At 40.5% G+C, this 144179-nt stretch overlaps 1 protein-coding gene across 1 annotated transcript; it reads left to right on the top strand.

Annotated features, from left to right (window-relative positions):
* Positions 1-28851: 28851 nt before the first annotated feature.
* Positions 28852-101291, top strand: LOC143983138 (zona pellucida-like domain-containing protein 1). Its single transcript, XM_077482466.1, has 11 exons — positions 28852-28985; positions 41473-41587; positions 47592-47815; positions 58051-58235; positions 64754-64826; positions 70838-70935; positions 74117-74197; positions 75938-76109; positions 79679-79793; positions 84382-84405; positions 99911-101291. The coding sequence occupies exons 1-11, from the start codon at positions 28926-28928 to the stop codon at positions 100072-100074; spliced, it is 1311 nt and encodes a 436-aa protein (XP_077338592.1). The 5' UTR covers positions 28852-28925; the 3' UTR covers positions 100075-101291.
* The last annotated feature ends 42888 nt before the right edge of the window (positions 101292-144179 follow it).

Here is a 144179-nt window from a genome sequence, read left to right as displayed (position 1 = left end):
TAATCAATTGTCTGCCAGACACCTCTTTAATGAATAATTAGACTCACCTGTAGTTGAATTATTGTTAATTAGGATTTTGTTTTCTAAAATGTAGCTTTGCTCCTGAGACTTTCATTGAGTTGTATTAATTTTTGGTCTTGAATGAATTTGTTAGGAAAACTACTTTCTTTGTGTGTGCAAATTTCCAAATCTTGGTTGCAATCAATGGCCGGCATTTGTGGGAGTATTTTGTAGTATAGTTTCCCATAGAAAATGTGGATTCTGAAAGGAAAGTAAAGGTTTTCTGACAAACCTGTTGGGGTGTACTCATTTATGCTGAATAGAAAGGGAATAGAAAATTCATCAATCATAATGGAACTACATATTGTATGAAATCCTAATAAAGTTTGTGTTTTACTGCAAAAGTGGTCTTCCACATAGAACTCCTACGTATTTCAAACCTTCTAAATGTGGTCTTCTTCAAGGGGCTATTTTATTATATGCAGAGAATTAGAAATATTATTATTTTAATAATCATTTTACATGTTAACATTGTATTTATCCACACACACTGAGGTATATTTACCAATCAAGATGATAGAAGAGCGAAAGACATGTCCTATAGCCAGAGTTTCCTTTAAAAGCTAGTTTCAGCAATCTCAAGACCATTTGTGTGTCGTCTCCACCTCCCACAGCACGTACCCCGCCCTATAAGGAGGGGAGAGGGCAAGCACCTGTATTATATCAAAACAAACTTAATATTTTAAGGATCATCACATGCTTGAAACAATCTTATTTATCCACAATTTTGAAAGGGTGCCAAGAATTTTAACCAGCCCATTTTTGGAATTGTGTGACATTATGTCCAATTTCCTTTTTTTACTTATTTTTTTGTTTTGTTCCAATACACACAAAGGGAATAAACATATGTATAGCAAAACATGTGTTACTGCAATACTTTTCTGTGAGAAATACTTGATTTTCTGGAAAAAAATTGTGGGGTTTCAACAATTTCGGCCATGACTGTGTATATCTAGATCTATATATATATATATATATATATATATACAGTGCTCAACATAAATGAGTACACCCTTTTTGAAGAGTAGGATTTTAATCAATATCTCAATGAACACAAAAACAATTTCCAAAATGTTCACAAAAGTTGTATAGATAGAAATATATATAACTTAGATTACAAAAATTTTACTAAAATTAGTTGATGTAAAAATGAATACACTCCACAACAACAACTACTACATCTAGTATTTTGTATGACCTCCATGATTTGTAAGGAAGGAACACAGTCTTCTAGGAATCGAATGAACAAATTGGTGACACATTGCAACATCTATCTTTTTCCATTCTTCCATTATTTAAGAATTACCTCTTTTAGAGCCTGGATGTTGGATAGAGAGTGATACTCAACTTGCCTCTTCAGAATTCCCCATAGGTGTCTGATTGCGTTTAGATCAGGAGACATACTTGGCCATTGAATCACTTTCGCCCTGTTCATCTTCAGAAATGCAACAGTGGCCTTAGATTTGTTTTTTCGATCATTGTCATGTTGGAAAAGTGCAAGATGACAAGGGCACAGAGTGATGGTAGCATCTTCTTTTTCAATATAGAGCAGTACATCTATGAATTCATCATACTATCAATGAAGTGCAGCTCCCTGACACCAGCAGCACTCATGCAGTCCAACAGAAGGACACTGCCACCACCATGTTCCTCTGCAGGCACAATGCATTTTACTTTGTACTCCTCACTTTTTCAACACCATACAGTTTTGAAGCCATAAGTTCCAAAAACATTTATCTTGGTCTCATCACTCCAGAGTGCAGAGTTCCAGTATTGTTCTTTTTTTTTTTTTTTTAGGGCATGGGCCCTGGCAAATTCTAGGCAAACTTTTTGTGAATGGGTTTGGGAGAGGCTTCTTTCATGACAACACCCAAGCATAATATTTCTTTGCAGTGTATGCCATATTGTGTCACGGGAAACAATCACCCCAGCTTGGCATTCTTTTTTTCAAATGTTTTTTATTGACATTTTTGTTCAATTTTTTACAATAAAAAAAATATCTAAAATACTTCTTACCCCTGGGATACAATCTGTGAGGGTGATAATCAGACCATTGGCCCCAATTCCAGTATTTGACTCCGTTGCTCCTCAGTTATTTGTGCAATGTCTTCCTCCCATTTTCCCCTAATCGGAAGCTCTGCACCCCCCCCACCCCCCCGGCTTTCTACTTAAGCTAACTGCAGTGAACTTTCATGGTGATTTTTTTCAACCCTTTTCATCAGAAGACACTCCTGTTGAGGTGCTAACTTCCGTGAATGGCCTGGGTGTCTCTGTAAGATGGTTGCAGTTCCATCTTTGGTAAATTTATGTATCGCTTTTGCTACAGTGTTGTGACTAATAAATAAAGCTTTGCTGATCTTCTTGTAGCTTTCACCTTTCTTGTGTAAAGAAAATATTTTCTTTCTAGGCCTTGTTACATTTATATTTTATGTGCTGCCATTGCTGAAATTGGAAGGGTTTTTTTTTCTTTATTAAGTATTGCCCTTTTATAATCAATTGTCTGCCAGACACCTCTTTAATGAATAATTAGACTCACCTGTAGTTGAATTATTGTTAATTAGGATTTTGTTTTCTAAAATGTAGCTTTGCTCCTGAGACTTTCATTGAGTTGTATTAATTTTTGGTCTTGAATGAATTTGTTAGGAAAACTACTTTCTTTGTGTGTGCAAATTTCCAAATCTTGGTTGCAATCAATGGCCGGCATTTGTGGGAGTATTTTGTAGTATAGTTTCCCATAGAAAATGTGGATTCTGAAAGGAAAGTAAAGGTTTTCTGACAAACCTGTTGGGGTGTACTCATTTATGCTGAATAGAAAGGGAATAGAAAATTCATCAATCATAATGGAACTACATATTGTATGAAATCCTAATAAAGTTTGTGTTTTACTGCAAAAGTGGTCTTCCACATAGAACTCCTACGTATTTCAAACCTTCTAAATGTGGTCTTCTTCAAGGGGCTATTTTATTATATGCAGAGAATTAGAAATATTATTATTTTAATAATCATTTTACATGTTAACATTGTATTTATCCACACACACTGAGGTATATTTACCAATCAAGATGATAGAAGAGCGAAAGACATGTCCTATAGCCAGAGTTTCCTTTAAAAGCTAGTTTCAGCAATCTCAAGACCATTTGTGTGTCGTCTCCACCTCCCACAGCACGTACCCCGCCCTATAAGGAGGGGAGAGGGCAAGCACCTGTATTATATCAAAACAAACTTAATATTTTAAGGATCATCACATGCTTGAAACAATCTTATTTATCCACAATTTTGAAAGGGTGCCAAGAATTTTAACCAGCCCATTTTTGGAATTGTGTGACATTATGTCCAATTTCCTTTTTTTACTTATTTTTTTGTTTTGTTCCAATACACACAAAGGGAATAAACATATGTATAGCAAAACATGTGTTACTGCAATACTTTTCTGTGAGAAATACTTGATTTTCTGGAAAAAAATTGTGGGGTTTCAACAATTTCGGCCATGACTGTGTATATCTAGATCTATATATATATATATATATATATACAGTGCTCAACATAAATGAGTACACCCTTTTTGAAGAGTAGGATTTTAATCAATATCTCAATGAACACAAAAACAATTTCCAAAATGTTCACAAAAGTTGTATAGATAGAAATATATATAACTTAGATTACAAAAATTTTACTAAAATTAGTTGATGTAAAAATGAATACACTCCACAACAACAACTACTACATCTAGTATTTTGTATGACCTCCATGATTTGTAAGGAAGGAACACAGTCTTCTAGGAATCGAATGAACAAATTGGTGACACATTGCAACATCTATCTTTTTCCATTCTTCCATTATTTAAGAATTACCTCTTTTAGAGCCTGGATGTTGGATAGAGAGTGATACTCAACTTGCCTCTTCAGAATTCCCCATAGGTGTCTGATTGCGTTCAGATCAGGAGACATACTTGGCCATTGAATCACTTTCGCCCTGTTCATCTTCAGAAATGCAACAGTGGCCTTAGATTTGTGTTTTGGATCATTGTCATGTTGGAAAAGTGCAAGATGACAAGGGCACAGAGTGATGGTAGCATCTTCTTTTTCAATATAGAGCAGTACATCTATGAATTCATCATACTATCAATGAAGTGCAGCTCCCTGACACCAGCAGCACTCATGCAGTCCCACAGAAGGACACTGCCACCACCATGTTCCTCTGCAGGCACAATGCATTTTACTTTGTACTCCTCACTTTTTCAACACCATACAGTTTTGAAGCCATAAGTTCCAAAAACATTTATCTTGGTCTCATCACTCCAGAGTGCAGAGTTCCAGTATTGTTCTTTTTTTTTTTTTTTAGGGCATGGGCCCTGGCAAATTCTAGGCAAACTTTTTGTGAATGGGTTTGGGAGAGGCTTCTTTCATGACAACACCCAAGCATAATATTTCTTTGCAGTGTATGCCATATTGTGTCACGGGAAACAATCACCCCAGCTTGGCATTCTTTTTTTCAAATGTTTTTTATTGACATTTTTGTTCAATTTTTTACAATAAAAAAAATATCTAAAATACTTCTTACCCCTGGGATACAATCTGTGAGGGTGATAATCAGACCATTGGCCCCAATTCCAGTATTTGACTCCGTTGCTCCTCAGTTATTTGTGCAATGTCTTCCTCCCATTTTCCCCTAATCGGAAGCTCTGCACCCCCCCACCCCCCCGGCTTTCTACTTAAGCTAACTGCAGTGAACTTTCATGGTGATTTTTTTCAACCCTTTTCATCAGAAGACACTCCTGTTGAGGTGCTAACTTCCGTGAATGGCCTGGGTGTCTCTGTAAGATGGTTGCAGTTCCATCTTTGGTAAATTTATGTATCGCTTTTGCTACAGTGTTGTGACTAATAAATAAAGCTTTGCTGATCTTCTTGTAGCTTTCACCTTTCTTGTGTAAAGAAAATATTTTCTTTCTAGGCCTTGTTACATTTATATTTTATGTGTTGCCATTGCTGAAATTGGAAGGGTTTTTTTTTCTTTATTAAGTATTGCCCTTTTATAATCAATTGTCTGCCAGACACCTCTTTAATGAATAATTAGACTCACCTGTAGTTGAATTATTGTTAATTAGGATTTTGTTTTCTAAAATGTAGCTTTGCTCCTGAGACTTTCATTGAGTTGTATTAATTTTTGGTCTTGAATGAATTTGTTAGGAAAACTACTTTCTTTGTGTGTGCAAATTTCCAAATCTTGGTTGCAATCAATGGCCGGCATTTGTGGGAGTATTTTGTAGTATAGTTTCCCATAGAAAATGTGGATTCTGAAAGGAAAGTAAAGGTTTTCTGACAAACCTGTTGGGGTGTACTCATTTATGCTGAATAGAAAGGGAATAGAAAATTCATCAATCATAATGGAACTACATATTGTATGAAATCCTAATAAAGTTTGTGTTTTACTGCAAAAGTGGTCTTCCACATAGAACTCCTACGTATTTCAAACCTTCTAAATGTGGTCTTCTTCAAGGGGCTATTTTATTATATGCAGAGAATTAGAAATATTATTATTTTAATAATCATTTTACATGTTAACATTGTATTTATCCACACACACTGAGGTATATTTACCAATCAAGATGATAGAAGAGCGAAAGACATGTCCTATAGCCAGAGTTTCCTTTAAAAGCTAGTTTCAGCAATCTCAAGACCATTTGTGTGTCGTCTCCACCTCCCACAGCACGTACCCTGCCCTATAAGGAGGGGAGAGGGCAAGCACCTGTATTATATCAAAACAAACTTAATATTTTGCCATTGAGTTCAAAAGAAGAGGGTATATTTAAGCTACTGAGGATGTTGCCCCAATAAACAGCCAGTAATTCGATATTTAAATCACTAGTTGTCATTTGAATGTGTAGAAAGTTTGATTATGTGTTCATATTCCTTGGCAAAGATGGAAAACCATACTGAATGTGTGCAAGAGTGATAAAAGTAATCAGGCATTGAATTAAATGTGGTACCAAAGATCCAATAATATAAATATGATGACATAAGTCACAAGTGAAATTATGTAATATGATGTGCTATATTGTGAAGATGAATGTGAAAATGTAAAAATGAAGTAAATTAATGAATTAAACTAAGCTCAAGGGAATAGATGAAGTGGTGCAAAAAGCTAGTGACAAATTAATACATTGAGAAAACTCTGACAATACCTTAGGCAGTGTGAGCATTCATTATGACGCACAGTTAAGGTTATAAGGTAACAATGCAGATGGCGGAACTTGGATAGCTTCCAAACATCCATAACTGTATTAAAGTGAATTAAAGAGAAGTTTCCAAATTAGTTGTTATGAATATTTTAAGATTTAAAGGTGGCTTTGCAAGCAATGATCATGGAATGCCGCTGGCATGGTAACGCTCCCTCTTGTGGCGCTAATGAAAATTGTACCAATCAGGAGGAAAGAATGGGAGAAAACATTGCTGCTTCTCCCTTACCGTGTCGGGAAGTTGAAAGAGAGGCAGGATACCCACCAAAGGAAGCAGAAAGGACTCTGGATCAGGATGATAGTAGAAACTGCAAAATACAATAAATAGTTACAAAGTACATACAAGTAGACATGTCACTTGATATTTATAATTCGAACAATGCATAATTATAAAGAACAAAATAAATATGTTTTACCAATATTTTAGAATTAATTTGCTTTATTTTAAGGTGTGCCTAAAGCCTGGTTGAATTTATGATTTTCGCTAATCTTCTCAAAAATAATAAAATTAAAAGTAATCAAGTTACGTCAAAAAGATTCTGTTTGTAGGATGAGAGTATATTATCCCATTTGGTTGGTTTTTCCAGATACAAGTCCTTTTAGGAAGGGGGCAAATGTAATGGATTCATTTAGGCCTTGAAAGGTGGTAGACTGTAATTTAAAGATCCAGCATTGCTCATGTTGAAGCAATACTTTATTCCAGTCTTCCCCTCAATCAGAAATATGTATTCTGTCGAGGGCAACAAAAGTGGCCTTTGACATCTGATAGTGATGATGTAGGACTATATGTCTACCCACTGGTAAATTACTGTTTCCAATTTCCATGCTATATACGTGTTGGGAAATTTGACGCCAAAAGTTCTGTTTAGTCTTGCCTACATAATAGGTCCCACATTCACGTGACATCATATAGATAACCCTGTGTGTTTGGCAGTTGGCAAAGTGCTTAGGATCAAACATTTTGCCATTGGGAAGTAGGAAAGGTTTCTCTCTCCTAAAAAGGTAACAATGTGAGCAATGTCCACAAGGGAAGGAACCATACATAGGACAATGTTTTTTTTTTAAATTGATTTAGCCCTGTATTCGCTCTGAACTAATTTATCTTTAATTAAAGGAGCTCGTCTAGGTGACCAATGGATTAATAGTAATATTGATATTAATTAATATTAATATAAATTGCTCTATTCTTGGGTCATCTTTCAGAATTGACCAATGTTTTTAATGATTTCTCTAATTTGTGAATGTTGATTTGAATAACGCATGATAGTCCTCATGGGGTCAAAGTTGAGATTATTTTTTGATTTTGATTGAAATAAGAGATTTTGACGTGACTGACTAACCATTTTGTTGTAGGCCCTCCATAGGCACGAACGACTATATCCCCGTGCTAGTAATCTGTACTGGAGTTTACCCACTTCTTGTCTAAACAGCTCATCATTGGAACAGTTTCTTCGCAACTGAAGATGCTGTCTATAGGGGATCGGACCCTTTAAAGGGGTGGGGTGAAAACTTTCGGCATGCAATATTGTATTACCAGCAGTGCTTTTTCAATACAAAGTGCTACCTTGTGTCTTCCTTCTGAGTCACAAAATATTTGAACATCCAAGAAGGTAATGGTTTGTTTGTCATTTGTCATTGTAAATGTTAAATTTTAATTGATATTCATTTTCTGGAATAACTCTTTCAAGGTATCTTCCGATCCCTCCCATATGATGAAAATGTCATCAATGTACCTGAGCCATGTTAATATGTGACCCAGGTACTCGACCAGATCCTCACCTCCAAACAAATATTGTTCCCACTCCCCCAGGTACAGATTGTTGTAGGATAGGGCCTTGTACCTGGAGGTAGTGGGAACAATCTCAGAGAAAATAATTGTGATTGAGGATATAGTCCAATCCTTTTAGGATGAACTCGTTTAGAGCCCTAGAAGGAAAACTAGAATTGTGCTAAACCTGCAAAATAAATGTGTAAGAACCACTAAACAAACCAATTAAGAAGTGATCCAAAATTTGACATGAATACAAAGATCTATATGCGTTATATACTAGAGCTATCAAGCTCATATGCACAAACACACATAGCATAAAATTATTTTGAAACACCAAATAATAAATGATCAAAAGTCAACTAAACCAAGTGAGTAAATATATATAGCATATAAAAAAGTGAGGAATACACAATGTCCAAACACATATGTGACATCCATCCATGCAAATACAATAAATAAAGTGCATGCACAAGTAAAATGGATCTTCAATGCTGATCTAGAGAAGAAGGTGCTAAATCCACCACCGCTGTGTAGAGAATTACTTACTACCAGAAGCCCAAGATCCCTCGTTAGAGAGGATCTGGGAAAGCCTATAGTAATGGTAAACTCTCCAGGGCATATCGGGTAGCACTTATGCACTTCAAATCACTTGTGACAAAGATGCAATCTCCAATATAAGCCAAGCGGGCCGCTACTCCTCAAACCGCCTCATTGAATTCCAACCCATAAGCAGATGTGCATGGCATGTAAAATATAAATGCTCCAATAGTGTAAAACCTTAAAATGTATTCAATTTTTAAAAGAAAGTATTACACTTACCGATGTGGAATCAGAACAAGCGCCTGAAGTCTGGTGTGCCAGTCAGCACACACTCAGACAAGCCCATCCTTCTGGGAAAGCAAATAGCAACATGAGGTGATGCCAGCGCGTTGCTCCACCCTATGCGTTTCTTAAGAGAATTACGTCTTCCAGGGGCACCTGTGTGTGGGGTATGGAGCTGTATTGAGCTTCAGCGTCATTTGTGATGAGAAGAGAGTCCATTGGAATAGTAAATTTAATTAATTGTATAAAATGTATAGTGTCCTTAACAAAGGAAGGCAAAGAAATGACATAGGGCTGTAAATAAGAATCAACAATTCTGCTCAAGTTCTCTGAAATGCCTCCATTGAGATAATTGGTCTACCTGTAGGTGTAATAGAATTTTTATGAATTTTGGGTAAACAATTAAAAGTAGGCACCCTAACATGCTTGGTTTAATAAACTCAAAAAGGTATTGCATACAATCCCGCCTTCATAGGCTTGATCCACTATCTCATAGAAGTCCTCCTTCTATGAGATAGTGCCATTACCATGCCAATGGTGTTCCTTGATCAATGCTGGATGTTATATGGTGCCTCATGCATGCGCAATTGTTGCAGCACATGCATGTGACATCATGAAGTCACAAGTTTGGTACGGAAATTATGGCAGCTGCAGGGGCATAGCCTTCCGAAACGCAGAGGAGACCACGAGGAGACCACCATGATGGCGCTTGAGACACACAGGTGGGTTTGCAGGAGGGGGGAGGCCCTTGGAGGACAGGCATCTGTACTCAATTTAAAAAAAAGGAAGTATATATAATGATACTAGCTCCTGTGGATCCTGGAGTGATCCCAGTGAGCTGCTGACACACAGGCACATTGCATAAGTTCACCATCAAGTAAGTGTTTGGGATAGGGAACGCAAAGCCACATTTAAATCTTAAAATACTTGTAACAACTAATATGGAAACTTCACTTTAATTTACTTTAATACAGGTACGGATGTTTGGAAACCATTCAAGTTCCACCATCTGCATTGTTACCTTATAACCTCAACTGTGTGTCATAATGAACTCTCACACTGCCTAACGTATTGTCAGAGTTTTCTCACTGTATTCATTTATCACTAGCTTTTTGCACCACTTCATCTATTCCCTTGAGCTTAGTTTAATTCATTAATTGACTTCATTTTTTAATTTTCAAATTCATCTTTAAAATATAGCACATCATATTGCATTATTTCACTTGTGACTTTTGTCATCATATTTATATTATTGGATCTTTGGTACCACATTTTCAATTCAATACCTGATTGCTTTTATCATCCTTACACACATTCACTATGGCACTCATGTGGTTTTGCATCTTTGCCAAGGAATATGAACTTTCTACACATTCAAATGACAACTAATGATTTAAATATCTAATTACTGGCTGTTTATTGGGGCAACATCCTCAATAGCTCAATGATACCCTCTTCTTTTGAACTCAATGCAAAAATATTAAGTTTGTTATGATATACTACAATTGCTTGCCCAGTCCCCTCCTTATCTCTTTTGAGGGTCCACACAAATGGTCTCTTGTATGTTCTTTGAGGGTGGGGTCTGTGCTGTGGGAGGTGGAGACAACACACAAATAGTCTTTAGATTTCTAAAACTAGCTTTTAAAGAAAACTCTTGCTATAGGACATGTCTTTCTCTCTTCCATCATCATGATTGGTAAATATACATCATTGTGTGTGGTTAAATACAATGGTAAAATGTAAAATGATTAATAAATTAATAATATTTCTCTTTCTCTGCATAAAATAAAATACTGCCTTGAAGAATACCACATTTAGAAGGGTCGAAACACGTAGGATTTCTATGTGGAAGACCACTTTTGCAGTAAAACACAAACTTTATTAGGATTTCATACAATATGTAGTTCCATTATGATTGATAGTTTTGCCATTTTCATGTCAATGCCAGAGCTCAGTTTTTTACAACTCTTATGTAACTGCCAAACTGGCTTTTGACATAATAAAAATGTTTTAATTTGGCTGCTAAAAAACCCCGGGAGGGAATCTCTCTAATATATATATATATATATATATATATATATATATATACAGTTGTGCTCATAAATGTACTTACCATGGCAGAATTTATGATTTCTTGGCCATTTTTCATAGAATATCAATGATAACACGAAAACATTTCTTTCACTCATGGTTAGGGTTTGGCTGAAGACATTTATTATCAATCAACTGTGTTTACTCTTTTTAAATCATACACAAGTTGACACAAAGGGGTTTGAATGGCTATTAAATTTAACCTTTGTCACTTGTGTTCTGTCTGCTTGTAACTAGTGTGTGTGGAAAAGGTCAATGAGTTTCTGGACTACTGACAGACCCTTGCATCTTTTATCCAGTGCTGCACTGACGTTTCTGGATTCTGAGTCATGGGGAAAGCAAAAGAATTGTCAAAGAATCTGCGAGAAAAGGTAGTTGAACTGTATAAAACAGGAAAGGGATATAAAAAGATATCCAAGGAATTGAGAATGCCAATCAGCAGTGTTCAAACTCTAATCAAGAAGTGGAAAGTGAGGGGTTCTGTTGAAACCAAACCACAGTCAGGTAGACTAACTAACATTTAAGCCACAACTGCCAGGAAAATTGTTTAGGATGCAAAGAAAAACCCACAAATAACTTCAAGTGAAATAGAGGACTCCCTGAAAACATGGTGTGGCTGTTTCAAGATGCACAATAAGGAGAAACTTGAATAAAGATGGGCTGCATGGTCGAGTCGCCAGAAAAAAGCCACTACTGTGCAAATGCCACAAAGTATCCCCCTTATAATATGCCAAACAGTACAGAGACAAGCCTCAAATCTGGCGCAAAATCATTTGAAGTAAGGAGACCAAAATTTAGCTTTTTGGCCACAACCATAAAGTCCACAAGGCCTATGATAAAAGGTACACTACTCCTACTGTGAAACACGGAGGTGGATCTCTGCTGTTTTGGGGATGTGTGGCCTACAAAGGTACAATTGCTAACAAGATGAATGCAGTATCAAAAAATACTGGAGGAACATTTGCATTCATCAGCCAGGAATCTGCACATGGGATGTATTTGGACATTCCAATATGACAATGATCCAAAACACAAGGCCAAGTCGACCTGTCATTGGCTACAGCAGAATAAAGTGTTCTGGAGTGGCCATCTCAGACTCCTGACCTCAATATCATTGAGCCACTCTGGGGAGATCTCAAGCATGCAGTTCATGCAAGACAGTCCAAGAGGAATGGACAACTTTACCATCTAAGAAGATAAAGAGCCTCATCCACAAATACCACAAAATACTTCAAGCTGTCATTGATGTTAAAGTGGACAATACACAGTATTAAGAACTGGGGGGTATGTAGACTTTTGATCAGGGCCATTTGGGTAGTTTCTGTTGCCATTATGATTTAAAACGGGTAAACACAGTTGATTGATAATGAATGGCACTAACCATGAGTGAAAGAAACATTTTTAGGTTATCATTCATATTCTCTTAAAAATGACCAAGAAATCACATGTACACGTATGAACCCAACTGTATATATATATATATATATATATATATATATATATATATATATATATATATATATATTGGGAATGTAGACCACAAATATTTTTCTAAGCAAAGTGCTAAAGTGTTTCAGAAATAAGTTCACAAGTTTTATTATTTTTTTTAAATTCACCTTTTCTGGAAACAGTTTTCAGTATAATTGAGATTTACATTGCTGGTTTCTGAAAAGCAAATGAAGACTGTAAGGTCTGGTAGTGTAAACAAAATAGGCTTCATCTGTCAGCATGATGTCTGTTTTAATGTGCTGCATAAACTTTACATTTTATTACCTCTATTAACTCTTCATTTCACAATAATCGAGATTTACAAAAAGAGAAATTCCAAGTGAAAGCATTCAGTGAGCTAGTATTACTATCCAGAAAGCACAGTCATTGTGCCAAAGTCAGAAATTGTGTTCTTAATAACAGTGATATGTAATTCTCTGCAGAAAGCTCCAATAGCCACACAAAAGTTCAATAGGAGGTTGGCAGGAATTTACCTGCTGGGGCCTAAGTTAAATCTGATTGGTAGCAGTAACTATAATATTTATTGCTAAGATACTGCTTGTGAAAGACAACAGGAATGTGCCCCAGCATCTGCAGCAGATGTTTTCCAGGAATACTAGATTATATATAAAACACTGTGATATAGATTAATGCAGAACAACAATGTTTGAGTAAACAATGGAATTGTTCAGCAGTTAGGCTATGCTATCTTTAAACATCTCAGGGTTTGATTCTCTTTTTTGCTTTCATATAAATATAAAAGCAGTATTCCCCCTAAAAATAAATACCTTTGCTACCCTTTTAATAATAATAATAATATTATTAATAACAATATTATAATTTTATACATTTCTAAATATATTAGTATTTTTTCAAATAAAATACATGAATCTTTTTTTTCTTTTTTCATTTTACCATGTGTTTACTTCTTGTACGATCCTGCAAAACAAGGAAAGCAGGGAGGTGCACCTAAGTGTAGTATTAAAATGTAGTTTTAATGCGCAAAGTAATGCACTTACACAAATGTAGAAATCATAGGTATATCTGTGGCACAGAACATCCTCCTCGAGGGGTGCCAGCCATCTGGTTTCCCAGTGTCCAGAAGTTCTAAGTGACTGTTCAGGATGCTGAATCCAATCCTGGAAGTGCAGAGGATGCAGGCTGCCTGGTGTGGACTGCATGGAGGGAAATGGCATCACCCGCTCGGCAAGCCTCGGTGTAGGAAGGACGGGCAGCTAGGCTACAAGCTCAGAGCATACTGCTCCTTCTACTGGCCTACACTGAGGCCTAACAACTAGGTGACATAATTTTCCTCCGTGAGGTCCACACCAGCCAGCCTGGATCCTCTGCACTTCCTGTTTTGGATTCAGGGTCATGCACAGTCACTGACATCTTCTGGATGCTGGGAAACCAGATAGTTGGCACCCCTCAAGGAGGATGTTCTGTACCACAGATATGCCTTTCTACATTTGTGTACATGCCTTAATTTGAGCATTAAAACTACATTTTAATACTACACTTAGGTGCGCTTCCTTCCTTTCCTTCTTTTGCATTTCTCACAGAGTTTTTCCGAATATGCCCTGGGGATGGCTGGCACCTCAACTTTCTTCTATACACCTAAGTTGGCATTAGGACTATTATTAACTATAGCTTTGAACAACTGTGCAGACTTACCATTGTTATGCACTGGATGATTTTTCTTGTATGATCCTATCTTTCTTCTTGCTTCTTTTCCTTTTACTGTATAGCCCTGTCAGTAGTCTATTGTATCTCAAAGATGAAGATATGATGCTATAAATTTGCACTGAGCATAAAGACTTTCTCTACCTCCTCATAAAAATGAAAGGAGAGCAATAAAGTTTCTTGGATATGTAGCCCAGTAGAGCTAGATGTTGGCAAAAAACAGTATCTACCTACAATGTGAATTTTGATCAATGACTCTAGGAGTAGCATAAAGTTGCCTACAGAAAAAAAAAAGATCTTTACATTTTTTAATCTGTTTACAGAATTTGTTCTTTTTGGTTGGTTGTCCTGTTTCAGTAAAGGGAATATATAGTAATTAAAAAAAAAATTGTGTACTAATGTTTTAAAATGTTTTTTCTATGCGTGGTTTGTAATTATACATGCACTCTGCCAAGCAAAAATGTTGTGTACGGTGTTCACATATTTGCTGCCTATGTTATTTGATTTTGGTGTAGGAGGTCATGTGAGCTGACTCTCTCTTTTTGCAGAAACTCCCTGGAGCATTCCAAGCCTCTGCTCAGTGAAAACAATGTCTTTGAATCTATTAATTTTTAGTGCCTCAATTGAAAAGGATCTTATGAAAATAAGGTGGATTCCCTCCTAGGAGCACCTTGTCCTAGGGCAACATCACATCTACACTTTCTGTAGATGAATAATTGCAGGTCCAGACTTGAATGCAGTTTAATTTCTTAATCATGAACTTGATAGGAGGCAGGGTAGGTATAATGCCTCAAACCCCAGGCTCCCACAGCTTCTTTTTGGGTGAGTTTCAGAATTCAGGAGCACCATGCAGAACTTCTTAAAAAGCATTTTAACCTCTCAAAACTGGAGGTTCTATTTTTTTACATTGCAGTGCTGACAGTGGCATGGATCAGATTAGGAGAGCATGGTCTCCAGGCACACTGCCTGCCTTCAAAGATCTCGCACCCTCTAGACCTTGTCACCACAACCAACCTTTCCCTAGAAAGGGAAGATATTCAAGGATCCTTCTTCCAAGGAAGAGGAGATAAGTAATGGGATACATCTAGAACAAAGCTCTGCTGTTTTGTGGAAGCCTGGTCTAACCCACTGGCTACAAACTCACCAAGAGTTGGTTAACTTGCAAATTAGCCTTAAAAAAAGCTATACAAGGCTTTAATAGGTTTTCCATCTAAGACTTCAGTAAGGCTCATGTTTGGTGTGAACTTCCCAACATGTCCACCAATCCTTTTGAAAATGGAACTTTGCCCATTTTTTTTCACCTACAAAAAGGGGGTTTCTATCAAGCATATATATATATATATATATATATATATATATATATATATATATATATATATATATATATTTTAATAAAAGAATATAGATGAACAAAAAAATGAGGGGCAAATCTGTCCAGATTAAATTCTTTGGTGGTGAACCCTCGTTTAATATGAATCCCATTAGTCTAAAGGGGCAATATGTTGTTAAAGTGGTTGTATAGTTAATTTTATAACTTTTACCTACAGGTAAGCCTATAATAAGGCTTGCCTGTAGGTAAAAAGAATATCTCCTATACCTGTATGGTTTAGGAGATATTCCCCTCGCAATCAGCCGTTGACTTCAGTGGCGCATGCGCACAGGGGATTCTCGGCTGAAAGCCTGGCACATGTCGGACTTTGCCAGAAAGAAGTCTCCAGCGTGCATGCGTGGGAGTGACGACATCGCGGCTCCAGCCACTCATAAAGCTGGAGCCGCGATACCTGGAAGACACGCCAAAGCAACATGTCAGCTACCTCGGCATGGACCAGGTGAGTTACCGATGCCTTGTCTTAAGGTAAGTATTTCACAATGAGCTAGTATGCGATGCATACTAGCTCATTATGCCTTTTGCCTTACAGGTGTAGAAAAAAAAACATTTTGGGGAATATACAACCGCTTTAAAGAGGAGTTTCAACTGAGTCTGCAAAAAGTAAAAGTCATCAGCTACAATTACTGTAGCTGCTGACTTTACAAAACAGGTTCTTACCAGTCCAGTGCTGCCTTCTGTCCTTTTTCATCATCTTAGATTCAGGAGCAGGTTGTGATTTCCTAATCAGTCACAGCAGCTCCTCATCATTCATGGGTGAGATGAGCAGATTGGAGGAGACTTCCCTAGAGGCTCCTGTTATGTGTGATATATCCCAGGATGCTATGGCTAGGAGGGGGGATGTCAGACCAGCAAACAACATCCTCGCCTAGACGAGGAATAGAGAAGTGAGGGAAAAGGTACTACCAGCAATAAATACTTTCCAGTTGTGTTACAAAGAGGGAGAGGGCCTAAATATGAAATCTACAAAGGAACATGAAGGTCTGGTTTAAAGTGATTGTAAAGGTATTTTTTTTAAAATAGCAAACATGTTAAGCAATGGTTTTGCACAGAGCAACCCAAATCCTCCTCTTCCCAGGTCCCCCACTGGCACTCTTGCCTCCTCCTCCCTACTGAGTGGCCCCATAGAAAGCCACATGCCCTTAGGGCTATGACTTTTTGATCAATTATTTTAGATTTTTTTATTCATTATTGCCTTCTTACATTCTAATTACCAATGTATGGTTTCCTTATGTTTAATCCACATATTGTATGCCTGCATCAGAACATGCATTGCTGGCATGTAATGCTGTATTTAGGCAGGTTTTTTATTAATTACCACACTTTTAAATATCCATTATGGATCATATCAATATTGATTTATTTTGTAATGTCTGGCCAATCTCCTTATATCCAGTTATACACATCTTTTGTTTAGTGTTTTCTGTCGGTATTACATCCGATCTTTGTGGACATCAACATTCGTTTGCACACCTTGACTTTCCAGAATGTTTCCTGGTGTTCATTGCCACTTCTTAACCACTTCCCACCCGGCCAATGCACATATACGGCCGGGTGGGAGCCGTCTACTCCTGATAGGACGTTCAGGAACGTCCATCAGGAGGAGCGGGATCGCGCGATCCCGATGCGCCCGTGTCACCCGGACACGGCGCATCTCAGATCGGCAGGAGGGCTCTGTGATTGGCCCTCCTGATCACATGACGGCCGTGTCCAATCACGGCCGTCATGTGATGTAAACAAACAGCCGGTTGCTAGGCAATCGGCTCCTCCTCTCCTCACACAGAAGTCATCGCTGAGAAGAGGAGAGTAGATCGCTGCAGCCGGCTGATGATCAGTGAGTATGAGCTGTTTTTTACAGCTTTTTACTCACTGATCACTAGTCTAGTGTACACACAAATCACCACACAGTAAACACACTACACAGTATAAACACAATGTCCCCACACATGTCCCCAAAACATACATGTCCCCAAATAATAAAAACACATGTCCCTAATAATAAAAACATGTCCCCCACATATGTCCCACTAAAATCACATACAACCAATGATTATCTGCACACATATGTACGTGATCACCTGCACACATATGTACATGATCATTTGCGTACATATGTCCGTGATCACACAAACCAATTATTATACACTTAACGGAATTTTTTTTACCAAAAACATGTAGCAGAATACATTTTGGCTTAAATTTATGACAAAATTAGATTTTATTGGATTTCTTTTAAAATAGAAAAAATAAAATATTGTTTTTTTTTCCAAATTTCCGCTTTTTTGCGCTTATATCGCAAAAAATAAAAAACGGAGTCGTGAATAAATACCACCAAAATAAAGCCCTATTTGTGCGAACAAAATGATAAAAACTTCATTTGGGTACAGTGTAGCATGACTGCGCAATTGTCACTGAAAGCGCTAGAGCGCTGAAAGCTGAAAATTGGGCTGGGAAGGAAGGGGGCGAAAGTGCCCTGTATTGAAGTGGTTAAGCAACATTTTTTGATCGATGCTAACTTCCCCTAGATTGATAAACCCCCACATATCTACCATTTGTTGGCTACAGAAGGGGGTGTTGCACTAGCCTTGAGAACAGTTCCACATGTGTATGTGCATCCATATACTGCATGATTATTATTAGTAAGTGTTTTTAGACTCAAATTAACTGCCTTCCAATAACTACCATAATGTGTGTTTTTCCATTTCTTTGCATATTTACTCTTTGTTTATATAACATTTTCTCTTATGTATTTTTATATTAGACTATACAGCCTATCTTCAACCCCTGAACAAGGAATTTAGCAATTAACTCTGAAACATGTTGGGTCCTTCTCTTATGCTTCAAAATATAGCTGTATATCGTATTGTATATATGACCAGCATCATTGTTTTTATAATAATGTTCTTTATGTATATTTTTGTATAAATACATTTTGAACACCTTTCTATATACTTGTTTTCTCACCACCTTACTCTCAACTAAACTCTTTACCCATACAATCCATGGGGCATACCTCCCAAAAATGTTTTGGTGTATGTGACTAATAGGCAAAGTACTGTCAAAAAAGACATGTGTACCAATGAAAAAAAGTTTTACAAAAAGCTGTATAGTGGGGAAAAGGTTTTTTCATGTACCTTCAAGGGCAAATATTGAAAACGCATGCTTGGAGGTGCCTTAAAACTTGGGGGGTGCATGTGCGGCATGAAGTTGTACAGTCGCTAGAAGCCAGAGCTCCAAGGGTAGTGGAGACTTAACCTATCTCCAAAGGGCCATATAGCATGAGATTCTCCCCTTAGATGTTTGAGGACCCCTGTGGGACTTCTTGGTGCATGCCGACCTCCAAGAACTGCAAGAGGAAGCCTGTTCAGTAGTCTTTAATGACTTATCTTCTTTATGCAAGGGAAAAGACCATGATGCCAAAAGTGTCCAACCATTACAGGCCCCAGCAGGCCCTCCAGACGCAGCAGCCTCATTTGAAGGAGTGAGTACTCTCCCCATCTCACTAAGGTTAGTCTTGAGGATAGCCTCTCCACAATGTATGATAAACTGGCCCACATATTTCAAGCAGAGCTGTACAAATCTACTACCACTCTAACCCAGGAGATAGCAGTGCTTAGTAGTTGGACTGACATGCTGGAAACTAAGCTTGACAAGCTCCACTTAGCCTATGCGGATCTACAGTGGTGTGAAAAAGTGTTTGCCCCCTTCCTCATTTCCTGTTCCTTTGCATGTTTGTCACACTTAAGTGTTTCGGAACATCAAACCAATTTAAACAATAGTCAAGGACAACACAAGTAAACACAAAATGCAATTTGTAAATGAAGGTGTTTATTATTAAAGGTGAAAAAAAATCCAAACCATCATGGCCCTGTGTGAAAAAGTGATTGCCCCCCTTGTTAAAACATACTATAACTGTGGTTGTCCACACCTGAGTTCAATTTCTCTAGCCACACCCAGGCCTGATTATTGCCACACCTGTTCACAATCAAGGCATCACTTAAATAGGAGCTGCTTGACACAGTAAGGTCCACCAGAAGATCCTTAAAAGCTACACATCATGCCGAGACCCAAAGAAATTCAGGAACAATTGAGAAAGAAAGTAATTGAGATCTATCAGTCTGGAAAGGGTTATAAAGCCATTTCCAAAGCTTTGGGAATCCAGCGAACCACAGTGAGAGCCATTATCCACAAATGGCGAAGACATGGAACAGTGGTGAACCTTCCTAGAAGTGGCCGGCCGCCCAAAATTACCCCAAGAGTGCAGCGACGACTCATCCAAGAGGTCACAAAAGACCCCACAACAACGTCCAAGGAACTGCAGGCCTCACTTGCCTCAGTTAAGGTCAGCGTTCATGCCTCCACCATCAGGAAAAGACTGGGCAAAAATGGCCTGCATGGCAGAGTTCCAAGGAGAAAACCACTGCTGAGCAAAAAGAACATCAAAGCTCGTCTCAATTTCTCCACAACACATCTTGATGATCCCCAAGACTTTTGGGACAACATTCTGTGGACCGATGAGACAAAAGTGGAACTCTTTGGAAGGTGTGTGTCCAAGTATATCTGGCGTAGAAGGAACACTGCATTTCATAAAAAGAACATTATACCAACAGTAAAATATGGTGGTGGTAGTGTGATGGTCTGGGGCTGTTTTGCTGCTTCAGGACCTGGAAGACTTGCCGTGATAAAAGGAACTATGAATTCTGCTGTCTACCAAGAGATCCTGAAGGAGAATGTCCGACCATCTGTTCGTGTACTCAAGCTGAAACGAACTTGGGTTCTGCAGCAGGACAATGATCATAAACACACCAGCAAGTCCACCACCGAATGGCTGAAGAAAAACAAAATGAAGACTTTGGAGTGGCCTTGCCAAAGTCCTGACCTGAATCCTATTGAGATGTTGTGGTATGACCTTAAAAAGGCCGTTCATGCTCGAAAACCCTCTAATGTAACTGAATTAGGACAATTCTGCAAAGATGAGTGGGCCAAAATTCCTCATCAGAGGGGTGCGGAGTCACCCAGGGATGTCACCGCGTGGCCCTGCCCTCAGTTATAAAAGAACTGTCACCTGAGAGGACAGTCATTATGGCAGGTGCCTCCTATGGAGGCGGATCGGTGGCAGCGTGCAGCTTTTTTTTTCTTTTTCAGTCCTTCGGAGTGAGATAAATGTCCCTTGGGGCAGGATCCAGGTGACCAAACACTTTTTATGACACTACCATGCATGTAAGCCTTTAAAATTAGCTCTTTTGATTTCTCCCATAGACTTTTAAAGGGTGTTCCGCAGCTTTCAAATTTGTTGCGAACACCTCAAATTGTTCGATATTCAGTGAACAGGCGAACACCCAATATTTCAGTCGAACTTACGTTCAACTTGAACATTGGCTCATCCCTACTTAAGACCCAAACCACGACCTGAAAAAACCCTGAGGGATGTGATGTGCCTGAAGGACTTTCTGGTAAAGGAGGATATCCTGTGAGCATCTCGTAATACCCCCATATCCAACTGGACGGGGTTACTGTTCAGATCTACCCCGATATCTCCCCTGTGACTCTCGACAAAAAGAGAAAGATGAAGGAGGTCACATCAGTTCTACAATCAGCCAGAATCTGCTATAGATGGGGTTTTCCTTTCAAACTATCAGTTCCTCACAATGATACCACCTACATTGTAACCACTGTGTCTGAAGGCAAGGAATTGCTGGTTAAACTGGGCCTTCTGGATCCTCAAAACACACTGAGGCTCCCCTTTACTCCTGGTCCAGCCCTAATTTGGGCCAACCCATTGCCCCAACGGGACTGGAAGAACCAAAAACGCTCCAGACAACAGGTAGCCTAAAGCCCCGTACACACGAGAGGACTTATGTCCGACAGACTTCCGAAGGAGTTCTGTCGGAGTTCTGCTGGAATTCCGACGGAGTTCTGACAGACTTTTCAGCTGAGCGGACTTGGCCACACATGATCACACTAAACTCCGACGGATTCGAACGTGATGACGTACGACTGGATTCGAATAAGGAAGTTCATAGCCAGTAGCCAATAGCTGGCCTAGCGTCAGTTTTAGTCCGTCGGAGTAGCATACACACGAGCAAATTTTTCGAAGGGACCGGGTCCGGCGGAGTTCCTTCGGAAAAATTTGAAGCATGTTCCATATTCTAAAGTCCTTCGGACTTTGGCGAGTCAAAACTCCGTTGCAGCCCACACACGATCGGATAGTCTGACGGACTCAGTCCTTCGGACTTTGGATGTTGAAAAGTCCGCTCGTGTGTACGCGGCATAATTCCTACTAGATTGGAGATTTTATTATCTACATTAACTATGCCTATGGAAGTTGGAAAAATTCTTTTTTTTTCTTCAAGCACCTAAGTTCAACTTTCAGGCTTACTGGCCAAAGGCTCTTCTTGCTCATTTAAATTGCCCTGCTACTCATAGTAGCTCTCTTTTTATAGCTCCCTGAATGGGGGTTGCTAGTTGACCCTAATCTTGGATTTACTCCCTGGTTGTGTCAGTGAGTGGAATATGGAGCGCATGTTGATTATTGTACTGGATAGTCCACAGAACTACATTACACAGGCCTGGCAGGTCTCTACCCCTTGGCCCCTTGGAGTTTGGTTTTACACTGTTCTTTTGATGTTTTGTCTTCTATAATTTCTCTTTTTATGCAAGATATTTGACTTTGCCGCCATGGTAACCAAGGTTTACTCCCTCGTGTATTTTTGTGAACATGACATATATTTGAGCCAGGTTTTGCTCTCTTGTGATTTGCACGACTCCCATAGGGTTGTATTCCCACCTAAGGAAGTCCGATATCTGGCCAAATGAACTTGATAGACTATTCAAGCATAGGTCTGTACTTACCCTAGTACTCTACCCACACAATGGCACCCATATGCTTTTTGATTCTATTTACTCAATATGGGGCTCCGCATAACATCTCTTATGGGTCTTCAATTCTCCTCAGAAATGGAAGAAAGCCTTTACATTTTACAAAGTATTGTGGGCAGATATTATTCTGATGCAAGTGACACACTTTTCCTCTACCAACCACCCAATTTTTTTTGATAAATCCTATAAACAGCATTACTTTACTACCTTAGAGCCCAAGGCTATGGGAGTAGCGATATTCATAGAAAATTCTCTGTTATTTGATATTCACCATATGTACAAAGACCCTGCTAGTATATTCCTGATTCTTCAGGGCTCACTACAAGGACGGGCAATAACCAAAGCAAATATGTATGCACCTAATGATTCTCAAAGCTCTTTTTCAGATTTTTGACAAATATAACTCAACATTTGTGTTGGTTGGAGGGTACTTCAACTTAGTAGCGCACTCCAGACTAAACAAAAGCAGAATGGTGAACTCAGCTAACGCATTTCCCAAATAATCATTGAGATCACTAGGGACACCCATTATTCGCATCCCCATGGCAACTTCTGTACATCTTTAGTTCTCCAATCCTACTCACTAACTTATCTTCAGTTACTATCCATACCTGTCCTTGGTCTGATCATCACGTAGTGTAGTGGGTGCCTCACTCTGTCAACCACGACCCCGCCAAGCTGGCCACCATGATGTACACAGCCTTTCCAGCCTGAAAAAGGGAGTAGAGTGCCTGTCATGTCTGCAGGGATCCCCCCGCTTCTTCTCATTGACACTGACTGTTCTGCCCACTCTCTGCCTTCCTCACATGTGGTCCTATTGATAAGAGAGGAGACAATTAAATTAATCACAGTTACAGCAGCCAATCAAAGGGACTGTACTAAGCTGCAGGAAGTAGCTGCAAGGGACTCTGGAATATGAAATCTCAGCACAGAACATCCTAACTGACTTTTAAAGAGGCAGGACTTCTAATCCCAGTATGCTCTGCTGGCAGAAAAGGAGAGACTTAATTTTGATTTGCTGAGGGGTACTCAGACTACATGAGACAGACAAAGAGATTAGACCTAGGGAGAGGGGCTGCCTCCTAGGTCAGTCCACCAAATGATTTCAGGCATCCACAGCAGTCGGAACATCCAGCCTGAGAGAGGGATCCCAGGTGCATATCCAGATGGTGTGAAGTGTTCTGGTGTGAGGTGAACAGTCAGGTCACTAGAAGAGCCTGCCTGTTCCAGGACGTTCATTTGGGCCTTGATTGCAGGATTTGGGTGAGAGGGCGTTTGCTCATTTGCAGGAAACGAGGACACTGGTAGAGTTATGTAGACACTGTATACAGACATCATTGCTCTTAGTCACTCTGCTTACACCCGTAGTGCCACAGGACTAAGCCATTCAGATACAGAGACACTGTATACAAACGCCATTTCCCTTTTACCTTGCTGAGGAAAATCCTGCATTCTTTACTTGATAATCTGGGCCAGTTGTGTTGTTTGGCCATGCTATTCAGGAGTTTAAGTGCACCAATGAGAGTGCCATAAAGACCATTCTGATTCTGTGTTTCTGACAGTAGGTAAAGGCCATGAATTCAGAAGATGCAGTCAATCCACTTGTTGGTAATATTTTTTCCAGATTGGATGAGCAGGATCACTGCATGGAACAGTTTGCCATTGCTCCTGAGTCGCACGGCTCACCTGGAATCTCCCACTATGGTTCCTCTTGTACCTGTGTCTACCTTAAATAAACTTAACTTAATAAATACATAAATAACATATGTGCATTGTAAACATTTATGTTGAACATGTAATTCCAAAGAAGTGCATGAAATTTAACAGAATAAATATGAACCACTCAATAAATATTTATATCATACAAAATCTTTCAATCTATCAGTGCAATTTATGTAGTCCCAGTGGTAACCAATATCAACCACTCTATGAATATTAGTGGAAAAATTAAATATTTCGGTCTTTTTGTGCAGTTAGTGAACAGGTGCCCAAAACTGAACTAATGATTTGTACGGGGACAACATTACAATATACCTTTCTCTCTGGAGTCTAGATCTCTTGTAATACAAGAAAATATTTTGCTAACTTTAGAAACTGCAGCTTGACATTTCATGCTATAATGATGTCTTTGATCTACTATAACACCCAGAGCCTTCTTGATCATTGAACCCCCCAGCTGTTCTCCACCTAGAATGTATGTCATTTGTTTTTAGCCCCCAAGTGCATATTTTTACATATATTAACATTAACCAATTCAGTACAGGACACTTTCACCCCCTTCCTGCCCAGGCAAAGTTTCAGATTTCAGCACGATCACACTTTGAATGACACTTTACTCAGCCATGCAACATGGTAACAGGTGTAGGGACAATTTATCCTGTTGTGTCAGTGATCATGGACAATATGACTGGTTTGATGGGGCTTAGGGACCCTGTGAGTAGGTAGCAGTGATTAGGGACATTGTGAGTGGACGACAGTGATAAGGGACACTGTGAGTGGGTGGCAGTGATTAGGGACACTGTGAATGAACAGTGGTGATTAGGGACACTATGATTGGATGGCAGTGATTAGCAATACTGACTGGTGGCATTGTACTGCTGTGGTGGTGATTAGAAATAATGGCTGGTGGCACTGCCACAGTGGTGCAATGTCACTATAGTGACACTGCACTTGCTCTGGTGACAGTATGTAAAAAAATGTATAAATATATCCAGTGGTTGGATTCACATATTATGGACTTATAGCACACGTGCACGTATATTTTGTGTATTTTTATTGCATGGACATTTGAATATATTGCATATATTGTATTTATGGTCTATCACTATAGAAGGGTTTTGTCACACATATTGGGTCAGCTCCTCACTTCATTCCACTTATTTTGCTTTATACTGTAAAGTGCCGTGCCATTTGGCATTTAAAGGGGCAACTTCCCAATGCTCATGTTTAATACAATTTTTTGTGGTAAGGTGGGGTAGGCACCCGTCCACATATACTTTATAGATTTAGTTGCACAGAATATTATATTTTATTCATATTTTATTTGAGATTTTGTATTAGTTATGATCTATAGGTCTATATAGCACCTATGGAACACTTGAAAGTCATAAATCAAACACTGTATACTGTCCCTTTAAAAAAATTAAGAGGCATGGGGTGCATTGCTACTCTGTAAAAATGACATTTATGAATAAATCTTTTATGGACATATTAGGTAGTCTTGCGAGCAATCTTGCAAGCTAGAATACAATCTGTTTAATATATGCAAGCAGCAAGTAACACACTCCCAATATAAATGTGCAAATAAAACTCAAAACAAATAATGCTGCGCTAGTGTTAATAAATGTATCCAACCACTTAGTGTCTCAATTCTCCTGTGCCAATAACAGTGCCATCATAATTACTAGGAAAATTCTTCTCTGAACCCCGGGCAGTCACCTGCGGAGTCCCTCAAGGATCACCTTTGTCACCAGTTCTTTTCAACATTTACATCCGCCCACTCCTCCAAATCATCAGATGTTCAGACCTTTGCTTCCACTCATACACTGACGACACGCAACTTTATTTCCGTATCACTGGACAAAGAGATCACCACCTACAACTTGAAAACTGCCTCGATTCAGTAGAAGACTGGATAACCACCAACTCCCTCAAACTCAACGAATCAAAGACAGAGCTTCTTATCTTACACCCAAATCATAATTCCGTAACCAAAACCTCCTGGACTCCACCCACCGTCTTTGGGCAGACCATCTCCCCAAAGATCAAGGCCAAGAGTCTCAGGGTTATTTTAGACTCACAAATGTCAATGGATGCACAAATAGGAGCAGTAGTCAGTGGATCTCACCATCTGCTTCGCATGCTTCGCAGACTCATCCCTTTTATCACAAAGAATGATAAAGTAGTGGTAGTTGGAACAATCATTAATTCACGACTGGACTATGCAAACTCGCTTTACATAGGATTACCACAATATCAACTTGCGCGATTACAACTGATCCAAAACACGGCAGCAAGGCTGATAACAGAAAAACTAGCAAAGGAGTCCTTTTTATTATCAAGACTAGTTATCAAGGTTAGATTAGAGTCTCCACAGAGCACAAGGCTACCCTGACAATAACCAAATACTATACATACACACTGCCATGCTGCTTCCCTATCTCTTTTCTTTTTGTCCTAGTAGTTAGTAGTGCTTACACTTTATGTTCTTCGCACATAAATAAATCACAGTTAAATCAAATCAATAAGTGCATCGCTACAATTTTAAACTTTACAAAAATACCAAAAACAAATCAATAAATATCATCCTCTTGTGCTAGAATAATATTACTAAGCAAATTACTACATCCTCCAATGTCTATACACTTCTGTGCTATTTTTGCAAACACCTATATAATATCAAGAGGAAAACAAAAATGTCCTTTGTGCTGGAAAATAAACATTCTTCTGTGATAACATATATTATGTACCACAAGTCACTCTGTCCTCAACCTTATGCTCACTTACTAAGTGTAGCGCTTTGTTCTCCTTTTGCAAACATATAAAAAATAAAGCAGAAAAAAATATTCTTCCATAATAATAGATCCTCCCCTGTATCGCCTCTCCAGATTTTGTCACTTAAAGTGGATGAAAACCCGATTCATGAAATTTAAGCTGAGCACATACACTATATCTATATATATTGTCTAATCTCTCTTTAAGGCACTATGTCCCATGGCTGTCTTCTACTCCATTCTTCTGTTATCAGCCTGATAACTTCTGACAAGTTCTCCATCAACTGAGATAAAAGCAGCCTGAGTTTTGTGTTGGGTTTGATGCTATAAATAGATTAGCAGTGTGCTGAACTATTCAACAAACAGAGCTGAAAGTCTCTACCTATGAGGAGTGGAGGTGTGTACATTTCCTCCAGTCAGTTGTCTTGGCTGTGTTCCCAGGCTTCACTGCAGTGCTGAACAGGAAGAGAAAATATTCTATTCTATCCTAACATGATCTGAACTTTCTAAAGCTGAAGAGAGCAGATATACAAGTAAAACTTATATAGGGAGATTTATTTCATCTCTGTGTATCATCTGAGGCTGTTCACTTCACTGGGTATATGTGAGGGTTTACATCAACTTTAAGGCAAATCTTAAATACCACTCATATTGCTTTCCATAAAAACTGATACTATTTGTTAAAAGATCACACTCATATATTAGAGCCCTTTCACACTGATGTGCTTTTGATGCGCTTTGTGCAGTTTCGGGTCATTTTACACTGATGTTCTTTTAATGTGTTGCCATTAGCTTACAATGAAAGGTGCCTTTTTGGTGCATTTTTGAACAATTTCAGCAAAGATATAGCATGCAGGACTTTTCAAAGCTCAGGGCACATCGAATTTAATGGGGAATAGTTTTGTTACCCTGGAAAAGAGTGGCAAAATTTCACCAGTCTGAAAAGGAGCATTTATGTGCACCAAACTTCATTGCACACAGATGAAGGTAAATGTTCACCATCAATCTATTCCTTTTATTCACATTAACATGACAACTGTCACCAGAACCGGTCTCTCTAAAGCATGAATGCTCAACCCGTGACCCTACCGCTGTTACAGAACTACCAAACCAAGGCTGTCAGTTACAAGCATGACTCCCAGAGGCACGATGGAACCTCCAGGTTGCCATATTACATTACATTTTACATAAAATGACAGTGCTAAGGACCGAAGACATTTTTAATAACGTTCAATGCTAAATTTTTTTTTTTTGGTTTGCTATTTTTTTTTCCTATGAAAGTGGAGTTTCCCTTTAAGCTTGTCATTTTCGAACATTAGCTCTCACAACCGAGGACAGGTTTCTAGCTGAAAATTGTGTTTTAGCTACAACTGGATAACATTTAGCTTTGTGTAAAAGTATTACTCTAGCACTGCATAAACCATTGGTGCTATATACATTCTGTATAATGATAATAATAATAAGTATACTGTAGACAGGCCCACAAATTTATGGCTGTGCATTCAGAAACAAAAATTCTGACCTTTTCAAGACTGTCTGCATCACTAGTAATACATGATACAAATTAAAGAACGTATTTCCAGGAAATACTATCTATAAAGGTTAGAATGAACTCCACCTGCTTTACGTACTATATTTATTGTTTAACTGTTTTCGGAAATACCTTAGTGAAAACTTAGTAAAGGAAATATGATATTTGTTGCATCCTGTCTGTTTCAACTCTTAATGTAGGGAAGCCCTAGGTCTGAAAACTCCTTTTTATCAAATTACAGGGTCAGGAAGTGTATTTATACATTGCAATTATTTAAGCAATTGACATGACTGTCATTTTTGACACATACATTGTTACTCTACACAATTGCTTTGTTCTTGCATATCTATGACTGAAATACATTAGTTCTGATAACAAAAGAACTGTTAAGTACAGTAGGTATTGGTGTCATAAATGAAACATAACATGTATTGGGTGCTCATATATACAGAATATATAAATATATAAGGCGTTTCAGCGCACCGATGGTTTTTATTTTGATACACATCCACAGACAAGACTTTTCTGCTTTTTCTACAGCTATGGTAAGTGGATTCTTCCCTGTTTTGATCATAAAATACTAGCATGGAGAATGCAATATGTTTAATTGATATATTACATACAGAGGTATTTTTATCAATGTTTTCACCCTAACTTCACATATTAGATTCAATAGGAAAAATGTCTTGGGTAAACTTTCTGAGAATCTTGGCTAAAAACATTGATAAATAAACCCCATAATGTTGGCAGTTTATTATTGAATCTCTATATACTGTACATGATTATGTTACTGCACTTACTTTATTTAGGTAGGGTCCAGAGCAATGATATAGTACAAAGTAAAGTAATTCGTAGCAGTCAATATGATTTCAGCTTTTGACTATGTAGAACGACAAAGTGCAGTTGCTGTGTTCAATGGTTGTTAATGGTTAATATTATTACCTATAAAATTTGTATAGTCTAGCCCAGTAATGGCGAACCTTGGCACCCCAGATGTTTTGGAACTACAATTTCCATGATGCTCATGCACTCTGTGGTGTACTATAGCACCATGGGAAATGTAGTTCTAAAACATCTGGGGTGCCAAGGTTCGCCATCAATAGTATAGCCCATTTTCTATTTTAAAAACCATAAAGATCTATGTACACTATATTATCAAAAGTACTGGGAGGCTTGCCTTTCACATGCACATGAACTTTAATGGTATTCCAGTCTTAGTCCATAGGGTTCAATATTGAGTTGACCCACCCATTGCAGCTATAAGTGCTTCCACTTCTCTGGGAAGGCTGTCAACAAGGTTTAGCAGTGTGTCTATGGGAATGGTTGACTATTCTTCCAGAAACGCATTTGTGAGGTCAGACACTGATGTTGAACAAGAAGGCCTGGCTTGCAGTCTCCATTCTAATTCATCCCAAAGGTGTTCTATCAGGTTGAGGTCAGGACTCTGGGCAGGCCAGTCAAGTTCCTCCACCCCAAAATCGCTCATCCATGCCTTTATGGACCTTGATTTGTGCTCCTAACCTGACTGTAACCCGATAGAACACCTTTGGGATGAATTAGAGCAGCCAGGCCTTATAATTCAACATCAGTGCCTGACCTCAAAAATATGCTTCTAGAAGGATGGTCAAACATTTCCACAGACACACTCCTAAACCTTGTGCACAGCCTTTCCAGAAGAGTTAAAGCTGTTATAGCTGCAAAGGGTTGGCCAACTCAATATTGTACCCTACAGACTAAGGATGCTATTAAAATTCATTTTAGTGTAAAGGCAATTGTCACAATACTTTTGGGAATACAGTGTAGATAGATAAATAGATAGAGTTTATATTTTTTTAAATAGCAAATGGGCTAGTCTATATCTATCTATCTAGCTATTTATCTATCTATCTAGATTTTGTTTTTTTCAATCAAACCGTTATCAAAGAGTGCAAAACACAATGTATATATAAAAATACTATACTATATAGCAACCAATTACAACTTCAGCATTCACTAATCTGACTACTGTAGCTAGAAGTCTGATTGGTTGCCTTGGTTTACTGTACAATGCACCATCTTTGTACTTTTTTGGCCATTCCTTATTAAATAAGAAAATAAATTAACTAACTTCTCCTCCAAGCATTTTGCCTTTTTTGTCCTGCACTGTGTGTATATATAGTGATAGTGTAGGGGGTTATTTGAGGTGTAGTGCTTTTCCGTGAGTTCAGGTCAGCTGAGAAATACAGTTTAGAGCTTTCTGGCCCAAGTTTATTTAAAATGAAAAAATAAAAAAAATAAACAGTTAAGATCCAACACAACAAAAAGGTGAGCCAGGTGTGTTCAGCATACCCCTCTTAATGTTATACACCAATATATAGCCTTCCCTCTGCCTCTTGACTCACTCTGGCAGTGCTGCTACTCTGGCACTTTAAGACTGCCTTTTTTCTCAGCTCTCTCACAGCTCCCTGCTGTACTTAGCCAAACCCTGGCCTCTGTATCAGTAGCATACCATCATTTTCAAAAGCTATGTAATTATTCCATTCTTGATCTTTATGCTATGGGGCTCATTAATGTAAAAAAATGATATGAATGTTTACAGCGACCATTCAAATTCCTTGTGTCATTTTTTTTCTGAAAATAATAGGTAAAACATGATTGGTCACTGTGAAATGTTTCTCCAATAGCTTTAAAAAAATCAGCTGCAAAATGTCTTCTTTAAAACTTGTAAAAAGATTAATAGTTGTCATGGAAAATCGTTTCTGCATTATGTGACTCATAAGCATGACAGCATCCATAGAAAGCCTGTTAATGATAACTATTTACTCACTTAGAGCAAATGGCAGGATATAAAATTTTCATTACTTTCATGTCACTGGGAAGCATTACTATATGATATGATAAAATATATTACAGATTGCTGGATTCACACCTTTTTTTTCTTTTTACATATTACTTTAACTCTAAATATAGCAGAATGCAGCAAGCACGATTTCTGGTACTGGCAATATAAATGGTGCTGGACACTGATAAATATTTCAGAATTTAATGGAAAAGTAGGAAAATTGCTGGAAAATGTAACTAGTCTGAAATAAACAAATAAATAATGCAAAAGGAAGGGATTAGAGATATATGTTGCAGAGCGTGACACTGCATCCAATAATAATTGAGCAAAAACAAAAAAACAGGAAATAGAAGAGTAAGGACATTTAAGGTTGCCACTATAAACCCGAATAGGAAAGAGAAATGGATCACATTAAAAAACACATATTTTTGAAAAAAAAGTGTGGTGCATATACATATGAACATATCTAGGAAAGGACACTTTCTCATACAAGAGAACAGATAGGGAGGCTGACACATAGAAGTAGCATGGTAGGCCTATGGGAATAGGAGACCAGTTAGTCCTAGAGGATTCCTTCTGGCTCTGAGGCCAAGCATACAGAACTTCAAGATCAGCGCCAATGGATCGCTACGCATTTCACCTTTAGCTTCTTCGGGAGAGCTTATCGATACTAAGAAATATATCATAATCGCTATTAGCTTCATATATTGATATATCATACTGAATTGTTATACATCATACAAAAAAATGATATATACATATTTATTTAGAGACAATTATCTAAAAAGAAGACATTTCATTTTTCAGTTATATGTCACTCAGAAATAAAAACAATACAGAAATATATACAGTATATAGTATTAGTTTTTATTTAATCTAACATATAACTTTTATTTTATCTCAAAGTAAATAATATTCTATCAAATTGTAGTGAAATTCAGATATATTAAATGTAATAGAAAAAAAAAAGTTTACATTGTTTAATATATTCATTATTAGGAAATGATAGGACCCAACCAAATTGTATTGAATTTGCTCAAATCTATTCAGGTCAACTCAATTTAATTAAATCAAATAACATGGATCAAATTAAACTAAGTCATATTCAATTAGATTAAAATAAACAAATTAAATTATAAATCAAATATTAATTAATTAAACCAGATCATACCTTACCAGATAAAATCAAATTTATGTAAACAATTAATGATAGAAACCTACTTGTAAGATTAGTATATATAGGGTGTTATCACTGGATAAGTATTATTAATCATCAGGTAGTCCCATGATTAATATATATGGACATCACCTATAGTGGGAACATATTAATAAAAGGTTATCAGTTTCAGACCATGCACAGTAACTGAGCAGATGTTCTGGAAAATCTCACTAACTTTAGGATGTAAAAAATGTCCTGTCAGTAATTGGTAAACCGGTTAATCTTTTACAGCTGAATGTGGGGCTGGTTCTATTCATAGTGCCTGAACATTTGTTTTATACATAGTTCTGATATCTAATACAAACCAACTTTCTCTAATACTTTGCCAGTGTGCAAAGTATTAGACTAGTAAATTGGTAATAAAGCCACGTAATATAAATTGCACCATTAAAGCGGGGTTCCACCCTAAAGTGGAACTTCCGCTGATCGGAACCCTCCCCCCTCCGGTGTCACAATTGGCACCTTTCAGGGGGGAGGGGGGTGGAGATACCTGTCAAAGACAGGTATTTACACCCACTCCTGGGCATAGACTCCCGTGGGAGTCTATGCCTCTTCCTGTCCTGCCGTGCTGTCTGCTGGGACACACACGGGTCCCAGAGACAGCGCGGACAATTCCTATTGTGCTGCTCGACTCGCGCATGCGCAGTAGGGAACTGGGAAGTGAAGCCAATTCGCTTCACTTCCTGATTCCCTCACCTAGAATGGTGGCGGCAGCGGCCGAGAGCCGAGCGATCGATCGGCCTCGGCATCGCTGGAACCCGGGACAGGTGAGTGTCCATTTATTAAAAGTCAGCAGCTGTAGTATTTATAGCTACTGGCTTTTAATATTTTTTTCCCCAGTACAGTCCCGCTTTTAATGTTGTATTACAACTGATTTACTAAGGCAGTTCTGAATCTTCACAAGTGGGAAGTTTTGAAACTTCACAAGCCACGTGAAATGCATTTGAAGATGACTTGGTATTTAAGGTGATCAGAATATTGGATCTAACAAAAATCTAACAGTCAAACAACAGCAATAATATCCTTTTTATAGTAGAGAGTTGAAAAAACAAAATCCACAAACAGTAAAGAAATCCAACAGTTATTTTTTTTTCATTTGTGTACCTTTTGTAGATATCCCTGCATGTCTTGTCCCAGTTAAAACATAATCAGCAGCAACAGGAAGTGAGGTGAAATCCCCCCAATGGGAGATACAGGCAACAATAAAAATGAACGGATGCAAACTTATTGAAAATTCATACATTAACCACTTCAGCCCCAAAGGACAGGCCATTTTTTGTTTATACAGCACTGCTTCGCTTTAACTGACAATTGCGCGGTCATGCAACGATGTACCCAACAAAATTGACGTAATTTTTTTCCCACAAATAGAGATTTCTTTTGTTGATATTTGAACACCTCTGCGGTTTTTATTTTTTGTGCTATAAACAAACAAAGAGCAAGAATTTAGAAAAAAATAAAACATTTTCTAACTTTTTGCTATAAAACATATCCAATAAAAACAAATAAAAAAAAACAAATGTATTTATCAGTTTAGGCCAATATATATTCTTCGACATATTGTTTGTAAATAAAAAAATCACAATAGGCATACAGTATATTGATTAGTTTGCACAAAATGTATCACGTCTACAAACTATGGGATAGATTTAAGGACTTATTTATTTTTATTGTTTTTACTAGGAATGGCGATTTTTAGCAGGACTGCGACATTGCAGCAGACAAATCTGACTCCAAATGACACTTTTTGGGGACCAATAACATTATTACATTGATCAGTGATATGAAAATGCACTGATCAATGTAAAAATGACACTGGCAAGGAAGGGGGTTAAACTGATGTTAAATGATCAAGGGGTTAAGTGTGTTCCCTCAGCATGTTCTAACAGTAGGGGGGTTTGGCTCACTGGGACATGATAGAGATCACTGTTCCTGATCACTGGGAACAGTACATCTCTGACATGTCCCCTGTCAGAACGGGAATCCACTTGTTTACACTGACAGATCCCCACTCTACTTAGCGATTGTAGGTTGCCGGTGGACATCGAGCCTGCCCGACCTGAGGGCATGCTCCCGCAGCATGCAGTGGGAGTGAGAGTGTTCCAGTGGTGGCATGCGCCGGTCTGCAAGTGCTCCTGCGCGACCCGCCTTACCTGTACGGAGATTTGCTCAGGAGATGCGACCTGCTGCAGTATATCTGCGTGAGCTGGTCAGCTAGTGGTTAAGTATAAACTGTTAAAACATATTAACCCTAAAACACATTTCTTACCCAGTACCTCTCCCCCTCCCTCCTCCCAATGAAAAAAACTCCAAAACCATATTCCTTCTACCCATAGTACACACTTCAAGTATGCCAAGCCTATTCAACGCCACATATATGAATTTTTCCATCAAATCCTCACTTGAATGATATAATTCTTCCATAGTACAAAAATATATTCCACCCTCCTTAGCCAATCTTCCATTGATGGGGTCTCCTGCAAGTCCCTTGGCGGCGTTCAGTAGATGTGGAATGAGTGATTTCCTATATTGTGCTATTGAATTCGCAGTATTATGGAGCAAATATATTGATGGATCTTTAGGTAGGTCAGTGCCAAATATTTCCTGTACAATCCTTGCCACCCCCTATACAAAATTCTTGTATTTTTACACATTCCAGCCAAATGTGAAACATAGTCCCCTTTACACTCCCTGTCAACATAATGGTGACTTTCCTGCTTGATTTTTCTGTGCTCTGATTGGTGTAACATATCTCATCTGATTTAATGATGATATAAAGTGCTTCAAATGGCAAAGCTTAGACTCATCTAATGGGGCAACTGCTGTATAGTGCTTACTCTCCTTCCCTTCATAATATCCTTCAGTTGCAAATTGTTATCCTTTGTCTATGCTAAAAAATAATCCTCATTCCCTGGTAGAAAATAACCTATAGTGGGAACATATTAATAAAAGGTTATCAGTTTCAGACCATGCACAGTAACTGAGCAGATGTTCTGGAAAATCTCACTAACTTTAGGATGTAAAAAATGTCCTGTCAGTAATTGGTAAACCGGTTAATCTTTTACAGCTGAATGTGGGGCTGGTTCTATTCATAGTGCCTGAACATTTGTTTTATACACAGTTCTGATATCTAATACAAACCAACTTTCTCTAATACTTTGCCAGTGTGCAAAGTATTAGACTAGTAAATTGGTAATAAATCAAAAGTGTATATTGATTGGTTTGGACAAAAGTTATAGCATCTACAAAATAGGGAATAGATTTATGGCATTTTTATTATAATTTTTTTTTTTTAACAGTAATGCGATTTTTTATCAGGACTGTGACATTGCGGCAGACAGATTGGACACTTTGGCACATTTTTGCATTTTTGGGACCATTGACATTGACACTCACATATCTATACTCTGATAAACAAAATATGTATAGGAAATTTTAGGTGGGTTCGTAAGTACTTAAAATCTAAGAAGACAACATGTAGACATATGACCGTCACACGTATTAACAGAACATGAGTCAATTTGGAAGCAAAACAAAACACAACATATACTGAATCCATAAGATGCCATAAGTTGCAAAATAATGTATTATCATTTACTTTCCCAATGTCAGAGTGAATGAAACTTCACTCCAAGCCCCAGGAAAGGAAAAATAAAAATAAAAAAATCCCTACAGTTTCTCATAGTTATAGGGATCGAGATCTCATATCTGTGCACAGGTTATTTATTTGAGAATAAACTTGAACTTGTAAAAAAAAAGGTATAAATGTAAACTAGTACCAATACTAAGCTCCTTATCAATGGAAACAAAAATACAAAGCGCAAGCATTAATGTGATCACATTTCTTATTGATGGCCATAAAACAATGGTGTGTACACACCTCTGAAAAAAAAAAAGTCTTTGTTTACACATAGACAGTTCATACACATCCATTACATCACTCAGACGCACACCTTAATTGAGATTCAATCCTGTACATTCTGGATAGAAGAGCTTATGTAATAATATTAAAAGTGAGCTTTTAATATGGTGGCTATTCTAAGGAAAGATACTGATGGGGAATAAATCAGAGAAATTCCTGGCAAGAGTATTGGAAGCAAAAAAATTGTCAAACTTTATTGCTAAAATTAAAAATAAGGTGGGGGTCTACTAAATATAACTGAAAAGATTGAATGTAGCGATGACACTTTGGACAAAGTGTTTGTCATGTAAAAAATTAGGTTTTTGCCTCAGAACAGTAAAGGGGTTCTGAGGGTTAATTATGTAGGTTTAACTTTGACATCAGTTTGGCTGGGCTGTGTTAGAGTTCTGCCTGGTCATGTGTACAGTGAGGTGCACATGACAGGCTCAGAACCAGGCCAGGTTGGACGCTTTGGGGACCAGCGTTCCCCGGAGCCAATCAGTGGGTGTGTCTGGCCCCGCTGAGGAGTCTGGGGGTACTTAAGATATTGAAGTCACGTGCTCCGGATTTTTTGTCGTTCGTGAGGCCATAGCGTGAGGCCATAGTGGCCTGTTCCTGATTCTGGACCGGGGTAGCCCCGTGAGGACAACTTTGTGTAAAAAAAAAAATGTGTTTTAACCACTTCCCGTCCGCCGTCATATGATGTCCTTGACTTTGTGCGGGGATATCAGAAGGATGCCTGCGGCTACAGGCATCATTCAGATATCAGCTTTTTCAGCTGGCGATTTCCTACACCATAAGAATGATCACAGTGGCTGTTCCGCAGCTTGATCGTTCTTACGGGAGGTGAGAGGGGACATCCTCCCTCCCGCCGCCCTCCAGTGCTTCTACCGACTCACCGCTACAATCAAAGCCAGGATCGTTTTTTTTTATTTTATTTCAGGCTTCCCAGCCTAGAGGTGAGATATGGGGTCTTATTGACCCCATATCTCACTGTAAAGAGGACCTGCCATGCCATATTCCTATTACAAGTGATGTTTACATTCCTTGTAATAGGAATAAAAGTGATCAAAAAATTAATTTTTTGGAAAAATGTGTCAAACTAAAATAAATAAAGTAAAATGAACAATAAAAAAAAGTATATATTTTTTAAAGTGCCCCTGTCCTCGTGTGCTCATATGCAGAAGTGAACGCATATATAAGTCCCGCCCACATATGAAACCGGTGTTCAAACCACAAATGTGAGGTATCACTGTGAGTGTTAGAGCAATAGAAATAACTTTGGCCCTAGACCTCCACTGTAACTCAAAACATGTAACCAGTAAAAAAATTTATAGCGTCGCCTATGAGGATTTTTAAGTAGCGAAGTTTGGCACCATTCCACGTACATGTGCAATTTTGAAGGGTGACATGTTAGGTATCTATTTACTCTGTGTAACTTCATCTTTCACATTATGCAAAAACATTGGGCTAACTTTACTGTTTTTTTTAAAGCACAAAACTTTTTTTCACAAAAAAATGTGGTCGAAAAATTGCTGTGCAAATACCGCGCAACATAAAAAGTTTAAATGACCATCATTGTATTCTCTAGGGTCTCTGCTAAAAAAAAAAATATATATATATATATATATATATATATATATATATATATATATATATATATATATATATATATATATATATATATATATATATATATATAATATTTTGGGGTTCTATGTAATTTTCTAGAAAAGAAACGATGGTTTTTAAATGTAGGGGAGAAATGTCAGAATTGGCCGGGGTGTTCCAGAACGCCTGAAGGTGCTCCCTGCATGTTGGGCCTCTGTATGTGGCCACTCTGTGTAAAAGTCTCACACATGTGGTATCGCCATACTCAGGAGTAATAGCAGAATGTGTTTTGGGGTGTAATTTGTGGTATACATATGCTGTGTGTGAGAAAACCTGCTAATCTGACAATTTTGTGAAAAAAAAAGAAAAGAAAAATATTGATTTTGCAAAGAATTGTGGAAAAAAATAAATGACAACTTTAAAAAACTCACCATGCTTCTTTCTAAATACCTTGGTATGTCATTTGAGGGGTCATTTGGGGGGTATTTGTACTTTTCTGGCATGTTAAGGTCTTAAGAAATTAGATAGGCCATCAGTAATTCAGGTGTGATCAATTTTCAGATATTGGCACCATAGCTTGTGGACTTTATAACTTTCACAAAGACCAAAAAATATACAACAATTTGTACTTATTTTTACCAAAGATATGTAGCAGTATACATTTTGGTCAAAATGTATGAAGAAAAATTACTAATTTGCTAAATTTTATAACAGAAACAGAGAAAAATTCATTTTTTTTTACAGAATTTTCAGTCTTTCTTTTATATATGCTTTCTTTAGCATAAAAAAATAAAAAAAAAACAATGGTGATTAAATACCACCAAAAGAAAGCTGTATTTGTGTGAAAAAAGGACAAAAATTTTATATGGGTGCAGTGTTGTATGACTGGGTAAATGTGAGCGCACTGAAAGCTGAAAATTGGTCTGGTTAAGAAGGGGGCTTAAGTGCCCAGTGGTCAAGTGGTTAAACAAGAGTGATAATGATACAGTTGTATGTGAAAGAAGCAAGTTACCTAAATTAAGAGAAGGTGTACTGGAATCCCTAGAAAAACTCATAACAGAAGAAGATGAAGAGGTAGTGATAACACGGAAACTGGGAAGAGTCCCTGGCCCAGGTGGGTACACTATAGCGAAGTAATGCCGAACCTTGACCCCCCTAGATATTTTGGAACTACATTTCCTGTGATGCTCATGCACTCTGCAGTATAGTTGAGCATCACAGAAAATGTAGTTCCAAAAGATCTGGGGTGCTAAGGTTCACCATCACTGCTACAGGGTATTATAAGAAATTTAAAGGAATGTTACTACCAAAATTTAGCTTATACATAAGCTTGTTGAGTGAAAGGGGCTGTTTTGAGAAAGGAGTCCATGTCTGCATATACTGTATTACCATTATTCCTAAGGAGGGACCCTACTTGTTTTAGTTATAGACCAATATCATTATTGAATACAGATATAAAATTATATGCAAAAGAACTGGCCATCAGCCTAAAGAGATTGATGCCACAGTGGATACATGCCAACAAAGTTGGATTTGTCCCTGGAAGAGAAGGGAATGATAATAGCTTAAGATCACTCTTGCTGTTACATAAAGTCAGCAGTAGAAGTTTCTCAGATCTGTCTGTCAATTGATGCAGAAAAGGCATTCGACAGGGGAGACTGTGGATTTAAGATGACTACAGTAAGGATACTTGGAATCAGTCCAAACATAAACTGATGTTTTAACCTCTACCTGCTCTATTCAAAATTTCAAAACGTTTTGGATGGAGTGACATTTTAAATATAGCAAGCAATAAAACACTACAAAGGACATGATATAGCTTTTTTTACAGCTCATTTTAACCCCTTCATGCCAACCCTACACAAATATTCACCCCCACTGGGCTGGGCTTTTTTTCCATGGGGCCACATATTTCTGTATCTCCCTTTATGCTGGGAGCGCACTGCATGGCGTGCTCCCAGGCAGAGACCAGGGTCTCACATGAGCCCTGGGCCCCGTTCTAAGGATCAGGACCCGTAACTTGTGATTCCGAGTCACCTGATCACTGTGATAGCCTCTGATTGGCTATCACAGTGATCAGTCACTGTGAAGCCTGCCCCTGTATTTTCTGCCTCTGTAAATGGATGAGCAAAATACACTCTCTGTCCTTACAGAGATAGAAAAAAATAGTGGTCAAGATCAAAGATCAAGGTCAGGATCAAAGGTCAGGGTCAGTATTTTTTTGGATAGGATTTGTTTTTTTTAAATTAGTAACAGTGTCAATTAGTGTCAGTGTGCACTATTGTTTCTGGGCTATACTACAGGTACAAACATCAACTAACATACACATATGTGGTATTGCTGCAGAGCAGGAAATTTTATTTTGCGTTGTTCTTTGGTGGTAGATTATGGTAGTATCATGAAATATACTATATAAATATATAAATATTACATTTATTTATTTTTTTCTACTATTTTGGACCAGTTTTTCTTTGATAATCAAAAAAATAAAAATAAATCAGGAGATGACTATTAGCATTTACCACCAAATAAAAGCCCAATTTGTCCTAAAGAAAACACAATATTATCCACCTGGACACACAAAGTAGCTGTGATGATATGTATGGTTTTACTAACACAAGTCAAAATTGGGCTTAGGTATTTTGATTTGTTTTACCCTTAGTCACAAAGGGGTAAAATTCTTAAAAGGTATGTCAATTCAAAAAAAATGTATATATTTCTTATAATAATGAAACAAAATAGATCACGTTTAAAATTGGTGTTGATTCGATAAAGGAATAGTGAATTCTTACTTAGCAAAATAGAATTGTAATTGATATTATAGAGAATAAAGTGAAGCTACGATCATTGCAATTATCTAATCATTTACAAGCTGAAATCCCTTTTCTAAATGTTCCCTTGCACACAAGTAACTCTATGCAGTAAAGTGGTTAAAATGCAGCTGGACTGGGCATTTATTTATTCGGGATATCAGGTCTTAGGCAAGGAATACTTGAGTGAGTGGGCCTTTGGTCAGCAAAAGTGTGATACAATATGGCAGAGTATCCCTAAACAACAGGTAGGTGACTGTTCCATCCAAGAAGAAGGGCAGATCTAGAGTCAGCATGGTCTGAACCACCAAACAATGAGAGGGACCATTACAAATCTATCGAATAAAGATTCTCGGTTCATTTAGCAAACCAGCTCAACTCTCTTTACTAATAAATTATTAGGAGACAGAAATATAGGGGTACTACAATGTTTTGCAGTATTGAAGTCTTTTGCTTTGCTTGCATATTGTGAGAAATGACAATGCAGTTTATTTATTATCAAGTATATTATTTATTTAGAAATATTGGCTGTATTCACTCTCATCGGGATGATTTATTCAAAAATATTTTCTTTCAAGTTTTCTGTGATAAATAACAGTAAAAAAACAAAGAAATGTTTTGTACATATTGCAATTGTTAATTTGTTTTTACACGTATTATTTCATTTAAGGTTTTTCCATCAAAGGGACTGAAAAAGACACTCTTTTATATTGTGTTACTTTACCTCACTCGTGAATATCAATGTCTTGATGTAATCAGTTGTGGTGATACCTTTAGGGCACCAGGTATGGTTATTAGTATTTTTTTTACTTAAATGTGAAAAGTTTGTCAACACCTGTTCTACTGCATGGTCAATGGTGGTGCTGGCAGTTAAGAGTTAATGCATCTTTATATCTTACGTTATATATATATTATTTGGATCAGCTGCTGTTCAAACTCTGTAAATATGACTTTCATTGTCCCTGTTCATTCAGCTGAGTTCAGTAGACTAACTCACTGCTTCAGTGTAATAGCTAGGCTGTTGGAATTAGCTACAATTGACTAGAACAGCAGACATTTTTATGGGAACAATATTTTTTACTGCAAAAAATGACTGGTTTTGAGAAATTGAGAAGTACTACTTTTGAAAGTGGCTTTGTTTTCCTTTATTCCCATAAAGCAGAAATAACTGCACCACTGAAAGTGTCAGCCTAATATATACAACGTTTATGTTTGTTTAACCACTTGAACCCTGGCCTGCAAAATGCAAAAAAAAAAACAACAGTTCCACTTACTTTTTGTTATAAACATATCAAATAAAATTCCAGGCCACTATATACATACGTAGAAAGAAATAATTTTGGAATGTAGACACTCCAAATTGATCTTATTTTTCTAATCTTTTGAAAATTAATTAAATTGCTAGTATTGAGGAAGTTAAACAGTCACTGCAAACCAAACCAAAATTATAATTATAGAAGACACCAGGCAGACTTACCCACCTGGGTTCTGTGCTCTCTCCTCCTACCACAGATTCTCACTCCTCCTGCTGGATTTTTCATGTCATAAGTCAATGGCAATCCAATCACCAGGGGCTGCATTACAACATTTGCAACAGATGGGAACTTGGCACAAATTTCACCAACAATGTCTTTGGAAAAAGAGATTAGATCAGGTCACAACCATGCATGGGTGCACTTGATGTCCTTGTGTGTTTTTGCAGTCATCAGAAATACATGTCAACCTCCCTGCATTTTTTTTTACAATATATAGGTACAGGGGTTGGTTAAATGAATATAATATAATATATTATGCATCAGTTGGATTTTTTTCTGCTGAGATTGTGTGAGAATGATACTAAAGACTGAAAAAATATATTTTGGGTGGCTATTTATTTATAAAAGACAGAACAGACAATTTACCCATGGGACTTTTCTGAGTGGTGCTGAGTAAGAAATACATAAAATGTATAAAAATTCAATTTATTTTTTCGATTTACATAAAAATCACACATGTACATTTCCACATATAATTGGATTAAAAAAACAAAAAAAAAAACAAATGCAATTTTACCCATGCACATTCCAGGTGCCAACCTAGATGGTAGATCATTATCTTATTTACAGTAGCAGTAATTTCTGTGCATTTAATGGTGGTAACGCCCACTTCATCAGGAGACAGCCAGTTGGTTTATGTGTACATACAGTGATGCGGCCATGTAGTTAAAACCAAAAAAGAAGAAATTATTTCTGGAACTCAATGCTGTGGACACTTACCCAGGAGGACACTGTGGACACTTACCCTACCCCCAGGCTGAGGGTAGGTGGGTAACCAGAAGGCAAGGCATAGATTGAGAACCCCCACTGCAGTCCCCCTTATACCAAAACGAATGATAAGAGGAGGTTGTCTGATCATTTGGATGTGCAGAATTCCTCAACACTGCTGTGTTTTTCCAATCTCCTTTTGTCATTGCTTTTGGTATAAGGGGGTCTGCAGTGGGGGTTCTCTATCTATGACCTGCCTTCTGGTTACCCACCTACCCTCAGCTCCTGCGGGGAACCTATGGCCTTGTTTTCCATGTTTTTTTACCACTGTATGTACACACAAAACAACTTTGGCTGTCTCCTGATGAAGTGGGTTTTGCCCCACAAAATTCGCAGAGATTAAAGCTTCTGTAAATAAGATAATGATCTACCATCTAGGTTGGCACCTGGAATGTACATAGGTAACATTACATTTGTATTTTTTATTTTTTTGTTTTCCAATGCTATGTATTTTTTATAAAAACAATAAAAAACTAATTCTATGTGGAAATATCCATGTGTGATTTTAGGTACAGGAAATAAAAATAAAAAATTGTAATTTTTTATACATTTTATGTATTTCTTGCTCAGCCCCATTGACATATTGTCTGTTTTGTCCCGTATTATTAGGGTCTGAATGCTGCTTAGGTCTGAGCATAGGTGGTTCTCCTTTTTTTCTCAGATTTATTTATACACATGTGGATATTAAATGACCACTCAGGAAATGCATGAATGAGAGTACAAAAAACTACTGAAAACAATATAGACTACACAGTGGTGTATAGGTTAACAAACTGGGTACAGTGTTGGAGACACAGGTGAGATGTAGGAGCAATAGTAGGCATTAAAAAGTACTGGACACATGAAGTACGAACACACAAACACCATTAAAATCTATGGGACATGAACATGAAAAATAAATGTTTATATGCAAGGTATTGTCATATGTCAGGGGACATGTATCAATGCAAAAAAAGTTTTAAAAACAGCCATTTTTTCGGGGGCAATGCTTTTAATAATGCTTAAAGTGAAACAATAAAAATGAAATATTCTTCTAAATATCATGCCGGGGTGGGGGGGTTTGAGGTGTCTATAGTATGCATGTAGGGGCACAGTTTTCCCGTGTTTAGAACAGTACCAAAGCAAAATGACATTTCTAAAGGAAAAAAGGTAATTTAAAACTGATTGCGGCTGTAATGAATTGTCGAGTCTCGGCAATATCGATAAAACTCATTGAAAAAAACAGCATGGGTCCCCCCAGGCCCTTTGGGTCTGGTATGAATATTAAGGGGAACCTTGAACCAAACATGTAAAAAAATTGCGTAGGGGTCCCCCCAAAATCCATTCCAGGCCCTTCAGGTCTGGTACTGGTATTAAGGGGAACCCTTCATCAAATTTTAAAAAGAATGGCATGGGTCCCCTTCAGGTCAGGTCTGGTATGAATGTTAAGGGGAACCCTGCGCCAAAATAAAAAAATTACGTAGGGGTCCCCCCAAAATTCATAACAGACCCTTATCTGAGCATACAGCCATAGGAAAAGAGGGAGGGTGAGAGAGTGCCCCCCCTGAACCTTACCAGGCCACATGCCCTCAACATGAGGAGGGGGCTTTGGAGTAACCCCCAAAGCACCTTGTCCCCACGTTGGTGGGGACAATGGCCTCATCCCCACAACCCTTGCCTGGTGGATGTGAGGGTCTACAGACGAGCGGCTTATTGGAATTTGGAAGCCCCCTTTAACAAGGGGACCCCCAGATCCCAGCATCCCTACCTATGCAAATCAGTAACAGGTACATTGTACCCCTACCATTTCACAAAAAAAGAGTCAAAAATAGTAAAAAATACAGGAGACACATTGGGACAAGTCCTATATTAAAAAAATCTCACACCTCCCCACAGACTGAAAAAAAGAAAAAAAAGCTGCAACAGTTTTTCTCAGTGATAGCTGTTATATACTGTAACTGAGGGCAGGGCCACCCGGTGATCTAAATGTGTGATCCTGCCCCCCTCTGACACCATGTGACATCAGAGGAAGGCGGGGTCACCCGATTACATCACCGAGTGGCCCTGTCCTCAGTTATATAACAGCTGTCATCGAAAAGAAGTGTCCCTCGGCGGGAGTCTCCCATGGAGGCGGAGCTGCTGCAGCTTTTTTTTCTTTTTATGCTCTCTCATCCCTGTCTTTTCATGTGGCCTGCCAGGTTGCATGCTCGGATAAGTCTGATATGGATTTTGAGGGAACCCTATGCCATTTTATTTAAATTTTGGTGCAGGGTTCCCCTTAAAATCCATACCAGACTGAAGGGTATGGTATGGATTTTAGGGGGACCCTTACACCATTTTTTTTCAAAAATTAGGCGCAGGGTTTCCCTTAATATTCATTAATTCATATTTTGGGGGGACCCCCACGCAATTTTTTTTACATTTTTGGTTCAGGGTGCCCCTTAATATTCATACCAGACCCAAAGGGCCTGGTAATGGACTGTAGGTGAACCCATGATGTTTTTTCCAACGAGTTTTATCTATATTGCCGAGACTTGACAATTCATTACAGCCGCAATCAGTTTAAATGACTTGAAATGTAATTTTGCTGTGGTGCTGTTCTAAATGGGAAAACTGTGACACTTTACAGGCATACTATAGACACCCCCCCCCCCCCCCCCCAGTCCCAATATTTAAAGGAATATTTCATTTTTATTGTTTCACATTATTAAAATCACTGCTCCCAAAAAAACTTCAATTTTTAAAACTTTTTTTGCATTGATACATGTCCCCTGGGGCAGGACCCAGGTCCCCAAACACTTTATGACAATAACTTACATATAAGCCTTTAAAATGAGAACCTTTAGTTTTTCATGTTAGTGTCCCATAGACTTTAATGGGATTCTACAGCTTTCGAATTTTCTAAAACCCCAGCATAATGTTCGTTGTTCTCCGAACAACCAAAGTTTGGCCTGAACTTATACTCGGGCCGAATTGTTCACCCATCCCTACTCATATACCAGACTAATGACTGAAAGCTTGAAGTAGGTCTGAATCCTAACTGGATTGCATGTTAGTAAGGCTGATATCCTTCAACCTTATTTAGCCACTCCTATCTACATGCACTTGCTCCAGCATCAAGTGCACATTATAGCTCAGGGCCAACTTCAGGATAAGGGCAATGGTAGATAATGTCATGGCTGGTTTTAGTGTCCACCGGAGGCACACAAGGTACAGTGACAACACAGGGGTTGAAGATAGTTGTTACCTTCAAACAGAAAGTTCCAGAGCCAGGGCTACCAGGTATTATTTTACAAAAGCTGCATATGTTAAAAGATGGAAAACATGTTAAAGCTTATATGCGATTTTAGCAATAGGGTTTAAATCTACTTCCAGTGTCATTTAAGCAATGGCCTGCAAAAGGGATGAGCTTTAGGTTCAGATTGAACATGATTTTGACCACAACCCAGCTTGTATACAGTTTGGTGAACAGGTGAACAAACCGGACAAATTTGTGTGGTGACAGGTCTATGCCTTCAGGCATTGCTTAAAATACTTTTTCTATGGCTCAGAACTTTTTATTTTCTATTTTTGTAAAAGATTAATAAAGGATACAATGTTCCCTGTACTCATTCAAGTAGGTGTCTGGATATCTCAAAGCCCCTCCTATTTTAAAGGTGTTTTCCAGTTTCTGATAGATCCCCTCAGAGATTCACAGATCTCTTTTAGGGGACAGGATGTGGCATGAGGCCCTTGACCCTATTAACCCCCCCTCCAGGCAACCCTTTATCACAAATCAGAAGCCCTTCCCACTGGCTCTTGATTAAAACCAGAGACTGTGAGCTATCTGTGATGCTCTCAGCACAGAACTTTTAAACACCATGCCATTGTTGTTTTGTCTTTTTTACAGAGTGTGGAATTCCAGTAGAAATATATGAGACCCATAGCCAGAAATCTTGCACTGCTCCCCTTCCCATGGACCAATGCCAGGTCACATGCCCCAACATTGGGAAAGTACCTTGTAAGTGGGGCTGCCAATTCCCTCCACCCCCTTTGTAAGGCACCTTGTCCTCATGTTGATGGCGACAAGAGCCTAATTACCAAATCCTGTGTTGGGAGTCTGTGGAGGGGGGAACTTATCAAATACTAGAAGACCCCTTTAAGATATTTGGGCCCCCCAGATATCTGTACCCCTCCCATGCAGTACTGTGTTGTAGATCCACGTTAATTGCAATGAACAATGTCTGACAGTGTTGATCTGCCGTCTTAACAACCTGCTACTCTGACAGTGCTGCCCAGCTGCTACTCCCTTTGCTACTCACAGCTTACCTGCATCTCTGGAATGTAAACAAAGGGGCCAGAGATCCTGGGTCACATCGAGCTCACATCATAGGCATAAACAGCCTTACTCTACAATCTGCTTATTATTATATTTTTTTATTATTTCTAAAATCTAATGCTTTGCATAGTCTTTTTTTTTTTATAAAATAACACTTGTTTTACCATTTGTTTTGCATTTTTCTTGCAGATTATAATGACATCTTTGTGACATGTGGGGCACAGGAAATCGAACTGTCTATTTACCTGTGCCCTGTGTATTTCTCTGGTTATAATGAAACTCAGCTTTATATGAATGATATTTTTTCTAACATGGCTTGCCAAGGAAGAGTCGATACATCATCCAGCACAGTCCCTTTACTGAAATTTGTTTTTTCAATCAATGACAGTTCATCCTGTGGCAGTTCATTTCAGGTAAGCCTCAAATTTACCTTCAGAACATTTCATAGGAATATTAACATCACTGCATGTAAAAGTATAATTCACTAGAACACTGTAAGCAGTATTTGAAGCAAAACATTCCTTGTAATCTTTGAGTTGTTTATCTACTTATTTTAAAAATAAATGACCTCTAAAAGGACGCCCCTCCACAAGAAAATAGCAATAATCTGTAATAGAGCAATAGAGTGAATATAAACAGGAACACTTGTCTATGTCCATGCTGCCTTTCTTCTTGTGGTCTTCTTTTCAGGTTACCTCTGTGCAGTTGGTGTCCCTGCTCCCATGCTACTATTTTGAAAATGTATGTCCCTACATGCATTCTCAAAACAGAGCACATCTTGCACATGTGTTGTACAACATTAGATTAATCTGTTTTAAAAATAAAAAGCCTTCCCCTGAAATATTGCAAAGGGAGATATCTTGGGGGGAGTTTTATTTTTTAAACAAAAAAAAGTTTAAGGCTGCACTGCGCATGCATGATATGAAGCAAATTAAATCATACACTTCATCTTGCGCATGCACAGTATAAGAACACTGCAGGATGTAGCAAGATCTCATATCTTAGGTAAAGCATCTTCCTTAAGGCAATAGTGATGTTTTCTTTGCTATATCATTCGGTCTGAACGCATGTCTGGCTGAACCTCAAATTAAGTTGCCAGTGGCTATTCAATCCAATGCAGGCAAGGAGTTCCCAACCCCACATGGCCATATTAGGTAAATTATGTCACAAACATTCCTGCCCTTTTGTGTTGGAGTGATAGTGTTGAACATCAACCTATTTGCTCTATAAGCAAACTGCAGGTAGACAATCAGTGGGCATGCAATGTCCTTTGGATGGATCAACACAAGTCTCTCAACATACTTCATGACTAAAGGCATTAGGGTAGGATTAATAAGGATTAGGGTGTATTTGAAGCAGGAGGGGACTTTGCACTGCTCCAGTGATTTGTTAAAGATTTGTGTGAAAATGGGTGCCAACTGAATGGCAAGACTTTCACATGGTCTTCAACCTTGGGAATGGTTGAAGATTTCTTAGCTGTAGTTAGTAGAGGATGTAAATAGGCAGTTATCCAACATGGAATAAAACACATTTAGATCATTAGCCAGCTGTTGGCTCTATGCAATGACTAAGCACACGTGTGTGAAATGTGTTTGCGGAAGCCACAGGAGATGTGTGTGCAGGCTGTGTCCTTGTTTTTAATGGATCTGAAATCAAACTACTATTTTTATGCTGGTCAGTGCCACCACTTTCTTTTTTCCTCTATCTATGCTCTGGTTTGTGGACCAAGGCTGTTATTGCAGGAGAGATATCACATTTCATCTGGAGCGGTGCAACTTTTGTGCTTTATTTTGTTATGTTTTCCCATAGCTTGTAATATTCTGCAAGCCTCTCCATACCAATACTTGGCAGAAAGCATGGTTTTTAGTTTGTCAGAGTTGCCTAGTTGTAAATGATTCTGTCTCCACTTTCAGTAGCCTGCCCCCTTTTAGTTTTGCTGTACACTGGGCTTGTTATTGTTGAAAATGTTAATAAAATTGGTAGGCGCACAGATATCCACATATCTAGATCTAATGGGGGGATATACAAAAGAAAATCAGACTACTATAATAATAACCTGAGGGGGTCATCACCCCCAAAAAAACTTTGCAGCAAAAGAAAAAAGGAAAAAAGAAGGAAGGTGGTTTGAGGATGACCATCAGGTAGATATCCAACCACATAAAGTCCACAATTTTTTTGATACAAAATCATTACAAATATTTCAAAATAATATAAAAGATGATATTAAAATATTTCACAAAATTCTTTGTCCTGATATGTCTACCCATTTGGGGGTATAGCGGCTTCTTCAGGACTAAATTCAGGAACATTTTCTTCATCAAAAAACCTAGATGGACTCTATACCATTATAGGTTCCAGGGAAGCTTGAGAAAAATAGCCGTAGGGAACCACAAACTCTGGAGGAATTTTCACATGCAAAATCCCAAACTACAATACTCCAATTGTCTTACACTCATGTGAGGATAGATAAATATAACTTGGACAAAGTTCTACCTTAACAACGTGAAAATAGCAATACCCGGCAAAGAAAAATATACAAAACCAACCCTTGTTATAACATAGGATGTAAAAAGGGAGTGTGGAGGGTGTAATAAGGGAATGGACCTGACCTAACCTCCCAAGAAAGACCTCCAACATCAAACCCTGAGACCAGGCCAAGTCCAGCAACTATTACCACCAAATATTACAAAATGCACAGGCCACAATCCTGCATGTCCCCACTTCTGTAGATTGCTTCTTTAGCCTGCATAAGGCATTTAATTTTTGCTGTACACAGACTTGTTATTTTTGAATATCTAAATAAAATTGCAAAAAACATATCTATACAAAAACTGATATATGATGTCACAAAGTCAGTGATTTAATTCAGATCTTTGGAAGAAACACATTCTGCCTCCCTTTGTTTTCCCTTAAATCTTTTTTAAATGGTTTGGATGGTGAAGTTTCTTGTTGTCTGGGATGGAATCACTGAGCCAGGTTTTGCTAATGCACAGTGCAACCAACCTTGATAACTCAGTATCTTTGTTGTTGTTGAATAGTAGTTCATACATTTTGTTAGCCATTGCGTTGAGATTTGCCAGGTGTATCACAAGGAGCACTGTTCAAACTCCCTGTTGTCTGCACTTAACCAAGACACTGGTGCTCTTTCCCTGACAGCCCCTTCAGCATTTCCTTCAAGACCCATAGGCAGCTGCAGCTTCTCCAGTTAAGATCTCCACAAAATGATTTACTTTGTGAGTGAAACTGGCAAAAAAGGTTTTTGAGGTAAACTGTACTATGTTTAACAGTTTTCCTTTATAGTGACCCAAAAAGAAGAGCTGGAAATTGAAAATACAAAAAAGCACAAAAGAGCACAACACCTAGGCAGTCGACTGTGGTGCCCACTTGAATGCAGCACATGCCGGGGGGGGGGGGGGGTTCCTTATAAGGGCATTAGGGTTTACTCCCTTGCAAACTACCCTTATCCTACTGTTGAGGGACAATTTTTGTTCTTTTTGTTCTTTTTGTCGTTTGATCTTTGGCATATCTTAAGGATATTTTATCTTACAACCCGATAACTTGGTCCATTGGACTGATCCTCTCAAAAGACTCCTTCTACATCACAGCATCTCTCAGCAAGTCATCACATCGGCATCCAGATCGACTAGACAATAAGACCTTAGCTAACTGCATAAGATATCCTACTATCAGGACACCAACTAGGTTGAACCCACCCGCAATGGGGTTCAAGATAACCTCACTAAATGCTAATGGCCTAAACAGCCCACAAAAGAGACATATGTTGGGGAAACAGGCTCACACTCAAAAATGCGATAGGCTCTGCATACAGGAAACGCATTTCAAAGCACAAAAGCATCCCAAAATGACAAAATAAGCAAACAAAAAAATCCTTTTTTACTTCACCCAAAACATGGATCTAAACTTACTAACCCCAACGAAATTGCGGACGCATTTGGATGCTACTACGAAAATTTATACAATATAGGGAAAGATTATGATTCTCCCCAACCCACGTCAGAGATAATAAGATCATTTTTGGAGGGCATTTCTCTACCTTCACTAAACTCTGTAGAATTAGAATTCTTATACTCCCTCTTCACAGTATCAGAGATCAAGGAAACCATAAATAAACTACCTAACAACAAAGCGCCAGGCCTGGACGGGTATTCCTCAGAGTACTACAATGGATACACGGACATACTAGCACCAACGTTAAAACAATTGTTCCATGCTGCTGCCTCCTCAGCCTCTTTCCTGTTGGAAATGTTGCAAGCTACAATCATTACACTACCTAAACCAGGGAAGGAGCCAGATAGAGCGTAGAATTTTAGGCATATTTCGCTTTTAAATACAGACGTAAAGGTGTATGTCAAAATACTGGCAAATAGATTGGCGCAATTTCTCCCACGTCTTATCAAATCTGACCAGGTTGGGTTCGTGGCAGGTAGACAAGCCACAGATGCAACCAGACATATTTTAAACTTAATGCACTCTGCAGTTGAGAATAAACAGCCATCAATACTCTTGTCATTAGACGCCGAAAAGGCCTTCGACAGGATTCAATGGGGCTACCTGTCGGAGGTGCTTGTAAAATTTGGGTTCACAGGCCAAATGCAAACAGCTATAGCAGCTCTATATTCAGCCCCTTCCGCCAACGTGTTCACAGAAGGTATGTTCTCGGAGCAATTTCTTATCACCAACGGCACAAGACAAGGGTTTCCTTTGTCACCCCTGATCTTTGTGCTGGTGATGGAACCGTTGGCAGAAAAAATAAGGAATCATCCTCAAGTTACAGGAATCTGCATAGGAAAAGAGGAACACACAGTTACGTTGTTTGCAGATGACGTTATCCGGTTGCTCTCAAATCAGGCTTGTTCCCTAACAGCAGTTCACGGACTACTAGAGCAATTTAATGCTGGGTCGTTTTACAAAATTAACATGACCAAATCAAGTATATTGGGGTTAACAGTGAATCTAGAAATGAAGACTTTACTACAGGAAACACTACCCTATCCATGGGCGACAGAGTCACTCCAATATTTGGGTATAACCTTAAGGAGTCAGCTCTCACGTTTATATCAGGTCAATTTTGAGCCTTTAGTGAACAAATTTGTACAAGAAATGCATAGACTAAAATGATACTACCTTGTCCTGGTCAGGTAGATTGGCGGCCTACAAAATGATACTACTCCCAAAGCTGTTATATTATTTTAGGGCCCTTCCAATTCAGATACCATCACTATTTTATGTTAGGATGTAAAATTCCTTATCTAAATTTCTATGGGAAGGGAATTAAGCCAGATGCCACCAAGGCATTCTAATGAAACATAGGGAAGTAGGGGGTATGGGAGTCCCAAACATCAAGAATTATCATATGGCAGCAATATTAGATCAAGTCAGGGCATGGTATAGGACGGCAGATCAAATACATTGGAGCAAGGCAGAACAAACGCAAATAGATAGAGGTGGTGTTAAGGATTTACTGTTCTCCACACTACTAAAGAAACAAAGGCTCTACAAAAACCACCCCACAATAGCAGCTACGTTAAATGCATTGGAATACTTTATGCAATCTAGGGACACCCACGCCAAACATACCATTGTACCAATTTCTATAAATGCACTCTCATTCCTATCCAGACCTGTATATACGACATTGGGTGGAACTTGGTATTAAATATATAGCAGACCTTTATAATCAAGACAAGCTCAAAACATTTGAAGAAGTACAGTCCATAAATTCAATACCAACTACAGAATTTCTGACGTACGCAAGGGTATCTAATATCTTAGCAACCACCAAAAATCAGGTTGCTAAAATCCCGGAGGAAGTTCACAAGATGTGGAATGCCAACTCTACCTTTAAAAAAGGAATTACCATTATCTATAATTTACTACATAGCTAATTTCATTTTGTCACTCCAAAACAGCTTAAAAAATGGGAATTAGATCTAAATATAAAATTATCTCAGGAGCAGTGTAGTCGTGCGATCAAAAACAAATATATTCATACTAAATGCTCTAATTATAGGGAAGTAGCGCAAAAGATACATTTAAGATGGTACAAAAAGCCATATATATTGGCAAAATACCCGAACAAATTATCCAACTTATGCTGGAGAGGTTGTGACCAGGTGGGAAACTTGGCGCATATGTTGTGGTTTTGTGTTTCACTGAGGAGCTTCTGGGTGGCATTTTCTAGGATAATCGCGAAAATAACAGGAATACTCAATAGACTGAAGGTGGAGCAAGCAATATTAAGTATTGATATGGATATCTATCCACGTCATTGCCGCACATTAGTGATGCACGTACTACATGCAGCCCGACTGGTCATAGCCCGCAATTGGAAATCTTCATGCCCCCCTTAGTGAGGGAAGTCATAAAACTAGTCGATGACTCCTATGCTTATGAGAAGACTATCGCATGGAGGGATAAAACAAAGTTATTAGCAACTGGACCTTATGGGAAAAATTTTGTGTGAGAAGCTGAATTTAGTGTGAGAGGATTATAAATCTGAAAAGTACTCAGGGAATATAGAGGTAAAAGGTTAATAGTTGGTCAGTTAAATAACAATGTATACGTTGAAGGCCGTATCAATGACAAAATAGAATGAACATATCTGTAATATAGATTGAAAGATTTGAAAATATGAGAGGTTGAGAAGGAAAAGACAAGAAGAGCACTAGAGGGGTACAATAAGCTTGTGTTCTTTTCCCCATACTTAAATACGGGTTAGTTCTTTGTACACAGTTGTATGTAAGACACACCTATATGTGAATAACACCGTTGGAGAAAATCTGTGACTAGGTAAAAGAATGCAGAGGATGAAAATTTTTGTCTTCGAATGTATTTGTTATATGTTGTACGTTATATTCTGAAAACTCAATAAAAAGTCAACTTGAAAAAAAAAATAGAATTTTCTTTTTAAAAATCAAGGTTTAGTTTCACTTTAAATCTCATATCTTCTACTAGTTAGCACAAAACGGTGCCTAAGGCTAAGTTCACACTTTTGCAGGTCCTGTGTGCTGTGCATAAACATAAAGGGAAATAACGGGTCCTGTTATGGTATATCCACAGAGATATGTTGATTATTATCACCCTTAGACCACTTACCACATTTGGATGCTGTTGCCATAGCCAATCCAAACTAAACATACAAGAGGAAACACAAGTAAGGCTACCTGGGTAAGAAAAGCAGCTACTGAGGCACCTGTGTGCCATACTTGTGCAGGCACAGCAGCCCATTCACTTGAATAGGATGATGTACCCAAGGGATACACAGGGAAAAAATGATGCAGCACCATGTAGTTTAAAGCACTAAAAAACCCCAATGTGTCCCTGTGCATCTGCTAAAGAGCAGTACATATTCTTTTCAGGTCAAGGGACACATGCAATTAGCACATGTTTCCTAGCCTGCGTATGTGCAAACCTAGCCTAGTTGTGAACTCACCTTACTCTTGCTTTACATAAACTCACCTAAACTCACAGGCATCAGTTTTTTAACCCTTTACGGCCTGTAGTCTGTTTAAAAACATTGCCCAGCACAATGTCTTTGACTATTGATTAATTTATAAAAATCCTTCCCTTTGAGAAGTCATAGCCCACACCTCACCCAGTTGTTGATTCTCAATCACTGACAGCCAGGTTTTCCACTAATGACTAGGAACCAACCAGAATAGTTTCTGATTGTGTGATCCCTATGTATTAGGCTTCACTGCTAAATAAGCCCTAAGCCTGCAGATGAACGCAGGTTACAGTGTACAGTATCTGTGATTAGATCCATTTTTTCATAGTGTAACTGGTCAGATCCATTTTTAGTGCATTAAGGTGTGTTTTCAGGACATGAAAAATAAATGAGCTGCCTTGATACATGATAATGCATTGTAAAAAATACATTATTATGCATTGCCTGAACACATAGTCTGCAGAGACATTAAAACGTTTAGCATATGATAAAAATGACTACAATTTTTTACCTGAAAATTATAATGATGTTTAACTGGGAGAGATAAAGTTTTCATAAAATTCTAGTTCCAATATTTATGAGGCTGGGTTCCAAGCTACAGTAGCAGGTGGATTGAGGCCAGACTCCAGCAGCAATAAGTTATAAAAGAAAAAAAGTGCAGCGCTTAATCAATAAATATTACTAAAACTATTGAACAATTAAAGTGCAAAAGTGTCAAAAAAACATGTGAAAATCAATGCACAAATACTATTAGGAATAAATCAAGTGTTTAGAAAAATATTAAAAATTATATATGAAAAATTATATATTCAAGTGTCCATATATATTGCAAAGACAAAAAAGTATTTTCCAATGTGTGTGTAGAGATAGCTAAATCAAATTGTGTTTGACCATGTGGACCCATCACCTCTAAACACCACTTAAAGATGGAGGCTTACCAGATCCCAGTGACCCCCCTGCTAGGGGAGGTCAAACTGCGCGAGTTGGATCTCAGATCCCACCATAGACGTCCAGATGCTAGAGATTGTCCCGATCTTTCGGATGTTTCACAATCTTCGGATTCACATGGCTACTCACAGCAAGAGCTGCCGAACCAAGATGTACCCTCAAGTTAAATATAAATACGCATAACAAGAGAAGGCTCAGGCAGCAACCTAATATTGGCCACTAGAGGGCATCTCTTCAAATAAAACCGTAAGCTCACCAGCAGCTAGTATTCCCAAACACTCAGTCCATAGATCAAGTCCAAACTAGCAGAGGTTCAATGTTCTCATTCAAAGCAACCATCCATCAAATGAGTACACCAACCACCAACCAGCAATAAGTTATATATTCTTATTTACCAGGAGTATGCTGCCTAGCCTAAGAAAGAGGTATTTTTACAGGCATACCCAACTTCTAAGTACACAATGGGGTTTATTTACTAAACCTGGAAAGTGCAAAATCAGGCTCACTTCTGCATAGAAACCAATGAGCTTCCATGTCTCATTATAAAAGCTTAATTGAACAAGCTGGGGTTAGAAGCTCATTGGATTCTATGCAGAAGTGAGCCTGATTTTGCACTTTCCGGCTTTAGTAAATAAACCCCATTGTGTACTTAAAAGTGGGATATGCCTGTATATAGGCATTAATAAATGAACTGATGACACAGGGAATGGTTAAGGGGTAGACAATCTCCAAGCTATATATAGAAGGAAAGAAACACAAGGCTTGTATTTGGTAACATTACATTCCAAAAATAAAAAGGCAATCAAATAAATAATGCAAATAATATATGTACCAATTACATATGTAGCAATTCTTTGTTAATTCATTTGTGTTACTTAACAAATTAGTTACATTATTTTGATCAGTTATCAATGTAACAAAATATCAGCAATCAGGGACGCAGCACCTGCAGTGAGTGATCTCTACTAATACTACTGTATGTGTGAGCTTTCAAAATGACAGCTAGTCTCATTAGAAGCAGGCATAGCTGTTTGCAGTTCACAGTAGATAGCTGTGAAAAAGAATATAATTTCAGCGTACAGAAAGATACAAGGATACACAATTTCTAGCAGGATAAACTGGGTTTATTTCTGTATTGCTGAAAATGTACTTGGCCTGAAAAAAGAAAATGACTGCGACCAACACATATAAAGACTGATATACTGCAATACATTAAATTTGTTCTTGGCTATACATATTCATGTAAGCAACTGTATTTCAGGATGTCTATATATGGCAGAAGGTTTGTAAGTGTTTAAAGCGACTCTCATGTTACAAATGTGCAATCAAGCTTGCTTATGCCTAGGTATGCATGTAAGTGCAGGATATTTCAATGCCCCCTGATACACTCACATTCCAGGCCATTCTGAATGAATAAATATTCAACAATTCCATCCAAACTGACAGTCCCCTACCCTTCACACATTCCTATTGGTCTGTGACTTTGGAAACCTACCTCATTGGTAAATACAGTAGGAATGTATGTGAGGTAGGAGGGGGAAGGCAAGCTCCATTAGTATCTGGCAGTCCCCCAGCTTTGCCCACTGAAGTGGGTAATTAAAGCTGCTTCAGGTATATACAGACACCTCTACCATCCCATTCATCAGACAAAGTGATTGTAAAGCCTTTTTTTTGTTAAAAACTGTACTTACTTTTTGACTTTCTTTTTTAATTAAAAAAATATGTTATACTTACCTGCTCTGTGCAATGGTATTGCACAGAGTGACCCCTTACTTCCTCTTGTTGTGTTCACCACCGAAAATGTTGACTCCTCCTCCCCTGCATGTGACACCATAGCACACCATGTGCTATGTGGACATATGTGTGGACATGCTCCTGATCTGGGTTGTGTGTGTCCATGGACACATACAGCGCAGCTTGGCCATGCCTCCTCCCTCCCTCCTCACATGATTTCACTGGCAGCAGCCAAAGCCAATGGCTCCAGCTACTGCCTGAGTCTCCTGTGAGACTAGGAATAGGGGAGAGAAGAGCTTCAGCTGGGTACAGCATTGGAACGAGAGACAACTCAGTTTAGGGGAGGGAGAGGCACAACAATTGTAAAACATTTTTCACCTTAATGCAAGGAATAATTTATAAATAAAATAAAAATAAGAAAAAAAAATGGACTAATACAAAAGTGTGGAATTAACCGTTTTCTTTTCTTTATTTTGTTTTTATTCTAAATCAAAACAGATTACGGATACCGTAGGCGAAGGCGTTTTTGACATTTTTTCAAACATCCAATTTGTTAACATCAGTGGCATTATCAAATCTAAAGATCCAGTTGTTGGCGTTATCACCCGGAGCCCTGAACTGAAGTATTTATATTCCTGTAGCTATCCTCTTGAATATCTTATGAACAACACTAGGCTGGATGTGTAAGTACAAGACGATAAATCAGTAGTAATAGTATTATCTATTTAAAAAAGAACCATGCTGTGCATTTATTTTGTTTACAGAAATTATATGTTAACACTTTATGCGGCACTTTAAATAGTTCAAAGAGCCATTCTCGTGTTTTGTTCATCAACCAAATCTAATGTCCATTTCACACATGCACACTATAGGAATAAAAGGAAAAAAGAAAAGAGGGCTCACCAGCCTTATGCATTTATCCTTAGTACATTTATTTATAAAAACAGATATAATTTACTCACAAACATGTGAAGAAAAACCGCTTTGTAAAAAGCCTTCAAGTGATGTAAATTGGTCCAGGTACAACAGTCTCCAGATGGTGAAGGAGAGGACATGAGGACCACTGCTGGCTTATAGGAAGCATAAGCAGAAAAAAAAAACATTGGGCCTACCTATATTTACGTGGATTATGAAAGAAATTTACTAAAGTATACAAAGACAACCAGGCAATCAGTGGGAGAACCAACTTCTAGAAGATAACAGGTTTGATTAATTTAAAGCCAACAGACTGTTGACTTTTTCAAGCTTGGTGAATGAGGCGGAGCTCTGCTGAATTCCATCATCCAAACATGTATAAGCAAAAATGCTGTTTTTTTTTTATTTTTCTTGCATGGGATTGAATATTTCTTTCATAGTGAAATTTGGGGTAGCTTCCACTGCAAGTGAACAGTGTATTTGCCTTTTATAAATCAAACCCAATGTCACTAGAGTGCAAAGAAAGATACTGTGCTGTCTATGTTAACCAGTTGCCGACCGCCGCACGACGATGTACGTCGATAGCATGGCACGGGCAGGCATATTGGCGTACATGTACGTCCCTTGCCTCCCGCGGGTCGGGGGCCCGATCGGGCCCCCGCCCGGTGCCTGCGGCGGTCGGTATTCGTGCGGGAGCGATCCCGGACGAGGGGACGGCCATTCGTTCATGGCCACCCCCTCGCGATCGCTCCCGACGAATAGGAATCCCCCGTGACATCACTTCCTCTCCTGTAATGTAAACACAGGAGAGGAAGTGATGTATTCTCTCCTCCGTGTCGGTATTTTCCGTTCCGACACGGAGGAGAGCGGATCGGTGAGTTGCACCAACACTCTACACACACAGTAGAACATGCCAGGCACACTCACACCCCCCCTTTACCCCCCGATCACCCCCCCAATTACCCCTGCCCCCCAGTCACAGTGACACCAATGTCATTTTTTTTTTTTTTTTTTTTTTTTTTTGCATTGGTGTCATTTGTGACTGTAATAACTGTTAGGGCAGTTAGAGTTAGCCCCCTTTAGTTCTAATGTACCCCCCTAACCCCCCCAATAAAGGTTTAACCCCGTGATCACCCCCCGTCGCCAGTGTCACTAAGGCTGGGTTCACATTGCAGCGGTTTATGAGAACGAATGTGATTCGCACCGCACTGCAGTGCAAATCACATCCGATCTCTGTGCGATTCGAGTTCAGCCATTCGCCGCACCCGCCGCACCCGCCACACCCGCCGCACCCACCGCAAATTCGCACGGGACCCTTTTTTTGGCCCGCAGCAGAATCGGATCGCATGGGTGTTCACACCATGCGATCCGAGTTTGCAGATCGCACTGCGATATGCGAACTGATCTGGGGGTGTCAGTAACATTTCACTGACACTCCCAGCAGTTCGCATAGGGCAGTGTGAACTGCCGCCGGGAGGCATGCGATGCGGGAACCCGCCGCGGATTTGCGGCGTTTCCGCATCGCTCCAGTGTGAACCCAGCCTAATAAGCGATCATTTTTCTGATCGCCGTATTAGTGTCACAGGTGACGCTAGTTAGGCAGGTAGGTATTTAGGTTCGCCGCAGCTTTTTATAGCGCCAGGGACCCCCATATACTACCGCATAAAGCCCCCTGATTGCCCCCTAGTTAACCCTTTCACCAGTGATCACCATATAACTGTTACAGGTGACGCTGGTTGGTTAGTTATTTTTTATAGTTTCAGGGCACCCGCCATTTATTACCTAATAAAGGTTTAACCCCCTGATCACCCGGCGGGTATCATTTGTGACTAATAACTGTTAGGGCAGTTAGGGTTAGCCCCCTTTAGTTCTAAGGTACCCCCCTAACCCCCCCAATAAAGGTTTAACCCCGTGATCACCCCCCGTCGCCAGTGTCACTAAGGCTGGGTTCACATTGCAGCGGTTTATGAGAACGGATGTGATTCGCACCGCACTGCAGTGCAAATCACATCCGATCTCTGTGCGATTCGAGTTCAGCCATTCGCCGCACCCGCCGCACCCGCCACACCCGCCGCACCCGCCGCAAATTCGCACGGGACCCTTTTTTTGGCCCGCAGCAGAATCGGATCGCATGGGTGTTCACACCATGCGATCCGAGTTTGCAGATCGCACTGCGATATGCGAACTGATCTGGGGGTGTCAGTAACATTTCACTGACACTCCCAGCAGTTCGCATAGGGCAGTGTGAACTGCCGCCGGGAGGCATGCGATGCGGGAACCCGCCGCGCATTCGTGGCGTTCCCGCATCGCTCCAGTGTGAACCCAGCCTAATAAGCGATCGTTTTTCTGATCGCTGTATTAGTGTCACAGGTGACGCTAGTTAGGCAGGTAGGTATTTAGGTTCGCCGCAGCTTTTTATAGCGCCAGGGACCCCCATATACTACCGCATAAAGCCCCCTGATTGCCCCCTAGTTAACCCTTTCACCAGTGATCACCATATAACTGTTACAGGTGACGCTGGTTGGTTAGTTATTTTTTTATAGTTTCAGGGCACCCGCCATTTATTACCTAGTCTCACTAGTGTACCCCTAAATTTAGGGGTGTCTACTTTCCAAAATGGGGTCATTTGGGGGGGGTTTGTGCCATCTTGGCATTTTATGGCCTTCAAAACTGTAACGCCCTTAGAAAGCCTGAAGGCGGTGCTTGGTTTTCGGGGCCCCGTACGCGGCTAGGCTCCCAAAAAGTCCCACATATGTGGTATCCCCGTACTCAGGAGAAGCAGCAGAATTTATTTTGGGGTGTCATTTCACATATGCCCATGGCATGCGTGAGCAATATATCATTTAGTGACAACTTTGTGAAAAAAAAAAAAAAAAAAAAAAGTTTGTAATTTTCCCGCAACTTGTGGCAAAATATAAAATATTCCATGGACTCAACATGCCTCTCAGCAAATAGCTTGGGGTGTCTACTTTCTAAAATGGGGTCATTTGTGGGGGTTTTGTGCCATCTTGGCATTTTATGGCCTTCAAAACTGTAATAGGTAGTGAGAAGTGAACTCAAAAATTTACGCCCTTAGAAAGCCTGAAGGCGGTGCTTGGTTTTCGGGGCCCCGTACGCGGCTAGGCTCCCAAAAAGTCCCACATATGTGGTATCCCCGTACTCAGGAGAAGCAGCAGAATTTATTTTGGGGTGTCATTTCACATATGCCCATGGCATGTGTGAGCAATATATCATTTAGTGACAACTTTGTGAAAAAAAAAAAAAAAAAAAAAAAGTTTGTAAATTTCCCGCAACTTGTGGCAAAATATAAAATATTCCATGAACTCAACATGCCTCTCAGCAAATAGCTTGGGGTGTCTACTTTCTAAAATGGGGTCATTTGTGGGGGTTTTGTGCCATCTTGGCATTTTATGGCCTTCAAAACTGTAATAGGTAGTGAGAAGTGAACTCAAAAATGTACGCCCTTAGAAAGCCTGAAGGCGGTGCTTGGTTTTCGGGGCCCCGTACGCGGCTAGGCTCCCAAAAAGTCCCACATATGTGGTATCCCCGTACTCAGGAGAAGCAGCAGAATTTATTTTGGGGTGTTATTTCACATACGCCCATAGCATGTGTGAGCAATATATCATTTAGTGACAACTTTGTGTAAAAAAAAAAAAAAATTTTTTTTTTTGTCATTATTCAATCGCTTGAGGCAAAAAAATAAAATATTCAATGGGCTCAACATGCCTCTTATCAATTTCCTTAGGGGGTCTACTTTCCAAAATGGGGTCATTTGGGGGGGTTTTGTACTGCCCTGCCATTTTAGCACCTCAAGAAATGAGATAGGCAGTCGTAAACTAAAAGCTGCGTAAATTGCAGAAAACGTACCTTAGTTTGTAGATGTGACAACTTTTGCGCAAACCAATAAATATACAATTATTGACTTTTTTTTTACCAAAGACATGTGGCTGAATACATTTTGGCCTAAATGTATGACTAAAATTGAGTTTATTGGATTTTTCTAATAACAAAAAGTAGAAAATATCATTTTTTTTCAAAATTTGCGGTCTTTTTACGTTTATATCGCAAAAAATAAAAATCGCAGAGGCAATCAAATACCATCAAAAGAAAGCTCTATTTGTGGGAAGAAAAGGACGCAAATTTTGTTTGGGTACAACATTGCATGACCGCGCAATTACCAGTTAAAGCAGCGCAGTGCCAAAGTGTAAAAAGACCTCTGGTCATTTACCAGCAAAATGGTCCGGTCTGAAAGTGGTTAAATTAGTTATTAATTATAAAGATCAAGTAAGTTGATGCTGTCTTGCCCTTATCGTATGTATGGTCAAAAGTGGCACATATATGCAGTCACACTTTTATAACATGCAGTTACATTTATGAGTTACATCCAATAAGGGGGCATAGGGTCTGAAATTAGATCTGTATACAGTATGTACACAGTCCAATTTGTTCATATTAGAATCAAAAATGCACAATTCGCCTACTTTATCAAGATGTCAATAGGCATATCAATAGGCATAACACTGTAATTAGATCCAGCCAAATACTACAAGATATTTCATATCAATTTCGTAACTATGCGCTGTTTACCACAAAATCCAATGTTTTATGTCAAATTTGTTGTATTAAGAGTAGTTTAAATTGTACTGCAGGCAAACAGAAAACTTGTTAAGTAATTGCTTAGATTTTTTTACCACCTCCATCATATGAGAACAGATGACACACCTATGCTACCTCTCTCTGCTTCCAGCCTGCTCATTGGATAGTAAATCTGTATCACCAGCACCTTCCAATGAGCTGATACAGGAAGCTGTAAGTTTGAATCAGGACTACTAATGTGGAAGTCTTGTCTTTTCATTGTGGCAGGGATGTATATTGCAAGAAAGGCTGATATAAATTGCAAATCTTTAACCCTGCATTTAGCTGTTTGCCTTTAGTTCCGCTTAAAATGTTGTGCAATTCAGTAAGGATTTTAGAGACTTTATACAGGGGGACACATCTCTGAATTATATTCCAGCATCCTTTAATAATTTTCAAAGAAAATACAATATTCTTTATAAAACACCCACCTAGTACAGAGTTTTATGTACTTCCCAAACCATCATTTTATTTTTTATTTTTTACATAGGTAGTAGGCTTAGGCTGTGTAGATATATTTAACAACATGTAGAGATTTAATAACATTTTTAACCTGGATTAGTAATCTAGACTGTGCATATTGTACATATATTATTCATAGGAGGTTTCAGAGAAACCTATAAGCCCTTGTACACACGGTTGGACATTCCAGCGGAAAATGTCAGATCGGACCGTGTTGTCAGATAATACGACTGTGTGTGGGCTCCATCGGACTGTTTCCGTTCAGAATATCCGACGGACACAGTTTTAGAGCTGGGCTTTAAAACTTTCCGACAACATGATCCGATCGGATTTTGTCCGATTGTGTGTAGAGAATTCAGATCGGACAAAGTGCCACGCATGCTCAAATTCCTAGACCAAAGCTATTGGCTACTAGCCTGAACGTAGTCCTGTCCTAACGAAATAACGTCGTCACGTTACTTACGATCGGATTTTCCGACAACTTTGTCCAACCGTGTGTATGCAACCCAAGTTTCGGACAAAATCCGTCGGACAAAATCTGACTGATTTTGTTGTCGGAATGTCTGACCTTGTGTACAAGGGCTTAGAGGTAGGTCATGTTTTTGAAGGTGTTTTGTTATCTGTTATAATACCTTAAAATTACTTCCAGTGGTAGACACTGACAAATGGACCCCATCAATGATTAAACAGATGACTGCAGTTGGGGACTGGGGATGAGCTCAGACCAAACAGTGGCTTTTCACACGTTTGCATGGATGACTAACATTTAGGGTGTTTGGCATGGATGAATGTGACAGCTTCGGACTGTTAAAGGTTTCTAAGGAAGCAGAGGCTGCTTGCACCCAGAGTATTCCTGAATAAATTCCCTGGCAAAATTAGGCTCCACAGTACCAGAAATCATGCTTACCTCACTTATACCCCAACTCATTTTTATAGAGCAAACTTCCCCAATGCAGGTTTAGTGTTTCAGTAATGTAAAACCAAATCTTCTCCCTTTCCTCATGAAAATACACATTATTCTGTCTTTGAATACATATTACTATTATACAATCAGTAAATACATACCTGCATACATATATTTTTCTATGAAATCAATAGTGAATACTGTATACAAATTCTCGTTTCCTGAATTTTTTCAAGCATTTTAAAATGTTTGTTACATGCCAAACATATTTATTTTTAATTTTAGGGCTGGGAATAATATAGCTATGACTACTAATAACGGTAGCTTCATCAGTACACTCTATGTTCGGTTGTTTTCGGTAAGTCATTTAATTTAACTAGATTCATTTGTATTCCATACCCTAGTGTATTTATTTGTATATTTAAAGATGAGTTCATCTCCATGACTCCAGACCCATATTCAGCTATTTCAACATCTATAGATAACACCAAAGATAAAAAAAAGTCCTTTATTTAAAAAAAAAAGTCACATGATGTATATCCAGTGTCTGTCACATCACTAAGTGATGTAGATCCAGCATCAGTCAAGGTGAGTGATACCTGATGACCATCCAATACTACAATCAGCTGCCACAATGCAAAGGTGCCATCTAATGATAATTGTACAACTTGCATGAAATTGAGAGGGAATGTACAAGTGTGAATGCTGTATGTCAATCAGGCAGTTTGGCAGTCCCGTTTCCAGGCATATTGGATTTAATCTGTGGCACTTGTCCAGAAACGTAACAGATATTGATATAGTTGAGATATCACATGCTGTGGAGGGTGGGGTGCAGAGATTCTCAAACACAGCAAGTAAGTGATGAAGGCAATATTGTGGTTTCAAGGTCTTGTAGAAAAAGTTGTCCCTGCAGGAACCAATTACTTTTCTTTCAGTACAACGAGGTTGAAGTTCTGCAGGCGATGTTATAGAAGTGGTTGTAAGGATGTGTCTTAATTGGGGCCAAGATGTTCTGTCCCATATGCCAAATCTAAGGTCGTGAAGGCCATAAGAAAATTGGGAGTTGTCCAAAATAGGGGGGCAAGGCTCTGGGATTATGGAAGGACCACAACACACATAAGGTCTTTACAGTATACTGGAATTATATATTATATTCTAGAGTGCCCCATACTGTGTGCGATACAAATTTATTGGCAAAAGGTTGCCACTTCTGTGGGTAATTGGTAAAAATGTAGGGATTGTATAGTAATTATAGCATTTCACATTTATTATACAAAACCGAGATAAAGGGAGAGAAGACCAGGCCAGAAGTTCTCACCTACTGGAGTTAACTAATGTAATATAGTTCAGGGGGAATAGTTGAGAAAGATCCACATAGATTTGTATACCTAGATATTTGGGGGAAATATGCTGCTACTTGAAGGACAAAGATGATATATGGATGTGTCTACAAGGGATGGGAAGTATATGTTTAAGCATTCAGATCTATGTTGGTATACTATAAAATTACTAAAATTGCCAAATGTCTGAAAATCGTTTTGCCCATAAACAGATCTAAGGAGTGGAGACTTCAGTAATAGAAAATTCAGTAATAGTAGGCATCTGCAAAGAGTGTGAGTTTGTATTCCACAGAAGCAAGCATAATGTCACTTAAAGATGGATTCTGGTGTAATGCATTGGCAAAATGTTCCATTTGATGTATTTTAGGAGGGGAAAAGGGGCAACCTTATCACACCCAATTAGCTACTTGAAAACTAGGGGAGAATGAGACATTTTATTTACCCAAGCAAATGGGGTAGTATATAAGGTCATAATTTTAGATATAAAGTGGTCTCCCAAATCAGAATGGATCAAGGTTTGTGACAGATAATCCAAGACTACTCGATCAAAGATATCTTCAGCATCAATTGATAGTAAGCAAAGAGGAAGATTCTGCCTTCAGGCATAATATAATAGGTTAGTGGTCTTTTTAGAGTTATCGTCTGCTTCTCTATGCAATACAAAGCCTAATTAGTGTTTGTGTTTCTAAGTAGTTAGTAAAGGTTGCAGTTAGTGGGTTATTCATTTGGAGTATAATTTAATCCATTTAGTAACAAGGCATGTAGCTTCTGGGATCTGTGTCATCTTTTCCTGACTTCAGAATCACAGAGACATGTGCCTCCTAAAGCTTGACAGGGAAAATGGACTATGCCATTGACCAATGACACAGACTATGTCATTGACCAAATTGTCATTTAAATGCCAAAATAGGGAACGACCCCCAATGTGAGGCTATAGAAAACTAGACAATGGTCAGACCAAATCTTTGGGCCAATTCAAATTCTGAGCTGTGTATCTAGTAGGTGTTGAGATACAAAAAAATATAGATTCTACTATGTGAATTGTGAGCTGTGGAGAAATAAGTGAAATCATTGTTGGTAGGGTGGAGGGTACTCCATAGGTCAAACTTCAGGTAGGATATTTTACATTTAAGTTTACTATCTGTAAGTTTCCTGGATGTTTTACTTTTGGAAGTGTCATAACAAGGATTCATAGGGAAGTCAAAGTCACCACCCAGAACTATCTGACCATCCACAAAAGACTCTCGAAGAATAAGGTATTGCAGACAGTATTTGGAAGGTATTAGGTAAGTAAAATGTATAGACTGTGGTAAAGTTTTAAAAAGATGTATTGATCAAAGGGATAACATTTTTCTGTGACTTGTGCATATAGAGATTTATGAATGGAAGCAGAAACACCTTTGGTTTTGCCCTTGGGGATTATGGAACAGTGCCAGACCTACTATTTTCCTATGCATTATCTTATGTAAGAAGTACAGTATCTGTGATTGGTAAGGTAAAGCACCAGATATTAAAAGAGTATACGGATAAAGGAGCCAAGAAGAGAGGGAGAAAGGAGAGTATGAGAAATGAAAAACAGCTAGAAAGCCTAAGATATGTATACAGACTAAGAAATAGACTAGAAAGCCCCCAGCAGTAGATAGCTAGAGGGGTGCATTTAGCAAAATATATATCAAAGGTGTGTGGCCTATCATGGGGGCATAAAGGCCTATAAACCATGTAAGTGATATATTACCATGGACTATTTCAGCTCTAAATGCTATGCTACCCAGTGATAAAAATGATGCAGCATTAAATAGACACATATCTAATGACCACATGAAAGACAATTTGTGGGACAAAGTGAGCGAGCACACTGTGTACTCACGCTCTACAATTACTTCCCAAAATGCAGTGTTATCTATAAACAGTTTGAACAAATGGCATAGCAAAATTAAACAATTAAATCACTCTGTGATCATATAGGATACATAATGTAAACTTTAATGACACTGATGTCTGCAACAAAAACAGAATTATATTAGTTCTTGCAAAGATTATATACATAACAGTAATAAAGTGAACAAGATATCCATTAGATAACTCTGGACAGATCTATCCAACAACAGATGCCAAGTGTTGGAGAGGGTGCGGGCAGAGGGGTACCCCTCTCCACATATGATGGCTGTGTCCCCTGATCAAGGGCTTCTGGCAGGAAATTGCCCCTTGGGTAGAAAGGTTATCTCCTGGAACAATTGAACTAACGCCCCTAAACTTCTTATTCCACGGGACAATGACATCAGTTAGAACATACAAGGTTAGTATAAGACCATATTTGTTAAAAGCGGCAAAACTATTAATACCCAGATTATAGAGACAGACCACATGACCAACTTTGAGAGAATGGAAGAAAGAAGTGGATAGGATAATGTAGGCTGAAAGATGGATACACATAGTTAAAAATAGAAAGGAGGAATTTAGGGGAAAATTGAGAAAATGTGAGCTCTATTCAATAGAGATTGAATAATATGATTTCTTGGGGGTGACGGAGAGGATGGGATGAGGTGTGTGGAGGTGGCAATGGGAAAGGAAGAGAGGACTACCCCTTTTTCTTTTTTTTGGGGGGGGGGGGGAGATATGGTGAATAAGATGTTGGAAATGCTATATAATGTGGAACAGATTTTTTTTAAACTAATAAAATTTGATAATAAGAGATAACTCTGGACAGGTGAGGGATCTTTAAGAGAATATATAGACCCTGCCCCCCATTAGGAATAGTTGAAGCTGTTGATTGTATATGTCATGTGATGTTTCAGCATAGAGTTCTACAGTGCAAAGAGTGAGTAACGTGATCCAGCATATCACAGTTGTAAACCAAATAAAACAGTTAAATGCTGAGTAAGGGGTGACAGGTTCCAAGTGCATGAAATGATAAGGAACAATGACAGTGTTAGGTATAGTAGTGGTAGTAGGAGGCACACTCAAACATATGTAGAGAGACTCCAGAATGCAATCTGCTCAAAAGATTAAAGAGGAAGAGCTGGGTGGTATATAGACATAGCAGTTTTTTTCCTGGAGCCACGAGTTCCCATCTGAAATGTGTGTCCCTACCAGTATTTCATTTGAGGTCCCCATAAGAGATCTAAAATGGTTTTGGGTATCTACATAGCTGTCTTCCTTGACATATCAAAAAGTAACTGTATGGGAGTGTATTTGAAATTAATTTCATTACATAACTGAGGGTGCTTTCATGATGGCCTTCTTAACCTAAAAATAATGTACATGGCAAAATACATGTCCTTTATCCTATCTAGATCTGTGGGGCTTTTTTTCAATGGAGTTCAATGGAGTTCACTGTTGAGCATTTGCAGATTTCAGAGTTAGCAGATCATCCTGTGAACTCAAGTCAATGCACTTGTCCATACTGAACAGCACTGCCTTTCCTCACTCCTCTATGGGGATGTAAAACACAAAAGGGGCAAGGAGCCACCAGAGCTGGCCTTAAATGGATTGAATTTTGGCCAGTTCAGCGGGAACCAACTAAATTTTAATCCATGTATGAGTACTGTGGCTGTACAGAAGTTGATCTAGCAATCAACTTTTGTACAACTGCCCTGTAGGATTTTCTTCACTCGATCAGTGCTGCAGACTATAGCCTGCAATGCATAATGTATTTTTATGGTAGGAAGGTCTCCCCAATGTCAGAATACAATAGTTCAGTTCCCACATTCACCCCAAATGTGTGGATTTGGGAATCGGGAAAGTTTTTTTTGTTAAGCCTGCTGGTTAAACAAAAATAACAGACTCATCTATGGGCTGCTTAAGACTGTCCGTTGGTCAACAATTGATATCACAATAATTGGAAAGCGTTCACCGTTTAAATTGGCTGGAAAAGCACAATATTGTGTACCATGACAAACAGGCTTACACAATTGCTTTTATATATTAGAGATGAGGATGTTTGTATCTCCAAAATAATTTGCAATAAATAAGGGTTTCTTTTTAAAAGGAGCACATTTTTTTTTCTAATTGCAAAGATTTCTCTCTGTTCAGAAGTAGAAATCATTGCCACTATGTAAAAGAAACATACAGTATATTTACATATACAGTGATATATATTTATACATACAGTAATATTCCTACTTGCTGGGGTACACAATACTGTGTTTTCCCAGCCAATTTAAGAGATGAACACCTTCCATTAATGTTATATCATTTGTTGATCCACTGACCAAGAGACACCTCTTTTGTGTTTTCCAGTGCTTTCACCCTTTTGGGGAATGATCTGGTGGCTGCCCAGGAATAAAATCTTAGATGATTTTATCCAAAAGTGGAATTTACTTGCTCCCCCTGCTATGTAGGGGTGTTTTGGTAGATTTTTCTATAAAGTTGGAGTAAGTACAATAGCCAGGTGTTCCAAGTTGCCCATGCTTTGGGTGGAAAAGTACAAGGTTATTATTGACCCTTTCACAAAATGCACAATAGACAATAAAAAATACCCACAATAATGAATTCAAATTAAAGATATTGTAAAATTCACACACAATGTTGCATTCAATGTTAATCAGCTTAGTAAATAAAACAATCCTTGACCCCCAATAGTTCATTTGACATTTTCACAAATCTAATTTTGTTAAAAAAGATTTGTCCATTACCTGGGGAGTGCTATGGTGGGACTTGTAGTTCTAATGGTTTGGTGGCACGGCTGGTTCCTTTCCCTAACCCCCCCCCCCCCACCCCTTATTTTAATATTTTTCTATTTTGGTTATGTTGCCGTATTTTTGATGTTTACTTATTGTTTTTTTCTGATCTCTATAGTGTCGCAGTCACTGATTTGCATTCAATAAATGTACTGGTTTGTTATGTTGACCTTTACATGTACATATACCATGGTCGTTATATTGCTGTTGAGATGTCTGTACTATCCCTGTGTTCTTTAAAAATAAACCATTGAAAAAAAAAAGATTTGTAACAACTGCCTGAGATGGTTGTTAATATCTAATCTCTCAAAAGAAAAGTTGAATATTCATTGTCATACACTTTTTTTTAGGATCCAACTTATAGTAGACCTCTTTTTATCCCACAAACTGGAATCAAGTTAAACCGTACAGTATATGTTGAAGTAGGAGCAACCAACTTGACTGACAAGTAAGATCCTACAAATACTACAGCATATTTTTATTGAAACAGAATAAACAAAGGTACCAGAAATAGAGGCAAAAACTAAAGCTATGATGATTGGAAAATTGATTATTCTTAGTGGACCAAATATATGTGTTATTTAGAGATACAACAACTAGTCCACACCAGATAGAAGAAATTCAGGTTGCTCAAGATGTGGTTCTTAATCTAAATGAATAACTGATTATAGAAATATGAATGCTCAATGCATGCTGTTTAAAGAAAAGTGTCTTGCCTTTTCTCCAGGATTAGTGTGAATTTTTAGACATAGGTGTTGTCCATTCAACAACAAACATTTCATTACATTATTTGGGCCCCAGAATTTTCTTAAAGTAAGACCTTATAAAAATAAATGGCAATCTGCTATGAAGCAAAACAACTGTATGTAAAGACTCTGGTGAAAGTTGTCTGTTGTTCCCCAACAGATGACTTGTAATGTCTCATGCACACTGGTTTATTGTAAATGCTGTTTCTCCTGAGTCCTGACGTGAAATGAAATCTGAGTTAATAACGCACCTACAGTAAGTCGCAGTTTTCCAAATGTGTTTAGGTGTATTTAGATGCGTTCAGATGTGTTTGGCGTTTGGACATTTAATTATTTTTTCCATTGACCAGAATTGTAATTTTTTTTCTGGCCATTGAAATAAATGAACACTTAGCACTTAGGAAACCTGTTATGATGCATTTACTGTAGGTGCTTTTGGCTTTTTTTTTTTATACGCTAAAACTGCTCTCCTGAAAAAACAATTTGACTGCCTCTTAATGCTGCTGCTCCTAAACTCCTCCAAAAGCCTATGTGTGCATGGACACGTAGGCTTTTATTAATGTGGAGTTCAGGGGCTTAATCAAAAAATTACCCAAAGAACCAAAAACGTCAGTTTAGGAGCAGCAGTGCACATGAACCCTAAATGTTATAGTTGTGTTGCTCAAATCTATATATTATGATATTCAATATTTTCCTGAAATGATTTAGTAAATGAGAGTTCTTGGACCATGTGGTAAATAGTATTAAAGTCCAAACAAAAAAAAAAATCTATCTAGTTACATAAAGAAATATTATTATGAGAGCTCTAACATATTACTAAATACAAACAATGAGAGAGAAAGGACATACGACAAACATTTATATATAGTGTAAGTGAAAAGGATATATTGCATAATTACCATGCTACTGCACACGAGGGCCCCATTCTGGTGACTGCTCTACCAGAGATTTCTCTTCCCTCCCATCTAGTCTGTGTATATCATTATAGGTCGGTGCCTCATTGGTTGGCATGGAGTGGCTAGATTAGTGGGCCTCCCTATTCCTTTTTAAGATTGGCTAATCTTCAATCCCTATACTTTGCATAAGTCACCCCCCTTTAATGCAAATCCTTAGCACAAACTATTTTGAGCGGGAAACTTGCAAGAGCATGACATTTTCAGGGAATTCAAGTATTCATGACGGGCTGGCAACCTTCATTGCATATCTAAACAAGGGATCATTTGACATGAATATTTGTAGAACAAAGTGGTTTGGGTCCCATTGTTTAGATGTTTATAACAAGCTCAGGCACCAAATAATTTGTGAAAATCCTTCTCACATACATTAGTAATTAGAATATGGCCTCCTGGCAACTTAACCTATCCCCACTTGCATAACAAGGTCTTTTGGGAAGCTATTACAGTAATACAACTCTAAATGAAATATATTCATAATTAAAATATTACTTACAGCTGTTAACCACTTGCTGACCTCCTTCTGCATATATACTGTGGCAAGGCAGCTCGGCTGCGCAAACCCACATACCTGTATGTCGGTGTCAGTGCATGAGATAGTGTGGGCATGCACCGCTGCACACCGGGGGAGCGCATACGTGGGGCCACCAGCAATCGCAGTACAGAGAGGCAGAATGGGAATCTACCTATGTAAACAATGCTGATCCCCGTTCTGACAGAGGGCAACTCTGAGATCAGCTTTTCCTAGTAATGAGGAACAGCTACATCTGTGTTGTGCCAGTGAGCCCATCCCCCACACAGTTAGAACATACCCAGGGAAAACAGTTAACCCCTTGATCGCCACCTAGTGTTAACCCCTTTCCTGCGAGTGTCATTTATACAATGATTACTGCATTTTTTTTAGCACTAATCACTGTATTGGTCTCACTGGTCCCCAAAAAGTGGCACTTAGAATCATATTTGTCCACTGTAATGTTGCAGTTCCACTAAAAATCGCAGATTGTTACCATTACCAGTAAAAACAATTTAAAAAAAAGTCCCTGAATATATTCCCTATTTTGTAGATGCTATAACTTGCACAAACTAATATACTTTTATTGAGATTTTTTTTTTACCAAAAATATGTAGCAGAATACATGTTGGCCTAAACTCATGAAGAAGTAAGATTTTTTTCCATTTTTTTGCTGTATAGCAGAAAGTAAAAAAAAAAAAAAAAAAAATTTCCAAAATTGACGCTTTTTTTTGTTTATAGCGTAAAAAAACCCCCACAGAGGTGATCATATACCACCAAAAGAAAACTCTATTTGTGTAGTTAAAGTGGGGGATGGGGAAATTGTCCAATCCTGGATAAGATAACCCTGAAGGTAAGAGAGGGGTAAGATAGTCCCACCAATCAGGATGGCCTATGAGAGATGGGTCTTTATTAGTCCTAAACAGAGATGGAGGGAAGAAGAACCAACCCAAGGGGCCCTCATACAAAACCACTGGTAAATATCATGACATCTCCTAGCACTTATCTGTATACATACTTGTCCTATGTGTTGTCTGTCTTGCTGTTTGTAGAATAATGTTTTGAGTATTATACTCTATATTCTTTAATGTAATCCATGATGCTTTTACCCTTTTTCTGTACAATATATACAGTAGATTGCTGTGTATTCGTTAAGACCTCCTTACTATTTTTCAATACTTTTTTTTATTGTGTTAACGCTTTCACTCATGGTGAAAGAACGCTCAATAACCCAAATCATATTTGAGAGATATTAAATCTCAAAATAATATAATAATACCTAAAGAAAACATGAATATGTTGGCAGGCAGAATTAAATGTGACAAATGTATATTTGAAAAGATGTCCTGCTTATGATTTTGATTTAGCAATGCTAATTAGAGAATTATTCACATGTAAAATGGATGCCTTTTCCTGCAGATTCAATGTGTTACTGGATAGATGCTATGCTTCAACCTCCCCATACCCAACCAATTCAACCTCCTATGACCTTTTTGTAGGGTAGGTTATCAAATAAATATTTTTTTACATGTCATTGTAAATAAAATTAATGTTTATATATTTATGGAATCATAGGTTTATAGCGTTACACATATTGCTGCAGGTAACAGACTTTCCAACTTTGTTTATTTACTATCATCATTCTCCACAATGAGTTTAAGGTGATTTTTTTCATATTTTCTTTTTAACCTGATTGGATTCTGAAAACAAGATGATTATTCCATGTTTACAGTATTAACATTTTATGGCACATTTATGAAATGAAAAAATGTGAAATACCTTGTTTTTTTTCACACCATAATGACAGTTTTGCGGGTTAGCTTTAAAAAGAAAAGGAAAGCAAATCAATGAATTTAAACAAATGTATTTTATTTAAAATTTTGAATGAGGTGCTCAGAGCTATAGGAATAGGCAATTTTGTTTGGGTGCAACGTCGCACGACCACGCAATTGTCAGTTCAAGCGACGCAGTCCCGTATAGCAAAAAGTGCTCTGGTAAGGGAGAGGGTAAATTGTTCCGGGGCTAAAGTGGTTAAATTAGAAGCTGATTGGCTACCATGCACAGCCACACCAGATTTTGCACTCCCCAGTTTTAGTAAATTAATCTCATAGTGTTAGTATATTGGTAGCTGTGGCAGGAAAAGCAATGAAGCTGAACAGGATGTGATTTAGATCAGTTAGAAAACTATACTTTGTTAGCTCTTTGTGCAATAAATGCATTACCATTTTTTTTGTTGATTTGAGGTCAGTAGCCACTTTTAGCATGCTCCATAACAACACATTTATTTATTTATTTTTACTGTAAGGCCTCCCTTTAAAAAAAAGAGGAGGCTTTTGTTTCAGGGGTAGTATATTTAGATTTGCATTCAATTGGGGGGTTTCTTGTTTTTTTTTTATTTTATTTCATGTTGCTAGGGCCTTTTCCTATTTACTTGTCTCTGACTCATTTAGGATAAACTTGAGTTTAGGGGTGGTATTGTGTGGAGTTTTCATTTTTAAGTTCATTTTAAAAGTCTTTAAAAGGTACTCAAAGTAGAGCATTAACTTGTTATTTACCATCTGTTTTTGGGCCTGCAGTTTATTCACTGGGAGTCACTGCATTGTTTAAAGGAAAAATAAAACTAATTATAACAGCCACGTGCAACAAAAAAATCTTATATCACTCACTTTCAATGTACAACCCTATCCCCATAGATAAAATAAAATGTAGGCATAAACCAGTTGGGACTTTTATCCCTGATCAAGGCTGGCTTGCGGCTGGACAATTTTAAACAGCTGTTTCCTCTGAAGTCTCTTAAATATTTTTTAAGCGGATCCCCATACCTTTGATATTTGTCTCTAAAAAGTTTGGGCCTAAAATTGTCATTTAAAATTGTCCTACTTCTGGCTAATTCTACACTGCTGTATCCTCTGTGGTCTTTACATTCTTGTAGTAAAACCCTTATCCATTCTCTTTGCCTCCAGTAACTTTGGGCATACAATGGCTACTTAAAATAGTACCTCTGCTTGCTAATTGCAATGTCACCTCTGGTCTCTTATTTCTTGTAGTGAAAAACACCCACCTGTACTCTTTGTCAGTAATATCTTCAAACAGTTCTTCCTCATTCTCCCTCATGTTTCCAACTTTTTTTTTTTAGTTTGTAGTAAATTTGCTTTATTTGTAAATCAGTCTGTGACTTGAACAACCTGACATAAAATTAAGTTGTAAAAAAGACTATAATCTTTTTGTCTAATTTTATAGATGCCAAAAGGATCAATATACTTTTATAAAACAAAACGGAGACAGTCAGGTTGCCCAGTTTTACTTTTCAGCCTTCCGATTCCTTGAACAGTATAATCAGGCTGTGTCAACGTTTTATTTGCATTGTATTACCAGACTTTGTGAAGTGTCTGCATGTTCATCCTTTAAGCAAGTAAGTACTGCAGACATACCTGAGTGTGATGAGATCACTGTATATCATTGTAAATAAAGACATCCTTTTTATTTTGACCCATATTTTACACTTGAAACAATTAACAATAAGGACTTTAGTACTCATACAATCTACTGTATATGTATATAATATGCACTATGTTTAAATGTCCAGATGATGGTGAGTAAATATGTTTGTCAAACGAAAAGTGATCTTTTAAAGAATTACTGTATTATCCAGAAACAACAAATCAGGTTTGCAACAACTGTACAGTATATTGTGACCAAATATAATTCAAAGACATGTAATTTATGGAAGGAAATTTTGTTACATCTTTATTTCAACAGATAAAACCATAAGTAAAATATCAAATGTAGACTTAAGCGCTTCCCGACCAACAAACATATGTTTATACATCCTTGGGAAGTGGTCATGATCAGGGTTGAGTGGACACCTGGATGTTCGGGTTCAACAGGTTCGGCCAAGCTTCGCAAAAAATTTTGGGTTCGGGACCCGAGCTTGACCCTGAACCCGAACCCCATTGAAGTCAATGGGGACCTGAACTTTTGAGGACTAAAATGGCTCTAAAAAAGTAATGGAAAGGGGCAAAGGGGCTGCACATGGCAGCAAAATGTTGTTAAGAGCATGGCAAGTGCTCTGCAAACAAATGTGGATAGGGAAACACGTACAGATATGCAGGAAACACTGCAAAATATCAGTTTTTGCCCTAAATGGGTGTTTTTAGAATAGCAGAATAGAGCAACAGTATCTAAACGGTGTATCTCACACGTACAGATATGCAGAAAATGCACCAAAAAAATAACTTTGCCCTAAATTATTTTTTGGGGAATAGCAGAATAGAAGAACAGTATCTAAAGTGTGTATCTCACACATACAGATATACAGGAAATACTGAAAAATATATTTTTTCCCTAAATGGGTGTTTTTAGAATAGCAGAAGAGAGCAACAGTATCTAAACGGTGTATCTCACAAGTACAGATATGCAGAAAAAGCACCAAAAAAAATTATTTTGCCCTAAATAAGTTTTTTTGCAATAGCAGAATAGAAGAACAGTATCTAAAGTGTGTATCTCACACGTACAGATATGCAGGAAACACTGCAAAATATCTGTTTTTGCCCTAAATGGGTGTTTTTAGAATAGCAGAATAGAGCAACAGTATCTAAAGGGTGTATGTCACAGTAACATATGCAGTGTTGGTGCACCGAGCTTGCATAAAATGCCCGCAGACACCAACCTAATTAACAGACAGATAAAAGTTATATTTTCTCTGGCACTGGGCTCAGGGCAGTGTAAAAAGATTGTGCACTTCACCCACACAACTAAATCAAGGTAGATTGTTGAGTAATTCGATTTCTGAAGCAGAACTTTTCTGAAGCAAACTTTTCCCTACACTATCTAAAGCAGAGTGACGTGCTGTGCAATGTGCCTCTAGCTTATATAGAGGCTGGGTCACATGCTGCACTGGCCAATCACAGCCATGCCATTAGTAGGCATGGCTGTGGTGGCTTCTAAGAGTTAAATGAATGTTAATTGGCTGCCCTGCAGCTGTTAAAAATGCACCATTACATTACCAAACACCGAACCCGAACATACAGTAAATTGTGCAGATTCGGGTCCAGGACCCAAGAACCCAAAAGCCATGATGCAGATATTATTTTCAGCAGGCGATGCCCTTTCCTGTCAAAGTTATCTGAGCAGCTAAACGGGTGCCTGATCCCTTTTCCAAGCAGGAGAAGTTTCCAGGCTCTCCCATTCCACCGAGGAGCCTGAAACCACTATGAACAGTTGTGCCAGCTAACCATGGAGATGAAGGAGGAACTTCCAATCATCATCATATTTGTTATGTATTAACTCCATAAAAGTTAGCTTTTATATTTAGTAGGAATTTGTAAAATTTGCTGTGTTTTTATCTGCTAATAATGATTTTAGTGTATTGTAAGTGAAAATATTGTTCTGATAAACATTTGCGCAAATATCATTGTGCCCTAAAAATCAGTAGCACCTTATTTTTATTCTACTGGTCATGTGCTTTCAGCAAATATATGGCTGGGGGGATCTTTTACAAACTCTGAAATATGTAAGGGAAAATAAATAAGTAATGGAACAATTGCAAAAATGGTCCAGCCAGCTGAGTTTAAAAGTAGATCACAGGGTCTGGCAGTGAAAGGGTTAAAATGCCCCTATACCTCATGCTTATGCGCAAATACGAATGCACACGTAGGTCATGCACTCATATGGAAAGGGTGATTCCATCATACATATTTTCATGAACATCAGAGTGAAAACAATAATTCTAGCACCAGACCTCCTGTGTAACTCTAAACTGGTAACCTGTAAAGGCTTTTAAAGTGTTGTCTATGGAGAATTCTACAGTAGGTACTATAGTTTGTGACAGTTCCACAGGTGTACACAATTTTAAAGAGTGACAGGTTAGGTGTCTATTTACTTGGCATAACATCATTTTTAAAATTGGATATTATATTGTGTCTGTTAGCACTAAAGTACATTAAAGTAATTTTTTTCCTGAAAATTTGCATTTGATAAACCCCTATGCAAATATTATGTGACATAAAATTGCCACACCCACCATTTTATTCTACAAAAGCTTTGCTTTCAGAAATGATATATTGTTTTGGGGTTGTAATTTTCTAGCAAAAATGTACAGATTTTTACATGTATGGGAGAAATTGGCCTAGTTTTGAAATGGTTAAAACATTGGGAAACATGCAAAACTGTGCATATTGTACTAAGTTAAGATTCATTCATCTTAGTCACATGATATGTTGATTCTTTTAGAAGCATGTTGAGTAATATTCTTCATCAGAGGCATACTGTAGGTTGAGCAAACTCAAAGAGAGATTTATAGCTGAATGCCTACAGAAGATATAAGAGACATGGTAGTGCGGTCCCATGATGGTAGGGTCCCAAGCAGGAAAGGGACATATATAAATGTAGAGATCCCAAGTACAGCTTAAAGATCTTAGATAAGGAGCATAGTGGATCCACTTTAACAATCTAAAACCAGGGAAGGCACAGATCAACTATATTAATATCAATTTCTAAGGACAAACAGTTAAAGCCGCTAAGACATAAAAGCTTTCACTGATTTTCAAAGATGAAATCCCACCGCCATCTGCTCCATACACTGAACAAAAGGATAAAAACAAATATATCATTAATTGAATCTAATTTTTTTTGATAATGCTTATTATAAAATTTTAGGGACCTAATTATACTTGGCATTGCATTACCACTCACTAAAATGTATAGTATTATGCTTTACCACAGTTCACAGCAATGCAACTGCTCTACGACTGGTGCACTGAGGTGAGATTCATTGTGAATAACACTCCACTGTGTTGGGGTACATTGGTAGTCTACTCAGAATAAATGGGCTTCCTTAACACAGTGCACATTAATTAGCCTGCAGTAATGCACTGTTAGGAAAAGGTATGCTTGAATTGGTTCAAGTTGTGTTGCAGTTATGTTTTAACATTAATTAATTCTTATCTTAAGTACTAAGATTGCACAAACATTTCTTTGTAGATCTGTTCAACGCGAAAAAGGAGTGCTAGAGCGGCTTCAAGCGCTTCAGGTTATCCTTCACTTTCTGATCCAGCAACAGTAACTTCACCGGGGATCGTCACCAGTGCTGACACTAGTAAGTACAAATGCACACAACAATAAATATACACTAATTGAAAAGTAACATGGGAGATATTAAAGTGAGCCTTCAAACTACTAAAGTCAAATTGTTTTGTTAAAAATAACAAACATGTTATACTTACCTGCTCTGTTGCAGTGGTTTTGTACAGAACAGCCCAGATCCTCCTCTTTCCGGGTCCTTCTTCGGTGCTCCTGGCCCCTACTTCCTATTGAGTTCCCCTACAGCAAGCAGCTTGCTATGGGGGGGCACAAGAGCCAAGCTGCAGCTCCCTTCCCTGTGTCCATTCAGACAAGGAGCCTCAGCTTGCTTCCTCTATCTGCTCTTTGGCTCACTGGCGTTGATTGACAGCATGGGAAGCCAATGACGCGTCGCTGTTGCCTTAGGCAATGAGGAGGGAGAGTCCCGGACAGCCGAATCTCTTGTGTAACATCGCTGGATTGAAATGGGAATCAGGTAAGTATTGGGGGGGGGGGGGGGGTGAGAGGGGCTGCTGCACACAGAAGGCTTTTTATCTTCATGCATAGAATGCATGAAGATAAAAAAAAAAACTTTCTGACTTTACAACCACTTTAAATAAATGTTATTCTGCCCTGCCTCCTCCCCCATCCCCCCTCTCACAATTGGATATTAATGGTATTTTTTTGTATTTGTACAGCAGCCCTTTCTCATTTCCTGCCTAGGAAGAATGGCAAGTGTTCTCTCCACTCCTGCACATGTGCAGATGTGCTGCAGGGCTTAGAGTCCTGAGTGAGCCCTGTGGCTCATCTGCAAATTCATAGGTTCTGCTTAATATCTAATCATATGTGGATTTCTCCTGCACATGTGCAAAGATGGCAATTGTGAAAGTCCTCAACTTTTCCACCTTTGAGCATCCTTGGGAAATCTCACATGTGCAGATCTGTGCTTGAAGGCCAGGCACAGCCCTTTGGAACATCAACACGCACACCCAAATGGTAGCACCAGTGGAACAAATGGACAGAGGACTGAAGTTCCTTTTTAATCAAAAATACAGCAGTGATGGGCACTGATAGGTGGCACTGATGGGCACTCATAGATGGCACTGATAGGTGGCACTGGAGGGCGTGTATAGGCAACACCGATGGGCACTAATGGGTGGCACTGATAGATTGCACTGATAGGCAGCACTTATCAGAGGTGCTGGCAGGAATCACTGATGGGCACAGAGTGCCATCCCTAATGGGTAGGGAGGAACCCAATGTTCAAGTCGAACGTAAGTTTGACTCGAACATCGGGTGTTCGCCTGTTGGCCGAATAGAGAACAATTTGAGGTGTTTGCTGCAAATTCGAAAAGCCACGGAACAACCTTTAAAAGTCTATGGTAGGAATCAAAAGTGCTAATTTTAAAGGCTTATATGCATGGTATTGTCATAAAAGGTGTTTGGGGACCTGGGTCCTGCCCCAGGGGACATGTATCAATGCAAAAAAAGTTTTTTTCGGGAGCAGTGATTTTAATAATGCTTAAAGTGAAACAATAAAAGTGAAATATTCCTTGAAATTATGTACCTGGGGGATGTCTATAGTATGCCTGTAAAGTGGTGCATGTTTCCCATGTTTCGAACAGTCCGAGAGCAAAATTACATTTCTAAAGGAAAAAAAGTCATTTAAAAGTACTCGCGGGTATAATGAATTGTCGGTCCCGGCAATACACATAAAAGTCATTGAAAAAAATGGCATGGGATTCCCCCACAGGGGAACCCTGAACCAAAATTTTAAAAAAAGCATGGGGGTCCCCCCAAATTCCATACCAGGCCCTTCAGGTCTGGTATGGATTTTAAGGGGAACCCCGTGCCAAAATTGTAAAAATAAATGGTGTGGGCTCCCCCCAAAAATCCATACCAGACCCTTATCCGAGCGCGCAACCTGGCAGGCTGCAGGAAAAGAGGGGGAGGTGAGAGGGCGGCCCCCCCGAACTGTACCATGCCACATGCTCTCAACATGGGGAGGATGCTTTAGGGTACCCCCTAAAACACCTTGTCCCCATGTGTCTGTCTGTGCGAGTGGAGGAAAAGCCGACACACGGCTTTTCATGTTTACACTGTGATCAGCTGTGATTAGACACAGCTTATCATGTGGTAAAGAGCCTCCATCAGAGGCTCTTTGCCCCGATCAGAGATGCGGTGTGTAAAACTGACACACCACACCCCCGATCGCTGCGCTTATCCTGTTTGACGTCATATGACGCCCAGCCAGGATAATGAAACCACTTTCTGGCTGTCATTCTGCTATATGGTGGGCGGGAAGTGGTTAGAGTATCAAAATTTACTTGACAGTTGAATCTATAAATGAAAAGACATACAAAAAAAAAAAACAATCAAAACTTTATTTTATAATTTTACCGTTGCTAGTTTTAAAATAATTGGTGTAATAAAAGTAAAAAAGTACAAATGTTATTCAATAATTTGTCTCATTATGTTGAATCTAAATTTATGTTTGTAGCACAGAGCATACTGATTTAATAAAGAACTAAAACAAATGAATACGGCCTCATATACATAGGTGGTTAACTCCGTCTTTGGAAGTCCAGAAGGCACAAGTTCAGGTGCCTGTCAAAAATGTTCATGCTGGGATTATGCATATGTACATCTGACAAAAAATAACAAAAAACAAAAAAAACAACTTTTAAGTGTATTTAAACCCCTGAAATTTAAAAATGAACACAGCATATCCCTCTATAATGTTTACTAGCCTCAATCCAAAGCACAGATTGCGGTTTCTCTCTGATCTCTCCTCTCTCTACTATCTGCATAACTCACCTCTGACAGTCTAACTCAAGACCATAGAATACCAGGTGATGCCCCCCCCCCCCCAACACACAGAAGGTAATTGACAACCTGTATTGTGGCGGTTCAACTATTATTCTGTATAGAGTGAGGTGTGTCCTTTCCCTCCACTCAGGTCTCAGGTTCCACTGATCTCTCCTCTCTAGTCTGTGCAGTGTGTGACATCAGAACCCCAGCCCCTATCTGGTGGAGCTAAGAAAAATATTTTCATCTGTGTGTTTCAGGAGGCTATGCTGCAGATGGCTGCAGATAAACAGGTACAATTGTATTTAGGAGGATTTGTTTCATCTTTGTGTATCACCTGTGACTGGTCACTTCAGTCGGTATCTGTAAAGGTATACAATGGCCTTAAAAATAAATAGTAAAGAAAATATTTAAACATGAAAAAAGAAAGGTACGTCGTGCCAAAAGTGACATGCTGTACAAAATTTGCTATGACTTGACTACAGCAATGTATATAGACATGTTTGCTGGTACTGTTAACCTGCCAGTGGTTGGTTGGGGTAGTTAAAACATGGATCACCTGCCCGTTGTTACCTTGCCCTGGCTGCTCATGTTATCCACGCCTTATGCCATGTACACACGACTGGACTTTCCGGCAGACTAGGTCTGAAGGGATTAGTCCGGACAATCTGATCGTGTGTGGGTTAGTCCAAGCGTTTAAAAAAAATAAAAAATCTGATGAACCTAGAAATAGAATATGTTTCAAATCTATCTGACAGACTCGATTCCGACGGACTAAAATCGGGAAAGCCGTTCGTCTGTGTGCTGGTCCGACGGACCAAATATGACGCATGGGATACTATTGGCTACTGGCTATTGAACTTCCTTGTTTAGTCCCGTTTGCATCATCACATTCAAAATGAACGGACTTACGAACGGACTTAGTCCATTTGTGTGTGGCCAAGTCCCTTTGTTCAGAAAGTCCGTCGGGAAGACCGTCGGACCTAGTCTGCCAGAAAGTTCGGTCATGTGTATGCGGCATTAGAAATACTTAAAGTGGTCGTGAACCCTTCCATATACCCAGTGAAGTGGCTATTTTCAGTTGATACACAGAGAGAAAACAAATACTCCTACATACGTTGTGCCTGTTTATCTGCAGTCTTCACTTCTCTACATCCGTTCAAAGTGCATCATTTATACAGTTTGTCTGAGCTTTCAGAAAAAGGGGGTAGAGATTTGAAGTTACAATCTGCAGAGCTCAATGAGAAGAGCACTGAGAGCCGATTGGAGGGAAAGGACACATCCCCCATTCACACAGGAACAGAGCTGAGGCTGTCAATCAGGTGGAGGTCCCTCCCCATCACCATTTTTCTCTTGGTGTCAGGAAAACTTGTCAGAAGTGACTCATGCTGGTAGCAAAGGAACAAAGCAGTAGATAGAAATGATACCTAGTGCCTTTAATAAAGACAAGTACACACTATAGAGGGACATGCATATTTTATGTCTGAGGTTTACAACCACTTAATTTTCCCCTTTGACATTATGGTATCATTATATTGCAGCACATACATATTTTTACTAAAATTATAAGCATACAAAATTTCAAATACTTTCATGGCTTCTCAGGTAAGAAATATTTTAGAAAGCAATAAAATGGAATGTTTTTCTCAGTGCAATTATATGTACATAGCGGAGCTTTGATTCAAGATGTTTTCAACAAATTTTCTATAGTAATGTATTTATAGCTAATGAGATATAATACTTTAGTACTATAGTCGAGTCTAAATCATCGATCTTAAATATTGTGACATAACAATAATTTACCATTTTCATCATAGATATACCTACCAGTTCATCCCCTGGTAAGTAGATATTATTTTTTATTGTCAGATAAATGCTATGTTATGTATGTTATAATATTAATATTAAATTGCACAGTACTCAAACAAGAGTAAGTAGATGTGTTATTTAAAAAGAAGAGCATGGGCTAAGTGGAACCAAATGCATATTTACTGTATATGACAAATAGTAAAGCCTTATAAATGTACAGAAAGAAACAGTTGAGCGATAGCCATTGCAGCTGCCTCTACTCTGCAAGGAGCACTTTAGGTCACTTTTTTCATAACTTTTCAACAATGTTTAAAGCTGATCTACAAGTTTATTGCCCCTTTAAATAGTTTGTTTTTGGCCATTCATGGGAATCTTTGTATTCTATGAATGAATACAAAACTTCAGCTGAGAAGCAGATGGATGACATATTACACCCTTATTTAGGGTGTATAAGTATGATGCAAACTCCCCAACCCCCAAATCTTCATTGGAATGTAGGCCGCATCTCCCCCCCCCCCCCCCCAATACCTACAAAAGAACACTTAGTTAATTAAAGACACTCACATCTTTGTTTGGCATATAATTGGCCGCATAACGTTTATTGAAGGAATAATAAATAAACATCATTTTAATCGTTTTTATTAATTCCTAAAACAAACTTGCAAATAATAAATAAAAAACAGCTCAGTCATACAGGACTCGAGCAATACAGAATATCTTATAAACACAAGTCCCTCTTTTTTTTTTCTTTTTTTGTATACCTAAACTTTATTTTTTATTTAAATTTTTTGCCTCATTTTATATATATAGTACACATGCGGGAAGCGGGGTGGCCAAATGCCCATGCTGATGGGCTGAAATTATTAAGCTCTTTCAGTCCATTCCTGTGACAGCAGGTGGGGGTTCATCTCCCCTTCAGCAGCCATCACAGAGATCTCCGAATAAATAAACTACAAGTTCCTTCTGCCACCATGACAGAAGGATTTGTAGCTTGCAATAGAAGAGGAGTATGGTGCTTACCATTCTTGTAGCCCATTGATACTTTCTCCAGCTCTCTAACTGAAAGTCCATGTATTGGGACAGAGAGCTCGTGAAAGCGTCTGCAGGACGCAATGCTTTGCCAGGTGATTTGAAAATATTAGTAAATGCATGGGTTTTTTTCTGCAAATATATGTGTGTTTATTATTCTTTGTAAAAGGTGGACTTTCATTTGCTTACTGGTTCGCAAGTAACATTGTAACAAAGCAGAATCCCTCAGCAGACCAGATATTTCGTTTAGATCCTTTTAATGTTATAGCCCATCCACACGATTAGAAAATCAGACTAAATCAGACTAAAGATCGTCCGTTTTTTTTTTTTTTTTGCATCCTAGTCACATATCGAAAAAAGAGAGGTTAGTAAAGTAATGAAAATTGTAGTATGACAGAATAAAAAAAAATCGGAAGAGAAGTCACGTGTTGTAGTGTATTTCTGTTGTATTTTCAGATGACAACCGTACTGATTAACCACTTGCCGACCGCCGCACGACGATATACGTCGACAGAATGGCACGGGCAGGCATATGGGCGTACCTGTACGTCCCTGCCTTCCCGCGGGTGGGGGGCCCGATCGGGCCCTCCCTGGTGCCAGCGGCGGTCGGTATCCGTGCAGGAGCGACCCGGGATGAGGGGGTGGCCATTCATTCATGGCCACCCCCTCGCGATCGCTCCTGACGAATGGAAGTGAAGCATTGCATCACTTCCTCTCCTGTAATGTAAACACAGGCAGAGGAAGTGATGTAATCTTTCCTCCGTGTCTATATTTTTCGTTCCGGCACCGAGGAGAGAGGATCGATGAGTTGCACCAACATGACACTACACAGTAGAACATGCCAGGCACACTCACACCCCCCCTTCACCCCCCGATCACCCCCCCAATTACCCCTGCCCCCCCAGTCACAGTGACACCAATTGCATTTTTTATTTTTTTTGCATTGGTGTCATTTGTGACTGTAATAACTGTTAGGGCAGTTACGGTTAGCCCCCTTTAGCTCTAATGTACCCCACTAACCCCCCCAATAAAGGTTTAACCCCGTGATCACCCCCCGTCGCCAGTGTCACTAAGGCTGGGTTCACATTGCAGCGGTTTATGAGAACGGATGTGATTCGCACCGCACTGCAGTGCAAATCACATCCGATCTCTGTGCGATTCGAGTTCAGCCATACAGATAGTATGGCTGAATTCGCGCCGCACCCGCCGCAAATTCGCAAGGGACCCTTTTTTTGGTCCGCAGCAGAATCGGATCGCATGGGTGTTCACACCATGCGATCCGAGTTTGCAGATCGCACTGCGATATGCAAACTGATCTGGGGGTGTCATTAACATTTCACTGACACTCCCAGCAGTTCGCATAGGGCAGTGTGAACTGCCGCCGGGAGGCATGCGATGCGGGAACCCGCCGCGGATTCGTGGCGTTCCCGCATCGCTTTCAGTGTGAACCCAGCCTAATAAGCGATCGTTTTTCTGATCGCTGTATTAGTGTCACAGGTGACGCTAGTTAGGCAGGTAGGTATTTAGGTTCGCCGCAGCTTTTTATAGCGCCAGGGACCCCCATATACTACCGCATAAAGCCCAGTGATTGCCCCCTAGTTAACCCTTTCACCAGTGATCACCATATAACTGTTACAGGTGACGCTGGCTGGTTAGTTATTTTTTTATAGTTTCAGGGCACCCGCCATTTATTACCTAATAAAGGTTTAACCCCCTGATTACCCGGCGGGTGTCATTTGTGACTGTAATAACTGTTAGGGCAGTTAGGGTTAGCCCCCTTTAGTTCTAAGGTACCCCCCTAACCCCCCCAATAAAGGTTTAACCCCGTGATCACCCCCCGTCGCCAGTGTCACTAAGGCTGGGTTCACATTGCAGCGGTTTATGAGAACGGATGTGATTCGCACCGCACTGCAGTGCAAATCACATTCGATCTCTGTGCGATTCGAGTTCAGCCATACAGATAGTATGGCTGAATTCGCGCCGCACCCGCCGCACCCGCCGCAAATTCGCACGGGACCCTTTTTTTGGTCCGCAGCAGAATCGGATCGCATGGGTGTTCACACCATGCGATCCGAGTTTGCAGATCGCACTGCGATATGCGAACTGATCTGGGGGTGTCATTAACATTTCACTGACACTCCCAGCAGTTCACATAGGGCAGTGTGAACTGCCGCCGGGAGGCATGCGATGCGGGAACCCGCCGCGGATTCGTAGCGTTCCCGCATCGCTCCAGTGTGAACCCAGCCTAATAAGCGATCGTTTTTCTGATCGCTGTATTAGTGTCACAGGTGACGCTAGTTAGGCAGGTAGGTATTTAGGTTCGCCGCAGCTTTTTATAGCGCCAGGGACCCCCATATACTACCGCATAAAGCCCCCTGATTGCTCCCTAGTTAACCCTTTCACCAGTGATCACCATATAACTGTTACAGGTGACGCTGGTTGGTTAGTTATTTTTTTATAGTTTCAGGGCACCCGCCATTTATTACCTAGTCTCACTAGTGTACTCCTAAATTTAGGGGTGTCTACTTTCCAAAATGGGGTCATTTGGGGGGGGGGGGGGGTTTGTGCCATCTTGGCATTTTATGGCCTTCAAAACTGTAACGCCCTTAGAAAGCCTGAAGGCGGTGCTTGGTTTCGGGGCCCCGTACGCGGCTAGGCTCCCAAAAAGTCCCACATATGTGGTATCCCCGTACTCAGGAGAAGCAGTAGAATTTATTTTGGGGTGTTATTTCACATATGCCCATGGCATGCGTGAGCAATATATCATTTAGTGGCAACTTTGTGAAAAATAAAAATAAAATAAAAAGTTTGTAATTTTCCCGCAACTTGTGGCAAAATATAAAATATTCCATGGACTCAACATGCCTCTCAGCAAATAGCTTGGGGTGTCTACTTTCCAAAATGGGGTCATTTGTGGGGGTTTTGTGCCATCTTGGCATTTTATGGCCTTCAAAACTGTAATAGGTAGTGAGGAGTGAAGTCAAAAATTTACGCCCTTAGAAAGCCTGAAGGCGGTGCTTGCTTTTCGGGGCCCCGTACGCGGCTAGGCTCCCAAAAAGTCCCACATATGTGGTATCCCCATACTCAGGAGAAGCAGCAGAACTTATTTTGGGGTGTCATTTCACATATGCCCATAGCTTGTGTGAGCAATATATCATTTAGTGACAACTTTGTGAAAAAAAAATAAAAAAAAATAAAAGTTTGTAATTTTCCCGCAACTTGTGCCAAATATAAAATATTCCATGGACTCAACATGCCTCTCAGCAAATAGCGTGGGGTGTCTACTTTCTAAAATGGGGTAATTTGTGGGGGTTTTGTGCCATATTGGCATTTTATGGCCTTCAAAACTGTGATAGGTAGTGAGGAGTGAAATTACAAATGTATGCCCTTAGAAATCCTGAAGGCGGCTTTCGGGGCCCCGTACGTGGCTAGGCTTCCACAGAGTCGACCACATGTGGTATCCCCGTACTCAGGAGAAGCAGCAGAATGTATTTTGGGGTACAATTCCACATATAACCATGGCATGTATGAGCAATATATCATTTAGTGACAACTTTGTGTAAAAAAAACTTTGACTGACTTTTGTCATTATTCAATCGCTTGAGGCAAAAAAATAAAATATTCAATGGGCTCAACATGCCTCTTATCAATTTCCTATAGGGTATCTACTTTCCAAAATGGGGTCATTTGGGGGGGTTTTGTACTGCCCTGCCATTTTAGCACCTCAAGAAATGAGATAGGCAGTCATAAACTAAAAGCTGCGTAAATTCCAGAAAACTTACCTTAGTTTGTAGATGTGACAACTTTTGCACAAACCAATAAATATACAGTTATTGACTTTTTTTTTACCAAAGACATGTGGCTGAATACATTTTGGCCTAAATGTATGACTAAAATTGAGTTTATTGGATTTTTCTAATAACAAAAAGTAGAAAATATCATTTTTTTTCTCTCAAAAGCTCTGTACTAACAATTTTTCGCACAATTTTCAGATCGTGTGTACGGGCCATTAGCCTGGTTCAGGTTGGGCCCAACTTGATGGAGTAATTCACTTACCTCTACTCAAGTGTACAAAATATTGTAGTAGTAAAGTAAATTTTTATGCAGTTTTACGTTTTTGTGCACGGTGGTTAATCTTGGGCAAATATTGTGCATTACCACAGGCAAATATCACAGTCACATGTTCACACATGTTCAAAAAAACTTTTAGAGAGAAAATTGTTTTTACAAAGCTTTGTTAAAAAGGATGTTAGACATAGTAATAGTAGTAATTAAAACAATAATATTAACCATTTAATTATGCTGACTATGGTGGCTTAATAAATGTAGCTGTATAAACTATAAAAATATGGCTGTTAGAGTCGATGCATTTCATAACACGTTATGAAATAAATTCTGTATAATATTGGGTAATGCATTAATATTATGGATGCTGGTATTTAACCACTTGCCTACTGGGCACTTAAACCCCTCTCCTGCCCAGACCAATCTTCAGCTTTCAGCGCTGATGCATTTTGAATGACAATTGCGTGGCCATACAACACCATACCCAAATTACATTTTTATCATTTTTTTCCCACAAATAGAGTTTTCTTTTGGTGGTATTTAATTACAGCTGGGAGTTTTATTTTTTGCTAAACAAACAAAAAAAGATGCAAAAAAAAATCATGTTTAATAGTTTGTTATAAAATTTTGCAAACAGGTCATTTTTCTCCTTCATTGAAATGCGCTGATGAGGCGACACTGGTGGGCACTGATAGGCTGCACTGGTGGGCACTGATAGGCACGGTTAAGGTGGCACTGATAGGCACAGATAAGGCGGTACTGATAGGCACAGATAAGGCAGCACTGATAGGCACAGATAAGGCAGCACTGATGGGCAAAGATAAGATGGCACAGATGGGTGGCACGGATGGGTGGCACTGATAGATGGGACTGATGGGCACTGATAGGTGGCACTGCTGGGTGGCACTGATGGACACTGGTAGATGACATTGATGGGCACAGATATGTGGCATATGAGGTGCAGCACTGTTGAGGCAGATTGTGGGCACTGATAAGTGGCACTGTGGGCACTGATGGGTGGCACTGTGGTCACTGATGGGTGGCACTTTTACTATAAATAGGTTGCACTAGCAGGGGGCAGGTGGGCACTGATGACTTGATCGCGATCGGGACTGAAGTCCCTCTCATGGCCGCCAGTGAACTGCTTTTTTTTCTCCTCGCGCTGTCAGCGCGTGGAGGAAAAATAGCCGATTACCGGCTCTGTTGTGATCACATGATCAGCTGTCATTGGCTGACAGCTGATCACGTGGTAATGTGTCGGGATCGACCCCTTGCTCCGATCCGTGATCAGGCGAGTCTCATAGACTCGCTTATCACAGAGCGCGCCGCACACGCCCCTCAGGGGGCCCGCAGGCCGCTCGTGCACGGGACGACGTCAATAGACATAGTCCCGGCAAAGCAGGTCTGCGCTGTAGCCGTCATTCGGCTATAGCGCGGATCTCAAGCGGTTAAAGGTATTTTAAAAAGTAATTATATAAATCTCCAGGAGCACAATATTGAATTTAAAAGTTAAAAAGTTTTAATATTGTGGACAACCATTTTCTTTAGGTAATTTAGGTAATTCAGCATACATGTTGCATCTGCAGTAATACAGAACACTGTATATGAAAAGAGAGAATGTTTATCCTCATTACATTACCTGAACATTAAAAAGATGTAAAGCATCAGTAATTAAAAACATGACCAATTTTTTGTGTGAACAACCTAAGGTACCATATTTATATGGCAGTGAAAAAGATGGAGCACACTGAGATTTGCGTCCTTCACTCACAATCTTTTCTGCAGCCAATCAAAAAGGATCACGTTCACTGCAGCTAAATACTTCTTTGTAGTGCGCAGAGCATTAAGTAGTCACAAAGTGAATGAGCAGCGTGATGGTAATTCTGCTCAGTTCTAATTCTGTAAGGGATTGGTGAATCTTGTTTGAAGTTAGCTGAACCCAAACTTAGAGGCAAATCACACTAAAGTATATTGGATCAAGTTGTGTCATTTTTAGGGCTAATAGGCAAACCGCCATGGGGAACATGTAACAAAGCAGAAAAAAAAAACGTAAAAAAATTAAAAATAGTGCAACTGTGCAGCCTGTGAAGTCTCTCATCTCCCAGTGATCGGCTGTGAGAGGGGAGAAAATGTGTAGTGCAGTGCTGGGAAAAGTAAAAATAAATAAATAAAAGCCACCTGTCACTGATCACTGTCACTACAGCACTGCTCTGGTGACTGGTCCTTTTTTTTTATATAAAATAAATAAATAAATAGAATTGTTAAAAATATTACAAAAATGTAAATAATAATAAAAAAATAATAATTAAGGGCTCATTTACACTTGAAGTGCTCTCTGAAGTGCAAACCAGCTTCAGACCACTCTTCAGAGAGCATTGAACAGTTTTAACCACTTCAGCTACGGAGGTTTTTACAGGAGTACCTTGGATTACGAGCATAATCCGTCCCAGAAAAATGATTTTAATCCAAAGCACTTGTATATCGAGGTTCCCCATAGGAATCAATGGAAACTCAGATAATTCATTCCACAGCCACTGCTTGTCTATGCAGTACTGCATGTGGCTAGAGGTGGGCGAGGGGGTGCCGCAGACACTCGGAGAAGCTCGGAGACCACTTGGAGACAGTGTTTCTGAGTGTTTCCGAGTGTCTCTGAGCATGTGGAGTACATGACTAATAGTTGTTCTGTGGACAGATTCTCCCACCTGAGCTGTGGATCTCTGCAGCTCTACTAGAATTACCATGGGCCTCTTGGCTGCTTCTCTGAATGATGCTCTCCTTGCTCAGCCTGTCAGTTTAGGTGGACGGTCATTTCTTGGTAGGTTTGCAGTTGTGCTATACTCTTTCTATTTTCAGATGATGGATTGAAAAGGGCTCTGTGAGATGTTCAAAGCTTGGGATATTTGTTTATAACCTAACCCTGCTTTAAACTTCTCCACAACATTATCCCTGACCTGTCTGCTGTGTTCCTTGGCCTTCATTGTGCTGTTTATTCACTAAGGTTCTCTAATACACATCTGAGGGCTTCACAAAACAGCTGTATTTATACTGAGATTAAATTACACACATGTGTACTCTATTTACTAATTAGGGGACTTCTGAAGGCAATTGGTTCCACTAGATTTTAGTTAGGGGTATCAGAGGAAAGGGGGCTGAATACAAATAAACGCCACACTTTTCCAATATTTAGCATTTTCATTCCACTTCACAGTTATGGTCTAGCACATAAAATACATTTATGTTTTGGTTGTAACATGACAAAATGTGGAAAAATGTCAAGGGGCATGAATACATTTTCAAGTCATTGTACCAGTAGGCTAGGCTTATTTGGCTTATACAGGGACTGCTATAGATGATTCTTCATTAAGCTACAGTATATTCCCTGACCATTCGTACACAAAATGCAACGTCTGGTAAATAGTCAGCCCTCACATTGAACAAGTCTTACATGGCTCCACTGGCTTCTTTTTAGAGGGACACTGCAAGGTTGTTGCTAGAAAGATTTCACCTCTTACCTGCAGTTCCGTGGCTATATGGAGTCAGATGGCAAATGACAGCATGGTCAGTGCTACTTCATAGCATATATACAAGCGCAGCTGAATATCTGTGGTAGAGGATCACACAAAAAAAAAAAAAAAAATTTAAAAAATAAAAATAAAACCATACACTCAAATCTCTCATGAATGCTACCAAGGAAAAAAAGAGGTGCTGTGTGCTTTAAAAGTAATATTTTTTGAACCAGTTGCACAGTATCATTGATACGTTTAAATGTATCAATTATTAAGACACTTGCTCTCCCACATTTGTCTAATGTAATAAAAATTGGAAGGAAGTGAGCCATTTCTTTTTAATCAGATGAAAAGCATTGGTAGAGGCACTGAGAAATCATATTCTGCTGCCACCAACGCCAACACCAAAAGCAACCCATCGCCAACACCAAAAGCAACCGAATTAGGGCCCATCTACATTTCTACAGTGCAATGGCACCCCAATTCACCAGTCAACATACAGTACCTCTGATACACATACATTACAGTACACCACAAAACACAGCAAGCTGTAGTATTACCATGCATTGTCATGAGCTGCATTGGAAATGATGGTGCCTGTTTCTTTTTTGGTCTGTTTTGGTGAAATACCCTTACACAACCCACATTAACATGGGACATAACACTTTTAATCCATGTGCTTTATTGCGCATAGCAGCTTCACTGCATAGTATATTCAAAAACTGCCACAACTTGTCGGGTTAACTTCTGAGACAAAAACTTCCTCCTTCTCCATCATAGCCTCTATCTATATTTTCAACATAAACCTAGCCAACATCTACTTGAGCTTTCAGTATCATTCATATGGGTAAAGTACTGCTCTTATGAGCTTAGGTGAACAGAATCTATTTTTTACCATTTCCAAGTGGGTGTTTACACAATGAGATGCATGTTATCAGAAAGAACTGCATCAGTCAAAAAGCCTCATAAATAAACTAAAGATCAGATAAAGATTTATTTGGTAGAACATTTACATATACACTCTTTTAGTAATAATGAAACATTACTTAAAGCTGAACTTCAGGCAACATCTTCATCTCTCTTTTAGAAAATGCAAGTTACACTGAAAGAAACAACACTATACTCTCTTTATTCTCTTACTTTTTTATTTTGATTAACTTGTTTTACAAAATCACGGCAGGCATGTATGTCCAGTATCTACCTCAATTCCAGCAAATGAAAGATGCCAGTAATATCGTTTTTAAGCCAGATGACACACAAAGTCACATCTGACTGATCTGAATGCCAGGATTCTGTGATGACATGCTGATCAGGTTAACTCCTAAATTACACAGTCTGGAAGAAGGAATAACAGCTTTCGGCTATGCTCATTGAACAGTGGCAGTGGCAGCAGTATGTTACCAAAACAAAACCAAAGAAATTCCCAGCTCAATTTACCAGCCAGCCTGCTAACCAACCAAATTGACCTGCCTAAAAGTATGTGTTAAAAACAGGGGTTCACTTTGCATACATTTGCAAATACATGCATAAGCTACATGGCCCGTCAAGGCACTCCAGTATTTTCTGTAGTCCTAACTCAAAATTTTGAGAGTCTCCACAGTGGAAGCACATGCATTATAATATACACAACATGCATTATAATGAATAGGCAAAGGGCAGGTGAGCCTGGAGGGAGTCCACCCCTCCTTAATGGCACAGGGGCGCACAAGACACCCAGTACATAGCACCATGGCAGTAAAGGTGCCCAGTACTTCCCCTCACCAATATTTCAACAGTACAAACAAATGGCCACTGCCCTCACCTATAACTGGCCTTTGCAGCAACGAGCACATGGAAGGGCAATGCTTACAAAACAAAACAAAAGAAAGCAGTATGTTACCACTACCATGGCACATAAAAATTAGCTTTCTATCTTGATGGTAGATGCTACAATAGCAGTAAGCCAGATGCAGTAATAAAAAAAAGTGTGGGGTTTCCCTCAAAATAAGGGTCTGGTATGGAGGGGAATTCCCCCAACAAAATGTTTAAGAAAAATAGCTTGGGTTCCCCCTCCAAAATCCATACCAAACCCTTATTGGAGCATGCAGTCCAGCCCCTTCTGAACCATACCAGACCACATGTCCTCAACACCTTGTTCCCATCTTGATGAGGACAAGGGCCTCTTCTACACAACCCTAGCCTAGTGACTGTGGGGGTCTGTGGGTGGGAGGGGGAGCCTTATTGGAATCTGGAAGCCCCCAATATCCTGGCCCCCCATGTGAATGAATAGAGGTACATAGTATCCTTACATATTCACCAAAAAGTGTCATAAGAAAAAAAAAATCAGAGACAGTTTGACAAATCCTAAACACCCCCCCTAAAAAAAAAAATTCCCCTGAAGTAGATCTAACGTCACTCACAATAAGCATTGAATGCCAACCTCCACAAAAAAAATTAAAACCCGCCGCTGCCGAACACAACTGCTCCGTGTCCCATCACTCGACACTCATCACTTGTCACTGAATGACACCATGGTAAACATGGTGATGTTTCCAGTTGACCCCGCCCCCATGTTTACCTGTCATTCGGTGAGTGGCCGTTTGCTCGCCCCAACCCCCTCATCCTGATCTGCCAAGCTGCATGCTCAGATAAGGCTCTGGTATTGATTTTAGGGTGGTCACACATGACATTTTTTAACATTTTTCCATGTGGTTCCCCTTAATATCCATATCAGACCTAAAGGTCTGGTATAGACTTTGGGGGACCCCATGTCATTTTTTTTTATTTAGGCACAAAATCTATATTAGATTTTTTAAAATCCATACCAGACCCAAAGCTACTCCTTGCTTGGTTAGGGTTTCTCCCCTTTTTTTATAATGTTTTTAGGTTGCGCTATGAGGGTCATGGGGGTGGAGCTGACCAATAATATACTGTTATGAGGAGGAGCTAGGAAAGGAGAAATATGGTAACTATTTGAGCATTTTCTGTATTTTTTTCCCAGGTAAAATGTCACTTAACATGCTTTTTCAATCTGGGGCATAGATATAGGGAAATAAGGAGGTTTAAACTCCTCCTGGATGTCTGTGACATGTACATTGAGCCAGGAACATGGGGCACATGCCCTACATCTTGTGCCTGATGCCCTAGGTCCCAACATCTTGCTTCTGGGAAGCTACAGTTTTTCTATACAGGTATAAGTAGGGTGGCCTTAAACAGTCCTCAGCCTGTTTTGCTACTATTACTCAATACCCCCATGCTTTTTGACAACTAGCAGGGACAGACAGCCATGTCACCTGGGGGGCAAGTGATTGTATTTGTATTATGTGTACGTGTATACAATCTGTATATGTGTATGCAGTGTGTACATATATGTACCATATGCAGTGTATGTATATATATATATATATATATATATATATATATATATATATATATATATATATATATATATATATATGTACATAGCTTGTGTGTGTAGGTATATGCTGTAAAATTCAGTGGTGTTAGCAACCATGGTATGTGTCCAGGACCAGCAAAAGCTTTTGAAACAAACAGGAAGTATTTTTATTCCTTCGAAAGGCAAAACAAATGGTGCTTTCAGAAGCCAACAGAGTGGCTTAAAGCGGAGTTCCGTCTAATTATTATAATTTTTTTAAGTCAGCAGCTACAAATACTGCAGCAGCTGACTTTTAAAATAAGGACACTTACTTGTCCAGAGCGCCCGCGATGTCGGCACCTGAAGACAATCTCTCCCTCGGCTCTCGGGTGTTTGCCACCGCCATCTTCGGTAAGGGAATCAGGAAGTGAAGCCACAAGGTTCCCTACTGCACACGTGGGACTCGCGCTGCATGATACCACTGGTCCCTGCTGTCTTCTAGGACCTGTGTATCTCCCAGAAGACATGGGGGGGCGGGGAAGCACTGGAAGTGGTGTAGATACCCGAAAGTGGGACCAAAATACCTGTATTAGACAGGTATATGCTCCCCCTCCCCCCTGAAAGGTGCCAAATGTGACGCTGGAGGGGGGGGATTCTGAAAAGCGGAAGTTCCATTTTTGGTTGGAACTCCGCTCTAACTTCAGCAAATGACAAAGTAAAGTCTGCTTGTCTCCAGCACAGTAACACAACACAGTGGCTCGCCAAGGCTTTACCTGCAGGAAGGGTGGCACAGTCTCAGAATATTAAGGCCTCTTTCAGCAGAGTTTAGCAGTTCAATAATTCAGTAGTTTACCCATCACTCGTCTCGCTCTCAACTCCCACTTCCCCACACATCTGCTCTCTGGAGCTTCCTGTCTTTTAAAAGCCTAATCCTGCAGGAAAGTTAACTCAATGTTGTCCCTTAAATATGGGAGAAACATAGGGGATTATATACGAAAGGCAAATCCACTTTGCACTACAAGTGCAAACTACAAGTACAAAGTGCACTTGCAATTGCACTGAAAATGTACTTGGAAGTGCAGTCGCTGTAGATGCAAGGAAAAAAAAACAGCATTTTAGCTTGCACATGATTAAATAATAAAATCAGCAGAGCTTCCCCTCATTTCAGATCTACCCCTCAGATTTACAGCAACTGCACTTCCAAGTGCACTTTCTATGCAATATCAAGTGCACTTTGCACTTGTAGTTTACACTTGTAGTGCAAAGTGGATTTGCCTTTCGTATATAACCCCCTTTGTTTCTCCCATCTTTGGGTTGTGGTCCCTTTAAGGGACAACATTGAGTTAACTTACCTGCAGGATGAGGCCTTTAAAAGACAGAAAGCTCCAGAGAGCAGGTATGTGGGGAAGTGGGAGTTGAGAGCGAATGGATTTGCCTTTCGTAAATAACCCCCATAGTGTCTATCCAGGACCCATCCTTGGCATCCTGTAAAACGTGTATTCAGTGTTCATAGGTGGTAGTGCTGTGTTATGCATAAGGTGGTAATGGTGATACATGCTATCATATTAAGGAGTCCTTGGCTTAAATGCTTTGCAACTAGCGATAATCAAATCAAGGGATACTGTAATTTACACATAGATCTCTAGTTGTAGCGAATCATACTTTTCAGGAATCCAGACTGGATTGTATGACTGACTGCAGATCGGAAAAATCTGCATGCATATTTTCAAAATGATAAGAGATTCACTGATTCTTTATGTTTTTATTCACCTCAATAGTAGCCTCCCCTGGCGGTATGGTTATGTCAGATTTTTGAATCTCAAAGCGGTACATTGTTTTGCATAGAAATTTGGCAGTTTATTTTGTAGGCCTGTAATTCTTAGTAATAACTCACTTAAATCTGTCCAAACAAGAGTATAGTAGACATCCCGGGTATGATAAAGTTTGAAAAACAAAATCATAAATTATATTATAATAAATAACTAGAAATAATTATAAAAAATAATAATATAATAATAATAAAATGAATTTCCCCACAAATCACTATTGCTCAATTCTGCAAGTGTTCTAATTTGCCATCGCTGTTTTCTAGCTGGTCCAAAATCACTTTTTACCTAAAGGGACACTTTTTGGTTGCTATGGACAATCTCAAGTTTCCAGGCAGAAAGAACAGTATATATAATATAAAACTGCATGCAGGGCACTGGACAAACAACTAGGAACAAAAGGGATGTGAAATGATTTCATACAGTAATGTAATCTGTAAAATTACAGTGTATTGTATGTGTCATATTTTTTGTACTTTTTGAATTTGCCGCCGGGCTCCATCCCCATGCATTGCGACACTCGCAGGGAACAGAGTCTGGCACACATATCATCAGGCAGATGATCTGGTGGGAGGACACAGTGGGGGGACATTGCAGGATCCCGGTGACAAGGTAAATAACCTGGAATAAGATTCTGCAATGCAATCGCAAGTGTGGCTCGAGGTTACCACTAATGGTACTGAAATTTAACCCCGAGCCACATTTCAGAATACCGCCAGGAGGGTTAATACGTATGTATCTTCCTGATTTGTGAAGACACATTCACTTCAGGAATCTTGATTTATGAATTACTTACTATACTTTTTGTACAAATCATAAATTATAGTTACTGTTTGTATTTTGATTATTATTTGTGCTTTAATAATTGAAGTTTATTCATCATTTCATAGCAATGTGTATATATTATTTCTATGTAGCTTCCAGCCTGAGTGTAAGGAGATTCCATAATACATTGCATTATTGATTGTTGATTCTGATTATTGCTTTCACCCTGAAGATATAAGTTCAGGATTGCTTATCTGCTTAGTGATTTAAAGAAACTTTCTTGATACATTTCAGGAAATCTATCTCATGACAGTATTGCTTAATAACTGAATTATCTCATTGCCATGTCTATCTATTTCTGTTAAATGTCTTCATCTTAGGAAGCATCTGTTTGTGGTTTTCATCTCTGTACACTGTTACTGGGTATGAAAAGGCTAGATTTGGTTTTTAGGAAGTTGTGGCTGGCACATCATGGTCAGCAGACGGTAACAGAAAGTAAGGAATTATTGAACTGTAATAAGTTTGAAATACAGAGGTTAAAATTAAGGTCACAAGACATTGACGAATAATATGCTAATGAACATTTATGTGTATCATTTTGATTGGCCCCCAAAATTGGGGCAGAGTTTTGTAAAAATAGTATAAAACGGCGAATCCAGTATTAAAGAATTGTAACCATTTCAGCATACCAATTGTGTCTGTATGAGTCATTGGTTATCCGCCGGCGAGGACCTCCACTGAGCCATCTCTAAGAGCCTAGGCCACAAGGAGAAGACGGGCAACCTAACACTGAGTATGCTTGTCATTGTCACAAAATCAGCTTAGCCATGGAGCTATTTCATTCCTTTTGCCAGAGTAATTTCCCTTGTTATACGTTAGTGTCTTTATTTCCTTGCCCTGTCTGTTCCCATGGTTTTAACCATGTTATTGACTTTTCCACATTACGTTACTATTTCTACTTCAACTTATTAACATATATTTAACTTTACAGGTTCTTCCAGTGTGGACTCCAAAGAAATTGTGAGCACTGCTATAGGCTTGGGAATAACAGTGGGCTTCTTGGCTTTACTCTGTACCCTTATGGGTGGCCTTGCATACCTTATGCACAGACGACTTCAGAAGAATAGATATCTGGAGAAGAACAACTTTCATTAAGAAAAAAAATATGGATTCTACAATATGGGCTCATATTTGAAATATTTTCATTTTTTGCTAAGGAGCAGTTTAGGTGAATGCATAGTTTTAATAATTCAAGTGTAAATATATGAATTGGTATTAAACCAAAAACAAACATTTATTATCTTGCAGCTTACCAATTCTTAGATGTGATGGCTGCATTTGTTTCTTTTTTTTTGGTTTCCTTTCTTTTAATTCCACCTGGTGATCTGTCCAGTAAGTCTGTTGTTTTTTCAACAGAACAAGCTCTACTGCAAAAGTATCAGTTGAGAGTGTTGAGATAAACCATTTGCAACTGGCAGGGATGCTTACTTACAATGATCAGCTTTTATTTATTCTTGTTAAACCTTTATCCAAAAAAGAAGAAAAATTGTTTGCATGCGTAACTGTAGTGTGAGCTGGAGTTTGAGTTCAGTATATTAGTGTATCTATATCAGTGCATCTAATGCCCCGTACACACGAGAGGACTTAAGTCCGACAGACTTCCAAAGGAGTTCCGTCGGAGTTCTGCTGGAATTCCGACGGAGTTCTGACAGACTTTTCGGCTGAACGGACTTGGCCACACACAATTACACTAAACTCCGACGGATTCGAACGTGATGACGTACGACTCGACTCAAATAAGGAAGTTCATAGCCAGTAGCCAATATCTGCCCTAGCGTCGGTTTTAGTCCGTCGGAGTAGCATACACACGAGCGGAGTTTTCGAAGGGGATCGGGTCCGGCGGAGTTCCTTCGGGAAAATTTGAAGCATGTTCCATATTCTAAAGTCCGTCAGACTTTGGTGAATCAAAAGTCCGTTGCAGCCCACACACGATCGGATAGTCTGACGGACTCGGTCCTTCGGACTTTGGATGTTGAAAAGTCCGCTCGTGTGTACGCGGCATAACACTCCCCTCCCCCACACTGACAATGCTGCCATCTGTTCTATCCCTGTGCTCCCTCATGCAGAGTGGGGGCATGCTAATAGAGGAGGCATGTTACTGCCTAGATCACCAGGTGAAAAGAAGAGAAGAGAAAAAGCCTAAACAAATTAATAAATTAATGCGACCACCACATTTAAGGCTTGGTAAGCGACAATATATTACATGTTTTTCTTTTGAGCTTAATACCACTATAAGTATGATTAAGATATAATAATCTTGTATTGTTATTTGATTTTTTTTGGCAATAAATCAATAAAAAAATTGCATGGAATATACACTGTGTTCTTCAATTAATAGTGATCTAAAATGACAACAGCAAAATAAAAGAAAATGACAGAAAACATAATAATATGTACATGAGCTGAGAGGTTTTTACATCTGCCACCACAATAAAAATCCACAACATGTCAGCTGTCCTGAAAAAAACACTGCCCTTTTATTAATAATCAGCACTGTAATGAATGATGCTTCAATGCATGTATGGTACTTTACTGTGCATATTGGTGATGTACCACTTTTACCACAGGTTATTGCAAAGCGCAGTACATAAAACAACAGTACGTATTTCATACTTGCCAGGCTTTTACCCCTCCTTCCCATTGGAGGATTCAAATACTTTAGCTTTAACTGTACAGTCCATATAAGATTTTATCAGCAGCTTCAGTAATGAGAGCCACCCATTACTGAAGCTGGTGATAACACATGGCAGTAGATCCATTATTTTTTGTCCTTTCTTTAATAGTGACAAAGCTCTTGGCATACATTAAAACCACACAGCTATGTTGTAGAGTAGTTCTGGATAATCCTGTAGTTTAAAAGGACTTCACACCTTTCTACTGAGCCAATAACAGATTGACGGCCGGGCTGGTCTTTCATCCATCATATGACGTCCTCTCAGAAGGTGCCACTTGTGCAGCCACGGGGCGCAGCAGTGTGATCTGTCAATGGTTGTGTCCACAGGACACAGCTGATGACTAATCACTATGCCAGCCCACTTCCAGTATTATGTGATCGCTGTGACCAATCACAGCAGATCACATGACAATTGTATACAATTGTGTTGCTAACTGTGATTGGTCACAGTGATCACATTGTACAGACAGGGCCAACCACAGCCCATCTGTACCATGTGATTAGCTTTGGCCAATCACAGCTAATCACAACAAAAGAAACTGAATGAATCAGTTTCAGTCAGTAAAAATGATTGCTTATACCAATGAAAATAATTGAATTGAAGAGTTTTGAAAAAGAAAAACGCTAAATGCGGCATATAAACGCAGCAAAGCAGATGTTTTAAGCGTGGGTTACTATCTGTCAAGTTAAATCGTTCAGGAGAGGTTGTAAAAACGTCTTGTGCCTTACTAAATACCTAGGGCTGTTTACTTTACAAAAAATGGGTCAATTGGAGGCTATTTGTACTGTTCTGGTGTTTTCGGGCCTCAAGAAATGAGAAAGGCCATTAGTACATCAGGCTTGATCAATTTTCAGATATATATCATAGCTTGTAGACTCTAAATCTTTCCTACAGACTAAACAATAAACACTTATTTGGGTTATTTTCACCAAAGAAATGTAGCAGAATACATTTTGGACTAAATTTATGAAAATCTTTTATTTATTTGTAAACTTTTATGACAGAAATGCAGAAAAACTATTTTTTTCAAAATGTATCAAAAAAAAATAAAAGACCCAGTGGTTAATATATACCACCAAAAGAAGGCTCTATTTGTGTGAAGAAATTAAATAAAAAAATATGGGTACAGTGTGGCATGATTACGCAATTGTCATTCAAAGTGTGACAGTACTGAAAGCTGAAAATTGGCCTGGGTAGGAAAGGGGTAAAAGTGCCTGGTATTGAAGAGGTTAAGTAAGCAACAAAGATGTCTGGTTAGCACATTTTAAGCTGTTAACCTCCCTGGCGGTACGATTATTTTGGATTTTAGGTGCTAAAAGCGGTACAATTATTTTGCATGAAAATTTGGCGTTTTATATTGTAGTCCTGTAATTCTTAGCAATAACTCACTTAGAGTCTAGCAGACATCCCGGGTATGATAAAGTTTGAAAAATGAAATCATAAATTATAATATAATAAATAATTATAAATAATTGTACCAAATAATAATATAATAATAATAAAAATGATTCAATAATGTAATCAAATCAAAAACACTGAAATTTGCTCAGTTGCAGAATTGTCACTGTCATTACTTTTCAGTATTTGATGACGGATCTCCCCACAAATCGCTCAATTCTGCGAGTGATTCTAATTTATTATCGCTGTTTTCTAGCTGGTCTAAAATCATTTTTGATGTAAAGGGACAGTTTTGGTTGCTATGGACAATCTCCAGTTTCCAGGCATAAAGAACAGTTTTTATTATATAAAACTGCATGCAGGACACTGGGCAGACCACTAGGGACAAAGGGGATGTGAAATTATTACATACAGCAATGTAATCTGTAAGATTACATTATACTGTATGAAAAGTGAGTGTTTTAATTTTTGAATTTGGTGCCGATCTCCGTCCCCATGTGTCGCAACTCTCGCAGGGAACAGAGATCGGCTCCGTGATAGATCGAGCGAGACATGAATCGCTCGTACAGCACGGGGACATTGCTGGATCCAAGGGAGAAGGTAAGTAAGCGTAACTGCCAGCCTTACAATGCCTCATGGGAAATGTAGCTTCACAACAGCTGGAGGGCCTCAGGTTGCCTACCCCTGATCTAACATATTAGTGTCTTTCTAAGGCACTATGGCAGCACCTCCCTAATATGGCCAAGTTTTAAATGTCTCTTTATCTTTCACATAGCAAATTTACTTTTCTAAAAGTGGCATTCCTACAGAGAAATCATTATTGATTCATATCACATTCCAATTGTGAAAATAAACATTGAAAATATGTAGTCCCCTAGATATTCCTTGTAATGTCATGTTGTATTTTTAGGTAGGACATATCAGACTGTCCTGCTAAAACCAGGGTTAAAGCACGCAATGATTCATTTACTGTATATACTGGAGTATAAGCTGAGTTTTTCAGCACATTTTTTAGGCTGAAAACCCCCCTCAGCTTATACTCGTGTGAGGGTCTCGAGTGAGGGTGCCCGCCTGCAGCTGTACCTTTGATTACTAAAACAGTGGGTGTCTCCCGCTGTGCCATGCAGTCTGTTTGGCTGCCATCCATTGTAACAAAGCCCCACCTCCTCATCTTCTGTGATAGATGGAACACTGATACAATGCTGGTAAATGGTATCAGTGTTCCATCTATCATGGACAAGGAGGAGGCAGGACTTTGTTACAATGGACGGCCGCAGAGCAGACTGCATGATACAGCGGGAGACACCCACTGTTTTAGTTATCAAAGGCACAGCTGCAGTTGGGCACGATGAGGCTGCAAATGGGCACAGTGAGGCTGCAAATGGGAAAAATTAGGCTATAGTTGGGCACAGTGAGGCTGCAGATGGTCACGGTGAGGCTGCAGATGGGCACAATGAGGCTGCAAATGGGCACAGTGAGGTCTGCAGATGGGCACAGTGAGGCTGCAGATGGGCACAGTGAGGCTGCAGATGAGCACTGTTAATACAGGTGGGTGCAGTGAGGCTGAAGATTGGCACAGTGAGGCTGCAGATGGGCACAGTGAGGCTGCAGATAGGCATTGTTTACCCAGTAGCTGCTGCATTTCCCACCCTAGGTTTATACTCGAGTCAATACGTTTTTCCAGTTTTTTTGTGGTAAAATTAGGTGCCTCGGCTTATATTTGGGTCGGCCTATACTCTACTATATACGGTAACTTTCTTTTGACAATTCATAAATTCAGATTTTTTATTTTTAATAGTGAAGCTCAAAACCTCTCTCTGTTATTTTTAATATTAATGTTATGAATGTGAGAGTCAAAATAAATGCTCTAGGACCAGAGAGGACACAGTCTCCTTATCAAATAAATGGAAACATTGCAGCTTGAAAGGAATATAACAAATGCTTGCATGGCAAACACCGGCATTAGTTTATGTTGAACTATGAACACTACAGGATCATAAATACATTACGGATTAAGTAGATTAAAAACACCTTCAGTCTAAATTAAATTTGTAGCCACTTCTACATTAGAGTAAGGCCACTCTTCTAAATGTGAAAAATCTTGTACAATTTGTAACTATGCAGTGCTTAGCAACAGTCTTTCTTCAAATTTATTTTAGCTGTTATGCAAAGATGTCTGTATAGGTTTCTGTTTTATAAATTTATTGAATATGAATAATTGCATATAAAGCAATGTACTCACTGTAGTTTCAGGACATCAAACGCTTAACTTAGCTTAAAATTCTAGATCAAAACCTCCTTGAGAAAACTGTCATAGAGGGATACCGTCATGAAAGCATAGCCCTTGTTGACTTTTTTGGGGAAAATGCTGGTTGTCATGATAAGCAAGGTGGCAGCATTTTCAGAAGGAGAGGTCTGAAGTTATCTTTCCACATGCCACTACAATAAAGCACTAGTGATTGACTCATTAACCAGTTCCTGACCAGCGCACGCCGATGTACGTCGGCAGAATGGCACGGGCAGGCATATTGGCATACAGGTACATCCATTTTATATGCTGCCCTGCCATCGCGTGCACGCCGCCGGCGGTGCGCTCGCGTGCCGGTTGGGACCCCTGTGAGTCCGGTCGTGGATCCCGTGGACTCGATCGCCGCAGGGATACCCGCGATCGTCTCACGGGGTGGCTGAACGGGGAGATCCCGTTGAAAACAACATCTCCCCGTTCTGCCTAGCAACAAGTGACGCTGATCTCTGCTCCATGTGATTGGAGCAGAGATCAGTGTTCACTAACACAAAGCCCAGCCAACCACAGTTAGTAACAAACCCCTAGGAACACTTAACCCCTACACTGCCACCCCCTGGTTAACCCCTTCACTGCCAGTGTCATTTACACAGGAATCACTGCATTTATATAGCACTGATTGCTGTATAAATGACAGTGGTTCCAAAAATGTGTCAAAAATGTCCGATGTGTCCGCCATAATGTCGCAGTCACAATAAAAATCGCTGATCGCTGTCATTACTAGTAAAAAAAAAAAATATTAATAAAATGCAATAAAACTACCCCCTATTTTGTAAACTCTATAACTTTTGTGCAAACCAATCAATAATCGCTTATGCCGCGTACACACGATCAAACAAGCGGGTGGAAAAGTCCGGCAAACTCAAGTCCGCCGGACAATCCTCCCGCGTGTAGCCTCCGGCATACTTTTTTGACCCGAAAGTACAGCGGACTTAGAAACTAGTTTTGCACTCCAATCTTCCCGCCGGACTCGCATTTCGGCAGACAATCCGGCCGTGTGTGTGCCAGTCCGCCGTACTTTTGAAATGAGCGGACTTTTCCCGCCTGGAGAAAAGTCCGCTCATTTTGAGCGGGTCTCCAGGTAGGCGGGGCCTGTGAAGGAGACGTCGCTGGCCCCGCCACCTGTATGGACTTAAAGGGGAACCCCAACGCTGAAAAAAACGGCGTGGGGGTCCCCCCACGGTCCACATCAGACCCTTGTCCGAGCACGCTACCCGACCGGCCAGGAAAAGGGGGGACGAGCGAGCCCTCGTGCCCTCAACATGGGGGGTGCCTTGGGGAAGGGGGGCCGCGCGGCCCCCCCACCCCAAAGCACCTTGTCCACATGTTGATGAGGACAAGGGCCTCTTCCCGACAACCCTGGCCATTGGTTGTCAGGGTCTGCGGGTGAGGGGCTTATCGGAATCCGGGAGCCTCCTTTAATAAGGGGGCCCCCGGATACCGGCCCCCCACCCTATGTGAATGAGTATGGGGTACAATGTACCCCTACCCATTCACCTGTAAAATAAAGTACAAAAAAAAACACAACAAAAAACACAACACACAAGATAAAATAGTTTATAGCTCCGGGGGTCTTCTGTCTTCGGGGGTCTTCTCGCCGGACTCCTCCGCTATCTTCTTGTAACTCTTTTGCTAGCGGAGGAGCCCGGCACTCTTCTTCGTCGCCGCGGCCTCTTCTTCCGACTTCGGGGATCTTGTCCCCCTCTTTGGTTCTTCTGCCGGGCCACCGCGGCTTCTTATAGCTCTTTTACAGGCATTGGCCCGGTCTTCTGTCGCCGCCGTCGCCGCCGCCTTCCATTCTTCTTCTTCTTCGCCTCCTTCTTCTCCTGGAGATGTTGACTCAACGCTCTCTGCGGCCGCAATGTCAGGGACGCGCTGCGCGGCGACTTTTATAGGGACAAGGGGCTGGGTCATCAGTTGATGTCACATGGTGACCCCGCCCCTTACGATGTCACAGTCCCGGAGGATGCTGGGACTGTCGTCATGTGACATCAATCCATGTGACATCAACCGATGACCCCGCCCCTTGTCCCTATAAAAGTCGCCGCGCAGCGCGTCCCTGGCATTGCGGCCGCAGAGAGCGTCGAGTCAACATCTCCAGGAGAAGAAGGAGAAGAACAAGAAGAACGGAAAGTGGTAGCGACGGCGACGGCGGCGACAGAACACAGGGCCACCGCCTGTAAAAGAGCTATAAGAAGGCGTGGTGGCCCGGCAGAAGAACCGAAGAGGGGGACAAGACCCCCGAAGTCGGAAGAAGAGGCCGCGGCGACGAAGAAGAGTGCTGGGCTCCTCCGCTAGCAAAAGAGCTACAAGAAGATAGCGGAGGAGTCCGGCGAGAAGACCCCCGAAGACGGAAGACCCCCGGAGCTGTGCAATAAACTATTTTATCTTGTGTGTTGTGTTTTTTTTTGTACATTATTTTACAGGTGAATGGGTAGGGGTACATTGTACCCCATACTCATTCACATAGGATGGGGGGCCGGTATCCGGGGGCCCCCTTATTAAAGGGGGCTCCCGGATTCCGATAAGCCCCTCGCCCACAGACCCCGACAACCAACGGCCAGGGTTGTCGGGAAGAGGCCCTTGTCCTCATTAACATAGGGACAAGGTGCTTTGGGTGGTGGGGCCGCGCTCGCTCGTCCCCCCTTTCCTGGCCGGCCGGGGAGTGTGCTCGGACAAGGGTCTGATGTGGACCGTGGGGGGACCCCCACGCTGATTTTTTCGGCGTTGGGGTTCCCCTTTAAGTCCATACCAGGTGGCGGGGCCAGCAACGTCTCCTTCGCGGGCCCCGCCTACCTGGAGACGCGCTTGAAATGAGCGGACTTTCCTCCGCGTGTGTGGGCGAGTCCGTTCATTTCAAAATTAGGGCGGATAGTACGGCGGACTTAGTACACCGTATTAGTCCGCTGAAAAAGTACCATGTGTGGGCAAGTAGCCCGTTCAGAAAGTCCGACGGACAGTCTGGCGGGAAGTCCGCCAGACTAAGTCCGTCGGACAGACGGCTACGTGTGTACGCGGCTTTATTGTGATTTTTTTTACCAAAAATATGTAGAAGAATACGTATCGGCCTAAACTGAGGGAATTTATATATATATATATATATATATATATATATATATATTTTTTTTTTTTTTTTTTTGGGGGGATAAATATTATAACAAAAAGTTAAAAATAATGTGTTTTTTTCAAAATTGACTCTATTTTTGTTTATAGTGCAAAAAATAAAAACTGGGGGGGGATGATCAAATACCATCAAAAGAATGCTCTATTTGTGGGAAAAAAAGGACATACATTTTGTTTGGGAGCCCCATCGCACAACCGCGCAATTGTCAGTTAAAGCGACGCAGTGCCGAATTGCAAAAAGTGGTCTGGTCTTAAGCCAGCAAAACGGTCCAGTCTGAAAGTTGTTAAAACGTAATTAAACATCTGGGCTACACAAGGCACAAGGTATAATCCACCTGGATACACAAAGTGGTTATGACAACATGTATAGTTATAATTAACATATACCTGTATATGAGTGCTTTCTTCAACACCAGAATGACTGGCTACCCAGTCATTTGATCTGAAAGCAACTCATGCCATTTCTCTTGCTATCTCATCTAAGGCTAGCCATACATAGTGTAAATCATTTTTTTGCAAGATTCCCTCATCAACACAGATAGTGCTGGCCGTGGAAACCCTCCTGCCAATCTAGCCTGAGAATGGGAAGAATAAAGGTTAATTATTAACCTTGTATATATGGTTCTTGAAAGCAGAGAGTGAAAACCTTTGCACATATTTAATAATTGAAAGAAATGTGAATAGGGAAAAATCCCTGTAAACATAATTAAGGACTTGTAAAATAGCACAAATAAATGCAAAAAAAAAAAACAAGTGCACTGGAATCATGTAAAATCTCCATTACAACTTTATGAAAATACACATCTTATTATTTACAAAGGAACTGTAACAGGGTGGTACAGTACATACAATGCAAATGAAAACTCTTGTATACCAATAGGCCCAGATGTCCAACTATCGAACCCTTACAGCAAATGTAGATGATGTCTTAAATGTTTATAACAGCTTACGTGTTTCAAGTAGTATACCTTCTTTTTTTAGAGTCTGCCGAAAAACACTACATTTCCTAAAAAAAAGTCCTTCCCTGAACTGGCATGATTTAGTAAACCATGCACCTCCAATTTACATAAAACCATGTTCATCAAATTAAAAGCATATTAATTTATTAAAATTGAGATTAACAGTTGTTACATTATTAGCAATAACATGAATAACATTTTTAGAATGTATCACCTTTATATAATTTGTTTACCCTAAAAAAGATGTTTCCACAAACGGCTGCTCCATTAATCCATTTATTTCCAACAATATGATGTGGTCCATTACTATTTTATTGCTAGAGGTGGAATATAGCTGCCCCATTTAGTGTTTTATTCCTAAAGTCAGCAAGGGGCTGGCCCATTAATCATTCAGTCAACAGAAAGAGAAGCTGAATGACTTATTAATGACTTCATTACAAGTGCGATGAGCTGACTAACCTTTTAACTCCCTGATAAAATTCTAAATGAGATGTTTTCACACTGACCCATTTAAAGTTAAAATATCAAATTTACATTCTAATGATCTGTTATGCACCTTACCTTTTATTTCTGCGTATTTCAAAAACTTTTAGAGTTATAACAACAACACAGTTATTGCAATAATTTTACACTTCTTGTAGCTATATCTATTTTTTCCACTTCTTTTCAGTCATTTTTATTATTATTAGTGATTTTTTGAAATTAGATGAAATAGACTGAACTTCTCAGTATACTTGTAAAGGGGTTCTTTGGACTAGGGCCAGTCTAAGCCACTGGTCTGACTAGGGTAAACATCTCATATGTGAACCCCTAACCTATAAATACACAGTAAATATATATAAATATATACAATATACATATATATATATATATATATATATATATATATATATATATATATATATATGCAGTAAATCAGTAAATATATATATATATTGTAAAGTTTGGGCTTGTACCGTATAGCTCAAGTATAGCACAAGTACAGTCCATGCCAGAAACTGTCATTTAAAGTGGAAGTAAACCCATCGATTTAAACAGTTAAAAAAAAAGGCATGCCGGAATTGCTAACTGCACATTGGCTGTGCTCTCAGCCAAACTATCAAACCATCCAATGGCTGGTGTCATAACGAATCACATGTGCAGCACCATAGCAGTTGAAGATTAAACAGAGGCAAAGATGGCAGCTTCCTTGGCTGAAAACGATAGGGGAGTTTACTTCCACTTTAAGAGCTTGTTGGCCTGCTATTAACCAATTCAGCCCCTAAAAGAATTAGCCTCCTTAATGACCAGGCCATTTTTTGCGATATGGCACTGCATCGTTTTAACCGACAATTGGGCGGTGGTGCGACGTTATACCCAAACAAGTCCTTTTGTTTTTGCACAAATAGAGCTTTCTTTTGGTGGTATTCGAGCACCTCTGCAGTTTTTATTTTTTGCACTATAAACAAACCAAGAGAACTAATTTTGAAAAATACATTTTTTTTTACTTTTTGCTATAATAAATATCCCCCAAAAAATATTAAAAAACTACCCCAATTGGAGCTCTAATGTAAGTACATGCGCTTATGATTTTGTAAACCAAGTGTTATGTATTATCCTTACATCATATCCCCGTTTTCTTCTGTATCCCTGTGGAATTTGCAATAATATGTTTATGCAAAAAAAATATATATATATAAAAAAAAAAAATGTTTAGGCGATATATATTCTTTTACATATTTTTGGTAAAATAAAATTGCAATAGGCATATATTAATTGGTTTGTGCAAAAGTTATCACGTCTACAAAATAGGGAATAGATTTAGGGACTTTTTTTATTGTTTTATGATGACAAATTTGACCCCAAATGACACTTCTTGGGGACCAGTGACATTATTACATTGATTAGTGCTATAAAAATGCACTGATCAATGTAAAAGTGACACTGACAGGGAAGGGGTTAACATTAGGGGGCTATCAAGGGGTTAAGTGTGTTTCCTCAGCGTGTTATAAATGTAGGAGGATGGGCTACAAGTGACATGACAGAGATCACGGTTATCAATTCGCTGGGAACAATAGATCTCTGACATGTCACTAGGCAGAACAGATAAATGCTTTGTTTACATAGGCAGTTCCCCGTTCTGCCTGTGTACAATGCAATGATGGGTCGCTGGCGGAGATCGAGTCTGCCCAACCCCTGGGAATGCTCCCACGGCGTACAGCGGGAGCCAGCATGCACTGCCAGTTGCAACAGCGCCTGCACAAGCTGCCGTACAGCTACGTGATTTGGTCAGGAGTGCCATACTGTCGGCGTATAACGATGGCAGGGGGTTGGAACAAGGTTAAAGAAGACAAAGAAACATTTCTATACACATCAGTTTCCCAGGAAGTGAGTTTTCATCATCAACATCAAATAAAGGTAGATTCGGCCTTTTGCCTTACACATGCAACATTGCCACTGTGATCTTTCACTTTAGGCCCTCCTCTGTACCCCACAGACCATTTTCAACACTCTCTGAATAACTAGCAGCACCTTGCTGCTTTGGCGCTTAGGCTTGGGTCCTTTTCTTTTCCAGTGCATACATGCACCCCTCTGACTTCTCCCTTACATGCCTGGATTCCTCAGGAGCGTGAAGCCCAAAACCATGGTCAGGTGTCTACAAAGAGACCAATACACACCTGGCCAGTTAGTGTGTTGGCAGTTCTGTAAATCATGACCTAGGACTGAAGATTTCATCCCTCTCTTAGTAATCTCTAGGCTCCAGGTCCAAAACTGATTTTTTTTTCCAAACAATTGGGAAACTGAATAGCCAGCTTTCTTTCACTTAATTAAACACGCCAGAGCCCCTCAATCTGCCTGGCTGAGAATCCTGGGTTAACACCACCCTTGTGGGGCATTGCACTGCCACATATTCCCCATCCCCCGTCACCTTGTTTCGACCCAAGAGGAGTTTGAACACACAAGCCTAAATTCTTAAACTTGGCACCTCTGTAACAGCTATCACTCACATGGGCCTAATCCTGTCTGACATCACTTTTAAAGGGAAACTCTACTGCCTGTCTTATCAGGTGACTTTTCCTGTGTCCCCCTGCTATACCACTTGGGCTCTACAAAGACACCTCCAAGCTGTTTTATGGCTGCACTTCCAAAAGTGCTATCTGCCTATATTTCTAGGGACTACACTAGCCACCTTATCATTAGGGAATTTACCAATCTTGGCAACCCCCTGAGCATGGGGTTGACACCAGAGATTTAAGAGTCCGACACCATTAAAGTTACAAAGTGCTCCCTATGTTATTGCTAGACCTTTTTCCCTTTCTTTAATTCAGAAAGGAACCAAGTTTTTAAACACTTCAGCCCTGGAAGAATTTGCCACCTTCAGGACCAGGCCATTTTTTGCGATACGGCACTGCATCGCTTTAACTGACAATTGCTGTGCGATGTTGTACCCAAACAAAATTTATGTCCTTTTTTTCCCCACAAATATAGATTTATTTTGATGGTATTTGATCACCTCTTCAGTTTTTATTTTTTGCGCTATAAACAAAAAAAGTGACAATTTTGAAAAAAAAACACAATATGTTGTAATATTGCTATAATAAATATACATTTTTTTTCAAATAACCAAATTTCTTCATCAGTTTAGGCCGATATGTATTCTTCTACATATTTTTGGTAAAAAAATTTGCAATAAGCGTATATATTTATTGGTTTGCGCAGAAATTATAGCGTCTACAATATAGGGGGCTAGATTTATGGCATTTGTATTTATATATTTATATATATTTATTTATGTTTATATTTTATATTTTTTTTTTACTAGTAATGGTCATGATCTGTGATTTTTATTGGGACTGCAACATTGCGATGGACACATCAGACACTTTTGACACTTTTTTGGGACCATTGACATTTATACAGCGATCAGAGCTATAAATAGCCACTGATTACTGTATAAATGTTACTGGCAGGGAAGGGGTTAACATTAGGGGCAATCAAGAGGTTAACTGTGTTCCCTATGTTTTTCTAACTGTGAGGGGACTGTGGCTGACTAGGAGGAGAGAGATCGATGTTCCTACTTAGTAGGAACACACAATCTCTTTCCTCTCCCCGGAAAGAACCAGGATTTGTTTGTTTACACACACAGATCCCGGTTCTCGCTCTGGCACAAGCGATTGTGGGTGCCCGTCAGGCATCACTCGTATCCCGCCGGGCACGCACATCGATTTCAGAGACACATTGCGGGTGTGCACACTCACCTGCTACAGAGTCTTGAAAGAGCCGACGTATAGCTACGATGGCTAGTCCAAGGGAGGCAAACTGTTGCAGTATAACTAAAATTGTTTAGTAATAAGTGGGGGCTCTTTTATTTAGGAACCAACTTTCTTTAGTGTCACCTTGCTGAGCTTTCAGTTAATTCCCTCAGAACTTAGAAATTTCCAGGGCCTAAGGAAATCTGTCACCAAATCACTCTCCTGAAACTGTAGGGGGCCTTCTACTACACTCTTAAACGCTTCTGTGTCTGTCATGCCATTACTTATCTCATTACTTTTTCCAGGGTTAGATGCAACCATATCAACTTGACCATTAGTTCTACCATTATTTTTGTCATCACCCACAGCAACCAACCATCAAAAATCACAAATGCATTACGCTTCTCATTATTGTCAGAAGTATAATTTTTTTTCAGAATTTCTCCAGTGTTCTGCAAGACAGTGTCTGAAGAGGAATTGCAGCTAGTGGAGTGATTGTCTGTCCTGGCAGCTTCACTATATACCAACTCCACTAGCACAATTTCCTCTGCCAGCAACTGTCCTGACAGCTGACCATCATCGCATAAAGTAACACTTGGATCCGTGACCACAATCTCTTTGTTTATAATTGTGCCATCTGTAATTTCCACCAACATCTGCTGATTTGGCACTGCATTATCCATTACACCATCATCATTATGTCTTTTATACTGTAGATCATGGACACAATCTCTGCTGTGTACCCGCCCTTGCTTGGTGATTCCATCTCGGGAGGGATATCATCTGCAGTAGCAAGTGCACTCTAATGCCCTGTACATGTGGTCAGACTTCCAGACAGAAAATTTGCGATCAGATCGTGTTGTCGGAAAATCTGATCGTGTGTGGGCTCCATCTGACTTTTTGCGTCGGAATTTCCGACACATAAAGTTTGAGAGCAGGATCTAAAATTTTCCCATAACAAAATCTGATTGTTTAAATTCCGATTGTGTGTAGGCAATTCCAAAGGACAATGTGCCACACATGCTCAGAAAAAATTATGAGACAAAACCTATTGGCTACTGGCCTGTTTATAGTCCCATTGTACGTGTTGTACGTGCTTTACGTCACCGCGTTCATAATGATCGGATTTTCCGACAACTTTGTGTGACCGTGTGTATGCTAGACAAGTTTGCGCTAAAATCCATTGGAAAAAATCTGAAGGATTTTGTCATTGGAAAGTCTGACCATGTGTACGGGGCATTACATATAAGCTGCTCTGCAGGTCCTCCTTCTTGCACTGCGAAAACTATGTCTGCTGCACCATTACAAACAGAGGCCTTTTACAATACGCTAACAGGTTTTTAGCCCGCCTGCCCCAGTCTATTTTCTCTGTGCTCCCAGGTGCACTCATATGCACAGACAGTTCCTGGACTTCACATGTCAGCTTACAAAGCTCCTCAGCAAATAAATGAGCCTTTGTAGAGTCCATCTTCACAGAAAAAGTTTCTTGTTAAAGGCTTGTGATAATATCATGCTTACCCCTAACGCAGGTGGTCAGACACTATACCTAGCTTCAGTGTTCATCATAGCAGCCCCCTTTCCCATAAGGCAAGCAGGCTCATTGGTACTTAGGTTCCCACAGGACTTATACACAATGCCATAGTGCCTGGCCACCACACCATGGCATGCAGAAATTGAGCAAAGCAAATGGGTACTTGTAGTTGGCATACAGTCAGATTGGCTCAATGACAGTCCAGGTCCAAGGCAGCCAAGGTTCAGAATAGTCAGGGTCAATCCATAGTCAACAACAGGCAGAGTTCAGAAAATTGTCGATATCCAATCATCAATGAGGGAATACAATCTAGCAGAGCAGGGCAGACAAACAGGGAGCCACACACGCTATCAAAATGGCAAAACTCCAGGCTCGGCCTCCACTAAGAGACTTGCTATATCAATCACCTCATAGTTGTACAGGCAGAGAAAATGCAACACAGCCAAAACCAGGATGCTGGAATGAGACCAGCAAGCATCAAAGAAGAGGAGTGCCTACACACAGAAAGCCGGTGCAAGCATAAGCAGTGCCCATTTATATGAAAAACAGTGATTATACGCAGTCGTCTGTATGAACCGTGTGTGGTGCGATTGGAACGCTCAATCCAGGATTACATTAGCCGGGATTACAAGCCATTGTTGACCCCTGAGGCATAAGTCTACTTGGGTCATATCCATCTGGTAAGCCTGCGCTTCTTAAGGTGGTGGGAGCTTCACAGGGTGGGACACCATTTTGGTTACAGTAACGTAGGACCTCTGTGGACACTGAAGTATATTGGGACTTATATTTTGCACGTTCAATTTTATTATGGACTTTATCACTTCTATTAGTTACATTTTTATGTGTTTACATTGATGTTTTCTTTTTTTTGCTTTTTTCACTGAGATATGTATTTATATTTCAGTCATTTTGGTATATAGGTTTTTGATTGTCACTATATTCACTATTTTGTTTTTTTTGGGATTATATGCCAATATTATCCCCATCCTTTGGGGTCACGTTGTATCCATCTGTTATAGATGTGTGCACATATGGGTGTATACTGTTGTATCATTTCAAGAGTCATATACACATAAGTTGGGCGCTTACACTTTATATCTTTGATATTTTTCCCAGCTAAAAAGATCCAAATTTTAGCGTGTTAGCAGCCTTTAGTTTAGCTGTATTTCTTTTTTGCTGACCACTGCGCAGTATTGTTGTATATACCTAAATTTGACTTTGAATTGGCCTCTTGCAATCCACTGTATAGAAGATTGGGGGGATGAAAAACAAAATAAAGAGGGAATATGAAATCAGATCCTTTTATAATTGTAACACAAGTTATGTTATTTATTTAGTTACATGTTATTTATTTAGTTACTTGTTATATGCAATATGGTGGTAGGACTATGAGATGTCTGCAAGACCTTTTCTATGAACATGTAAACAGTGTAGTCAAAAATAAGGTAACCAACATAGCCAAACACTTTAGAGAGTGCAATGATGGTAACATCAAGGCTATGAAAGTGCAGGTTATAGAAAAAGTGTGTGCACCAAAAAAAAGAGGGGGGGGGGGGGGGGTGATGTCTTACGGATGTTATGTCAAAAGGAGGTGTTCTGGATACACTGGCCCCAGACTCTCATCCCTTCAGTTCTCAACTTTGAGTGGGATATTAGTTACTATTATGATTAGATACATGCCATATTGTTGTGGACCCACTTTGGCTAGAGATGTTGTGTTTCTTGCCATTTGTTGAGCCATACAACGTTCTCCACTCTTCCTTCTACCGTAAATGTTCAAAATTGGTTATTATATACAATTAACCGACAATTTATTATAGCGGGTTGATGGGACTGTGGACATTGTTTGTATTGTACTTAGGGGACGTCTTTTGTTTTTCTATGGCTATAGATTGGGGTCACTATGTGGTGTGCCAGGGGAAATGTTGCCTTGTCTTGTCGGTTTTAACATAGTAGTTTTGATTAGCACCACATACTCCACATCTTCCCATTTAGAGATGATATTGTAATATGTTTTATGTTATGTAATATGTTTTTTCTTTTTTGTCTTTCCTTTTTATTTTTGTTTTTATACATGAATTTGTACATTGCAAGTTAGTAAGGTTGAATAAAGACACCAGTCTTTAAACCTGAGTGAGTGTCTACCGCTATCCCTGTACATTGCACACTCACATTGGTTCCTACCCTCAAGGAGCCCACAATCCAAAGTCCCCATTCATTTACTAGGGCCAATTTTGGACAGAAGCCAATTAACCTACTTGCATGTCTTTGGAGTGTGGGAGGAAACCAGAGTACCCGGAGGAAACCCACGCAGGCACAGGGAGAACATGCAAACTCCAAGCAGGTAGTGTTGTGGTTGGGATTCGAACCAGTGACCCTTTTTACTGCTAGGTGAGAGTGCTATTTGGAATGTTATATTTATTTTTTTATCAATAGAAGACACTATTTCTCTGGTAATGTATTTATACTTCTCATCTATTATGCTATTTGTCATTTAGGTTTTTCTCCTTTACAGTTTAACATATTTATACTGATATTGTATGGCTAGTATAACAATCTTTGGCAGTGTTATTATTTTTCCTAATAATCACATGTGAAAGGCTGGTTGTGCCCAAGTTTATCAATTGATCAATTTAGGTACAGTCAGCCTGCCCATACATGGTTTGAATGATTCAAACCGTCTATGACTGGCTTTATATATTATCCAGTCTCATGCTGGGAGATGGATAAGGCCTGGAAATATTAGGTAACAGAGCTGTGTAGAGCTCAGCACTGGGTGTAAAACAGCCTCCATAAGCATACCATATTTCATATGTGTATTATTAGCAGAGGGTGGAAAACAGAGCTGTAATTCATCAGGAGCCAAGCGAAGGCATGTCAGGTGTGGACCTTTTTTTCAAAAGCAGGGGGGACAAACAGGACCCTTTTGGAGTGCAAATGGATTGGATAAATATAATATGGATTGCTGAAAGGATATACGTTTACCCAGGAAGTGGAAGGTGGATGTGTGACTGAAAAAAGACTTAATCATTTTAAATTAAAACTAGTATTAAAAAACTATTAAAAACGAATCAGTGTTGTATTGCAGTGGACAAGCAAACATCCACTGCAGATGTTACTAATAAAATCAATACATTTACTTTATATATATTAGGATGTTGCTTCTTCTGCTGCTGCCAGCATTTCTATCTCCTACAAACCCTCCTCTTTCCTTCTCTTTTGCCAAAAATCATTCAACCCCCTATATCCAAAAAGAGCTGAAGATTTCTGTCTCAATGGTTGTTCCTGCTCTCACTGCCTTGTTTCCCTACATGTAGACCTTTGTTTGTTCCTGAAAGTATGGTACCAGTTGCCAATTACCCAAGACCAAAGGAGCAGAGGCTAAGGAGCTGTCTCATAATCACTGGTGCACATAACAGGAACTATTGAACCATGCTTTAGAATGGCTCCCAAGTTGCAGCCCTTGGGTGCATTCAGATTGGCATTTCTATTGATGCGTAGAAAAATTAAGTTGTTGACAAAAAACCTTATTGTGTTTTCTCTACATTTTGGTTTATTCAAGCAGCTTACTTACTGGCCTTCTCTGCTCTCTCTCTCTCTTTTCACAAGTATATGATATGCTACACCGTCATTGTTATGGTAGAAAACACACTTGCCTTTCTTGTGTGCAACACAGTTTGGACTATTCCACATTGGTATATTAAACTATCATCATTCTGCTGCTCACTTTTTCTCTTTTCATTCTGTTCACAAAACTGACCTGATGCTGGTTCATTTTTTCTTACTGTAAGTGTCTCTAAGATAATATATCTGAATTTCTAGTGTAGAAAAACGCCTTCCTTTGTGTTTCCACATTTTAGCTTATTCTGCCAGGTCATGTTTGTTCACCATCCTTGTGTTGACCACTAAACCTTGCATATGGACAATAGGTATGATATTTTTGAAAACGTGAGGATATGGTGTTATGGCAAAGGGTCTCTGTGCATCTGGGCTGAGGATGTGCAGAGTTTTGGGTGCACTGTGTTTTTTTTGTTGCAAAAAAGATGATTCATAATGGACTTTCAGCAACAACTGCTTGTTGCATTCTACTCAATCCAAGCTAAAAAATATCATAAAAATAAACAAAAAGAGAGAAAATTAATAGAATAAAAAAAAATTACTAAGGTGATGACAATTAAAGAGCTGTCAATAGTTATTGCAGACAGAAATTGGTCTTAAAATGATTTTGTATGCACAGACAGGGCCCATAAGAAAATACTCCAACACTGCAATTCAAAAAACTCAAGCATAATTTGTTAATTTAAATATAAACCAAACTACTCAAATCTCATATAAACTTTATTACAATTATCACTTGGAAAATCTGATTTTATTTATTTTATTTATTATTCGCTCACCTTTATAAAAATTATTGCTGGCAATATTGATATAGTCTTTCCTGTTTGGGCACATTTTGATATGGGGTTAAGACACCACCCATTTTCCAAATATCCTGCCTGTAAACCACCCTATCACTAGGTCTCACAAAGGAAACAATAGGTTTCTGTGTTAATGAAGATTTATCAGACATATTTTATTCCATATATCTTTACCATTTACAAGAAAGGACATGTGAAAAAGCCAGCAACAATTATGCCCTGTACACATGGTCGGACATTCCGATGACAAAATCCGCCGGATTTTTTCTGACGGATTTTGGCCCAAACTTGTCTTGCACACACATGGTCGTGCAAAGTTGTCTGAAAATCCGATCTTTCAGAACAAGGTGACGTACAACATGTACTAAGTGGACTATAAAGAAGCCAGAAGCCGATAGCTTTCATCTTGTAATTTATTCTGAGCATGCTTGGCACTTTGTGCGTCGGAATTGCCTACACACGATTGGAATTTAAACGGTCGGATTTTGTTGTCGGAAAATTTTAGATCCAGATCTCAAACTTTGTGCCTCTGAAATTCTAACGGAAAAAGTCAGATGGAGCCCACACACGATTGGAATTTCCTACAACACAGTCTGATCGCACATTTTCCATCAGAAAGTCCGACCGTGTGTACAGGGCATTTGAAAATATGCCTGGTGAAAAAACTCATGCAGCCTTTTATCACTGTAATGCATACAAATAGGGACAGGATGTAGAGAGGCTACAGAAAATGGCAGCATTAAGATGTAGCACGGAATGATTAAAGGTAAAATCTCTGGGTCTGATGAATTCCTACATTATTTTTGCCAGGAATGCAAACATTGAACATGCATATTATAATTCAAACCCATGGTAGCAGTAAACCCAAACTTCCCCCTTATCAATAAGGAGTTATAGTTACTGAACTGTTGGAATCTCATATTTAGCTGTCCCCTTACAGAATTGGAGCAATGTGAATAGATTTCTTGTTGTAATCAGAGTGCAGAGCGCAATGGAAATTAGTTTTTTTATGAATTCTGGATGGAAAGGTTAGTATATAAAGATCTTTGCCAGACTGATGAATGATCAGAGAATGTTTGACAACTGTTCCTTCTTCTATGGATAATATATATATATATATATATATATATATATATATATATATATATATATATATATATATATATATATATATATATATATATATATTCTATGGCAATAAATCTGGACATGGGGACAATCAGAAAATTGTCCCTCATACAAAAGTCCTCCTTTGACTTGCAAATAGAGATAAGGGAACTTTAAAGTAGGTTAACCACCTGCTGCCCCCGCCCACCCGCTGGGCACATATTGGGGTGGTTCGTTGATCTCTGTGTCCTGAGGACACAGCTGATCACAGATCGAGGTAAAGGGTCAATCACATCGGCCATTTACAATGTGATCAGTTGTGTCCAATCACTAAAATAAATTACTGTATATGGATTTTGTCACAATGAATAGTCTTTGTTGCAGCCAGCCATTCTCTGATGTGTACTGCTCAATTCTTGGTCAGTAAATGTATTTCAAATTAGAGGTTTGGGACTTACCTCTGTCATTTCTATGCAGCTTTACAATGAATAAATCACTGTAAACAGTATTAAATTATATTACTTTCGGAATCCCCATTAGGTTGATACATATTTATAAACCTAATCTCCCTACTTCTCCCTATTGCTTTTTTACTTTTCATTAAGACAAGTGTAATTGTATGATTCTCCACAGATTTGAATATATTAGGTAAATAGAGAAAAAAAAAACACAGTCTTTGATTCACTACATTTTGAAATTGATTTGCTTATCACTAATGCACAATGTAATTCATAGTGAAGTCCCTGCCCCTTCTGGACACTAGTAGTCAGTCCCAGAACAGTGGGTCAGTCATAAAAGTCTATAGAGATTTTCTAGACATTGAGGGCAAGTGTAGGTCAAGGTGCAACAGATTAAAGGTATGTCAGGTGCAGCAGTATATTTGTGGATTGTGGGCACAAATGCAAATGTAATTACAATATTACACTTACCTTGACCAAATCCACAGACTGTATGCTAGAGGAATTATTCTTTAGTATAATTGTTTAATGCATAATGTGATATGTGATAAAAAAAATTGAATATTTTTGCAGGAAGCAGCTTTTCATGGGTCATTTTTGGTTTCCAGAAGTATTGTATAGTAACTGATATTAGGTTACCTGATAATTGAGTAGAATTATTATTTCATATAGTAAGAAAACTTTAATTATAACATTTTAAGGTGTGAGGGAATGAAAATGATTACACACATCTATTAAGAAAATCCTTTGACATCTGAGCTATGTGTTGTTGTTATCATGCTTGATGTAGAATTTTTTGAAGTCTTTTCAGCATAATACCTAATTAAAGGGCTTTGAAACACGCTACTGCTCTCTATTTTAAAGAGTGAAAAACCTGGCATGTTTTATTCTCTGCATAACAGCCCATCATTACTAGTTTGTGTGTAGTAAAGGGATCAATCATTCTTCAAATTCTTCATCACAAAATTAACAGCTGATTGAATATAGCTTAAAGCTAAAATTCTAAATCAGCACAAATGATGTTACTCACTGTTAATATAATTTGTCTCTTTTGCTGCTGACTCCTGCTTTCAATGAAATCTTCATTCTCTCCACTAGTGATGGACGAACTTCCGACGGGACGTTTCGCGAACGCGAAATGCGAACGGACCCAAACGTTCGCGAAACCGACCGTTCGCCGCGGGCCCCATTGACTTCAATGGGAGGCGAACTTTGCAAACCTTCATGTCGAATTTGCGGCCACGTGGTAATTATTAGGGGGTAAAACGTAGTCCCACCATCTGGACAATGACATAATACATGTATGAGGTGAATTTGGGATCGATAACTACAAGCATTTTTATTTTATTTGGGAAATTGTTCTAACAATTCAGGACTATGGAGCTAATGAAGGCAATGGAGGAGAGGGAAGGTCAGGGACCAGGGTAGGCAAAGAAGAGGGTGCAGGAGATGATCACCAGCAGCGTGACATACCGGAATGACACATGCACCGTGATAGAGGCATCTGACAGCAGCACCGTAATACAGAGCACTGACAGCAGCACCGTGACATACAGCGCTGACAGCAGCACCGTGACATACAGCGCTGACAGCAGCACCGTGACATACAGCGCTGACAGCAGCACCGTGACATACAGCGCTGACAGCAGCACCGTGACATACAGCGCTGACAGCAGCACCGTGACATACAGCGCTGACAGCAGCACCGTGACATACAGCGCTGACAGCAGCACCGTGACATACAGCGCTGACAGCAGCACCGTGACATACAGCGCTGACAGCAGCACCGTGACATACAGCGCTGACAGCAGCACCGTGACATACAGCACTGACAGCAGCACCGTAAGCAGCCCCAGGAGGAAGTCAGCACAGCACAGGGATGGTGTGATCCCCTCATAATAAGAACCCCCAGGAGGAAGTCAGCACAGCACAGGGATAGTGTGATCCCTTCATAATAAGAACCCCCAGGAGGAAGTCAGCACAGCACAGGGATATCATAAGCAGCCCCAGTAGAAATATGACACCGCTCAACCTCTTCAAAGAGGAGGGTAGGGGCATATAGTACGGTGTGCTTTTTTGGGTCAAGGAAGTGAGCCAAATGAATTAAGAAGGTCTGTGTGCTTGATTAAAAAAATAGTTTATAGACATATACATGGTCTACTGGTCACATGTGTTGAATTCCTCCGAGATCCATGCCTCATTCATTTTTAGAAATGTGAGGTAGTTAACACTGTGGTGAGCTAGGCGAGTACGCTTATCGGTCACAATCCCCCCTGCTGCGCTGAACGTCCTTTCGGACAGGACACTGGATGAGGGGCAAGCCAACAGTTCGATTGCAAATTGGGCAAGCTCTGGCCAGAGGTCAAGCCTGCCCACCCAGTAGTCTAGGGGTTCATCACTCCTCAGAGCGTCCACATCGGCCGTTAACCCAATGTAGTCGGACACCTGACGGTCTAGGCGTTCCCTGATGCTGGATCCGGATGACACCTGTCGATGGGTCGGCTGAAAGAATGACCTCATATCCGAAGTCACCAACACATCTTCAAACCGGCCTCTTCTTGCAGGCGCTGTTGGATTGGTACCCGCAAATCCTTCTCTGGGAGTGGGAATTGCTCCTCTGCCAGCGCACGCAAAAGCAGAATGCAGCATTTCTCGAAGCAAGGCCTGGAAGTGCTGCATTCTGACAGCCCTCTGCGACGGCGGTAACATTTCCGCCATTTTGTGTTTGTACCGGGGGTCTAAGTACGTTGCCACCCAGTACTGGTCCTTGACCCTCATGCTTTTTATACGGGGGTCCCTATTAAAACACTGGAGCATGAAGGCCCCCATTTGCACTAAAGTGGAAGCGGTGTGGTGGCCTGGCTCCTGCTCATCATCCAGGATAATGTCGTCCTCTTCATTCTCCTCTCCCCATCCTCGCACAACAGGGATCCCAGAAAGGTTTAAAGCATGCTCTTCTTGCTCCTGCTCATCCGCCCCGGCACCATCCTCCTCTGACTCCTCATCAGACTCCTGTTGTTGACTTGTCTCAGATAGAGTAGCCCCCCCTGGGAATTCATCCAGCATTGCGACTTCCTCATCTTCCCGCTCCTGCTCCTCCACAGCCTGATCAATGACACGACGCAATGCACGCTCCAGAAAGAAGGCATAAGGTACCATGTCACTGATGGCGCCATGGCTGCGACTGACCAGTTTGGTGATCTCCTCAAATGGCCGCAGAAGTCTGCATGTGTCGCGCATGAGCAGCCACTGGCGCGGTGAAAAAAAACCCAGCTCCCCAGAACCGTTTCTTTCGCAGAGTTCATACAGGTAGACGTTAACTGCACGTTTCTGCTGGAGCAGCCTATCAAGCATATAGAAGGTTGAGTTCCATCGCGTCGGGCAATCGCAAATAAGACGTCTGACCGGCAGATGGTGTCGCCGCTGAATGTCAGCAAGGCGAGCCATGGCCGTGTAAGATCTTCTGAAATGGGCCGAGATTTTCCTTGCCTGCCGCAAGATGTCCTGGACCCCAGGGTATTTGACAAGGAATCGCTGCACGACCAAGTTTAAGACGTGTGCCATGCACGGCACGTGCGTGATTTTGCCCTGTTTCAATGCGCTAAGCAGATTGGCACCGTTGTCACACACCACTTTACCAACTGTCAAATTGAGCGGTGTTAGCCACTCATCTGCCTGTGAACGCAAAGCTGAAAGGAGTGCCGGGCCAGTGTGGCTCTTTGCTTCCAGGCACAACAGACGCAGCACGGCATGGCAACGTCTCACCTGGCATGTGGAATAGGTTCTGGGGAGCTTGGGCGGTGCAGTGGAAGAGACGCTAGCAGCGGAAAAGGAGGAGGCAGCTGAGGAGGAGAGGGAGGAGGATGGAGTAGGAGGAGGAGAAGAAGAGTCAGGCCTGCATGCAATCCGTGGCGGTAAAACCAAATCTACACGGGTGCCACGGGTTACATGCTTGACGGCCGTCAGAAGGTTCACCCAGTGGGCAGTAAAACTGATATACCTTCCCTGCCCGTGTTTGCTAGACCACGTGTCTGTGGTCAGATGTATCTTGGCACCGACACTGTGTGCCAGAGATACATTCACTTGCCGCTGAACATGGCCATATAGCTCTGGGATGCCCTTCTCTGAGAAATACTTCCTTCCTGGGACCTTCCATTGTGGTGTTCCAATGGCCACAAATTTGCGAAAGGCCTCCGAGTCCACCAGTTTATATGGCAGTAGTTGGCGGGCTATGAGTTCTGACAAGCCAGCCGCCAACCGTTGGGCAAGAGGGTTATCCGGCATCATCATTTTTTTACGCTCAAACATTAGGCCCACGGAAGCCTGCCTTTTTGCAGAAAAATGTGAGCTTGGCGTGATGGAAGGTGGAGTGGAGGACAATTGTGAGGAGAGAGGAGAAGGAGAAGTAGAAGACGAGGCTGGACGGTGAGAGCCTGCAGTGTGGCTTTGTGTGTTCCGTTGCTCCCACTGGGCTCGGTGATGGCTGCTCATGTGCCTTCTTAAGGCGGTCGTCCCTAGGTGAGTATTGGGCTTACCGCGACTAACGCGTTGACTGCAAAGATTGCAGATGGCAACGCTATTGTCAGCAGCGGACACGTTAAAAAAAGCCCACACTGCGGAGCCATGTGCCGGTGTCCTGGGAGCGCCAGATGTGACCGTACATGGTCGATGACTCGCTCCTGATACATTTGCAGTCTGCTTTGTCCCTGCTGTGCAATGTAAGTCATTGCTGCTTCTCCTCCCTATCTGCTGGTCCATATCTCCCTCTGAACTCCCCTCCTCTTCCTCTCTTGTGGGCACCCACGTGACATCACTAGACACGTCATCATCAACGTCACCTTCCCCACCGCTATAAGTAGAGATCTCGGAGTAGGCAGCAACACCGGGGACCAACCTCCTCCTTGGGCTGATCTGGGTACTGGCGTCAGACTGCTGAGTAGCGCTTGTTGCTACCTCCTCTTCCTGATCCAATACCAAGAGTGGCTGCGCATCAGAAATGTCCTCTTGATATGGATCGGAAAATAATTCCAGTGACTCAAGCGGAAGGTATGTGGTGGTGGTGGTGGTGGTCGTGTTGTTGGTGGTAGTGTCTTTGGGGGTGCACATAGCAGAGAGTGAAGAAGAGGGTGCAGATCGAGAGGATGAGGAGGGTGCAGAAGAGTAAGGCTGAGCGAGCCACTCAACCAAGTCTGGTGCATCCTTTAAAGTAATTGAACGCACCTTCTGCAACTTCCCACTTTGGCTCAAGCCTGTTGCTCCTGCCCTACCCCTACCACCCCTGCGGAAGGGCCTGCCTCTTCCTCTGCATGTCATTTTTTAAATGACCCTGTGACAAAACTCTTAGTCCCTATACCGCTGAAGGACTGCTGCAGTATAGGTGAGCGGTCAGCAGTGGTGCACGTCAACCCTATCTATTGTGGACCTATAGCGGTCCTTACAGAACAGCAGACTGTACCGCACTCAAGCCTATGTACCGTAGCACCCTATACCAAGTTACCAGTCCTTATAAGAACTTTTGTGGACCAAGCAGGTTGTGTATTAGTGTTTAGCAGACTGTACGTCAGTCCCTATACCGCTGAAGGACTGCTGCAGTATAGGGCAGCGGTCAGCAGTGGTGCACGTCAACCCTATCTATTGTGGACCGATAGCGGTCCTTACAGAACAGCAGACTGTACCGCACTCAAGCCTATGTACCGTAGCACCCTATACCAAGTTACCAGTCCTTATAAGAACTTTTGTGGACCAAGCAGGTTGTGTATTAGTGTTTAGCAGACTGTACGTCAGTCCCTATACCGCTGAAGGACTGCTGCAGTATAGGGCAGCGGTCAGCAGTGGTGCACGTCAACCCTATCTATTGTGGACCGATAGCGGTCCTTACAGAACAGCAGACTGTACCGCACTCAAGCCTATGTACCGTAGCACCCTATACCAAGTTACCAGTCCTTATAAGAACTTTTGTGGAACAAGCAGGTTGTGTATTAGTGTTTAGCAGACTGTACGTCAGTCCCTATACCGCTGAAGGACTGCTGCAGTATAGGTGAGCGGTCAGCAGTGGTGCACGTCAACCCTATCTATTGTGGACCGATAGCGGTCCTTACAGAACAGCAGACTGTACCGCACTCAAGCCTATGTACCGTAGCACCCTATACCAAGTTACCAGTCCTTATAAGAACTTTTGTGGAACAAGCAGGTTGTGTGTTAGTGATTAGCAGACTGTACGTCAGTCCCTATACCGCTGAAGGACTGCTGCAGTATAGGTGAGCGGTCAGCAGTGGTGCACGTCAACCCTATCTATTGTGGACCGATAGCGGTCCTTACAGAACAGCAGACTGTACCGCACTCAAGCCTATGTACCGTAGCACCCTATACCAAGTTACCAGTCCTTATAAGAACTTTTGTGGAACAAGCAGGTTGTGTATTAGTGTTTAGCAGACTGTACGTCAGTCCCTATACCGCTGAAGGACTGCTGCAGTATAGGTGAGCGGTCAGCAGTGGTGCACGTCAACCCTATCTATTGTGGACCGATAGCGGTCCTTACAGAACAGCAGACTGTACCGCACTCAAGCCTATGTACCGTAGCACCCTATACCAAGTTACCAGTCCTTATAAGAACTTTTGTGGACCAAGCAGGTTGTGTATTAGTTTTTAGCAGACTGTACGTCAGTCCCTATACCGCTGAAGGACTGCTGCAGTATAGGGCAGCGGTCAGCAGTGGTGCACGTCAACCCTATCTATTGTGGACCGATAGCGGTCCTTACAGAACAGCAGACTGTACCGCACTCAAGCCTATGTACCGTAGCACCCTATACCAAGTTACCAGTCCTTATAAGAACTTTTGTGGAACAAGCAGGTTGTGTGTTAGTGATTAGCAGACTGTACGTCAGTCCCTATACCGCTGAAGGACTGCTGCAGTATAGGGCAGCGGTCAGCAGTGGTGCACGTCAACCCTATCTATTGTGGACCGATAGCGGTCCTTACAGAACAGCAGACTGTACCGCACTCAAGCCTATGTACCGTAGCACCCTATACCAAGTTACCAGTCCTTATAAGAACTTTTGTGGAACAAGCAGGTTGTGTGTTAGTGATTAGCAGACTGTACGTCAGTCCCTATACCGCTGAAGGACTGCTGCAGTATAGGGCAGCGGTCAGCAGTGGTGCACGTCAACCCTATCTATTGTGGACCGATAGCGGTCCTTACAGAACAGCAGACTGTACCGCACTCAAGCCTATGTACCGTAGCACCCTATACCAAGTTACCAGTCCTTATAAGAACTTTTGTGGAACAAGCAGGTTGTGTATTAGTGTTTAGCAGACTGTACGTCAGTCCCTATACCGCTGAAGGACTGCTGCAGTATAGGGCAGCGGTCAGCAGTGGTGCACGTCAACCCTATCTATTGTGGACCGATAGCGGTCCTTACAGAACAGCAGACTGTACCGCACTCAAGCCTATGTACCGTAGCACCCTATACCAAGTTACCAGTCCTTATAAGAACTTTTGTGGAACAAGCAGGTTGTGTGTTAGTGATTAGCAGACTGTACGTCAGTCCCTATACCGCTGAAGGACTGCTGCAGTATAGGTGAGCGGTCAGCAGTGGTGCACGTCAACCCTATCTATTGTGGACCGATAGCGGTCCTTACAGAACAGCAGACTGTACCGCACTCAAGCCTATGTACCGTAGCACCCTATACCAAGTTACCAGTCCTTATAAGAACTTTTGTGGACCAAGCAGGTTGTGTATTAGTGTTTAGCAGACTGTACGTCAGTCCCTATACCGCTGAAGGACTGCTGCAGTATAGGGCAGCGGTCAGCAGTGGTGCACGTCAACCCTATCTATTGTGGACCGATAGCGGTCCTTACAGAACAGCAGACTGTACCGCACTCAAGCCTATGTACCGTAGCACCCTATACCAAGTTACCAGTCCTTATAAGAACTTTTGTGGAACAAGCAGGTTGTGTATTAGTGTTTAGCAGACTGTACGTCAGTCCCTATACCGCTGAAGGACTGCTGCAGTATAGGTGAGCGGTCAGCAGTGGTGCACGTCAACCCTATCTATTGTGGACCGATAGCGGTCCTTACAGAACAGCAGACTGTACCGCACTCAAGCCTATGTACCGTAGCACCCTATACCAAGTTACCAGTCCTTATAAGAACTTTTGTGGAACAAGCAGGTTGTGTGTTAGTGATTAGCAGACTGTACGTCAGTCCCTATACCGCTGAAGGACTGCTGCAGTATAGGTGAGCGGTCAGCAGTGGTGCACGTCAACCCTATCTATTGTGGACCGATAGCGGTCCTTACAGAACAGCAGACTGTACCGCACTCAAGCCTATGTACCGTAGCACCCTATACCAAGTTACCAGTCCTTATAAGAACTTTTGTGGAACAAGCAGGTTGTGTGTTAGTGATTAGCAGACTGTACGTCAGTCCCTATACCGCTGAAGGACTGCTGCAGTATAGGTGAGCGGTCAGCAGTGGTGCACGTCAACCCTATCTATTGTGGACCGATAGCGGTCCTTACAGAACAGCAGACTGTACCGCACTCAAGCCTATGTACCGTAGCACCCTATACCAAGTTACCAGTCCTTATAAGAACTTTTGTGGAACAAGCAGGTTGTGTATTAGTGTTTAGCAGACTGTACGTCAGTCCCTATACCGCTGAAGGACTGCTGCAGTATAGGTGAGCGGTCAGCAGTGGTGCACGTCAACCCTATCTATTGTGGACCGATAGCGGTCCTTACAGAACAGCAGACTGTACCGCACTCAAGCCTATGTACCGTAGCACCCTATACCAAGTTACCAGTCCTTATAAGAACTTTTGTGGACCAAGCAGGTTGTGTATTAGTTTTTAGCAGACTGTACGTCAGTCCCTATACCGCTGAAGGACTGCTGCAGTATAGGGCAGCGGTCAGCAGTGGTGCACGTCAACCCTATCTATTGTGGACCGATAGCGGTCCTTACAGAACAGCAGACTGTACCGCACTCAAGCCTATGTACCGTAGCACCCTATACCAAGTTACCAGTCCTTATAAGAACTTTTGTGGAACAAGCAGGTTGTGTGTTAGTGATTAGCAGACTGTACGTCAGTCCCTATACCGCTGAAGGACTGCTGCAGTATAGGGCAGCGGTCAGCAGTGGTGCACGTCAACCCTATCTATTGTGGACCGATAGCGGTCCTTACAGAACAGCAGACTGTACCGCACTCAAGCCTATGTACCGTAGCACCCTATACCAAGTTACCAGTCCTTATAAGAACTTTTGTGGAACAAGTGAGTTGTGAATGTTTAGCAGACTGCAGCAGAAGGGCAGCAGTCAAGTATAATATCCTTTCTATATTTGGAAGAAAGAATATTATACATGTACAAGCCTATTACTGTACCACTGATACCAGTCCTGAAAAGAACCTTTGTGGAACTAATAATAACAGCAAGTCTTTAAAATTACCCTCACTGCCTGACAACACTGCTTCCTTCCTGTCCCTATACAAATTGGCAAAAAAAGAGAACGATTAGTGGTTACTGGAACAGCTCTTTTGTGGACCTTGATAGTAACAGCTAATGATGATGATGATGATGATGATGATGAAAGACTAATCTGGCTGTCCCTGTAGCATACACCGTCCTTTCCCTTTCTCTAAACTAACAAAAGACACTCAGGCTGCTGCAAGAATCAGCAGCACAGCAAACCTATCAACACCTAACACCTATACCAGTCCTGAAAAGAACTTTTGTGTACCAAATAGCTAGTGGTTTATCTCTCCCTACTCCACACAGGAACCTGTCCCTATCTTAACAGAAGAAAGAATGTAAAATGGCCACCGGATCGGGTGTATTTATAGGTTAGGGGGAATGTACAAGTGTCCATGTGCTGTCATGTCTCAATTGGCTGTCCTGTATCACATGATAAACGTGTCACCAAAGGTTAAAGTTCTTGTATACATTAAACACGTAAGTCCGCCGCGGCGAACGACGGAAAAAGGCGTTCGAACGTGCGGACCGCGAATGTCGGAAATTCGCCGCGAAACGACCGCCGGGCGAACCGTTCGGCCATCACTACTCTCCACCCCCACCACCATTGTCATACTCTTTAAGTGAGGCTGGGTTAATAGAACTGAAGGAGCTGTTCACTCATTAAGAGTGCCCGACTATGCCCACCTTTGTCGCTCAAATCCTACATTCATAGAAGCTCTAGCTACAGTTTCTATGAGTGAAACATAATCTATAAATGGAGAAAAAACTGATTTGGAAAGGTCGGTCCCTGCATTCATATTCATTGTGTTGTTGGGGGCTAAACTTAAAGTGCTATTCATCTTTTGCAGTCAAATTGGGATGACACTTACTATATATTTGGTACATGATCCCATTAACATAGCATTACAAAAATAATAAAAAGAAATGCTTGTTACCCTTTTAGCTGCTTTTTACTTAAACATACTTACATACTCTTCATGGTAATGTTTAGGAGGGGCCTGTTGTGTAATGTGTAACATTAGGGATGAGCCGAATACCCCCCTGGTTTGGTTTGCAGCAGAAAATGCGAAAAGGCAAAAAATTTGTTTGAACACGCGAACACCATTAAAATCTATGGGACATGAACGTGAAAAAAAAGTGATAATTTTAAAGGCTTATATGCAAGTTATTGCTATAAAAAGTGTCCTGCTCCAGGGGACATGTATTAATGCAAAAAAAAAGTTTTAAAAACTGCAGTTTTTTTTGGGAGCAGTGATTTTAATAAGGCTTAAAGTGAAACAAAAAAATTAAATATGCCTTTAAATATCGTGCCTGCGGGCTGTCCTCAGTATGCCTATAAAATAGCACATCATTCCTATGTTTATAGCAGTGCCACAGAAAAATTTAATTTCTAAAGGAAAAAACGTAAATTTAAAACTGTTCACGGCTGTAATGTAGGGGAACCAACCAAAAAAAAAAAAAAGCTTGCGGGTCCCCCCAAAATCCATACCAGGCCCTTTAGGTCTGGTATGGATATTAAGGGGACCCCCACACCCAAATTTTTCTTAAATGGCGTGGGGGTCCCCCAGGCTCTATATACTCTGAATAGCAGTATATATACTATATGGCCTGCCCTATATACTCTGCAAAAAATTGGGCCTTAGGTGTTGGTGGTACCAGAAACACTGTAAGCCCTCACAGTTACTTTTGGTGGGCACAGGAACGGACCCTTCTGTGAAATATTATATCAAGAATTGTAATTACACGCCCCTTTTAAAAAGGGGCAGAAAAATTGGGCCTTGAGTGGTGGTGGTGCCACAACACTATATCCCCTCACAGATACTCTTGTTGGATGCAAGAACAGGCCCTGCAGTGAAGTATTAGATCAAAAATGTTAATTATCTAAAAATAGCGAGGGGCACTCGGCAGGGATGTCCGCTCTTCCCCCTAATTTTCGCTATGGCGATCGAGACCTTGGCTATTGCAATCCGCTCAAATCCAGATATTCAAGGTGTCTCAGACGGGACAAGGGTTCACAAATGCGGCCTCTTTGCAGATGACTTACTTCTCTTCCTTACTTCACCGACAATCTCCCTACCCAATCTATGCAAACTCCTCCAGGATTTCTCAAACGTCTCGGGTCTCAAGGTAAATTACACTAAATCACATGCCCTGAATATCTCTCTTAGACACGAAACCAGATTAGCTCTACAGAGCTCATTCAATTTTAAATGGAATGACTCCTCTATAGAATACCTGGGCATCAACCTAACGGCCAAGATAGAACAGTTGTACAACGCAAACTTCCCCCCCATTTATCGAAAACTCGAGGAAGATCTGAGACAATGGGAGAAGGGAGGGTTATCATGGTTGGGCAGAATACATTCAATTAAAATGACTTTACTGCCAAGATTGTTATACCTTTTCAGGGCTATACCCATCAATATCAAATTGGATCATCTAAGGTCTTGCCAAGCTAAAATAAACAAATTCATTTGGGGGGGTAGAGGCTATAGGATCCCCCAGCAAACTCTGTACGTCCTCAAATCACAAGGTGGCTTGGGGTTGCCAAGATTGATCTGGTATTTTCAGACGGCCAGAATAGCTCAGCTCTCAGTAATCTATAATAGCCCGGAAAAACCTGACTGGGTATCCATTGAAAATCAAGCTACCCCAGACTACACCATTGAGTCGCTACTCTGGTCCCCCCCAAGGCTTCGGCCCCCCATTCTTTCCCCGATCCTCTCACAATCGCTCCTCCTGTGGGACAGGTTGAAAAAATCCCCCCACCTCATCTCTCATACAAAACCACTAGCTCAAATATTCAACAACCCAGATTTCCCTCCGGGCCTGGACTCCACGGCTTTTAAATGGTGGAGAGATAAGGGTCTATATCGCATAGGTCACTTTCTGGACGCTCGGGGCCCTATTACCCTGGGACATTGTGTGAACCAACTAGAGATGCCTCCCTCAGAACGCTTCAGGTTCTACCAAATCCGCCATTTCCTCCTACAGCTTTGGTCGGGTAAGCAAACCTCCCCAAGCTGCACTTCGTACGAATCATGGTGCGGACAAGCCTCGGAACAGAGAGGGGCAGTCTCAGTGGTATACAAGGCCCTGGCCCATCAACCTAATAGATCCTCGTACATGACGGCTTGGGAGACTGAACTGGCATTTGGCATGACGGTAGAGCAGTGGCAGACTTCCTTCTCCAGAGCCTTTAAAGGCATTAAAAATGTTTCACTAATCGAGGCTGACGTTAAGGTCCTCACCAGGTGGTATCTAACCCCCGCAAGACTCTCCTTGATGTTTCCCTCAGCTGACCCCTGCTGCTTCCGGGGGTGTCTTCTGACGGGGACCATGGCCCACATTTGGTGGGAATGCCCCAGAATTAGGCCTTTCTGGACCAAAGTTCTAACCTTAATAAAGACTGTCACTAACCATGTTATCCCGAGAAGTCCTGCCATTGCACTACTCAATGCTAATCTCCCCGGGATTCCGAAATACTCTCGTAAACTAATTCACTTTATATTACTGGGAGCCAAAATGACAATAGCCAAAGCTTGGAAACTCCCTAAAGTTTCCTTTGCAGCCGCAGTCAAAAAAATCTCTTGGATTATGGTGCAAGAGAAACTTTCCGGAATCCTACTAGACACTACGGCTCAGTTTGAAGCCACGTGGGAGCCTTGGGCTCACCATGTGGGCATTTCGCTAATTCCGGGTGTCCCACCCTAGCTCCCTGGATTACCCTCGATAGTGAAGGACGCTCAACTGCGGACACGCTTCCCCTCCCCCCCCTTTTTTTTATCCTGTTCCTCACCCCTCTCATCCCCTGTCCACAGGTACAGAAGCCTGTTGTTTTTGGTTTAGTTGAGTTTCAGTGGGTTGCTTCAATCTCAAAGACTTGCTCGGCTCTCCTATTTTTTCCCTTTAATGTTATATGCTACTGTTGAACCGAGGTGCGGGCAATGCTCTCACACCACTTATAGGATACCCCTCCACCTGGATCCAGGAGACCTCCTCCTCTTTGGGGGATAGCGTTGGCTACCGAGAATCCCCTCCACCGCACAGTGTGCTCCCAGTCGGGGTGCGGGGGAGGGCTAGTTGGTGTTTTCCAGATTAGACCTCGCTTTTCCTTAAGCTAGCAAGTAAACGTCTCCTATGAAGTGTGTCCATGCTTTACATCCTGGACGGTATACTAGGTCACCCCTGAAACGCTTTTTTTACAATGTCTGTCACCTGTATCGAGTATGTATGTACACTTGCTTTGTATTGTTTTGTTTATATTCTCATGATTGTTAAAACCAATAAAAATCTTTGAAAGCAAAAATGTTAATTATATGCCCCTGTTATACAGGGGCAGAAAAATTGGGCCTTGGGTGGTGGTGCCCTCAACCAAAAATTTTGTTGGAAGCTAGCATCATCAAGATTGAGGCGGAATAGGATAGTCAGCATAGGCAGTCTTCAAGGCATCCATAGCAAATTCAATCAGTTACATCAGCATCAGGTGCTTGATAGCAACTGATCCAAGACTGATTCCTTTTTATGAATGTGAGCCTATCAACGGAGTCTGTGGACAGGCGCACACTTTGATCCATTACAAACCCTCCAGCAGCACTGAATGTGCATTCAGAAAGCACGCTTGATGCAGGACAGGCCAGTAGCTCAATTTCATGTTGAGCAAGTTCTGGCCATTGGTCCATCCTCAAGATCCAGTAACCCAGTGGATGCTCTGTTGGAAAGGTGCCCCTAGATATTCCTGCACCATGTAATGCAGATGCTGATGATGGTTGCTTGAATCAATCAGACTTTGGTGCTGAGGACTGAAAAAAGGCATTAGTCAGCCGGCCACCTTCTCCACCGCTTTTCCTCTGACTGAACGAAGCCTCAGCAACACATTGTCCAGCCCCAGGAAATTGTAACATCTCAGGGTCTGGAAATGCACTGCACAAACCTTTATTCAAGGCCTCCTGAAGATGTTTCATCCTCTGCTCCCTGAGAAGGCAGGATGAGTTCTGCAACCTTACCCTTTTAATGTGGATCAAGAAGGGTTGCCAGCCAGTAATGATCCCTCTCCTTAATACCACAAATCCTAGGGTCCTTTTTCAGGCTTTGCAGAATCAGGGAGGCCATGGTGAGTAAGTTGACATTTGATTCTGAATCCTCTGGGTCACTAAGGATCACATGATAGGTAACTACCTCCTCCCAGCCATGTACAACTCCTTGGGTTCCTGGGGACTGAATACCATCCCTTGAAGGCTGCTGCTCAGTGTTATCCTCTACATCCATGCTGACACAATCCTCATCATCCTCCTCTTCTTCCTGTGTATTTGGTGGGCTCACAAATACTATCTGGATAAAAGGGGCCTTGAGAGGTTAAGAAGTCCTCCCCTTCTTCCCACTGTTCTGCCTCAAGTGCCCTGTCCATTATTCCACGAAGCGTGTGCTCCAACAGGATGACTAGAGGGACAGTTTCACAGATGCATGCATTGTCACTGTTCACCATTCTTGTGGCCTCCTGGTGACAGGACAGTGCATGCATCCTTGATCAGTAGCCACTGGCATGTGGCGAAAAGAAGCTAAGCTCCCCTGACCCTGTTCTGGTGCCATACTCACAAAGGTACTCATTGATAGCCCTCTGCTGTGTGTGCAGCCGCTGCAGGATTGCCAACATTGAGTTCCACCTGGTGGGCATGTCACAAATGAGGCAGTTGGTGCGCAGGTTGCATTCCCTTTGAATGTCAAGAACTGGCATTGTATGACCGGCAGAAATTACCACAGACTTTTTTGGCCTGCCTCAGGAGATCCTGTAAACCTGGGTACTTGCTCAAGAACCGCTGCAACACAAAACTCAGGATGTGTGCCAAACATGGAACATGGGTCAAGTGTCCCTGACGGAGGGAGCGGAGAGAAGGTTGGTGCCATTGTCACATACAAAAATTCCTGGCTGAAGCTGACATGGCATCAACCACCTCTGAGCCTGCCCCTGCAGAGCTGACAGAATCTCTGCCCCAGTGGGGCTCCTGTCCCCTAGGCAGACTAACTCAAGCACCACATGGCATCTTTTAGCCTGACTGCTTGCGCAGCCCCTTCAACGCTTACAAAGCATCACTGGTTCAGAGGACAAATCTGCAGAAGAGACCATAGAGGAAGAAGAAGAGGGGGTGGAGGAGAGAGCTGTGGCAGAATCACCACTTAAATTTTGGAGGTGTGGTGGTGTAACAAGCTCCAACAACACTGAACCCTATCCTGCATCCTTCCCAGCTGCCAGCAGAGATACCCAGTGCACTGTGAAGGAAAGGTAACATCCCTGCCCATGCCTGCTGGACCATGAGTCAGCATTAATATGTACTTTACTACTGACCGCCCCCTGTCCTATGCTTGTAGAGAGCCATAATGGCCTTCCGTGAAAAGAAATGGTGTTTTGAAACCTTCCACTGAGGTACAGCACATTCCACAAATTCACAAAGGGGGCAGAGTCTACCAGCTGAAAAGGCAGTAGTTGCAGTGATAGCAATTTGGTCAAACTAGCATTTAGATACTGAGCATGTGGATGGCTGAGACTGAATGTCTTTTTATGGTTCAACTGGGGTAGGGAAATTTGCCTGCTAAAATCAGATGGTGGTGTACTGCTAGCAGATTGGCTGCAAGTACTTGGGACACCTACTGCTATACCTTTGTTCCTCTCAGTGAAGGTTTTTAAGAGGACTGGAGGTATAGTAGGGTTGGAGATCCCAGATGAGGATCAAGGATAAGTCTGTCTTTTTCTTTGATGTGAGTCTTTCAAGTGCTGTTGCCAACAGACTGCATGGCAGGTCATCATATGTCTGGTCAAGCATATAGTGCCCAAGTGGCTGCTGTTCAGGCCATGCTTGATCCGCTTCAGACATAGGTTGCAAACAGCAATGCTGCTGTACACCTGTCAAAAAAGGCCCACACCAAGGAACTTTTAAAAGTCAGCAGGGAGTCACCAGTGCCCTGCATCTGCAGAGATCCATGGTGTTATGCAATAGGGAGACTGCCCTTAAACTGCCCCCTAGAGGACATCCTATCTCATTGTAGTTGTGCTGCCTCCTCCTCCTCTCTTCTTTCAGGCACCCAAGTACAGTCACTGACCTCATCACCCCCTACCTCCTTGTTACGGGAGGAAACTTGGCAGTATGCTGCAGCTGGTGGACATAATTGCCAGTTTCTTGTCATTTTTGGGCACCCCCTCTCTCTAGGCTCATGTTACTCCCTTCCTCAACCTGGGAACCAACATCAGAGCCTTCAAATCTCTGCTCATCCTTCAGCAGCATGTACCTGGTGGAATAGGCCACTTTGGTAGCTGCTTTGGAAGGCAAACTACTCTGAACTGGGTGACAGAGGATGAGGAGGATGGGGACGGCTTTTTTTATCCACTCCACCAACTCAGCTTCTGCTGCTGGCTCAATAACATGGCCAGCAGCAGAAAAAAAGAACAAGCGTGTCCCACGGCCACCTGCAGAGGATGCACCATGCCCATGACCCCCACTGTTGACTGTACACACAGAGACTGCTTGACCTCTTTTAGTGGCCTGCAAGCCTCTACCTTTCCTTGGTGGCCTTGTAGACATGATGCATTTTTTGTTTTTCAACACCACACTACACTGTATTAGATACTGTGTTACACCACCTTGTCAGGAAAGGGTTCTCCCATTGGTGGCACTGTCAGTCTCTTGGATCGCAGTACCAGTGTCCACCAGAGGATGTCTCCAACATTCAGGATCTGTAGTGGAGAAATTCACCTGTTGGTGGCACTGTTGGATCCTTGGGCTGTAGTACCAGTGTCTGCCAGCAGGTGTTTCCCAGCAGTGTGGAGCAGACAGCACCTCCTGCGTTCAGGTGTCACTTGAAGCTAATCCCAGGCATACATATAAATACCCGGCAAGCACTCACGTGTTTGCCGTGGTATCATCCCTGCACCCTGACCTGCTAGCCTGTGACCTGAACCTGTAACCGATCCTGTATCTAATCCCCATCATGAGCCTTCCCTGATCCTGTCCCTTCTGTGTTCCATGTGTTCCAGTTCCCTTTCATCCTTGCTTTGTGCCCTGATTCCGATTCACCTTTCCCCATCTGCTGATTCCCTGTGTATAACCCTGACTTGGCTTACGTTTGTGATTCTGGAACTGCCCTTGTTATCTGCTCATCATTTGTGTATAACCCTGGCCTGGCTTACGTTCTTGATTATGGAATTACCCATCTACTATGTATAGTTGTTGGTTATTTGTGGATGACTGTTTGGTTTATTGTCACTGTTTGGTATTGGAGGTGTTTGTGTATTTATATATCACTAATCCTAATAAACGTTCATATTCACTTACATGCATTTTGGTTTCCTCTTTGCAATCCACACAGTGTGGTCACACCTGTTTTATGACAAAGTAGTATATATTGTTCTATGGCTGCACTTTGTTGTGTACTGTGTACACCACCAGAAGTGTAGTAGAACCTGTACACACTATATTAGATACTGTGTACACCGCCTACAATGTTTTACTAAATGTACTATGGTTGGACTGTATAGTGTACTGTATACACCACCAGAAGTGTAGTAGAAACTGTTCACACTGTATTAGATACTGTGTACCCTATCAGAAAAGTAGTAGTAACTATACACACTGTATTAGATACTGTGTACACCGCCTGTACTGTATTAGAAACTGTACAATGGCTACACTGTATTTTATACTGCGTAGACCACCAGATCTGTAGTAGAAACTGTACACACTGTATTGGATAACGTGTACACCGCCTGCACTGTATTAGCAACTGTACTATGGATGCCCTGTATTGTGTACTGTGTACACCACCAGAAGTGTAGTAGAAACTGTACACACTGTATTAGATACTGTGTACACCGCCTGAAGTGTATTAGAACCAGTACACCACAGAATGCACTTACCCTAACTACCAAGGCCTGAGGTGTACCTTGGCCTAGCGTGTCAGTATGCCTGAAAGAGGGCATACCCTGAATGTATGAATATGAAAAATGTACGATGTGTTTAAATATGTATGAAGGTTTGGGGGAAATGGGTGGGTGGAAACCCTGAATGTGAGGCCAACGACTGATCAGACAAAGGAGGAGGGATATGTACCACTCGGACTCCTCCTACAAGTACAGGCTGGCCTCTGGCCAGCCTTTTTACTTGTAGTCAGAGTCTTCACTTGGAAATGTGATACCCTACCAAGGTCTGGAGGTGTGCCTTGGCCTAGCTGGTCAGTATGCCTGAAAGAGGGCAAAAAGACATGAATTTAAGTGTTATAAGAAAGCTTGATGAGGGTAGGTAACAATCCATCTAGTAGAGTAGAGCGCCCAGATGGCTATGGTATATGTATTCGGTATGTATCCGCTATGAACCACAGTCCTATAACTTAATGATAAGAAGGGACCCCCTATTGAAACCTGCAAATCTGCCCAGAACCCAAATAAACATCCCGTGTATGATTGGATTAAGCCTGATGCCCCAGAAATCCCAGACATGAGAATGAACTGCTTGTTGTGAGAGGATACATGGGGGGAAATGGAGCAAGGGCTGGCCCGAGGAGCAAAATAATGGGCAAGATGATCGAACGCCTCAAAAACGGACACCAGTTAAGTAGTTCGGTGAAATTCCCATGAACCTCTGGCCTATCTATACTTGGAATGGGGAAGTGAGAGGGTGATCCGCAAAAATGGACGAACTGGCAGGAGTTGCAGGGGTCTGAAGTGCTGGATACCTGATGAAAGTGTTTGATGGAGTTCGTGGATAAAGCCAATGCACTATGGCAATATGCATCATTAAACATGTAGAAACCATACCAGACACACAGAAAACTGGTCCCACATGATTTGATTGGGTCGTGCTTCTGCTTGTAACCTGACAACCAAGTTGGAGTCCTGGAAGGAGGGCCAGACTCCATCCTGGGGAATAAGTCTTGTGGCATGATTCAGATACAAACAAACCCAAGGATAAACCGAGGAAAAAACCAAGCTTTACTTACCACCAGCCCACAGACAACCAATTAACCTGTCTAACAATATGCGTTAAAAACAGGGGTTTAGTCTGCACACATTTGCAATGCATGCATAAGCCACAGAGCCCCGCCAAGGCACCCCTATATCTGTGGTACCTAACACTAACTTATGAGTGTCCCCACAGTGGAGGCACATGCATTCTGATGGATAGGTGAGAGCAGGTGGACTGAAAGGGAGCCACCCCTTCTTAAAGGTACAGGAGCACACTGAACACCCAGCACAATGGCAACACAGGTGTCAGTGTGATGCCTGACCAAAAACACAACCTGTGACGCAAAAAAGACGCCACCCGCTCACACCTATAGCTGGCTATCGCAGTAAGAAACTTGGAAGGCTAACAACAGATACAAACAAACCCAAGGATAAACCGAGGAAAAAAACAAGCTTTACTTACCACCAGCCCACAGACAACCAATTAACCTGTCTAACAATATGCGTTAAAAACAGGGGTTTAGTCTGCACACATTTGCAAAAGCATGCGTAAGCCACAGAGCCCCGCCAAGGCACCCCTATAACTTATGAGTGTCCCCACAGTGGAGGCACATGCATTCTGATGGATAGGTGAGAGCAGGTGGACTGAAGGGGAGCCACCCCTTCTTAAAGGTACAGGAGCACACTGAACACCCAGCACCCAACACCTTTGGGTTTGTTTGTATCTGTTGTTAGCCTTCCAAGTTTCTTACTGCGATAGCCAGCTATAGGTGTTAGCGAGTGGCATCTTTTTGTGTCACAGGTCGTGGCATTATTCCGCATACCGAAAGTGACTGTAAGTCCCCCTTGTTGGAACAGGCTGGGGATCGGACAGGTCTGACGGAAGTAGCTTCAAGCATTGGTGATATCAGCTTGGATAGCCAATACCCCCCCCCCCCCCCCCAAACTGTGTCAAGTGCTGAATAGTGAAATCCCCAGATGAGTACTTTGATGAATGTTTCCGCAGGAAAGAGGGCAGCCAAAAAATAACAAATGATATCTGAAACGTGCCATTGGACACCCCAGTGGGCCGACCCACCACCTACAGAACAAAGGTGAAGAACCAGACTAAGCCCCTTTTGGAAATGAATGCCTACAGTAACTTGATCGGCAACGAAAGTATGACTGTCTACTGAAACCAAGATACTCCACATGAAAGATTCCGATGAGATAGTGATAAGGCATCTCTGACCAAGTGAACATAGATCACCACCATCCTGTCTATCAACTGTAACAGGTCATGGAGAGCATATGAATCTGCGTTAAAGGATAATGCCTAGAACATGTTCCATGCTGTTAGATAAAAGTAGCTGGGACAGAATTGGAAACAATCTGCAGTATGTGACCGGGAAAGAAAACCCCCCGTGACAAACTCTGCTATGTGCTGAAGTATGGACCAACTCATTGATGACGGAGTGATGCCATGCTCTGAACCCTCATGTGGGGTTGAAGGGATGAACCTGAATTAGTTGCTTCTGAAACATGTGGCATGCCCAAACCCAAGGAAACACAACCTAGAAAAAACTGACTACAGACAACCAGACATGAGAACACCACTCCTCTGTACCTACCTGAGTATAAGGATGTGAGCAGTAAATGACCAGACCACAGCGAGTGAATGGCCCTGATGCTGCACCCCCAGTGTAGGAAGCAAATGAGCCTGAGTAACCTGCAGCACAGAGACAGGTAATTAAAACTGAACACTCAGGGCTAGTGTACCCATTGACCATGGTGGGTAGTCGTACAGGTGTAATGAAATGAAAATGTGCATTGTATGACGTGTGTTATACAGGCAAAAAAGATTGCGGTCAAGAATCATTTAAAAAAGAAACCTCAGCCCATATGGATCTGTAGACATGACAGATCCTGTGATGTGAGCACTAGCTAACTAAACCATGGTAAACAAAGAAACATGAACGAAAGGTACGATGAGACATGGAAACAAACAAAGATGAAACGGCTGTTGGTGTATGCCGAACTGCATGACAGCACACGCTGTGAACCACGTTGTGCCTGGGACACACTGTGACTGGAACACGCTGTGACTGCACACACTGTGACTAAAACATGCTGTGATTGAACATGTTATGACTGGAACACGCTTATCCACTTGCTTACTGGGCACTTAAACACCCTTCCTGCCCAGACCAATTTTCAGCTTTCGGTGCTCTCACACTTTGAATGACAATTACTCAGTCATGCAACACTGTACCCAAATAAATTTTTTGTCCTTTTTTTCCCCACAAATAGAGCTTTCTTTTGGTGGTATTTGATCACCTCTGGGTTTTTATTTTTTGCGCTATAAATGAAAAAAGACCGAAAATTTAGAAAAAAAACGCATATTTCTTTGTTTCTGTGACAAAATTATGCAAATTATTAATTTTTCTTCATAAATTTTGGCCACAATATATTCTGCTACATATCTTTGGTAAAAGTAACCCAAATTAGTGGATATTATTTGGTCTTTGTGAAAGTTAGAGAGTCTACAAGCTGTGGTGCGAATCGCACAAAATTGATCACATCTGATGTACTGGAGGCCTATCTCGCTTCTTGTGACCCAAACAAGCCAGGAAAGTACAAATACCCCCCAAATGACCCCTTTTTGGAAAGTAGACATTTCAAGGTATTTAGTAAGAGGCATGGTGAGCTTTTTGATGTAGTCATTTTTTCCCACAATTCTTTTCAAAATTAAGATTTTTCATTTTTTAAATTTGTTTCCACAAAATTGTCATTGTAATAGGTTATTTCTCTCACATGGCATGTGTATACCACAAATGGCACCCCCAAAAAAATTCTGCTACACCTCCTGAGTATTACAATACCACATGTGTGGGACTTTTTCACAGCCTGGCCACATAGAGAGGTCCAACATGCAGGGAGCGCCGTCACATGTTCTAGGAGCATAAATTACACATGTAACTTGTTGACTACCTATTACACTTTTGAAGGCCCTGGAGCACCAGGACAATGACACGTGACACTGATGACAGATGGCACTGATACGTGGCAATGATGACACTTATACGTGGCACTGATGACACGTGGCACTGATGACAGATGGCACTAATATGTGGCACTGATGACAGATGGCACTTATAGATGGCACTGATGACACGTGGCACTTATATGTGGCACTGATGACACATGGCACTAATACGTGGCACTGATGACAGATGGCACTAATACGTGGCACTGATGACAGATGGCACTAATATGTGGCACTGATGACAGATGGCACTAATACGTGGCACTAATACGTGGCACCGATGACAGATGCACTAATATGTGGCACCGATGATGCGTGACACTGATGACAGATGGCACTGATAAGTGGCATTGGTGACACGTGACACTGACACCAGATGGCACGTGACACTGACAGGTAGCACTGTTGACAAATGGCACTGATACGTGGCACTGATGACAGATGGCACTAATATGTGGCACTGATGACAGATGGCACTATGTGGCACTGATGACACGTGGCACTGATGACAGATGGCACTTATACGTGGCACTGATGACAGATGGCACTGGGGACA

Source organism: Lithobates pipiens, unplaced genomic scaffold (assembly GCF_037356315.1).
Source record: "Lithobates pipiens isolate NorthernLeopardFrog02 unplaced genomic scaffold, aLitPip1_a1.2 Scaffold_16, whole genome shotgun sequence".
NCBI lineage: Eukaryota > Metazoa > Chordata > Amphibia > Anura > Ranidae > Lithobates > Lithobates pipiens.
Note: the sequence above shows the minus strand (reverse complement) of the source record. Positions and strands in the feature narration are given on the sequence as shown.

What these genes read in the sequence shown, in the direction of transcription:
- LOC143983138 (XM_077482466.1), top strand. Translation starts at nt 28,926, where the DNA reads ATGGTTTTTATTTTGATACACATCCACAGACAAGACTTTTCTGCTTTT. An exon ending in CATGTTCATCCTTTAAGCAA is followed by an intron (nt 76,110 to 79,678) that starts GTAAGTACTGCA and finishes ATTTCTTTGTAG; the next exon opens with ATCTGTTCAACGCGAAAAAG. An exon ending in CGTCACCAGTGCTGACACTA is followed by an intron (nt 79,794 to 84,381) that starts GTAAGTACAAAT and finishes TTTTCATCATAG; the next exon opens with ATATACCTACCAGTTCATCC.